Source organism: Onychomys torridus, chromosome 5 (assembly GCF_903995425.1).
Source record: "Onychomys torridus chromosome 5, mOncTor1.1, whole genome shotgun sequence".
Classification (NCBI taxonomy): domain Eukaryota; kingdom Metazoa; phylum Chordata; class Mammalia; order Rodentia; family Cricetidae; genus Onychomys; species Onychomys torridus.
Window position 1 is genome coordinate 125,287,896 of NC_050447.1, and position 144,179 is coordinate 125,432,074.

Here is a 144,179-nt window from a genome sequence, read left to right on the forward strand (position 1 = left end):
TCTGGAGAACGCTGAGCAACACTGTTGATTTGGGGTAGATGAAACACTGCACATCCTCCTAAATCCATGGGGCTCCCTGTAAGTCATATGCGCTCCAGAGCAAATGGATAATTAAATTCAGTCAAACAAAATTGATTATTTTGTAGCTGAAGCCTCACTGGGCAACTGAAACTCTCAGCACAGTCCCAGTCCATTCATGCTGTAGTCATCGAGAGACCCAGGAGCTCGACAGGGAAGCAGGAGTTAACGAGGGCAAGACGGCTTGGGGGAAACTGGATCATCAGACCTCTGTCATTTCCATGATTTTTCTTTTCTTTTTCATTTTGCAGAGTTGGTGGTGTTTCTGCAAGGGTCTTTGGCACTTGCAAGTCTCTGTGGGATTTCTCTAGAAATTACCATTGAAGGAACAGAATGGCGCACTCGGGACTGTCCTATAACTAAGGGGGTCAAGGCATCTGGTGCCCACGTACCTGAGGTTGCATGGCCCTGTAGAGCCTCCTGAAGAGCCTGTCTAGAGCTTCTGCCTGACACCTCGTGTGGACCTGGTGTGTACTCTATCACTGAGCTGCAGCCCCAGTCCCAGCATCTCTACTGTCTGTCAAGTACTTTCTCACAGCCCACATGGAGATGGGCTGGGACTTTGGAGTCAAGAACACTTCAGCTTGAGGAAATTTGAGTTGCTTCTCTACAGTGTGGCCTTGAGCATGTGGTCTAGCCTCTCAGAGCCAGGTTGCTGTTTCTTCTGTTGTCCAAAGTAATCACCATGGCGATGGCTTGGGTACCGGTCTCTATGTCCTCCTCTGAGCATTTCAGCTATACAAATAACAGCACTTACCAGCGGCTACTTCTCCATGCATAAGGTCCAGGGCCTGGACTCTCATCACAGTGTGGGTCTGGAACATTCCCCACAGACCTAGCAGTTAAGGACTTGATCACCAGCCTGGCACCCACATCATGAACCCTTTGAGAAATCTTTGGGTCACGGGGTGTACACTTAGAGATGACGTTAAGACTGAGTCCCCTTGCTTCCTGGCATGATGGGAGATGCTTGGTTCCCTCCAAGCTCTCTCCCATTGCCATGGGCACCTCCCACTGGAGCCCAGAACTTCTAGCGTTGAACTCAAACAAAACAAATGTTTTCTCTTTATAAAGTTTATTCTAAGTTCCCCACACACCATCTCCTAGATGTGTGCTGTCCCCCAGACTCAGTGTTCCCGGAAGCACTTCATTCCCACGTCCCCATCTGAGAAGGCTCGGGCTGAACATGTCTGTCATGGCCCCTTTCCGGACTTACAGCAGATGTAATGAGGGCAAGGCTCACCTTGCATATTTGTCAGCAGCTCCTTAAACCTGCTTCATCACAGCAGAATGAGTGTATTTAAAGAAGGTAGGAACACATCCTATTACTGATATCCCATTACTGTGTGTCTACATGCCTGGGGGTCTGTCAATATTTCTCTTTGCATACGAATGTCTGTATGCCTGTGCCCATTCCTGTGTGTATTTGTGTATGTGTGTGTGTTAGTATGCCTCTGTACGTCTATGTGTCTGGGTGTCTGGGTGTATGTCTGTGTACATATCTGTGTGAATCTACACACATATCTGTGTATGCCGTACATTTATGTGTCTGTATATTTGTCTGTATGTATCTGCATAAACATCTCTGTGTATGCCTATTTGATTCTGTATGTTGTGTCTATATGTGTGTCTGTGTTTATATATCTGCATGTATATCTGTGCATATGCCTGTGTTTGAATGTATACATGCTTATGTGTGTATGCATGTGTGTATACATTTCTGTGTGAATCTGTGTTTATGTCTGTGTATATTTATGTGACTGTCTGCCTGTGGCTATGTGACTGTGTACATGTATGTATTTACCTGTACTGTGCATGTCTGTCAGTCTGTGTTTGGAATACAATGTACCAGCCAGGGGACCCACAGCACAGATACAGTGCATGTCCCCAAACAGTACAGAATCTTCCTGTGCTGTGCCATTCCTGACGCCCTCACTGAGTTTCCTAGGGGATCACACAGTCCAGGTCCTGGTTCAGCTTGGCTGCAGGGACATTGTGTTCCAAAATGTCCTCAATATTTCATCTTCTTACAGTGACAACCCAGCCAGGCTGTGCCTGGGTCATTCCAGGATCCTGCTGTGGCTCCAGGGCCACACTGCCACTCTGGGCAGTGAAGCTCTGAAGATGTGTCCCTGTCATGGGGGAACTAGGTGCCCCATCACCCTGGCCTCTAGCCTGCCTCCTACCCCACTCATTTTTGGTTCCTAAAACCTGCAGTGCCCCTGAGCCCACCAGTGCTTGCCACTGTCCAGGAAGTTAACGTCAAATATTCCCCATTACTCTTGAAGGTCAAAATCAATCATTTAAGAATGGTCTCTGGATCTGGAAAGCAGCTTATGAGACAGTGTGACACAATGCCCTTGTTGTTGGTCCTTTCATGGTAAAAATGTCCCCACCAGCCACAGGGGCCACAGTAAGGATGACCCCACCAGCCACAGGGGCCACAGAAACATAATTCTTTTATTTAAGTGGACCTGCCAATTTCAAAGGACCCATTTACAAAGAAGACTGAACTAAGGTTCCATCCATGCTGTGTGTGAAGAAGGACGTAGATGCTATGGTTCATGCCATCTTATCAGTCGCTGAAAAGGGGACACAGATGTCAAGGCTGGGCTTTCCAATTCTGGGACAAAGAAAATGCCAGGTGGGAGAGAGGCTTTGCAGATGGACATCCAAGAGAGAGGGAAGAGGCTCATGAACACGTGTCTAATTTCTCATCCAGAAGCAGGCGGAGGTGCCAGTGGGAAAATACCTATTGTTTTTAAAATGGGTGTGCATGGATTAGTAAGTGTGTTGTGTGTGTGCACACTTACACACACATGTGTGCTTTCTTACATGCACTCTTGAGTGCACGTGTATATGTTTATCCATCCTTAAATGTTACTGCAGTTCAGCAACAGTGAAGAAGCAGATGTTTTGAATTTCTCTGTACTCTTTTATCTGGGGTGCTAGTGTTCATGTATTTTGGAAGGCTAATTGAATCCCTCCGTTTGAAGAAGTCAGTTTTCAGGAATCAAACTGCAATAATTTAAAAATCCTAGACTCAAGAAAATGTTTGAGCTGGGAGCCCATCTGCTTCCTTGGCTCTGGGAGGTTCTGGCCCATCCTGTGTCCTGGAGGGGAGACTATCCTTACTGCTCCTGCTCTATCCCAATCCTCAGCCTTCCAACTCAGGATCAAACATGTCCCTGCAGCATCCACTGTTTTGTAGCCTCTAGTGTTCATGCTGCCACACCAGCCACCACCATGGAGACAATTTATTATTTTTCTTCTCTTGGCATTGTCCCAGAAGTGACTCCATGGAAGAACACCTGTGGCCAGTCCCAGAATAGTGACAGCATTGGTTGTCTCAACCAGAGGCTGGTGGCTCCTGCCCCTGAGCACAGTACATACAACCCTGGGGAGCAGCATGGATAGACAGAAGGGCACTGAGAGCTAAGGACAGTGGTGTCTTCAGAGGCCTCGGCCCATAGGAGTTCACAGATCACGGTATCCACAGCAGGCCTGCTGCAAGCTCTGATCTTCCTGAAATTAAGATCTATGGAGACATATACATACACAGCATATACATGCATGCATATAGACATACTAAATGCATACATACATGCACATATTTACAATACATATCTGCATACATATGCACATACAGTGTGTACATACATACACTAGCATGTACAAACACAACACACATGCATACACATACACAGCTCATACAACACATATACAAAACAATGCATATATGCATATATGCACAGTACATGCACACAACACACACGACTGCACAATAAACTCATACATACACACATAGTGCAATGATTTGGAATTCAAATGTCCCCAAAGGTCAGAGTATTACAGGCCTGTTCCCCAGCATGGTGCTTTGAAGAGCTGGCAGAAACTCTAGTGAGGGCACCGGGATCTGCCAGTGGCCTCGGAGGGGATGGTGAGACGCATGTTTATTCTCCCTCTGACTCTCCAAACACTGGCCCTGAGATGAGCGGCTTTGCTTCAGCACACGGTCCCTCCACGAAGCCTTGTGCAAACCCAGTTGGTGGGGCCAACCAGACAGGGACTCTATGAGCCACATGAACACCTTTTCATTATAAGATGAATGCCTGGGTATTTGGTGTACTTGCAGAGAGGTAAAACATGTGATCTACACACAACATACAGACACATGCCTGAACATTCATACATATATTTAAACTTACAATGTACACATGTACATGACCCTACACCTTCATACAAACATACATATACATGTATATGCACAGACACACATCACAGATACCCAAAACACCACATATATGCATACATACACAATAGCCATATACATGCACAGAGACAAACACATACAACATACATGCATACATACTGTAGAACACACACATGGATGCATAGGCACCGTAGACATGCATGCATACATGCAACACACAAATACACATACACAGTCACAAATAAATACAAATATGTACACATGCACATATGTACTTATGCATCTGCATATATGCACACATATGTGCACACACACACACACATATATACAGCCACATCCATATATACCATTACATGCATGAACAATGGTTGGACTGTACTGTCCTCATTCTCATGCTTTTCCATCCCTGGTGGGAGATATCTGATTCAGTCTTGGGGCCCCTGGTGTGGCCATCATGGAGGCCTCAAAGCTTTTTCCTTTAAAGGGTGCTACCACAAACCATATGAGGGGGTGCATGAAGGGGGTGCTGGGGAGAGGGGGTGCATGGAAGGGGGAGTGCCAGGAAGCGGGGTGCTGGGCTAGGGTTGAAAAGTGAAGTCTTCTGAGTGAGGAGTGAGGTCCAGTTAGCCATCCCAAGGGCCTGGGGACTACAGCTACCAAAGGTGAATCACAGACATCAGAACTATCTTCAAAACATACACTTATATGTTTTCACTGAAAAGAAATGATAAACATGTGAGCTGATGAATATGCTAATATTGTTCACATGTATTAGGCCATCCCATTGTCCCCCACATGCACAGAATTGTTATTAGTCAATTAATAAAAAATTTAAATGAAAGAACAAAACTGTATTCCAATGAGTTTTCACAGGAAGGAAGGGAAAAAGGGAGGGAGGGAGGGAGAGAAGGAGGGAGGAGGGAGGGAGAGAAGAACGAGGGAGGGAGGAAGAAGGAAGGAAGGAAGGAAGGAAGGAAGGAAGGAAGGAAGGAAGAAAAGAGGTGAAACTCAGTCCCACTGCACACAACCGGATCAGGTCTCTGTCACCCAGGACGGGCACACAAGCCATTTCTAGACCCCTTGCAATGGCCTGGTTTTCTTTCCTTTGAGGGTAGATAGTGTGGAGAGTTGGGTGTGGGTGGGAAGTTCCTTGACCATCCCCACCTCAGCCTGTGGCTGGATCTTAGAGAAGGATATTCGATCAAGTGGAGGAACAATGCTCAGAAACACTCAGACGTTGTATTTCCAAGGAGCTCCATGAACACTGCACTCCAGCTGAGAGCCCAGGATCAGAGCTGAGGTGCTTGCTACTTGCTCTGAGCCCAGCTCTCAATACTCAGCATACCTGGATGCAGGACCTTTGCTAAAACTGCTGCAGAATTCTGGGGTCTTCTGCACACTGCCCCATGGAAAGAGCGAGCACAATAGCACACAAGTCTCTTCCTTCTGCCCTATACACCATCAGCACATGGTAACTGAACTGAACAAAAAGCATGTCTAGAATCTTGTTTCAAGAGGGTTTGAGAGATGAGCTTTTTACCTTCCCAAACTGTATACACTAGGAGAATAGAAACCATGCAGAATTCCAGTCCACCAGGATCAAACATAACTCAAGGTAATTATGTACCAACTTCCAAAAGAAGACTTCAAATACTGTTTGTTGGCTGTGGTAAGCCAGTATTCACTCAAGTTCTCCTGGGACCATACATATTTCTCCCTTTGACTGCAAGACCAGATTTTATACCCAACAGTAGTAGTCCATGCAGTGGGTTCTATAACAAAAAACAATGAAATCAAGGAAGATCCATTACTATTAGAAACATTTTTGATAATTAATCAGCTTGATAGAAGATTGCCTACACCCTGTGCATATCAGCAATTTATACCCAATGCCCACTCCATCACCTGGGAGTAAGAAGGCAGCCCTGCATATCACCACTCATTTATAGACACTCTTCATGATTAATGTTACTGTCTACTCGCCAAGACCTAGAATCATCAAGGAGACAAAGTCTGGGAATGTCCGTAAGGGAGTTTCTAGATTCAGTTCACTGAACTGGGAAGACCCTTACCCAAGGGGTCTCGACCCACATGTTGAGGACTACTGTTTTAGAGCAAGTCAAACACCTCAGATCAAGGAAGTGTGTAGAGTGGAGCAGCTACTGGCAGCAAGCTGGAGCCCTGTGAGACACACTTCATGTGAGCCCCTCGGCTTCCCACAGCTGCAGCCTCTGCAGAGAGCAGGGGTGATATCCATCCTTTGGGACACCCACAGAGCTGCTGAAACGATGGTGTCATTGCTGCTGTTGCAACAGGAAGCTCATTAGAGCCAATACTGATGGTGCTCACGTAGCATATTAGGTTAGACTCAGCAGAATGCAGGACTCCAGGATATTTGTGTTTACGCCCTATGTAAGCATTCAACAGTTACTGGGGGTGGATATCTGATGTCAATATAGACTTGTGGTGCTTAGGTAGCCACATAGTAGAGAACAGTAGTTATACTTCAGGGAAATCCTTCTAACAGCTGAAGTTGCCAGCTGACAGGGGGGTGAGAGTTGAAAGTTTGCTCTCTGGATAAACAGAAGACCAACTAGGAATGCCTCTTCCATTGGCATCTTCTGATGCTGCACACATCTGATAGTCTTGCTAACCCTAGCACCCCATGCAGGCTCTGAATTTCATCAAACATTGCATCGCTATTAAGACTGAGGCCCCTGAGGGGTTGAGGATTTCTTAGATGTTCTTCCCATCCAAGACATGTCATCAGTCCGCAGGAAGACAGATTTCAACAGATCAAAGATGATCACAGATCCATGCTGAATTCAGAGAAGGTTCTGCAGATGCTTGTGTTTCATCCAGAACTTGGAAGGTTAAAAATGGCCAGAGAAAGCAAGAAAGTTCTTACCCAAAGGAGCTGAGTTCCCCTCTGGCCACCTCACAGAAGACTGCCAGGGGACTCTCTCTCTGGTGAAGCAGATTTGGGGTATGTGTCAGTGCAGAGAAGAAAGAGGGGGAGCTGAAGTTGTCTCAGAATACCCCAGAAATGAAAGATGTCACTTGTGCCCCCAAACTGGATAAGCTCCAAGTGTCAGTAGCATAAGACTATAATTCTAGAAGATGAAAAGCTGGAAGTATTTGAGGCTCAGTACTGATTCACCTGGGGTCCAGAATGGGACTCCACATACATACGGGGAGCCAGGGAGTCAGAGAAGAGAACCAGGGTATATAATATGTGGATTCAAGGAGTTTAGGGGTGTCATAAGCAAGGTTCCTAAGGAAACTAACAGTGACTTGAGATGGTAGTGTAAGGAGGGAGGTGAGAAGTGGGAAAACCTGGACGGTGAAGGAGAGAGGGAGGGTGGAAAATGAAGAAACCTGGGTGGTGGAAGAGGGAGGGAGGGAGGGAAGTGGAGAAACCTGGACAGTGGAGGAGGGAGGGAGGGAGGGAGGGAGGGAAGTGGGGAAACCTGGATAGTTGAGAAGGTCCATCCACATGAAAGGCTCTTGATGGACACATCTGTCATGTCCACCTTGGAGACAACGGACCTTGGAGTGGTGTGGAAATGTAAACCAAATTAAACTCTTCTCCCTTCTTCCTCAAATTGCTTTTGGTCAAAGTATTTTCTCACAGCAACAGAGAAGTAACTAACACAGAAATTGGTACCAGGAGTGGGGTGTTGCTGTGATGGACCTAACCATGTTTGGGGGAGATTGTGGAAGTACTTGGAACTTGGAGATAGACAAGCCCTTGAGTGCTCAGAGCTTAATGAGCACTGTAGTGAGAGTTTGGAAGACAGTAGTTTTGAGAGAAATGTGGACTGGGGAGGCCTGACTAGTGAGGAAGGGAGCAAAGACCTAATTAAGAACTGGACTAGGGGCTACTTAGGTGATAATTTGGAGTAAGAATCTTTGTGTGCTCATGGGCTTTTTGAAACATTTAAGGCTCAGTTACTTCCTGAGTGGAATATCTTCCTTCCTTCCAGGAGGGTATGTGTCTGTTTAGAAGGAGTTGCTATACAACAATGCCTCTCAACATAAATGTGTATACTCTCCATATGAACCTAGAGGAATCTCTGGACTAACACCATCACTAACAAAGGATCCACCAGGTGGATGAGGGGTGAGATGGCCTAGCTGGTGGGGCACTTCCCATCAAGATTGCAAGAGCGTGAATTGTTGAATCCAAGATTGCAAAAAGCACAGGGACAAATAGCCAATCAAAAGAAAGCACATGAATTATGAACCAATGGCTGTGGAGCCCCTAGCTGGATCAGGCTCTCTGGATAAGTGAGACAATTGAATAGCTTGATCTGTTTGGGAGGCACCCAGGCTGTGGGACCAGGACCTGTCCTTAGTGCATGAGCTGGCTGTTTGGAACCTGGGGCTTACACAGGGACACATGCTCAGCCTGGAAGGAGGGGACAGGACCTGCCTGTACTGAATCCACCAGATTTAGATGAATCCCCAGGGGTGTCTTGATCCTGGAGGACATAGGAATGGAGGGGAGGGGCTAGGGGGAAGGTGGGGATGGGGGTGGGAGGGGGGAGAAAAGGGGAACCCATGGCTGATGTATAAAATTAAAACACACACAAAAAAAGATTTGGGAATTGAAGTCCACCACTAGAACTTCACACCATAAAGAGACCTGACTACAGCAAATTCTTCTCTGACCTCCATATGTACAGCCTGGCACATAAACATATTCACTCCAACACAAAATAAATAAATATAAAAACATTAGAAGAGAAAGAAAGGATCTTCTGGTACGTTGAGAGGAAGTGTGTGGGTATCACTGAAAGAGCTGCTCAGAACTCACATCAACAAAGAGTTCTAAGGAAAAAGGAAGAGCGTGTCACCTTGACACTGCTGAGAGTCCTCAGAGTGTGGTGACACAAAAGCAAGTTTACTGTTAGTTGGTTTAGTATTGTCTTTGCGTCCTGGGAAGATACAGACTCCAGGGTGTCTTCTCAGAGCAGAAAATCCCACACACACTCCCAACCTTGGTGCGCTGCTAGGCTGGGGCTGCTTCCACAGGGAGTTCCAATATAACCTGTCTCTTTCCATTCATTTGTACCATTTTACATATCAAAGTTTCATGAAACTTAAGCTAGCCCTCTCCAAAATACAGCAGCATGTCTCCAGAACAAAAGCCGCACTAACTCAGAGTTGTAACTTTGAGCCAAAAACATCCTTCTCAGTGTGTACACAGTGTGAGGCACATGCATGCTGAATGAGTTCTGTTCCTGGCACCCACTTTGGTCTTACAACTTTTAACTCCAGCTTCAGGAGATCTGACACCCTCTTCTGGTTTCTGTAAGCACCTGCACTCACGTGCACATACCCATACTTGGACACACACATACATGTAACCTAAAACAAATCTTTAACATAAAGAGGAAATGGATAAATCCAGATGGCAAGAACATCAGATCAAGTTGCTCAGCCCTAGATTAATGCACACACTTCATGTGAACACTATGGCTTCATGCAGATGACCTCTGAACATTACCTTAGAATTGTTCTCAGAAGCCACCAAGTACAACCATCTTACTGTGAAACCCAAACACTGGTTAGAGCTCATTTTATTTCCTGTTGACATTTTATGAGGTCATTGGAATGAGAAGTGCCAGGGCTCACGGGTAGAGTGGGTGGCTGAATGGGGTTGATTTCCAGTTACACTTAGCTGGCCATGCCTGAGTTCCATTTTGTTAAGACTGACCTATTCTGGCACTGTGGGCTGTGGTCACATGGTGCTTTTCCCAGATTCCCACAAGGACAGTGAGCCCAATGACATTGCTATAAATGTCAGTCACCACCTGACCTGTCACCCATCACATGACCTAAAGTACCTATCAGTTTGTGGAACATATGAGACCAGCAGGGTCCATGGCTTCCACCATTGAAAATGTAATATGAATATTAGATAATTTAAAATAATTTAAATCGCATCCCATAACTGACATAATTTGTAAACGAGACTGGGCAGGAATGAAACCTGGAGTTACATACGTTCCCATAAGTGATTCAGATATAAGTATATTCTCGGAGGAATGCTCATGGTTATAAGCTGTCACCAAATGTCCCTCTTCAGATGGCTGCTACGTGCAACAATTCAGGCACTACAGAGGAAACATGAGGGTTCGATCGTGTGGGCTAATGAATAGGAAGCAAAAAGAGAGGCCAACTCTGAGTGGGCATTACCTCTTCAATAATAGATACTGTGGTGGTTTGAAAGAAAGTGGCCCCCAAAGGGCACTGTTAGGAGGTATGGCCTTGTGGAAGAAGTGTGTCACTGTGGGGGTGGGCTTTGAGGTCTTTTTTTCAAGCTTCCCTCAGTGTGACAGTCAGTTGACTTCCCGTTGCCTGCAAGATGTAGCACTCTCAGCTCCAGCACCACGTCTGCCTGCATGCTGCCATGCTCCCTGCCATGATGATAATGGACTGAACCTCTGAACTGTAAGCAAGAACTCCAATTAAATGTTTTCTTTATAAGAGTTGCTGTGGTCATGGTGTCTCTTCACAGCAATAAACACCCTGACTATGACAGATCCCATGGTGGAATGGAGGGCAGATACCAGACTAACTGATGTGTTTGTTTCTACCTCTTCCCTGGGACAGTCCTGAACTGTGATGTCTCCGATGTGTATAACGTAAAAGGGGCTTGGAATAGCAAAGGCAATAACCTCCCAGTTCCATCCACACATAAACAAAGTGCAAAGGTTATGAAAATATCATGTGACTAAGGACACATTGTAAAAAATCATGCTGGGTGTATGCAGCTAGGAGGAAGGAATGAGGCTAGGCACGAGGCAGCAGTTTCTGTCACCATGAAAGCCAAGACTCACTCCACGAGGCAGGAGTCAGAGCCCCCTGAACAATAAAAAGCCTAAGATGTTGGTTAGATTTCCTACTCAGCAAAGTCAGCACCAGATACAGATACCAAATGCAACCCTGTGGGTGCCTCAGGAGAAAATTCCCCTGCAAAAACGTGCCTACTCTGCCCTTCCTATGAATGGTCCTATAGTGGTTAGAATCATCAGCTTGACAGGAAGTCAAATCACCTGGGAGATGAGCCTCTGGGCAGGTCTGTGGGGGATTACCTTGATTATATTAATTTAGGTAAGAAGACTTGCCTACCATGGGTGGCACCATTCCCTGGGCATGGGATCCTGGACTGTGAAAATGGAGAAAGAGTCCTGAACAAATAAATATATACACTGTTCTCTTCTGACTACAGATACAATGTAACCAGCTGCTTCAAGTTCCCAATGCCTTGACGTTCCCAGCATGACAGACTGTACCAAAATAAATCCTTCCTCCCTGAAAGGTTTTTAAAATAATTTTATCACAGCAACAGAAATGAAACTATGCACTGAGAATGTACACAGGGACATTATTCAGGGGTGCTTGTGATTGAACCCCAGGCCTGGTGTGTAATGGGCAAACACTCACCCACTAAGTTATATCAGCTCCTATACAGAGCATCTTAACAGACTATTGTGCAGAAATCTTTTCCTATATAGTTTCTGGGGGCTGGGAATTGGGAAATGACTTGGCTGCATGGTTCTGAGTTTTGATGTCAAGTTGGGAAGTGACTTAACTCTAGACCCATCTGGAGTTGGAGAACTTATTGCAAGATGGTAGGCATGCTGATACCAGCTGTTGGGTGAGGATTCCGCCATGTTCTCAGGGTGATTCTCCAAAGAGCTAAGTCAGTGTTCAGTTGTCATGGTGCCCAGCTTCCCCAGAACGATCCAACAGTTCGAGGAGAAGGCTTTGTCACAGGTTCAAAAGCCATCCCTGAAACAAATATTCTGTCCATCTCCACACATGCCAAGAGTCTGAGTTGGGGTCAGAGATTAAGCTTCTAGCCTTCAGCCAGCATTACTCCTACTGGAAAGACAGACAGGCAGAGAGAGAGAGAGAGAGAGGGGGGGGGGGGGGAGAAAACACCCCTATACTTCAAAAAAAGATGATTCTGTGTGCTAAGTATTGTGTTCCCCCAAAATATTGTGCACCCTAATAAACTTATCTGGGGTCAGAGAACAGAACAACCACTAAATACAGAGGCTAGAAAATGGTGGCACTCACGCCTAGCATTCCAGAGGCAGAAATCCCTCTGGATCTCTGTGAGTTCAAGGCCACATTGGAAACAGCCAGGCATGGTGACACATGCCTTTAAGCCCAGAAAGTGATGGCAGAAAGCAGAAAGGTATTTAAGGCATAAGGACCAGGAACTAGAGCTGGTTAAGCTTTTAGGCTTTTAGCAGCAGTTCAGCTGAGATTCATTCTGGATGAGGACACAGAGGCTTCCAGTCTGAGGAAACAAGATCAGTTGGGGAATTGGCAAGGTGATGAAGCTGTGGCTTGTTCTGCTTCTCTGATCATCCAGCATTCACCCCAATACCTGACTCCAGGTTTGATTTTATTAATAAGAACTTTTAATATTCATGCTACAATTTAGTTTTTCTTTGCATGCCTCTATGCTGTGTCCTGTGTTCTGTGTATGAGATGCTGAAATCTCATCTATCTTCTAAGCCACGTGAGTCTAGTCTGTATGCAGTGTCCACCCAGTGACTATTAAAGATCAGAATGACAGGAAATGGGGTTTCTCTCTTGAAGGAGAGTCAAGCAATGCCTCCCTTGTGCACAGTGGTCAGGCTAAGCCTGTGCTGCTTCTGCAACCTGTAAGCTCCACCTCCAAGGCTGCACTTCCTCACTGTGGTCCTGATTAACCAGGCTGGGAAGGAAGGCCTCATGTGCTTGGCCAGTCAGCGTTTCCACTCTGGGGAGGCTGGGGGTAATTTCTTTTCTTTCTTTCTTTTTTTTTTCTTTTCTTTTTCTTTCTTTTTTTTTTTTTTTTTTTGAGCTGAGGATCAAACCCAGGGCCTTGCGCATGCTAGGCAAGTGCTCTACCGCTGAGCTAAATCCCCAACCCATAATTTTTTATATTCATGATCCATTTCAAGTCGACTTTCACCTTTGGAGCTCATGAGTTACAAATAGGCTGGGAGGCTCTGATAAAACCCCAAAATACAGTAGCTGAAATACATTTACTTCCCTTTAATCTAAGACAAAAATGGCCTGGACAGGAGCACCACACTGCTGCTTTCAACGCAGGCTTTTTAGCTCAAGGTTCTCAGAGCCATTGTGATTTTTCAGAGAGTAAGGACCACCCCTTTCATTTTCTAAGGCTTCACCATTTCTTCTTCCGTCTTATTGGTCTTTTTAAAAGGTTTGTTTTACTTTTAGTTATGTGTATATGAGGGTAGTATGCACATGAGTGCAATTGCCTGTAGAGGCCAGAAGAGGGCACCAGACCCCCTGAAGCCGGAGTTAAGGCAGTTGCAAGCCTCAGGACATGGGTGCTAGGAACTGAACTCAGGTCCTCTGCAAAGGTGGCATCTACTCTTAACCTCTGAGCCATCTGTCTAGCTCCCATCTCATCAGTTTTTAACTTGGTCACATGGCCCTGACAAGTCTCAGGAATGTGGACATTAGATGAGAATCAATGCACTCAGCAGGTTTCCATTCACAAGAAGAAAGGATGAATGGATGTTGGGGACAACTGCCTTGGCTATCAGCCTGGCCCTCATATACTCGTTCCTCATCTCTTAAAAGAGTTCATGGGAGTTGATGGAACACTGACATCAGGAAGCACTTGTTACTGACCACAGAAAAGGCACAGATTCTCACTGATGAGTACTACCCACAATGCTCTTTTGACTTTTCTCCACTCTTTCAATAAACAACCTCTTTAAATGTCTATCTTATTTTTATGTCTGTGTCTGGAGGCAGGGAGCAGTACGTGCTCAGGGGTGCAGTGTCCACGGAAGCCAGAAGAGGATGTCAGATCCCCTGGAGCTGGAGTCACTGGAGATTATAAGCCACCTGAAATCAGTGCTAGGAACCAAACTCAGGTCCTCACAAAAGCAGCAAGTGCTCAGCCCCTGTGTTGCCTCTCCCATCCCAAACGATGTTTTTAAAGGAGCAAGTATATAAGAGAGACACTCCATAAGTGGCACGCCCACTGTTTCTTAGTCATCAGTTTATGTGACATTCTGTTAGACTACAGAGCTAGATACGCCCGTGTTCAAATACCAACTCTGCCAACAGCTATGTGGCTCTCAGCTGATTTACCTAAATATTAGATGCCATCTTCCTTACCACCCACGGCTCGTATGGAGGTTGAAGGGTGTGTTTAAAGGAATGTCTGCTACATAACAGAAACTCACAAAAGGGTCTTCCCTTTGAACTCCAGTTTGCCGATCTATAAATAAATTTATGTCAGATGTGGCCAAGAAAGCATGTGATCCTTCCAGAAGCTTCCACTGCTGACTTTCCTGTCAGTGGTGATACCTGAAGGGACAGCCTCCTAGGCTACACTGGCTTGAACTGGATTGGGAAGGCTGGCATCACTGTCCAAGACAATGTGCTTTATAGGCAAGGGTGGTTCCAGATACAGATCTAGGATGGCCTCTGTGATGGTTAATCACAATTGATCTGAAATCAACTAACAGATAAATCTCTAGGCAAGCCTAAGAGGACATTTCCAGGGAAGATCAACTAGAGGGGAGGAAGATTCCCCCCCCACACACTGCAGAGTGGACAGTGACTTCCAGTCCAAGAGGAAGTCAGCCTTGCTAGCCTGTTGCCTTCATCACACCAGTCCGGTTCCTGTGCTGCCATCTGTCATGACCACTAGGGTCCAACTTCTACCTTCTAACATGGACTGAAGAGCAGGGGCTCTCCAAGGATCTCCCAGGACTTTGGTATCACATCAGACCTTGTGAGGCACCCAACTTCATGGGTGGAGCAGCTCCTGGGTTCTTGGTTTCTCTAGTGCTGCAGGCAGCCATTGTTGAACTACCCGGTCCATTCCTGTAAACCAATGCATTAAAATTCCCTTTGTACACTATGTTCGTCCTAACAGTTCTGTTCTCTACAGAGCCCTGCATGACACAGAACCCAAGGCTTTTGTGCTTCATCTGTGCTTCCCTGCCAGCTATGAGAGGTGGCTGAGCCTTCAGCAGATGGGGCTGAGTGGGAAGTTCCAGGGTATTGGGAACATGGCCTCACAGGACCCTGCTCTCTTCCTGGATTTCCTCAGCATCCTGGCCATGAGGTGAATGACTCTACCTTGAGATGCAATTTCCATCATAATGTGGTGCTTTGCTACAGGCTTAAAAACCAGGGATCCAGACAATTCTGAACCAAAACCTCTAAAGCCATGATCCTAAATAGTCCTTTGGTCATCTTGAGTGTTTGTTACAGAGGAACTCTGACCAGTACCTCTGATGAACTCCCATCAACCCTTGAGCACTCAAGTAAAGCCTTCTTGTTGTGGGCTGAATAGCTTTGTATTGCAGCTAGCAGCCAGAAGTCACATGGCTCAGAAGGATTGCAGGAAAGCCTAGAATGTACGTGGGTCATGTGGAGGCTCACTCAGCCATGATAGTCCAGGTGTTTCTGCTCCCTTGGAGTCTGGTGTGCCCATCCCTTTCTCCAGCTGCACATGGCCCTGACTTGGAATCTAATGTCCTGTAACTGGTTTCCCATCTCCAAGAGACACCTTTCCCAGTCAAAGGAATCTGCTCTGATGGTCTCCATGACAACCCTGGAAGGCCTGGCATGAGCAGCTAACAGGCCTTGCCAGTAGGCAGGCCCATCCCACTAATTGGATAATGTATCCGAAAGGGCTGATCATTCCTGGCACCTAAATCAAAGGGTGAACTCACCAGACATGACTCATGCCAGCTTTTTAAGTAGGTGCAAGCGTTTTTATTTCTGGCCCCAGTGGTGATCCTGCGTGTAAGGGTGTGCCATCCCCCATGCCTGTCTGATGCCCACATCAACCCCAAGATTTATAATTCTGTTTCTGTAAATGTGTAAGAGACCAACCCGAATCAGAACGTAGAGGTCCTTATTTTCTTGGGGCACTTAAGCTGAAATGGATGCTTGTCTTCTGACATTGTGTCTGACTGTTAGGGGCAGAAAAAATAGAAGGACTGGAAAAGAGTGACTACATGGTATTGCACGGATGTGAAGCCATCATGTGGGTTTGATACACTTTGATACACAGATGTTGAATACACAGGCCACACTCTTCCCCCGCCCCCCGCCCCCACGGAGAACTAGAGATAAGAATGTATGGTCTCATTAGGGGTCAACCGCATGCCTGTGTATGCCCAACTGTACACATGTGGAAACTAGAAAGTGCCACCCCATGTCTTCCTCCACTGATCTCCACCTTGTTTTCACACAGGGTCTCAATATGTTGCCCTAGCAGGCCTGGAACTTGATATATAGATCATACTGGTCTTGAACTCACAGAGAGATCTGTCTGTCTCAGCTTTCTGAGTGTTGAATCTTCCCCACCTTTTCCTTTGAGACAAGTTCTCTCATTTACCTGGAACTCACCATTACAGTGTGACTAAATGGCCAGGAAGTATCTGAGATCCTCCTGTCTCTACCTCCACTAATGCTGGGGCCACAGGACACCCACTAAACCCACCTATTTCTATAGGTTCTAGGAATCCAATGCAGTGTCTAAGACTTTACAACAAGCACTTTCTCAGTGGAGCGGTCTCTACAGCCCCAAGAATACACTTTCTCAGAGTGTGAGAGCAAAGCAATGGCAGTGGACTTGGGAGAGGACTCGCTCAGTGACCACCTGCCTTTTGCAAGCATGAGGCCACAAGTTCCATCTCCAAGATCATGTTAAAAAAAAAAAAAAACAGGTGTTGTGGCCTGTGCCTGTAATTCCAGCACTGGGGGATCGTGGGGCTCACTGGCCAGCTAGTCTAGCTGAATCTGTAAGTGCCACATAAAAGTAAGAGATCTTTGTCAAAAAAAAAATCAAACATAGATAGTAAAGATGCCTATGGCTGACTTCTGGCCTTCACATGCACACACACATGTACACAAGTCCTGAAAGACAGCAACTTTTTCTGCCATCCCCAATTTCCCCAGTTTTCAGTTAGAGATGTAAACACCCTAGCATGTCCTGTATGTAAAAAGCAAAGGGCCAGGCCAGCATTGCCTCTGACAACCTGCACTGGACTCCCCTCCTGCTGAGTCATAGTCTGCCTGCACATCTACTACCAATGAGGCCCAAAGCTCGGCAAACCAAACCTCTTCCCAGAATCCAACGGGATTCATATTCTAGAGTGCACCCCATGTTGCCGTGTTCACAGTCTACCAGTTGCATGTTCCTAACCTGAAAATCCTAAACCCTAAATACTCTGAAACCTTGGATGTCATGTTCCAAAGCTTTCAAATCTTGGCTGTCATGCTTTGGGGTTAGGGAGCGCTGGGCCTGTGCATGGTTCAGAAAAGTGGTGTGTCTTATTTCAGAGGGAAGAATCGGAACCAAGAAGAGATGAAATCTTTTTGCTGGATCCATTCTAACAACTAGAAAATGTGTAAATGGTTTTAGTGTGTGAGGCAAAGACATCAACCAGAAGACAGTGTGGGGCTGTGTCTGAGTTAGCTCAGGTGATGGAGGGTTCTGGAATGATGGCAAGCAGTCATTTTGTAAGCTCAGCCGCACGTGGCTAGACCACCTGTGGAAATCTAGGGAGCGAAAGTCACCAAAGGGGACTTTAAGGGACCTTTAAAGCACAGGCCAGGGCTTGTGACACTGCCTCTTCTTCAGACTTGACACACGTGTCCATCAGAGCCTCACTCACCTCAGTGCCTGGTGATGTGCCCCCGGTGCGGGCAGAGAAAGGCCTGCAGCTGAGGACCAGCCTGCTGCAGCCTGCCCTGCCCAGCCCTCTCCTCCCACCCCCTCCTGCCCTTTCTTCAGGCTTTTGTTCTCTGAACATAAAGACCTGACAAGTCCCAACTGTTTCAAGAGGCATCTCTTTATCCCACAAGTACAGACATCCTTTCTCCCTTGTAGCTAGAGACTTAGCTCTGTGTGACAGAAAGTGGGCACCACTGGCCATGTTCTTAACCTCTGAATTCTGGGCATCCTTGCATTGTCCCCTCATATGTGCAGAGACACAGATCTATGGTCACTAAGACATGAACAGAGTACACCATAGCTACCGTAGCCACCATTCCCAGGGGGCTTTTGGGAAGATGGTTCAACTGCATTTTTAAATTCAATCCTCTGATCATTTTGAATATATTATTATTACCATTACTTTACTATTACTGTGTGTGTGTGCGTGTGTGTGCGCGCGTGCACATGCACAAAGTGAATGTGTGTGGATAGGTGAATACAGAAATATACATGCCACGGCATACATGTAGAGGTTAGAGCACAACTGAGTCCTATCATGAGCAGAGCTACCTGAGGGTCATGTCACCACTCACCCAGACTGCAGCTGCTGGGTGCTACCCTCCTCCATAGAGAGGATTCTACCTCCCAGCTCACATCATGAACAAAACCAAGGCCAGTCCTATGCAACTGCATAGCTAGGACCTCAGCACTCATGAGGCTGAGGCAGGAGAATTGTGAGTTCCAGGTTGTTCTAGGCTGTGTACACCTCAAAAAACAATGTCATTGTCATCGTCATCATTACCAAAATATCAAGAAAAACCAAGAGAACTTACTGTGTCTATAACAGACAATGTGCTCTGTCAGCACAGAGGGAAAATTTTTACAAGCAGTCTTTGCAGAAATAATCATATCCATTTTCTAAAGTACATACCACTAAAAATATTTGTTTGTGAGATCATTCTGAATGGGTAAGAATATTGCTGTAATCTCTCTCTCTCTCTCTCTCTCTCTCTCTCTCTCTCTCTCTCTCTCTCTCTGTGTGTGTGTGTGTGTGTGTGTGTGTATGGTGTGTAGGGCAGAGGTTGACATTGGGTGTCTTCCTCAGTCACAGTCTGCTTTAAAAAACAAAAACAAACAAAAAACATCCTCTTTTTACATGTGTGCTGGGGACCCAAACTCATATCTCCATGCTGTCTGACAAGCTCCTTACCAACAGAACCATCTCCCCAGCCAGGGAAACTCCCTTAATGATCTGGAATTATCTGGAATGAGACTCCCGCTGCTCCCAGCTGCTTTCTCTTGTGTGGCTAATCACATGACAGTCTTTCTGCCCACGCTTATGTACACACATCAGGAAACCTAGGTTGGTGCAACCTCAGTATCTCCTAGGTGGATAAACATCTGCACAAAATACAAGGATGGTAGCCTCTCCACATCCAGAACCCTTATGAGTTCCTGGGGCGGGGGGTGAATTCCAGTAAAAATTAAAAAAATAAATAAATAAATAAAATAAAGGAAACAGTGTACTGAGAAGTCAGACTCCAGAGCAATCAAGTCAAAGAGCTTTTAGAAGCCAGCACTATCTTTCTGAAGAAGTGACAGAGATAAGGGGTGCTGTGGGGACCCTTCAGTTCCCCAGCCCAGACCATGGACCATCCTTAAGATCATGATAGGCATTATGGGGATCCTGGCCCTCCTGGGTGTTGGGGGATACCACCATTCCTCATGCACACCAAACTGAACCTCAGTTTCCTCTTTTCTTCCCCTAGCTGACGGTGTCTTGCCTGCTTTCCTCCAACTGAGGAGCCTCAAAAACACTGCCAAAGTTGATCATGAACTTACGGAATCTAGAACACCTCTTAGGCAATAGCACCCCTCCCCAGAAGTGTCTGGGAAGGAACGTCCAGACTGACTTAACTTGAGGTGGGAAATTCTACCTTAAGTGTGGGTAGCACCCTCCCGTGAGCTGGGGTCCCAGACAGAATACAAAGGAGAAGGTACGCTGGGCACTTGATCCAACTCTCCCGGGTTCCTGCGTATGGATGAAATGAGAACCACCTCCTGCTCCTGCCACTGTGACCTTCTCTATCATGACGTACTGCACCCTGGCACTGGGAGCCAACCGCAAACCCTGCCTGGGTTGCTTCTGTCAGTATTTTGCTGTAGTGATGAGGGAAGGAGCTAATACAGGTCCTCTTGATGGTATGAGACAGGCAAGCTGCCTTCCAAGGACCGTCAGGAAGCTGAGGCACCAGTAAAGCAGAGCCAGCGAGCCAAGGGTGACTCTGTCTGTGAAGGCTCCTCAAGGAAGATGGGGCATGGGACGTGCCAAGTCAGCTGCAGGACCAGAGCAGGCATTTAAATGACTTCTGCAGTTCAAATCTGCAGAAATGAGGAGTCGGGGGCTACCTGTGCCCTTTTCATCACCACTGGGACATTTGGAAGAGTCTTGGTCTCTCATCTGCAATTGTTTGATACTGGGACATCCCATGGAGGGCCACCAGCTTTCGGACCTCAGCTGCCTGAGTCAAGCACAATTGGCTGAAGGGAACTGGAACAAACCAGTTAAATTTCAGGGGACCTCGGTTCCCTCCTTTTTTCCCTTAGCTGCCATGTCTTGCCTGCCTACCTCCGACTGAGGAGCCTCACAAACCAAACAGACTTTAGATGACTCAGAACATGCTGTTCCCAGCATGGCTCGGGCTCTCAAACCCCGTCCTTGAGGCAGCAGGATTGCTGTGTGTGAAGGTCAGCCTGAATGAGTGAGGCCCTGACTCAAAAACAGGGGCTTGGGGAGGAAGCTCCATTAACAAAGTTCTTGTACAAGCATGGGCACCTGATTTGATCCCCACCAGCCACATGAAAAGATATAAAGTGTACAGCTGAAATCTCGGCACTGGGGAGGTGGAAACGGGCATTCCTGGGGCTTGCTAACCAGGTAGGCTAGCCAAACTGATAAACTCCGAGCTCAGAGAGGCCTTGTCTCAAAAAGTAAGATGGAGAGCAATAGAGGAAGACACCCAGTGTCAAACTCCAGCCTCCACGTGCACACGGGCCAACACATGTGAATATGTATGCACATATGCACACAAATGCACAGAAGCTTTTTTAAACCAATACAACAAATGCACTATACTCATTAGAAATGTACAATGATCAAACATGTTAATCAATCTGGGTGTGATGGTGCATGCCTTTAATCCCAGTACTCAGGAGGCAGAGGCAGGCAGATCTATGTGAGTTCAAGGCCAGCCTGGTCTACATAGGGAGCTCCAGGACAGCCAGGACACACAGAGGAGTGGTTCTTAACTTGTGGGTCATGACCCCTTTGGAGGGTTGAAGGATCCTTTCACTGGGGTTGCCTAAGACCATCAGAAAACACAGATATTTACACTACAATTCATAACAGCAGCAAAATTACAGTTATGAAGCAGCAACAAAAACAATTTTATGGTTAGGAGGTCACCACAACATGAGGAACCCAATGATCACAGCTTTGGGAAGGGTGAGAACTATGGACATAGAGAAACCTTGTTTCAAAAACAAAGAATGCTAATTGAAAATTAAACTCCAATAAAGGTGATGAGTGGGTCCCATAGAGCTTTAATATCAAGCACAGCATTCTGACATTTCAATTCAGTTTAAATCCTTCATTTAACACAAAATATCCACACACATTGAGACGTTGAGACACAGTTGTCATTATGTGAGGGACATGTGGCCCAGTTGATCGTGCACTTGCTTTTGTGACTGAGGATGTTTGTAAAAGGATAGCTCCACAGATGTTTCATACGGTGCTGGACTTCCTGAGTCGAGGAAGGTTTTCGACCATCTGAACCAGGTTCCCAGTTCTGCTGTGATTTTTGAATGAGGAAGTAGCAGGTGGCAATAAGAGTCTTTCTCTCTCTCTTTCTCTTTTTTTCTTTATCCTAAGCAGAGAGGAGGAGATGGAAGTTGTTCTAGGCCTGCTTAGAAAGCCCAACAGAGCGTGGCTGGTATGGTGGTTCCTATCAATTTCCTCATCTGGAAGAGAGCATCAGGCCAAGAAGACAGGCCAAAACACTGCCCTATCACAATGTCTACACCATAGATTGCAAGCAAGCACACACACATGATCATTTAGCCAATTGAATCCAGCTTGAAAACAAATCAAGGGTCTTAAAAATAGGTTAGATTTAGCTAATCAAGGACTTATAAATGTTCTCGGAGTCATCAGATTGGGCATTTGCCTCCTTCCTGGATTTGTGAGATGGGCCCTGTACTTGAAGCACCTGGGAAAGATGAGGCTACAGAGGAGGGGACAGGAGGGCACAGTGCTCCCTTCCTCATAGTCTCAAGAAGTGACATATTCCACAATGGATCTGAAATCGGTCCTGGGGAGCCCCGAGGAGTGGTGGGTCCCCATTACCCAGATCCAGCAGACTTGAGGCAGTATTGGTACCCAACATTGGTGATCTTAATCACCGGGATAGGAACAGCAAGGTTAAAACCCCTCACAGCAATAGGCAAAGAATGACCTGTCCAACCCTGGCACTGGGTAAAGGAAAAATTGTTCTTTTGTTGCTTTTCTTTATGAAAACATAAGAGGGGAAGAGCCGGGGACATTGGTTGCCTTGCAAACAGGAGGACCTGAGTCCAATCCCCAGAACCCACATTAAAAAAGATGTAGGTGGCAGTGTGTGGCTATAATCTCAGAACTAAGGAGACACAGTCAAGCTGATCTCTGGGGCTCCATGGAAATCCGCTGAGCCTAATTGGTGATTTTTAGGCCAATGAGAGACCCTTTGTCAAAAAAAAATGTGGACAGCACCTGCAGAACAACACTTGGGGTTGATATGTTACACACACACACACACACACACACACACACACACACACACACTCAACAGTGGCAGTAGCTGCTGTGTAGAATGCTCATGTTGCCACCAGAACAACTGTGAAACCATTTCAGAATTACCTCAGAAAAAGGGAGTTTTTTGACATCATCCGTTTCCATGGCTGGTAGGAGTTTGGAACCCACAGGGAGACCAGTCAGTCCCAGGAATGCAACTATGAAAGTATCAGCCACCCAAGAACTGCTGTGTCCTTGGGCAAGTCTCTAGGCCACTCAGGGGCTTCCTTTGCCACAGCCACTGACCTGAGCACAGCAGGAGGGGTGGTAGAGGTGGGGATCAAGATGTCCCATAAGCACAGGGGCTTATATAGGTGAGAACCAAGAAAGAAAAGCCCAGGTCATCATGACTAACAGAGATATTAGTGAGCTAGCTCTGCTCTCTTCTTTCTCCAGACCAAACAAAGAGGAGGAGCCCCCTGGCCTGTGTGTGTGTGTGTGGATGGAAGTATTTCTGGGGTGGATTAAAACCTGGAGACATGACCATCTAGTACACCCAAGAGAGCATGATCAGTGTGCTAGCTCTTCACGGTGGATGGGCACTTTCTCAAGTCCACGTCATCTGGCAAGCTTTGCAGAGCTGTGAAGGAACAAGCATTGTGTCTTCTTAAAATAAATCAACAGGAGGGCACAAAAACACATAGGACCTCTGCTCCAAGCACCTTCTCCTGGGGTTCCACCTGCCCCTCCTTCTCTATTCAAGGCCTGCTCCCTGGGGGAGCACATGGGCTCTGACTGTGGATGTGTATAGAGTGAGCCATCAACTGAATGAAGTGTGTTAGAGCTCATGTTGGGAACCCTTGCTGAGCACCGTTGGCAAAGCCCTTAGACCAAGACAAGGTGGGGAGCCTGTCCCAACCAGGAGAGTGGAACTAACTGGGAGTTAAGCTCCAACTAGGCCTACATAGCACCCAGCATCATGCAGGACACACTGATAGGAGCTCTCAAGGAAATGCTCTGAAGTAGGAAATGTTCTTTGCTCAACAATACAGAGACACATTTCCAGCATGGCCATGGTATACAAAGGTATAAGATTAGGAATTCACATCTTTCTGGGCACAGAGGAACATGCCTTTAATCTTAACACAAAAGGCAGAAGCAGGTGGAACTCTGTGAGTTCAAGGCCAGCCTGGTCTACATAGAGAAGCTATGCTCTCCCACCCTGCTTTCCGAAAAAGACAGAATTCACATTGTGGTGAAGAGTGATAAAGGAATTGTTGGTACACTTCTAGGATTTGATGCCTGATATAGAGGTGGGGGATGTCACATAGTCACACACACCAGAAGGAAGAGGGATTATGCTAAATTAGATCCGATTTTGACTAAATGGAAATAATACAAAAGTCTTGATGGAGGGCCTGAAGTTTGGCTGGAGTTCCTTGACTGATGCTCCCTCCATTCTGGTTTAGAGCACAATGGCAAGGACTATGGTTTTTGTTTGTTTGCTTGTGTGGTTTTTACCTTTGATGTTTAGATTCTGTAGAACCAAGTGTTGTAGAATTTTGAAGATTCCTTTGTGGGACCAGAGCTTGCTGCCTGGGGCCTGGGGCCATCCTTAAGCCCACGGAGTGCTCCAGACAGCTGGGTGGAGGATCTCAGAGCCTCTCCCACCAAATATGTGTGTCTACTCGCTTACATGTGTGCACACACACCAGAACACAGTAATAAACCTCTTCTCCAAGAGCATACAACACTGATGGGCAGATCTGAGACAGGTGAGTAGATTATCCACCTCTGGACCAAGTCAGGTCCAAGTTCAGGCAACATCTCCTCCTTGGGTCATCTAAAGAGTAGTAGGGCCTTAAGCAGCAGCCCGTTCCCACCACAGCCAGCGTACTTTCTTGGGCTAAAAGTCCGTTCCTAGTTGACGGCCCTCAGGACCTGATCAGTCCCCCATGCCCACACTGCTGCACTGGGGATTTGGTTTCCCAGTGACTTGGGGGCATGTGGACAGAGAGTCTCATGTTCTAACCATCACTCCTCCCCGCTGTGAGCTGTGGGCCCTGTGTGGACTCCAGGATCAGTTAGGAAGCAAAGTCCACTTCTACCCCACTCTACTAGGAAGAATGGTTTCACCTCTTCAGATGGAAATAGAAAAGACCACTAGAAAGTCAGCCATAATAGGAACGAAAGCTACAGGGTGCGTTCTCATTTTGTCTTGAATAGTGAGACTGCAAATGTTTCTTTGTGTTTTCTTCATATAATTGTGTTTACATGTAAAAAGGCTGCATTGCAGTGCCGTTCGTTCTGTCCCTAGTGTTGGACTCAGCTGATCTAAAAGGTCAGATCAAGTGACCAGCCAGTCTCTTCTTCCTCAGTGGGAGCTGATGCTCTTAACCCAGGGTCTGTGGGTTCTCTGAGAATCTGTGGGTAAGGAATGCAGGGCAGGAAGTGTCCATGGACAGGAATGAGGAGAGGGAGGCTTCGTTTTAATTAGCCTCATGCTGCAGCTTACCACAGATCTCCTTGTGAATGCAGCCAGCCACCCAAGGCCGGGCTGAGACCCTCCGTGCTGTCTGTCAGCACAGGATTCCTGTCTCATAGCCAGACTACTGCTGAGGGACCCGTGTGGGCTGGGCTTCATCCACACCCTGTGAATTTCACAGACATCCAGAGCTAATTTCTGAAAAGTTGGTAAGCTTTGCATAGCCCACGTTCCCCCTGGTTCTAGACATTAAGTACTAATGAGAAAACTGGGGAGATGGGAACTCAGTTGGAAAAGCACCTGCCATGCACATGTGAGGACTCACAGAAAGCCAGGCATAATGGGATGTATCTGAGCTCCAGGTGTTCCTGCTGTGAGCTGGGAGGTAGAGACAGGAGGATCCTCAGCATCACATAGGCCAGTTAACTTGGAGCCTGCAAGGGAAGGCAAGAGACTCTGCCTCAAGCAGAGAAGAGGGTGAATATTACACCACACAGTCTTCTGACCATCAACATATGCACTATGACATTTGCACACAAGTGTCTGTGTGTGTATGTGCATGTGTGTGTATACCTTTATGGGGACATTTTCCTCACTCGCCTGCCTGTTTTTCCCTCTGACGCACAGCATATCCTCTGATTCTCTTTTGGGAAGATGGACCTAGTGAAGAAGTGTCTGGGCCAGACCTCAAACAGAGCTCCTGAGAGTGGAAATCTCTGAGTTTCAACCTTTGTCCTGTCCCTTGATAAATGCTAGGCTGCCTGGGACTTACCTGGCCCTCATCCTTGCTCTGTGGCATATGTTGGGGAAGGTGGCTAGTGGATAGAGTGTGGGGTGCATGGTGAGGCAGTTGGTGGTACACTTGGTGGCTAAAGACACTGATACTAGCTATCCATTCCTGCCCTTCAAACTGAACTTTACTCCAGAGGCAGCAAGGGCCCCTTTGTCAGGGGACAGACTCTGTAGAGGCCCCAAGTGACAGTATTCAGTCAGAGAAGAAGCCTCGCTGGACATGCCAGAGCCAGCATCTGGGACAAAGGGATGCTCTGGTTAAGGGGGGACCTCAGCTATGCCTGAAGTTTCCAACTGGGAAAGAACAGGGCGCAGTCGGCCTGTGGCTGGCGGGTCACACTGAGCAGACCTTTTACGCAACCATTTCTGTGGTGGCTCTCCTGCCTGGTATCTGGGACATCTGCCGGAAATCAGGCCCTGTCTGTGGGATCCGCAGCCATCTCAGCTGGCGAGCTGCTGCCGTTGGCTGAAGCCACAGGCTTGGCCTGCATTTAGGTGGAGGGATAAAAAAGGCAGCCTGGCCAAGGCCATCAATCAGCTCTGGGTTTCCATCCAAGGTGAATCTCACACAAAAATAAAATCAAAACCCCCCAGCCTAAAATATCCTCAGAGGGAGGCGAGCACCAACGCTGCCTGTGGCGGGCAAAGCTGGGACCACAGCATCCGCTACTCCTAATTATAGGTGGCCCACATCCATGTGTGTCCGGCAGGAGCCGTGATGGGCCCAGGTCTGCACGGTGACTAACTGTTGCTCTGGCCGTCAGCCTCCCCGCAGCCACAAGACCGAAACTCAGACTTCCCTGTAGGCCAACGAGCCTTCTCACACACCTGGTTGCTAAGGCCTACCTTCCTCTTCAGAATTTATGGCATACTTCAGTCAGTGCCTTGACTGGGGAAGACCCATGTATGACCTACAAGAACAGTTCTTTATCAGTTCTTTATTTTAGTTCTCATCACTAATACTTTATGGATTTTTTTTCACTACTATCTGAGGGAAAAGGGGTATTGGATGTGTAGCCAGCTGAGGCTACACCATCATGTCTGCATCATGCAGAAAGGTTCTTAGTTCTCCATATTGCCCCTCATCCTCATGCCTGTGGGTAAGGACCTCAGCTCTGCAAAATGGGGCGGGGGCAAGGCATACTCTTTTGTCCCATTAAGCTTATTATGCTCAAGCATGGCCACCATCAAAATCCTTCTGGTCTGAGGAGAAAGTTCAATTAATACTTGCACAACTAGTGTTGTGAGGATAAAGATGGGTGGATGGAAGCCACCGGCCAGATTCCAGTCAGCTTGCTTACTTGACGAGTCCAGGCCAGTGAGAAACTTGCCACAAAAAAGCAAAACATTCATAGTATCCAGAGGAGAATACCTGAGGATGTCCTCTGACCTCTACACACACGCGTGCGTGCGCGCACACACAAACACACACACACACATACATACACACACACACACACACACACACACACACACACACACACCCCTTTCAGATGATAGCTTATTTCATGCTTTCATAGCAGTGGTGAACGTGTTGTTTCCTTGTAGACTGGGCTTGTCCTGCACTGAAATGTTACACACACCATCCATTTAAACTTTACAGCATCCCAAGCCCATAAGCATTGCTTGTGCTCCCATTTCACAGACAGGAAAAATGAGGTACTCAGATCTTAAATAAGATGCCTAAATTTATTCAAGTACTAAAAAGAAATAGTTTAAGTTTTATGCCAAGGCCATTGCCATCCAGAGCCTGAGTTGGCATGATGAATTTGTACGTGGTGTCAATTACATAAGAAACAGAACATACGAAATCAAACGTTGGAAGAGAATTAGAAAATAGTCATTTGAAGACAGAGTTTTATACCCAGAAAATCCGGGGTAACTCCTGCCCAATCATTGTACTCCTCACTTCTGTTTACCAAATGAATGGTCTGCAAATGAGAGAACACTTCTCTCCACGTAGCAACAGCCAATTACAACCCGTGATGCAGGAAAGCCCCCATCACAGTAGGAGCAAGGTCAGGCTCCACCAACACACAAGAGCTGTTCAGAAACAAAAGCTGTAGGAACCCCTGAATACACAGTATCTTCATGGGTTGGGAGATGTGTTAGGAGCCACAGCATAGTCCATCTTAGCATGAAGACCTGAGTTCAGATCCCCAGACCCCGTGTGAAAACTGGGTGTGGCTGAGTGAACCTGAAATCTTAGCACCCATAAGGAGTGGGAATGTAGAAATAGGTGGGAATCCAGGGCTCACTGGCCAGACAGCCTAGTGGAAACAACAAGCTCCGGTTCAGGGGGAGACTTTGCATCAAAAAAATAAGGTGAAGAAGTGGCTGGGGGAAATATGTTGCCATCAACCTCTGACCTCGGCATGCATGGGTGAGCGTGCCTGCACACTGTCACAAACACCTGTTCCCTCTGAACTATGTCTGGAAATCCTGTGGGAGGCCAGAAATCTCAATATGATTTTACCTAATATTTTAATTCAAACAATGATTATTTTTATTCATTTGTGCATGGGCATGCATATATATGTTGGGGGTGCACATGTACCAAGCACATGTGTGTGTGTAGGTCAGAGTACAGCCTGGGAGAATCAATTCTCTCCCTCTACCATGTCCCCAGGGACCCAACTCAGGCCTTCAGGCTTGGAAGCCATCTTGCCAGAATACCTTAATATTTTATTTTAAAAAGTCAGACATAAAAGTTGGATTTTACTGAGTGACTATCTATCTGGCTCCTAGACCGAATACTTCATTATATTCATTTTTTCACAAACTACTCATTTATCTGTCTCTTTCTGCACTGATCAATGCACACTTACTGAAGTCCCATTACCTAGGGTCACTATTTGCCATACTTCCTCTTAAAGGAAAGCTTACATACAGCTAAGCGCACAAATACTAAGTTGGACATCTGCATGTCTCCACTGCCAATGCAATAAAAATGACCTGTTTGTCTCGTCTCCCCTAAGTTTATAGAAATGAAGATTAAGGTTCATGGGTTTTTGTCCAACTCCCTTCGACCACCACAATTATGTTAAGATCCAAGCACGTGGTTGCCTGTATTTGTAGTTCAATCCCATTGTAAATTCCCATACAGCATCAGTCTTGGTCCTTTTCTGTTGATGTACAAGAGAGTCAAGGATGCACCTGTTAATAAGAAAATAGGTTTATTTAGCTTAGCATTTGAAGCCTGGAAGACCAGGCTATGGCGATCATGAGCTGTTGGTTCTGGTGAGGGTTGTCTAGTTATATGGCAGCATGGCATATAACCACAGTGCAAGCTCACAAATGAGCAGGGCTTGCTGAGTGTGAAGGAATTCCATAATGAAAGGGCCAAGAGACTAGAGAGAGGGTAGGCTCAATCCTGTGTAACAACCAGCTCTCTCAAGAGTTAATCTGGTCCTGGAAGAATTGCCTTATCTGTCTTGAGAGAAGATGTCCCTGTGTCCTTCCATCTCTTGCTGACCACCTCAGGACCAGCACACTGGATCCTTTGAGGATATACCCAATCGCATCCTCCAGACAAATCATGTGTTGCCTAGGTGAGCATCAGGTACTAGCAGCTACGTGGTATGTTGTGTGGAAACACTGCCAAATGGGACAGGAAGTGGAGCTCCTGAGAGCTGGCATGCAAACATGTCTCACAAGTCCTAGGAGTCAAAACTGGCAAGGTTCACAAAGCCCCTGCCCGAGGTTAGACAAGCAATAAACACATGCAGAGCACTCTAGGGATGCAACTGTCATGAGCATCACTCATACCAGGTTGGGTATCTTAGTGATATAGCTGCCTTTAAGTCATCCATGCTCCTGTGAGTACCTCAATGAACTTGCTAATTCACCAAACTGAACTTTGGAGAATTGCTCCTTTGGTCTGGTTGACTCTCTATCTGGGGAGAGTAGATGTCTCACGAGGAAAATTCACATAATAGGTACTAACTCATGTGTTTCTAACACAATCCAGTGTTTGTTACCAGAAGCTTCAGGGAATGTCCCAATAAAATATTTCCATGTCTCACATATTAATTATCATTTAACATATCATTAAAATGTATTATATTATCATTTAACATATCATTAAAATGTATTATAGTTTAGTATATTAAAGTGACATTTTAATTCTCATTTGAAATTATATACAAGTGTGCACTAAATCAGTAGTTTTAGCTATTATTTATTTGTGTGTATGTGGTATGTTTGCACATGTGTGTGTGTATATATATATACATATATATTCACATGTGTGTGAGTGGGTGTGTGTAGGTGTGTGAATGCATCTACTAGGGAAGACTTCAGGGAGGTTCTGTCTCCTTCTATTACCTAATACATCGAAGGCAGAGCTCACTGATTCATCATGTCCGACTGACTAGCCTGCTTGCCTTCTCTCTGCCTCCCAAGTGCTGAGATTATCCACAGACCACCATGCCTGTCTTAGCTTTCATGAGGTGCTAAGGATCTGAATTCTGGTTCTCACACTTGCACAGCATGCTCTTTAGCCATAAATCCACCTCTCTAGCCTATGCAGCTATGATTTCTTATTCTCTGCACACTAGCAAAAATGTTTGGAGCCCAGCTTTTGGTCTCAGCTCCCAGGACATAATCACTGCTACCAAAGGAAATATTTACCCCCCTGGATTTTATAATCAATTCCATTTTCCAGAAATGACCCCAATGATGTGTTCTGAGCCACAGGTCCACCTGCAGGTCAGGTCCTCTGCTTGCTTTGTTCCACAGAACAGCTAACACACAGAGAGTTTATTGAGGTACTCACAGGAGCATGGATGACTTAAACACACATGGATAACTCTTGCTGTGGCTTGGCAACTTTGCCTTCTTGCCCCTTGGAATCCAAGGGCTATGTCATATTACCATCCACTGAGTGACCCTAGAACATGAGGACACCACATACAAAAAGAATATGTTGGGCCAGGGGCATGGCTCAGTTGGAAAAGTGCTTACTCTAAAAATACAAGGACCTGAGTTCAGATCCCCAGCACCTACATAAAAAATCTGGATGTGCTAGTGCATGTCTGTAACCTCAGTGCCGGGGGGCAGAGACAGGAGAATCCTCAGAACTCACTGGCTGGCCTCTGTGAGCTCTATGGTCAGTGAAAAACTCTGTCTCAAAAAATAGAAAGTGATTGGAAAAGATACCTGATGGCAACCTCTGGCCTATACACACACACACACACACACACACACACACACACACACACACACACACAGAAGAAACATGTTACCAGACATGGAGAACATAATTCCATTTCCAGTCAGGTGATACAGAGATAAAACAGCCCAGCTGAGCCCTTTCCAGATCCAGACAAGTAAATACATGCGTTTAAGCCATTACATGCAGAGTTGCTTGTTATAATGCAGCAGCAGCTGAAGCAGGCTCCAGTGTATACCCTAGATTTAACTGATCCCAAACTTCTAAATGGGGTGCTGTTTGATAAACTGTCTCTCTCTCCTGAAGAGAAAGTGAGGTGAGCGTCGGCGTTCATCTCTGCATCCACTGCATGCTCCTGCCACCGTGCATCTCCACCAAGGTGGGCTTTACCCTCAAACTGTGAGCTAAAGTGACCCTCCCTCTCCTTCTTCTCTCCCGTCCCTCTCTCCCCCCTTCTCTCCCTTCAGTGGACTTTGTCACAACAAAAGGAAATTTAATATAATCACCTTCAACACTTTGCTTGAAAATTTCCTTAACTCTCTGTCCAAGCTTGCCACTCAGAGGTCTATGTTCTATGTGGCTGTCTGACATACTTTTTTTGCAACTCTAAGGCCCCTTGCTCAGATCCTAGCAGCATGCTCCTCTCTTTCTGCTTTGGCTCATATCGGCATCCTTAGTGTCCAGATCACTAACCTTTGGTTCTCTCTGAGACAATTCGGACTCTCTCTGCCAGGTTGCCTACTTCTTTCTGAAAACCAATACACCATTGTGTCTTTGTCATACAAGCCACCAGGTGGAGTCCTTTCTAACCCATCAAGCCACACAGCGCATAGCAACAAATGCAGACTGGGTTGTAGAGATGATTCTGCAGGTGCCTGATGCCCTGAGTTCAATACCTGGGACCCACATGGTGGAGGGAGAAAACTGATTCCCACATGTCCTCCACTGACCTACACACACGGAGTGTGAACACAGGCACAGACAGACAGACAGACAAACAGGCAGACAGACAGACAGACAGACACACACACACACACACACACACACACACACACACACACACACACACACTGAATAAATGTGTTATACACACAATGAATAATTGTGATAAAAATAAATTCAGACTGTCATATTCTGTGTTCCTTCTACCCTGATACCACCTCCTAAGACTTTAGCTCCAGGTCACTTATTTGGTGTCAAGTGTATAATACCTCCATGTGGGCCATACCTGTGTCTCATCTTTAGGACCCGTTGAGGCTTCTGATACGTACAGCTTACAGGTTTTGAGAAGGCTTACCCAGAGAACTAGTGTCAGGAGAGGCCACCAGAACCATCAGGCAAAGGGAGTTTCCTTCAGGGAGGGAAAGGTGATGTTTCTGCAGGGTATGGCGTCTCTAAGAGAGCCTCTCTCCGGTGGTTAGCTGGGAGAGCTCACTGGGGGCTCACTAGATAGCTATAGCCACTGCTGTTACTTACTGCCTCAGGTGGACACAAAATGAGTGCGGGGGGGGGGGGGGGGGAGGTAGTGGGACAAACCCTGGAGGAATCCAGGTGACAACTTCCAGGGTCCTTCCCAGTGCAGTTAATTCCTCCAGCACCAACTTGGAATAGCTGTGTAGACTGTCACCTCCTGGTGGATCAGAGGCTTCAGTACCAGCATCTGCACTGAGAGCCAGTCATACCGACCCCCCTGGACACAGCACACAGTGTCACAGGAGAGGGCGCTTGGGGCAGAGTAGCTGCCACTGCCATCAATCAGGTGTGCCTGCTTGCACAAAACCACCTTCAGGGGACCCGTCACTGCTGACTTTTCCTTAGAGAAGGAGGGGTGGGAAGGACCACTGGACCTCACCAAGGCTCCAGCCTCTGCTCCCACACACTGGTATTCAATTCTGCCCTAATTTCACATGGCCTTACCATCTCCAGGATGGTACTAGAGCTTATAATCTGAGGAAGGGTAACTGAAGGGCCTCCATCTTTGTCCCTGTGGGGAAGCTGCCATCATGCTGGGTGAAGATTTTCCCATGTGGCTGATTGGAGTACCCCATGCTCCTGACAGCAACCCCTCAGCCCTATTCTGTATCAAGCCCAATAAATTCATTTGCCCCCCTAGTGGAATTGTACTTTGGTTTGTCTTGGGACTTTATAAAGAGGGGGGCAGATGTTGTTTACATCTCCCCAGGGAAAGAATTCTGGAAACACACAGTGAAGGAAGTCTGGTATTGGCATCAAGCAGTTTGCTTGAACAAACAGGTCAGACAGTGGGAATCCAAGACCCCAACAGTCCACCAAGAGCCAGCCTTCAGAGGGACAGTGTCTGGCCCTGAGCACTCTTTCCTGCAGGTGCCATGGAATTGGGAGCTCAGGGTCCCCAGCTCTCTGCATCTGCTCATTTGTTCCTGTTCCAATCCCCAAGCTGCCCCCACTCAGTGTGCTGACTCTACTAGAGGAGACATTGTGGGTTTAGGAATTCCATTTGCATTGTAATCCAGCCAGTGCAGAATAAGATGCTAGGTTTGACTCACTGGTAAATTAAGGAGTGCCTCTGGCATTTGGTAGGAATAAAAGAGAGGTGCTAGTCATCCCACAAGAGAACAAACTGTGCACCCTCTCACGTGACTTTTGGATGCCCACTTGAGTTTTTGTATGGAGGGAGAAACCTGTTCATTATCTGAGCCCACAATCTGACATTTCATGTGTAAATACAGGTCTAAGAATCTAGCTATGATGGAAGATAAGAGGAAGCTCTTCTCTGTTTGGCTTGGAACGGTACCAAGCATGGTTCATCACTTCAGAAAATCACATTCCTGATGACAAAAAACATTTGTTACTTGAGTCACCAAAATACCACCTGTATCAGCTGCCTATATCTGTAGCTGTGTGTTCAAAGTCTCCCCTTGCCCATCTCTCTCCCTCTTTCCCCAACTCCCATGTGTGTATGTCTGTGTGCATGCATGCTGTGGATATCGCTCTGTATAAATAAAATGTTGTTTGGCCAGTGGCCAGTCAGGAAGGATAGGCGGGACAAGAGAGAAGAGAATTCTGGGAAGTAGAAGGCTGGGGAGAGACACTGCCAGCCGCCGCCATGACAAGCAACATGTAAAGACATCGGTAAGCCACAAGCTATGTGGCAAAGTATAGATTAATAGAAATGGGTTAATTTAAGGTAGAAGAAGTAGATAACAAGAAGCCTGCCACGGCCATACAGTTTCTAAACAATGTAAGTTTCTGTGTGCTTTCTTGGTTGGGTCTGAGCGACTGTGGGACTGGTGGGTAAGAGAGATTTGTCCTGACTGGGCCAGACAGGAAAACTCTAACTACAAATGGCGCCCAATGTGTTTGCAAGAATTTCCACCTAAAACCTGAGAAAAAAGATTCTAAAACAGAGCTAAAAACAGCTTCCTAGTTGTCTCTCTCAAGTTAGCGGCAGCCTGCCGGTTTGAGCTACTATGGCGGGTTCCTGGCATGTGCCTCTGACCTACAGTATGGCGGGAATGAGGAATCTACAAGCAGCACTTTGCTCTGCTGCATGTTAGATCTAGCCTTTGCTAGTTAAAAAAAAAAAAAGGGGGGGGGGGGTTCTGGGCTATGCACTGCTTTGATAGAACTGCTTCTGATAGTTGATGGTACACATGGCTCCAGACCCAGAGCTGGCGGTAAACTGTACCACCGCCATGTTGGGAAGCTGAGATGGGCAGAGCCAGAAGCCACAGAGGCGTTTCAGTCTTACAAAGATGGATATTACACAGAGAATCTGGTTTGTCTTGTCTTTGGGATTTTTAACTGCAGAAAAAGATTTGATGGTAAAAGCTGTTGAGTTAAATAAATATGTAAATTTTAAAGGTACCTTGACTTCAAAATTTGGATATAAGGATTTGTTGCTTTAGAAAAGAGTCTCTGCTTTTGTTTCCACAGAAAGCTGGAGGCTGTGGATTTGTTCCGAATTAAGATACATCAGGTTTGATCAGCCAAGACCACCTGAAAGGTCTCCAATGAAACCATGGCCCAGATGATCCAACATCCAGAATGGTTTCAAGGCAACTGGCTCAGAAGTTTATCCTCACGGACTACTCCATAATCCTAAAATTTTCTTTGTGTCCCCATAAGATACAGCGCCCCCCTCCAGCAGGAAGTAGTAAGAGAAAATACGACCAGTTTCCCAAAATTATCAAGCTGGCTTTGAAGATGGAATTGGCTCACTCCTTCTCTAAACCCAAACATATTGCTAAAAGAAAAGGTTAAGAGATTTTTGTGTCCCAAATCAGAAGAGCCCTCTGGTGTGGGACAGAAAAAAAACAGTATTTTTATTTAAAGCAGGTTGATTATAAATGCGATCTATTTCTAAAGAAGAAAGGGGGATATAATATAGAGATAATAGGAAAAAAAGGTAGATTAAGAACTTACTTCTACAGAACAACAACTTATTTAAAATGTTTTACATTGGTATAGATTTTAGTCTATTGATACAAACTTAAAGTTAATTTTGTTATACTGTGTGTATATTTCTACTCCTGTTTAAGATATTATGTTTGTATAGCTCATTTTTAATTGTAATGGATAATTAAGAAATACATATCAATTAGTCTTCTATGATAGTCAAACTTATAGTCATGTTAAGTTTTCTATGTATACATAGATATATTTCAGATAGACAGGTAATCTTCAAACACTTCAAAGGTCTACAGAATATGGCATTTAAAATATTTTTAAAATTTAGACTTTCTGGATAGTGAGACATGTCTGCTCCTGGCAGCACCGATTTACTTCAGTGAGGAGGATGGGCATCGAAGACACTTCATATGGAGTTTATCTTCACCTTGGCAAAAATAGCCATTTGGGCAAGAAACTGTTCTTGCCTGGACTGCTTGATCGACTGGACATGCAGGACCCATAGAAAGGTGACCACTAAACTTTGCTTGACAAAATGGTCCTCCAGGTTCCTGCTTCGCAGAGGAAACTGCCAGACATTCTACAGGACACTGAAAAAAGTGACCAAGAGACTCTAGCCCTGTGGGCTAAAGACAAATGCCCCAACTTTACAAAGGAACATTAGGTGACTGTCCAGGCTGCCAGCCGTCTCTGTCTACCCTGCAAGACTCCCAAAAGTTACTTGCATCCTTCTCCCGGTTCTCAGGTAATATTATATCATTCTGAGGTCTTTGATGTGGTTGAAGACTAGACAGTTATAATTTCCTCAGTTATGATAAAAGATAAGTTAGATATAAAAACCTTAGACTCACAAATATGAGGATAGATAGAATATTTTGTTTAATTTTGCCAAAACAAATAGACTAGCTATTGTAACTATAATTCTTGCTTGATAATTGTTTTGTTACATGTAATTTTACTATGTAAAAGTTAAAACCTTCCTTTAAAAAAAAAAAAAAAAGAAAAAGAAAAGGGGAAGTGCTGTGGATATCGCTCTGTGTAAATAAAATGCTGTTTGGCCAGTGGCCAGTCAGGAAGTATAGGCGGGACAAGAGAGAAGAGAATTCTGGGAAGTAGAAGGCTGGGGAGAGACACCACCAGCCACCGCCATGACAAGCAACATGTAAAGACACTGGTAAGCCACAAGCCATGTGGCAAAGTATAGATTAATAGAAACGGGTTAATTTAAGATAGAAGTACATAACAAGAAGCCTGCCACGACCATACAGTTTGTAAACAATGTAAGTTTCTGTGTGCTTTCTTGGTTGGGTCTGAGCGATGGTGGGATTGGCGGGTAAGAGAGATTTGTCCTGACTGTGGGCCAGGCAGGAAAACTCTAACTACACATGCATGCCTATGTGTATATGCATCTCAAGTACAGAGACGAAGGTTTTCTTTTTTATTATTACATTTATTTATTTGGAGGGGGTGGTGCCCACATGCCATGGCATGCATGTGGATGTAGAGACCTGGGAGGTGTAGGTTCACCCCTTTGACCATGTGGGTCCCAAGGATCAAACTCAGGTCATCAGGCTTGGCTGCAGGTGCCTTTATCCAGTGAAACATCTCACCAGTCCAAGGTTTTCGTTTGAATGCTGACAGTCTTCTCTTAACCTCAAATTCACACTTAATTATTTTAAGTAGGTAAATTATTGACATATACATCTCCTGCCCATTTCACCCATAAGTGAGTGTTGGATATTTGTGATGGACATACGCATTGCAAAGTCTCAAGTGCAGGCAAGCATTCTGGTTATATAAATACAGACCCAGGCTGGGAAGACCATTCAGCCAGTACAGTGTGTGTCATTCAAACATGAGGACTTGAATTCAGATCCTACACACACACACACACACACACACACACACACACACACACACACACGCCATCCAGATCTAAATGTTAAAGGAAAGCTCTGGACAAAGAGGAATATCATCAGAGGACCAAACCTGCAAGAATCTACATTACACAGAGATCTTGCTCTGAAAATAATACAGTATAGCACAATACCATACAATACAATATAGCAAGTACCATATGAACCAATATGACACAGTACAGCACAATACCATATAGTACAGTATCACACAATATTGATAGTACAGTATAATACAACATAATATAGATTAGTACAACAAAATACAGCACAGTACAGTATAATATGGTACAGTACACTAGAGTATAGCACAGTACCATACAGTACAAACCCCAGTTAGTCATTGCCTTAAGGTACAATGAGTTAAAAATGGCTGCTGCAATGCTGAATCAGCAGGTCTTGCATTTCAAGCAGACCCTTCTGGTCACACCACTGTGTCTCTACCACTCCTTCTCCAAAACCAAGCCATGCCCCAAACAGCATGTGCTTTTCAAGGGACATGGTGCAAGGAAATTATGTTTGTTTTATGAAGCTGGCAACTACTTTGTAAAAAATTAATCACAAAATTGTTTATGTGCTGTGTATTCTCCCATTAAGCATACATATTTTTCCTTAAAGCTTGTTATTTTTATTATACAAAAGCCTGCGCCATATTGATGTTCAGAGACACAACTCTACACTGCAGGAGAAGAGCCACACATTGGCTTTATGTGGTATTGTTAGGATTTCCCTCCTATTTCTCCACTTTATCACCAGGTACATAATACGCCACATATATGAACATACATGTATCTCGCCTGGTGGTATGTTTACAGTTTTCATCACAGAATAGTGAAGGCAGCATGAACAGAGAAGCTCTCAAAGGAGAAGGTTGGGAAAAAGGGCTGCCCCCCCCCCCCAGAACAGTGTTGTCTGGAGCCTTCATTCACAACATGGACTTCTCAGCTATGATGTAAGAGGCTCCCTTTCTGTTACTGACTGCTGTCTAATACAATCCCCAAGCTCAGCAGCTTGAAACCATCCCTTTTACCACTTCTCTTACTTCCTGTTGGGCAGGAAGTTGAACAAGCAGCAAGTGGTTTATCTCTACCCCATGGTGTCTGAGGTCCCCATTGGGAAATATCCAAAGTGGGCTGTTGGCCTGTGTTGGCTCTTGCTGGCTCGTGGCTCAAACACTCACATGTTGTCTCTTCTTGGAGCCTGGGCTTCCTGTAAACAAGGTATCTGATACCCAGGATGAAAGCCCAAGAAAGCTAGGCAGAAGTCATGTTGCCTGTGAGAGTTAGCCTCGCAAGTGTCTAGACACCATCTCCTCCCATTCTATTGTCCAAGGCAGTGATGGGGTTTAACGGTGCCAGGGGTGGGAGTGCTTTCTAGTGGAGACCTCCAAGCTGGACAAGAGAGTGTGGGGGGTGGATTACATCTCTGCAGGAGCATCTCTCCAAATTTCAACCTTTCCCATCCCCCAAGCATTTGGGCAGAGGGATAGTCAGAAACTGAAAAAGAAAAACAAATTCTACATAAACTGAGGGCAGGGAGAGAGAGAGAGACAGAGAGAGGGAGAGGAGAGAGAGAGAGAGACAGACAGACAGACAGACAGACAGAGACAGAGAGAGGGGGCAGTGTTTGTGTCGAAACCTTCAGAAGTAAAGCAACAGCAGAGATGAAGATTCACAAGCTGTTGAAATAAAATTTCTCCAAATCAGTGGTAAACATTCAATGAACATCTTTTATAATGTGTGTGTGTGTGTGTGTGTGTGTGTGTGTGTGTGTGTGTGTGTGTGTGATGAAGGGGCCTTTGGAGGCACGATAATGTATGTCCCTGGATCCTGGGGAGCTGGAGTTACAGGCAGCTGTGAGATGCCTGATGTAGGTGCTGGGTACCACACTTGGGTCCTCTGAAAAAACAGCAAGTGATCTCAGCTGCTGAGCCGCCTCTCCAGGCCCACCCTGCATTCACTCAAAAGCAAGGGTCTCAGCAATGCCTTGAAGAGTCCTCCTCACGTCCCATCTCACAGGAAGCCCTGCAGGACTGAGCTGTTCGGTGGCGCTCGAGTTCTCCTGTGCTTGGGAAGTAGTTGAATTTGCCATTGTAGGAAGAAAAGTGAAACGTCTATAGAATCAAAAGAACTATTTCTCTGGGCTCTTAGGAGTGGGGAGTGGGGGGCAGAAGAAGAAAACAGTGGAAACACAACTTCTCAGCTACCTGCTTGTGGTGTGAATGGCTTCCCATGTACTGGGCAGACTGACTAATCCCATTCCCTCCCATTCCTCATCTATAAAGTGGATGTATTGCCCTGGACAGCCCTGCCCCTGCCACTATGTAGCACCCAAGGCCCCTTCAGGAGCCAAACCCAGTTGTAGGGGTTTTATAGGACACGTAATCTTCTAACTGGAGATTCAGAACCTGATTGCCCCTCTCTACTTAAGGAGGCAGGGAGACTGGAGACATGTTACCATGAAGAACAGGCCAGTAGGCACATCGACCTTTGAAGCTTGCTCTCTCCTTTGTCATGTGGGTCTCACCTGTGTTGGTTAAATCGCTGCTGCCCATGGCTGGCCACCACCTGCGGCGGTCATGCCGATGGAGGAGCGTGCTGGAGGAAAGTCACAAGCCATAGTTACCTTTTAGAGCTTCATTGGGAGAGAGAGGGGGAGAGTGGGAAAGAGAAAGGGAGAGGCGGGGGAGGGAGAGAAAGGACCAAGAGACAGAGAGAGCGCAAGGAGGGAAGAGAGCAGAAAGAGAAAAGGGAGACACACAGAGCTTTTTAGGCTGGGCCATGTCCTAGGCTGATGACATAATTAAGGACAGAACCCTTACAACCTGCCTAGTACTTTTAACTTGTTTTTGCAAAATAATTGGATGAAATGACCCCAAAGTTCTAGAAGCTCTGGTTTATTTCCAAACAAACTGAGAAAAAGCTGGGGGATGGGGATGAGTAGCAATGTGACTGACTGGGGAGTAGGGAGGTGGCATTTATTGAGTACTGGAAAGTGTCACAGCATCTGTCAAAGGCTGAATCACCAATGCCCATGCTTCATTTCTAGTCACCTTCCCTGAGTGACAGAACACAGGCCTGGAAAAGTCCCAGCTGGCCCAAACCTGGGCCCACCAGCAAGTCTTGACACGTGCACGTGCAGCTCAGAAGCATCCTGCGTTTTCCACATGGGAGGTTCGCCATGACACCGAGAATAACCACATTTTCAAATGCTTTGAACTAAACAAAGCTCCATCGTCCAAACAGCTGGTTTCTTGTTTATGATGGCAGGGATGCCTCAGCACCTCCCTTCAAGCAGTTTACACTGCCACAGCATTGCCGGAAAATGGTCCACGTAATTGAATCTTCAGAGGCTGGGAACAAGACTTGACATTTCACCTGCAGGGCACAGGCAGAGTCAACACGTCTAATTCTTATTCCGCTCTCACTGTTCCCTGCCCTGCTGTTTGAACGTGTCTTATGAAAACACAGCATTAAAGTAGCCAGAAAGTCCCTGAGGGACCGGAGAGAAACAGTAACATGTCATTTATAAGCAGCTTCATGGCTGGTTTTGCTTTTTTTTGAGACGTAGCTGCTTTTATTTCCCATCATCTGCCTGCTGCATTTAGGTGTTTAGGTTCCCAGGCTCCCTCTGTGATTCTTAGGGAAAGGCTCCCCCTTGGAAGGTGTGTGTGTGTGTGTGTGTGTGTGTGTGTGTGTGTGTGTGTGTGTGATGTGGAGAGATCCCAGGGGAGGTGGCTGCCACCTTGTATAAGAGCCTGCCACTATGAAAGCCGTGGGGAGTCTCACACCTTTTGCATTTTCTAGAAAACAACACTTACACAGTGAGCCAACTTGTGTCCCTCTTGGACATGAATACAAATGTCTCTTTAGGGTGCTAAGTGCAGCTTTCACTTCCTCATCAACATGTCGCTGGCAGTGTCTTCTGACGGTCTCAGTATTGTACTTAGAGTCGGGGCTTCCAGAAGAGGGCTCAGCACCTACATTTCTATTTCCAGAGACTAGTCATTTTCTTTCCTCAAGTAACAGTTTTTGAAGAATTTTTTCCCCTAACAATATGAGGGAAGGTTGGATTTCACATGGGAAATTAGAAGGAAGGAGAAAGAAAGGAAGACGTGCAAAGAAATCGGACTTCAGAAGTTTATTACACTTATTTTGTGTGTGCGTGCTGTGCGTGTTTGTGCATATAGGTAAACTTGCCACAGAAAGCCAATAGAGGTCAAAGGGCAACTTGGAAGAGTCAATTCTCCTCTGGGTCTCACTTGCCCAGTACTTTTAACTCATATCTTTACAAAATAATTGAATGAAATGGCCCCGGAGCTCCAGAAGGCTCTAGTTAATTTCCAAACAAACTGAGGAAGAGTTTGGGGAGGGAAGTGGCTGTTATCAAATACTGAACAGTGTCACGGCATCCGTGGCAAGTGGCTGGCTGCTAACATGCAGCCCCACCCAGGGGCAACTCAGAAAACAAAGTGGGTTCATCTTCACAAAGTGTAAGACGTGATGCTATCTGCTCTTAATGACTTCCAGCGTGTTGTCTCAGCTCTTTGCCGGTTGGAGTCACCTCTTCTCTTAGAGCTAACACATCCTAATTAAATACATCCAGGGGGTGACCTCAGGAGGAAGCCCTGTTGCATAAGGAAACTGCTAATCTCCATCCCCACCCCCACTCTCACACAACAGGCTTACAAACAGAGCTCACAGGGGAAACAAATCAGGTAGGTCTCACTCTGTGCTCAGGAACTCAATCCTGACCATGGTAGAGGTCCATGGTAGGGCAAATGGCGTGCCTGCGCTTCTAAGTCAGGAGACGCTGGGACATGACTTTCTAATCAAACCACCCTCAAGAGGATGTTTCATGTGAACTGCTATGATTCTGAGATTCTGAGGTACTCTTGGCCTTTAAGTTTGTTAAATAAAAACATACTGTGACGTTCTTAAGATATTTTCATCTTTTATAAGCATATCATATATATCCAGTGGAATGGCTCAGCAGGTAAAGGTGATTGCTGCCAAGCCTGATAACCTGAGTTCAATCCCCTGGTTCCACGTGGAAGAACAAACTGTTGCAAGTTGTCCTCTGACCTCCACACATGTGCCAGGGTATGTGTGCACACAAAATAAATAGCAATAAAAACATGTATCATATAAGCTCACAGACTACAAACACCTGTTGTAGATAAAGAACTCGGTGTTATTTACAGGTCAATCATTGGAACACAGAATCCAGGTATGCCACAGTCAGGAGTCAGCTCAGAAAGCCAAAACACTTCCAGTGACTTGGTTGAAAAGAAAAAAAGGGGTGGCTTAGTATTCAGAACTAAGTGTTTTAAAAGTCATTGAAGGAACAGGCTTTAGGCTGTGATTCTTGGAATGGTTTTCGGAACAATAAGGATTATGGGCTCTGAGGTCACTCTTGGAGCCAGGCCAGGCTGAGTCCTACTAATACCCAAACACATGGAGCAGCAACTTTACTTGACACTCAGAAGTCAGAGGAGGGACCTGGAAAAGTTGCTGAAGAAAGCATGATCCTCCTGACCTAGCGATGCAGGAGAAGCCACAGGAAGAGGCCAGGCCTTCATCGCTGCCTGTTTTGCTGACAGTTGTTCCGGGAAGAACCAGAGGGCCATAATTTTGTCTTTCTGGGTCCCATAGTCTGAACTCCATCCTTCTAGAGCCTCTATTGTGTGGTCATTTCCCTCAAATTGAAATATTCTGTGTTAGAGTTGCGGGAAGCCCCGTAGAACTGAGAACAGAAGACACACAAGTCTCTGGTAGCTTCAGAAACTCAGAAGAATCACACGGCCAAGGCTGTATGAGCAAAACAATGCTGCTCCCCATGTCTCTGCAGGTAACCCCTCAGACATAGCCCCTGCAGCAGGGAACTCTAGGGAGTTTACCAAGCTATACATCATTGCTCTGCTTTCTCCGTCTGTTCACCTCTCCCAGGAAAACTCACACAATAGGATCGAGGTATCCACAGGAGACATTGCTTTGGAGCAGGTTCCTGTACTGACCCTGACGGACCATTCAAACTCAGCTTGGAGTCACGGCTGCCCATGTCCACATCACTGAGCCTAAGCTGAGCTGTTTATCTGACCTCTGGAAAAGCAAAAGTGATAAAAACCAAATCTCTCTCTCTCTCTCTCTCTCTCTCTCTCTCTCTCTCTCTCTCTCTCTCTCTCTCACACACACACACACACACACACACACACACACACACACACACACACACGAGTTCCAACTGGTGTGGTAATTTGAACTGACAACAAAGTTCCCTCTGGTCTAATCCTCACAAATAGGTAACCTGAGGTAAACCAATGTTAGGCAAGCAGCATGAGCATGTCGTCCACCTTACAAGGAAAATAACGAACAATCCACTTTGTGTTCTGCTTCGGCTCCCGTCGGCCCCATTCCAGTTACACAAGCAGCCTCCTCGGCTCTGCCTATTGGCAAACTCCGTCTATTTCATGGCATGAAGTGTTGCCAAATTCTGCAATGGAAAACCAAATTAATTAAGGTCTGTAAATAAGTCATCATGATTCTGTCGTTTAGTAGAACTAAATAAGGGCTGCTGTTTGTAGATGCAAACAGACATCCAGACCTGGTCCCCCATGCTGTCTGCCAGCCCTTGAATGTGATAGCATTGACCCATCTCCAGAATCCCAGCTGCAAAAAGGACCTAGGAAACACAATTTTGGGGTTTCCAATCAAGTACTGGAGACTGCTAAGGGGGTTGGGGGTGGGCAGTGTTCTTGCCCTTAGCACCATGTGCTTCTGCTGTTTCATGATCATGTGAGCACTGCAAACATATCAGGCAGAATGAAAGGTGTGTGGCAGGCGACAGGTTTGCTCCAGCTCCAAGGCCATCTCTTGAAGAACAGCTATAGTTACAAAGAGTCATGGACTGTCGTTCCCTAATGACCATCTGTCTCCACAAGGAGAGGAGACAGATTCACCATACCTGCATCTTGCAGGCCTTTGAAGATGGCACTCACATTCCCAAGTCATCCAAAATCTTTTCCATGCTACAGGGATGGTAGCTCCAGGTCTCTCCATGTGGCCAGTTCTCTAGGAATTCACCAAGAGTGAATATTTCAGCTCAACTGTATTCAGGAGCCAAGAAGGTAAGCACAGATGGCTTTCTAGATCCAATGGGCCTATTATGAAATGGACTCAGGTCAAAAGTCCACTTATCAGGGGTGGTGGGATGGCTTAGAGGTTAAGAGCACTGGCTACTCTTCCTGAGAACCCAGGTTCGAGTCCCAGTACCCACACTGTGGCTCACAACTGTCTGTAACTAGAGTTGTGAGGGATCTGACACCATCTTCTGGCTTCCACAGACACTGCATGCATGTGATACAGAAATACATTCAGACACACTTATAAATATAATTTTTAAGTCACTTTATCCCCAGCCCTCCCAACCCACTGAATTCCCAGTCTGAGGTGGGTTCAGACCAGCTCCCAGCCTGTCCTATGTGATATCAGGACGTCTCCTGTCCCTCACACACAGCCTCTGGTTAAAGGCTTTGGTCATCTTTTGAAGGTAGAAGAAAGCTACATGGAAGGTTCTTCTAGTGGTTTCTCAAGGCCCAAGCATGAGGTGATTGCATTGCTTCCTCATTCAAGAACTTTCCACAGTGGCCACTCATGTGACTGACTCCAGGGCACTGACTTGAATAGCTCAGATGGGCTGTTTATCAATTCCATGGACACCGTGACCTAACCCAGAGAGCAGGAGACCTAGCAGGGTAGATTAAACTTGGGTTGGGGATACTTAGTTCCTGGGATTTCTAAAAATGTGCAAGCTAAATTTAGGGTAAGTCTGGAGGTGATGTAGTTGCCCCTGGAGGTGGCAGAGTCAACCTGCTTTTCTCTGAGTAGTTGCTGTTGACTTGGGTGAAATACTCTGGAGACACGGAGTCAAAATATTGAGGACACAGGGATTCTGTATCCTCCTTCAGGGCCATCTGCAACTCCTCAACATGGCTAATGGAACTTTCCAGTGTAGCTCTAATAGTATCACCCATCACACATGTCACAGGACAATGTGATCTTGATACTTCTGCCCTCACCCTGAACCTAGATGGCCAATGGTTACAGTGAGTAGACCATCTAGAGCTAGTCACAAAGGGATGCAGCTTTTGTTTGGGCCTGTTGGTTCCCTGAGATCAGCATTCAGGCACACCCCAGGGGGAGACCCTGAGCCTGCTGCCAACAGAGATGTCTGGCTAGCCCCAGCTGCTGCATCCCTTTCTTACATGCACCTGCTGTTCCACCTGAGAGACCCTGACCCAGAACCACCTTGCTGGGGCCTTGTAGAATTTCTAACACCATAGAAGACAATGTTGCAGGTTTTACGGCTTTAAGATACCAAGATCCAGGGTTTGCTTTGCAGTGAAGGGTGACTAGAACAGCCCCCTGGCATCTGGCTTCACCTTTCTCAGTATAAGAAGATTTAGAAATCTGCAGCCACACCCCTAACAGAATTGACCATGGAATGCACTGTGTCTGAGTTCCTCCTCTCATAGACATGACCACACACAGCCCTCCTTGAATCTGTACTCTGAAGGACCAGTCCCCTTCAAAGCATTTTTCTTATGCAGTGAAAAGCCCCAAGGATGGTCAGTTGTAGACTTAAATAAAAGACATGACTACACACACACACACACACACACACACACTCATGGCTGTGTTAGTGGATGCCCAGAGCACTCACAGACATTCCCCAGCAGTCCCTACCTCCACAGGAAACACAGATCATCATGAGTGGGGTAAAAGAAGCAGGCTTGCAGCCTCACTTGGCCTCACTGGAAGAACTGATGATGCAGAGATGAGAGGGGGCTTTCGGACAGATTGTCACGAGCTGTCCAGTCTTTTTCTGGACTCACTAGCTTCCAGTTCAGCCCTGGGCTTTCCCGATCCTTTTAAGCCATTTGAATGCCTAAAATAAGTCTGCCAGCCTATGGCCCATATCCCTCCACCTGCCAGCTCCACTGGCTCCCTCCACCTACCCACAGGCTCCCATGGGACCTGGGTTGGCCCAGAAGTGGCTTTCTGTGCACACGGTAGGGGAGATCCGATTACAGTCACCACCTAGGGTCCTGTATCAGCACTTCCACATGACCCCCTCTGTGTTGATTACTTTTACATGGCTGTGACTAAAATACCCAACATAAACAACCTAACAAATCTTGATTTGTTCGGCTGACTTCAAAGAGTTCAAGAATGGCAGAGAAGCCAAGCAGCTCCATGGTAACAGTCAGGAAGTGGAGGAAGGGCAGAGCTGGTTCCCCTGGGTGCCTTTCTCCTTTTGTTCTTTTTTTCTGCATCCCAGGTCATGGGATGCTACAGCCCACACTTAGAGGTGTGTCTCAAGGCCCCAAGTGATTCTAGATCCAATCAAGGTTACAATAAAGATCAGCTATCACACTTCCTCTTAAAGAGGGGTGGGTTTTATTTGGTTAGTCACAGGAGAAAAACACAGTCATCTAAAAAGTTAAATAATCAAGGCTGGTGAGACGGCTCAGGGGGTAAAAGGACTCATCACCAAGCCTGAAGACTGGGGTTCAATCCATGGAACCTCCAAAGTGGAAAGAAAGAACTAACTCCAGCAACTTGCCCTCTGACCTCCACATGCACACCATGGTACACGAGCACTCACAGATGGACATGGTACATGTGTGTGTATACACACACACAAAAGGAGGTAACCAATCCAAGTTCGCATACTTCCCTTTTCTGACTTTCATGGTTCAAGCCTAGGTTTGAATCCTAAGCACAGGCAGCCCAGGCCACGGTGGCGGTCTCCTGCCCTTCCCCGGCCATCTGAAGCCTTCAGGCAGGCAGTGTCTCAGGTCATGCTTGGGTATCCTTGCTGCTTGTCACCTGTGACTGCAACCCAGCTTTTAAACACTCACAACATGTCAGCAGGCTGTCCCATGAGAAGAAATCCATCCACTTACTGGAGGAAAGCAGGCCTCAGGGGTGTCTGTCAGGTGCCAGGGCCAGTGGGCTGAGATCTTTAGCTTGGCCAAAGCTGCACTTCCTATACTCATGTACCATAGTTTAGTGTCCTTTCATGTGTAACAGGACCATTCTACTGCCATCTTGGGGTAGAGATGACCTTGGCCAGGTAGTCATGTCAAAGAAATGAACAGAAAAATACAAGATGGCAGGGTAGGCTACAGGATATCACAAGGAGTAAGTGTTCCTACTTCTTCCTATACCAGCCCCCAGCCCTGCTACAAGGGATCTGGGGAGACACTAGAATACATGAAAAGGAGATTGGCTAGACACGGGGCTTCACGGCACGGCTTCTATGAGTCATCATCCACTTTACAGCAAAGCAGCTGTTTCGGTCCCCCACTCCTGCAGGTAACCCCTCCTGTGGTGCTGTGCAAGTCCACCAAATGAGCTCACTGGTTCACCAAGCCAGACTTGAGCAGAATCTTTCTTTGGTCTGTCCTCATCCTACATGGGGTGAAAAGGTGTTTGCTTATGTCTCCCCAGGAAATGTCACAAAAAACCATGCTAACCCACCTGGATCTTTCTCCAGAGAGTCAGTCTGTCAACCGCCCTCCCAATACCCGCATACATCCTCACAGAGGGCTTGTGGTCGGTCACCTGAGGCCTGGATCCCTTAGTCACATCTGACAGGTGTGTCATTACTGTTGCTGCTGTTATTGTTCTATTTTCTGTGGTAGGAGCCCCACTATCTCAGTGTGCAGGTCCTGCCCAGCCAGGGTCCACATGCTGCAGGCATGAGGACAGTTTGTGAATCACCAAGTGTCAAGAGGCTGAGAGAGGGGATGAGCCCCTCGTCTCCTAGAACTGACAGTCTAATTATTCTTTACATGATCCCTTCACAGCTTGTCCTAACAGACTCCAAACTCATCCTCTCTCACCCACAAGTATGCATTCATTAGCGACGTGAATGGAATTACATGTAAAGACAAAGTAAGATGCCTTTCTTAGGAAACAATAACCCAGACTCAGCTATGAAATGATACCTGGGGCTGGGGATGCAACTCAGTTGATAGAGCACACACAAAGCCCTGGGTTCAATACTCAGCACCTCATATACCAAGTATGATGGTGCACATCTCTAATCTCAGTACTCAGGACATGAAGGCAGGAGGATCAAAAGTATAGACTACACAGTGAGTTCAGTGCCAACCTGGGATATATGAGACCCTGTCCCTGGATAGCCTCAAAAGTGATATTTCACTTTGGGAGTTTCCACAATTAAAGTAGAAAACAGAAAACATTACCTGTCCACATCCACACATTCCTTCCTTGTTCTTGAGGGACCTCGTGTTACCTCAGACTCACTCATGGGACACTGAGAGCACAGACCAGAGCTGATTCTGCACCTGGATCTGCTCCTCCCCATGGCATGGCTCCTAGGGTGACCTTCCCTCTCATACTGTTTTTCTTCTGTGCAAAAATCCAACTGCTATGAATCCCAACACTGTAGAAACAAAAGTAGTTACTGGGGTTTACAGCTCCCTGGAAGAGCACTTGCCTAACACCCTAGGTTCGATCCCCAACACCACAAAAATACAATCAATTCAAAATCAGTCAGGAAGCAGAGGCAGGTGGATCTCTGAGAGTTTGAGGCCAGCCTAGCCTACAGAGAGAGTTCCAGGACAGCCCTGCTACACATAGAAACAATGACACAAATAAAAATCAGCCCTTGATCTCTTTCCCTGAGAGATGTGAATCTTGGCATGATGCCTGGGTGTGAACCAGGCCCTTGGTTATCGGCAGGGAGCTCCTCACTGCCCCTGCCTTAGAATCAGAGGCACACACCCGGACGTTTCAACCCCTCTGGGATCTCACCTGCCAGCTGCCTCCTTTATATAGGTCAATGAGCTGGATGGAGCAACTGCTTACTTAGGAGACAGTTCCACTGAGCCTCATCCCACAGGAAAGAATTCATGTCTAGGTTTCTATAGAGCCTTTGGAAGCTACTATATACCTGTCCCTCAAACATTCTGGTCCCCAGTCCCATGATGGGTCATTTATCTCCCCCTATCTGCAGCTGGCAGGATCCTCAAATTGCCCACAGATCCAATAGAGCACATCCCACTGCCCCATCAAAAACTAAATTTAAGGCTTCATGCTGTCACCTTCAAGGCCAACTGTCCTTTGCCAAAAAGTCTCAGTGGGTCACTCTGCCAAGGAAATTGCAGTCCACCCACCTCTGCCTACTTGGGAAGACTAACATCTGCATATCTGCTGTGTAAATTAACCCCCACCACCATCTGTGCCCACACAATTTCCCAAATGCACCACAAACATGGAAGAACCCATCAAATGTGGAGGAGGGCTGGCCTTGGTCTGTTGCACCATGGCTACCACTTCACTCCCAGCTTGTGGTCAATGCCAGGCCTCTGCTGACCTTGCACAAGACATACATCTGTAGTCTGCATGTCTGACCATTGGGCCTGAAAGGAGGAGGTTCAGTTCCATCTAACCCCAAAGCAGGTGGGTCTGGTCTTCTTGCCTGTCATAAGTCAGTGAATAATAGTGTTACATATTGAACCTGCAGGAAGGTATGTGTTACCTATTTTAAAGTGCCTGCCAAAGAGGGAAAAAGACCTGTCTTCCTTTCTGGTTACCATCTCGGGGTCTGGGTCTCCTGCTACTGGTGTTCTCTGCCTCCTCCATCCACTCCTTCCCAAGCTTGGCTATCTCTCCTCTCCGACCTGCTCCCTGGGCCCAGGAGTCAAGTGTATCTGAAGACGTCAGTGGCAGACATGACAGAGGGGCAGCCCCATGCTGTTACCCACAGAAGTCCAAGGAGACCCCTTAATCCTTTAAGGACTCTAACTTCAAACCCATTCTTGACTTCTGTACAGAAAAGAACATCAGGACAAGCAAGTACTCAACAGAGTTGGGGTTATTTTCAACATACTTTTTAAGCACAGGGGTAAAGGCACTCAGGAGAGGGCAACAGAGCCTGGGTGTGGCTTCTGAGGTTCCATGTTACTGTGTTCACCTGTAAGGAGGATCCTGGTGGGTTTGAATCTGATGTCTGTAAAGGTAACTGAGAAACCTGTGATACCAGGGTGGCTTCGGGGGCCACCTGACAGGATCCAACCAAGAGGATCCAAGACGCAGAAATGCAGGGAGGTGGGTGTCTCCATAGTGATTTCCAGAAAGTACCCAGGGGAAGAGTCTCTGCCTAGGCTTCAAACATTCAGACCTTAACTCTACCTTATTGCTACCTTAACCTTACCTGAACATGTGTCTCTAGAAAAGAACTCTTATGTTGGCAGCCTTCATAGTGAATACTGATTGTGTAGGAATTTGGTTTCCAGTTGGAGAAGGACCCTCTGGTGTTTGCTATCTCCTGTGTTCCTACAATTTTCCATATCTTTTGCCCTGCATTATAGACACCTTGGGTCCCTCAGGAGTAAAGGCATCTGGATTTCCTGATGCCTTGGCAGTTTGTCTACACTGCTATTCCTATGGGCATACCTCAGTTTCCCTGCTATCCATCTCTGATTCAGGGGCTAATTCCCTTCCCTGTGGGGTTACCTTTAAGACCAGGAAGCCACCCAGCTCCCATTCCGGGACCACCACCCTTCCCTCCCAGAGGTCAGATCACACCTCTGAGAATGTCACAGGTCATCTTACTGATGTCAGATCCAGGATCAATCCCTGTGTCCAGCTGACAACAGTTCCCCTCCAATCCTAGCCTGACCTCGTACAAGAACAAGACAAAGTCTGCCCACACCTGAAGTGTTTAAGGATTCACTCCACCACTAGTACGTTTGTGGATGAGCATCAGCAGGACCAAAGGAAGGATTTTTATTTCTGCCCAACTCCAGGGACCAGCAGGTCCTGGTCCCAGCCAGGCTCAGCTTACATGGGCATTTTGCCTGGCTGCCTCCAGCCACCTCCAGGGAAGTTCTCTAAGAAGAGGCCTGTTAACACATCACCGAAAGATGCACTGAGACCAGCAGGTGGCTGCAAGAGCCAACAAATGTCAGCCATGTGTCCTGCAGGCACAGCTGCCTGCCAGGTAGAGCTCTCGGTCATACAGCATGGACTTTGTATGATACCCTTGGAGGATCTGGGGCCACTCCACAAACATGGCTGTGCATGTGGGAGTTTCAGTCTCACAGATGGTGCTCATGGGCAGTGCTTTGCTTCCAAGGCTGTCCTCCAGCCTGCCTGCCCCTAGAATGTCTCTAAGCTATGTCCTTCTGCAGCGACCCTCCACAGGCAGAGCCCTCTCAGGATAGTGACTGTATCCTCTTTGCTCATGTCAAACACGGACACTGGGGGGCAGTCATCTGACGCAGCACAGACCCCAGCTAGTGTCCTTTCTTCTTGATTCTGACAGCTTGGTGACAACACTGAGCAGGAGCCCATCGGGACCAGGACCAGTGGGTCCTGCTGCCTATTGTCTTGAGCTAAGCTGGGCTGGAACAGAAAGATTCCCAGCCCCACTGAAGGATTGACAGGTCCCATCCCTGGCTCGGGGGCATAGCTGCAGAGGTGATTTTAAGCGGATTTAGGGAAACACACAACTTTATTTCCTTGTTGTCTTCCTCTGGCTCCCTTGGGATGCAGCAAAGGAACAGTGTCTGGTTTTAGGGCCATAAAATGGTCCAGCTCAGGCTAACCCAAAGGAGGCAGGCAGGATGTCTACTGAAGAGTCTCTGTGGCTTTCTCCGAGGATGTTACTGGTGGCCCACCTTCAGTGCCTTGTGACTAACTGGAAGCAATGGCCCTCTGTTGCTGTTTGGGGGCAACAAGGGCAAATCAAGTGGTCTGAATGCTTTTTTTTTCTTTAGCTTTGAGTTGAAAACTAGTGCCAAACCCTATTGTCCACGAACCCCTCTATCTGCAGCCTGCCCTTTTGACATTCCCACTAGCTAAGAGGTCTACATAGTCTGAAACTATTTTGTGAAACAGGCCAAAGAAAAGACACTCAGACACCTTAACAATTTCATTAATGTGTCACTGTGGTTGTCCTGCTTTATGGTTAGCTATTGTTAATCTGCCCCTGGGCCTAATTTAGAAATTTTAAGCTTTGCTGGATGGTGGTGGCACACGCCTTTAACCCCAGCACTCGGGAGGCAGAGGCAGGCAGATCTCTGTGAGTTCGAGGCTAGCCTGGTCTACAGAGTGAGTTCCAGGACAGCCTGGGCTACACAGAGAAACCCTGTCTCAAAAACACAAAGAAATAAAAATTAAAAAATAAATTAAACTTTATCACATATACTTAGAGTAAAATCAGTATATGAAGGCCTCAGCACTTTCCCAGCTCTCAGGCCTCTGCTGAGGTCTTAGAACAGATACCATGGATGAGAGGGACCAGGACACTCCCCTAAGCTCTTCTTCCCATAGCACAGGACAGTGGCACTGATAATTCTATAGCGGCCATAGTCCCAGCAGTATTCTCACTGAAGATCTTATGTGTCAGGACTGCAGGGGCATGGGCCATCATGCCCTGTGTCCACGTGGTCAGCTGTTTTGCAGCCTGGCCTACGGTTGGGTTCATTTGATACTTTCCTGGTTGGTTAGATTTGTGGGACCTGAGATAGTGTCTGTACGTCTTCTGTTCCAGGCACAGTTCTAGCTCCCAATATGTCCTCATTTTGCCTATGGAACATCTTGCATTCCTTTTGACTTTTTAAAATATTACATTAAGATACCATTGATAGTAATGACCGAGGTCTGTCTCCCTGTCTGATTTTGTTCTGCATGTGACTGTCTTGCTTCTTCACTCTGATACCAGGGCTGCATATAGGCCAGGCGCACATATCCAGTTACAGAGATGGAAGACACAGTAGAAAGTCACTGTCGGGACAGTCCCTCGTCTGCGGCTTCTGGGCCTGCCTTCACCAACTAAATAGAGGTGAGTTGAGCTGGCTCTACAAGGCCAGATCTCCTTCCTGATGGTTTCTGAGCTGTGTCACTCATCAGCCTGAGGAGGTGGTCATACTTGAGGCAGAGGCAATGCTGGGTGAAAGAAAGTCCCAGCAGGCAGGTGACTGCTCAGTGTACGGTTGGCTAGAATGTTCGACTTTGTACCCTTCTGGAGGCCCCACAATGATAGGAATAAAAGATAAGTTCAAGTAACCATGTGTGCCTGCCTGTCAAAGAAGCCCTGTGTGGCCATCCTTTGAGACCATCCCCTGTGGTACCTGAGCAGGGTCCTGAAGAAACAGATTATACCGTGCATGGAGAAGCATGCAGGGGTTCCAAAGCCTCCCCCCCAGCCCCCTGATGTGTAAGAAACTGAAAACCTCAACAATTAGGTTCTTGATTCTCCAGCCCTTCCCATCTGCTGACTCCTGGAGAAAGCTCAGACTGCGCCTCCAGCCTACACAGCCGCCTTGCTGCTTGACTTTGTAAAATGAAATTCTCTGTTGAAGATCACACACTGATCAGAATCTGATGACTGTGGAGGCTTGGAATGTTGCAGACTCAGAGTCAAAACTGTCTTGGGCTCCCTTTATCAGGCTGTCAGCACCCACCTCTGTCTGACCTAACATCAGGATGTTGACAGCGCCACCTATTGATAAAGTGCTGCCGCGCAGTGGCCTGTGCTCTGAGTCCCCCAATGAATCGGCCCTGTTTTGGCTGCTGCCATAATCCCATAAAGGGTTATCATCCTTTAAAACAAACGAAGATACAGGTGGCATGTTGTTTAAGAGACATGTCTGATGTGTGTGGATCACAAATGACCCTCTCCCATGTGGGGCTGGGCACATGGCTTGGAGGGTAAATAATTTTCTAGAGATCAGATCTCCTACACCCACATAAATGTCTGATGAGGAAGGCCTGCCCCTTATTCCAGCAGTCAGAAGGCAGAGACAGTGGACCCCTAGAACAAGCTGGCTAGACAAGCTATCTGAATCGGTGAGGTTTGGGTTCAATTGAGAGGCCTGCTTTAATGAATAAGGTGGAAAGTGATTCAGGAGAGATTCCCAGTGTCAACCATGGGCCTCCACATGTAAGTACACATAAAGCCTTACCTGCATGTGCCCACACAATACAAACACACAGTACACGTGAAAAACAGAAATGACCCTCAAAGGGACATGCATGAAGGAATGGTTCCCTGCCTATGATACTGTAGATGATGGAATCTTCAAGAGATGCACTAAGTAGGAGGAAGGGCCGCTGGGAGTGTGTCCCCAAGAGGACTATAGAATCCAGCCTCTTCTCTCTCTTCTGAGGTGAATGGCTCCCTCTGCCACATGATTCTGCCGTGTGTGTGTGTGTGTGTGTGTGTGTGTGTGTGTGTGTGTGTCCCAAAGATGGGGCTGATCAATCTGTCATGGACTAAAACCACCAAAATTGAGCCCAGAGAAAACGTCTACCTTTCCTGTTGAAGCTGCTTTCTCTGACATTTTGACAGTAATGCAGCAGTGACTGAGGGTGTCTGAAGTCACTCAGCTGGTGACAGCGGAGTCAAGCCCTCACGCACAGCCAGAGCCTGCTCCTCAGCACCGCAGCCGGGCTGTGTGCCATCTGTCCCTTCACTCGAGGTCTCACTTTCTGTGTCATGAAGATCAAGTGCTGATAGGAGGGACTTCAGAGGAGAGAAACCAACTTGGTTTCCTTTCCTTTCAAGTTCAAATTCATCTGAGGAAGGAAACGGTCTGCAAGCTTTCTTTTTAACCTGCTGCCAGACTTCAATTTCGGTCTCCAGCCTCCAGCTCTCTGAGCCTGACTCATCAGAGACAGGGGATGTGGCCTGTTCCTCCCAGGACCGGGTCTGCCTCAAGGCAGGAGCTTCAGGGGTCTTTGTCTGGCACCCATGGCAGAAGCTGTGTGACTGCCACTGTAGGAGAGACCCTGGGGTTAATGCTGCAGGTGCTGACGCGTTCCCAGGCTGTGAAGTGGTTGTCCTACCTGGCTGAGGCTCCTTCTGCTGGAGACCTCAGGGTCACCCACATGTGTGCTGATGCCCTGACTCCTATTCCTGGTGCATTTGTAGGCAAGTTAGTCAACTGCTTCCAGCCTTGGACTTCCCGTGTATGTCAGATTTCTACCATTGTAATAAAATACCCCAGATAACTCACTTATAAAGAGGAAAAGCTCATTTGCCTCAGTTGGGGAGAGTGCAGTCCACAATCACTCTGCCCCACTGCTTTGGATCAGTAGCAGGCAGATTCATGATGGAGGAAATGGCAGAGCCTAACCACTCACCTGATGGCCGTGGAGCAAAGAGAGGTAGAGGAAGTGGCTAGAGGCCTGCTGTTCACTTTGGAAATGGGCTCCCAATTACTTGAAGACCCCACGCTCTGAGAACCGAGTCTTTGATACGCGGGTCTTACCATCACTACAAGAGGAACATGACAGACACACTCCACCTGAGAGGTTCAAGGGCATTTGTCTCCATATACGAATTCTCAGCCCTGTTCCCACTTGGATCAGCAGCTGAAAGCCAGTTCAGGGTTAGAGGAAGCCTGGCTGAGTTAGATGACACAGAGATATAAGGCCCCACTGGGGAGAACCAAGACCAGAGAAGGGACAGGACCAAGTTACAGATTTGGCTTTACTCTCCACAGCCTGAAGGAAAGCAATGGAATGGTCCCCAGGAGGATAGACTATCTGTTCCAGGAAGTATGCGCGACAAGGCCAGAAACAGGCATGTGTAGGGAGGTGCAGAGAGTTTTCGAGGTCAGATGTAGTGCTGAGCTGAATGACTCTCTCTCTGAATGGAAGCACCACCCTCCACCCCAAGATATTCCGCCCTGGGGATCTCTCTCCTAGAATCATATCAAAGTCTGTCATCCTTACCGGCTCATGGCTTTCCCTGTCCCCATGACAGGTGCATGATGGGAGAGGCCTTCTTCTGACTGTCCTCCAGGATTGTGTGAGCCCAGGGTGAGTGCTTGGAAAGGGCTCAGCAGATGAAGGAATGAAAGAATGAGTGACTGTATGTTTCCTAAGATACCTTTCAACTGGGAGTCAAGGGAGGCTTGAGACCTCCTAGGCTGTGTGACCTTTAGGACACCTTTCTTTAAAACAAACAAACAAAAAAAAAACAAGTTCTTATGTCATCATTGACAAATAAAATAAAAGGAAAAGTACATGTCTTTATCCATAAACTGCATGGTCTCCTATAGGGGAAATCCAGATTAGCACACATAATATCAGCCGAGCTGGTAAACAGAAGCTGAGCAGAACTGCCTTATGTGCACCACTGGAGACAGCTTTCACACCGAGGCAGAGGGTGGGAAAACAGCAATGTGAAAGTGTAAAACTCGCCAGCCATGGTCAAGAGTAGACATCACAGCTTGCTGCTGTGCGGCACAGACAGTGTGAATCCTGTGGCACTCCAGTATAAAAGTTCGAGCCCACTAGGTATGTCTCTACTTAAGATCCAGGAGATGCTCTGAGGGGATCACACTGTCAAAGAGAAACATGGTCACATCAGCATTAGGGAGGGCAGAGCCCTGAGACCTGTGTGTGACTGACGCTCTTACCAGACCGAGAGGTCTGCAGCTACAGACGAAGGAACCAGCCACAGCAGATACACAGAAGAAAGCAAGAGAGTCCCACCAAGCTACACACCTGTCACATACATGCAGAGGGCCTAGGTCAGTCCCATGCAGGCTCCCTGGTTGTCAGTTCCGTCTCCGTGAGCCCCCATGAGCCCAGGCTAGTTGACTCTGTGGGTTTTCTTGTGTCCTTGACCCCTCTGGCTCCTACAATCCTTCCTCCTTGTCTTCCACAGGATCCCTAGAGCTCTGCCTAATGTCTGGCTGTGGCTTTCCATCAGTTGCTGGATGAAGACTCTCTGGGAAGAGGGGCTGTCTCAGACTCTTTTGCCTGCTTTGGGGACCCTTTTCCTCATACTGGGTCACCTTGTCCAGTCCTAATACAAGAGGAGGTGCCTAGTTTTACTGCAACTTGATATGCCATGTTTGGTTGGTATCCACAGGAGGCCTGCCCTTTTCTGAAGAGAAACAGGGGAGGGGTAGATGGGAGGGAGCCAAAGAAGAGGTAGGGGGAGGGGAGGCTGGGAGGAGAAACTGTAGTTGGGGTGTAAAAAGATAATAGTAATTTAAAAAAAAGCAAAAGAGTAAATCAGAGTAACAAACACTTCAAAACAAATCATCCAATCACAAAGAGGGAAGGATGAAGAGAGAGAGAGAAAGTAGGTAGAAAACAATGGATAAAATTGCCATAATAAGCCCCTCACGTCTCTGTGATTATTTGAAATGCAAACAGATTAAAATCCCAGCACACACACACACACACACACACACACACACACACACACACACACAGACCAGGCACTGTAACGATGGCTCAGCAGAAAAAGCCCTGGCCTCCTAAGTATGAGGACTGAAGTTCTAGATCTCCAGAACACACTAGAAACCAGCCCTGTGATCCCAACCTTCATTGGGAGACCCTACCTCAATAAATAAAGTAGAGAGTAGTCAACTTTGCATCTCCAGGGCATATGCAAGTACGTGCAACTATACACACATGTACCCACACCTGTGAACATGCACACATTCAGGCACACCACACACACATACATCCATGCAAAAAAAAAAAAAAAAGCCATAGAACAGTTAAATGGATAGTTAAAAAGAACACACCCAACTATGCAGTGTTTGGAAGAAACTGATTTCCAGGTAAGTACATAGGACCCAGAGCCAGAGGAGAGAAAAGATGCACCATGCAAACAGGATCCCAAAGGAAACAGGCCACCTGTACTCAAGTGTCACAAAAGAGGCTTCAGGTCCAAACTGCTCCTGCTTCTCAAAGGGGCTATAAATCCAGAAAGTGTAAGAGATACTTACATAAACATAAAGTCATGGAGGACAAATATGGAGAGACCTGGGGGGAGGGGACAGAAGTGCAGGGCTGTGGGAGACTTCAGCACTCCACACCCCACAACAAACAATGCATGCATGCCAGAAGTCAATATGGAAACAGCTGACTTAAACAATACAGTGAGCCGCCACGGGGTCTGAGAAGTCATGTCAGAACACCCCACCCTCGGCAGCAGGGCACACTCTCCTCCAGAGCTTAGATGGAACAAGTCCCCCAGCAGACTGTGGGTCAGGACAGTCTTCAAGGGACTGATCTTCAAGCATGTGCTTTGTGAGATGGCTAAGGAAAAGGAACTAGAAAGCTGTGAGAGAGAAGCTGGGAAATTTACACACGCGGAAATTAAACAATATACTCTTGAAGAGTCCCTGGATTGAAAAAATAAAAGCTAAAGGCAGATTAGAAAAGAGCCCAAGACAAAAGAAAATGCAAACATAATACATGAAAACTTGGGGTGGGCACACACAATTCTCCAGGGATCTTGTAACACTGACTGTCTACAAAGGGAGTCCTCCCATCAACTGCCCAACTCCAGCCACCAAAGACCAAAGGGGGAAGAAAACAGCCACAGAAAGACAGTGGAAGGGAGGGCAAAGGTTAGGGCTGCCTGAACAAAACAGGAAGTTGGAAATCAGAAAAAGAAAAAAAAAACAATCAAACTATGAATTGGCTTTTTTTTTTTAAAGATAAATCCAGAAAATCATTAGTTTAAGTATGGAAAAGTAAAACACACACACAAATAAAGTCGGGAATATAAAAACAGTACTGTAACAATCACACACACACACACACACACACACACACACACACACACACACACAAAAGGAGGAGTAATTACATACCAGAAAAGCGAACAACTTAGAATGAACAGACAAGTTCTTAGAACTGTCACTAGCAGATGTCCCAGAACCATGAATAAGCAATAATGTGAAGCCTGTTGTATGTCTAGTCTAGCAAGAAGCCACATCTCTGTGATCCCCTACAAAATGCCTTTGGGACCATGTATGGTAATATATTGTGTCCCCCAAAATATTGTGCACCCTAGTAAACTTATCTGGGGTCAGAGAACAGAACAGCCACTAGATACTACAGAGGCTAGAAAATGGTGGCACTCGCGCCTTTAATCCTAGCATTCCAGAGGCAGACATCCATCTGGATCTCTAAGTTCAAAGCCACACTGGAAACAGCCAGGCATAGTGACTCATGTCTTTAATCCCAGGAAGTGATGGCAGAAAGCAGAAAGGTATATAAGGCGTGAAAAGCAGGAACTAGAGCTGGTTAAGCTTTTTGGCTTTGGAGCAGCAGTTCAGCTGAGATCTATTTGGATGAGGACACAAAAGCTTCCAGTTTGAGGAAACAGGATCAGCTAAGGAATTGGCAAGGTGAGGTGGCTGTGGCTTGTTTTGCTTCTCTGATATTTCAGCATTCACCCGAGTAACTGGCACTGGGTTTGTTTTTATTAATAAGACCCTTTAAGAGCCATGGGTACATGGTCTTGTCCCAAATAAATAAAGAGTGTCACATATGCTCTAAACATCTTTACTCTCCCAGCTCCATAAGACCCTCTATCTCTGGTCTCTGAACTCTGTCCCCTCACACCCCCAGAATGAATCATTAACAAATACAAAAACCATATAGACCAATAATCAATAAAACTCTCAAAAGGAAAAGCTCAGGACTGTACCAGACGGCTTTGCTGGTCACGTGTCACAAGATTTAAAGACCATTCCTCAAAAATAAAAGAGGAAGGAACTTTTTTGATTCATGAGGGCATCATTCCCTGATACCAAAGCCAAAAGGGATGGGGAAGAAGCAAGCCTTGTGATTTTATGTTAATTGCTGATGAGATGATGCAGCGGTCCTTTCCAAAATCAGAGAAGTGTCTTACCTTGTTTTGAACATTGCATAAGACATCACATGGCACCCCATAAAAATGAACAAGTCTATGTGTCAATGAAAAATTTAAGTTAACTTCTTAAAAACACTAGCAAACTGAATTCAATAACACATTAGAAGAACCCTACTTTATGATCAAATCAATTCATCCTTTAGGCCACAGTAATAGAATTATGAAAATCCCATGGTCTGTTGATATAGAAAACAGATTTGAAAATACCCAATAAAGTCTTCACTAAAGACTCTCGACAGCTCTGGACACAGAATGAATTTGCCACAACCTAATGAAAGGCACATGTGGAAGGCATATGCCAGTGATGAGGACTGCAGAGGTAGACACTCAGCCTACCTAGTGAAGTCCTGGCCATGGTGACCAGGAAAGCAAAGAATAGCCTTACAGATTGTAGAAAGAAAGAAATGACACCTTTATGCAGATGACATACTCTCATAAATCAATGACCCCTAAACCATAGGAAGGGGGATGGGGGACAGACTGGATAAATGGCTTTAGTAAACTTACAGGCTACAAAATACAAAAAAAAAAAAATATTGGTTGCATTTCTATGTCCAAATGATGAAATTAAGAAAATATTCTATTTAGGACATTGTCAAATATTGAAACACTAATAAATTTACAAAAATGAAGGGAAAGATACGTTGGGAACTCCAGAGCCATGACAAACCCCACACTATTTAGAGTGGGCTACACAGTCAAGGTAGTCACTAGGAGATCCCAGTGGAAGTTTTTACTGAAATGAAAAAGCAAAACAAAAACACTAAAATTCACCACCAAGATTTTTTTTAGAAGGCAAAGTCATCTTGTGAAAGAAGAACTAAGCCAGAAGTTTCTTTTGATTTCTAAATATATTGCAAAGCTCCAGCACTAAGACAGTATGGTACTGCCATTAAACAAAATGGCAGCACACAGGCCAGTGGGCAGAAGCCACAATAACAGATGGGTCCACACATACACGTTGACGGGGGCATCAGGAGTTCACAACAAGAAAGAGGCAGCCTCTTCCACAGGAGGAGCTGGGAGACTAGACAGACACCTGCAGGAGATGATGGTAAAATCGCTGTGGGAACTGGGAAAGTGCTGGATGATGTGAGTTTGATCCCCAGCACCCACACTGAACACCACCAACAGCAGGCCAAGGTATGCGTCCGGAATCTCAGTGCTGGGAAGAAACAGCAGTGACTGAGATCCTCTAGAGGTTGCTGTTCAGTCTACCTATGTGAGCTCCAGTTTCAGAAAATCTGTCCAAAACAAAACAAAAAAGATGGAGAGTGGCTGACCTCTGACTTCCACATGCATGTGCATGCTTACACATTCCCCCTGGTGTGCATACACACACACACACACACACACACACACACACACACACACACACACACAGAGAGATAAACATACACACTCAAAACCAACTTAAAATTGATAAAGGACTCTAGCAATGACATGAAATTCTAAGAGTCCCAGGAGAAAACTTCACACCACTGGATAAGAATGAAGCATTTTATGTCAAATGAGGTTAGCCAGACATAGTACAACCAAAACAGCAAAACCCATTAAAACAGAGCACAGAGCAGTGATTGACAGGAGCCAGAGGAGAGGAGTTGAGCGCTGCTGGGTAAGAAGTACAACAAAAAGGAAAAGTACCCAAGCCACAGTTTGGGACTGTGGTGAAATACTACCACCAAAAAAACCGTACAGAGCAATTTATTCTGGCTACAGGTCCAGAGGGCTACAGTCCTTCATGGCAGGAAGCTGAGGTTTCACATTTTAATCCATGCACAGGAAGCAGAAGAAAGAACAGTAAACATGTCCACACTGAATCCTTGAAGCCCACCCCCAGGGATGTATTCCTCCTGCAGGGTTCCACACCTTCCCAAACAGCACAGCGCCACCAACTGGGGACCACATGTCCAACTCCTGAGCCTATGGGAGGTATTTCTCCTTCACACCAGCACGCTGTCCTGACCGCAAGGCCCTGAAGTCCACCATGCTCACCAGATCTGTCATCACCAATCACGGTTTCACATCGTCCTTGAAGATCCTGCACAGCCTCCCCAGTCACATTCTGGCCCTCACCCCAGTGACAGAACTCCTGATGAGGCCCTCCGGAGTGCTAGGTTTTGCAAGGTCCTTCTTCATATGTGCTAATGGACAGAGCACACCATTTTGCCTCATCAAGTAACTCCCATTCTCCCATTTGAAGCATCCCACTTCAAGTAAGTTAGTTGCTTTAAATCACACTGGCTGAGATTTAACAGAGTCTGGACCCCAGCCTTCTCTTCCATTCATTCCCCTGACTAGGATAACAGCCCACTACCACGCGTTAACCACTCCTTGGATGTGCACACTGACACTGGTTTCCACCCTTGCACTCTGGCTAGGAACATTCCAGAGCTTGGCATCTGAGACATCTGCATGCACTTTTCTGGAGGAAAGAATGCACATGTGTAGCCTGACACCACCATACTGTCGTCCCCTCAGACAGAGGCATCTGACCCTCATACCCACTGAACCTATGGAGCAGTCAGTGCTGACTTTCCCAATCTGCTCACTTCGTTCATCTCCATCTTTCCAGGTTTGGGTGAGGACGAGCACATTCTTAGCTCTGTTGACCCCAGTGGGTGGGTATAATGTGCCTTTTGATACTTATTTTATTTTTTAAGTTTTTTTTAAAGAGTGCAACACATCTTTTCATCATTAAACAAATGTTCCACAGTGCAAACAAAGGTAACACATCTTAAAAAAACTAATAAAAGATTGATTTATTTATTAAAACGTATACAATGTTCTGCCTGTGTGTATGCCTGCAAGCCAGAAGAGGGCACCAGATCTCACTATTGATGGTTGTGAGCCACCGTGTGGTTGCTGGGAATTGAACTCAGGACCTCTGAAAGAACAGCTAATGCTCTTACCCTCTGAGCCATCTCTCCAGCCCTCTATTTTTAAGTTTTATCTTAGTTAAAATGTCTGCCCTTCCAATCCCTCCTGCTCCATCTCCAATCCATGGTCTCTTTTTATTATGGATGTGTGTAAAGTTTGTGCTTATATGTCTATAACCTTCTGAGAATGTTTAGTGTTGCTTGTATGGATGTTTCCAGGGCTAATCACTTAGTATTGTATAAGCAAATAGGGGCTCATCCCTGGGTAAGACAAACTCTTCCTCTCTCAGTGGTTGTTAATTGCCTGTAGCTCTTTACTTAGCGGTGGGACCTCATGAGATTTCTACTGGTGTTGTCCTTAGTCAGATCTTGTTTGGATAGCCATTCTGTTGAAATTCCTTTGGTAAAAGTTCTCTGTCATATCTAGACTTACTGGTCCTGTGGCTCTTACAGTCCCCTTCATCTTCTAAGGTGTTCACTGTGCCTTAGGTGTAGGTGTTCTGGTGTAGATGTTATCAATTACACTGCGTACTCATGTTAAGTTGTTCTCTGCATGTTGGGACTTTCTATAATGATCTCTACCTGCTTTGTTAAAAAAAAAAAAAAAAAAAAAAAAAAAAGCTTCTTTGATGAGGGGTGAGAACTACTTATCTGTGAGTAAAGTAGTTAAGAATTATATTGGTTTGGGAACGTGGAGTAGGAGGCTCTCCTCTAAGATCCATGACCTCACTAGCTATAGGTAGTTGATCAGGTTTTCAGTACCGGGTATGATTTCCCTCCTGATGAGCAGGCCTTCTGTCCAATCAGATGGCTATTGGTTACTGCCAAGACGGGAGTGTCTCTGCTTCTTTAGGGCTGTCTTGTGCTGGTCACCATTGTGGTTCATAGGCATTGCAGTGGGTTGGGACTATTGATTGCTTTCCTGCCTTGGCAGCCAGTCTAGCATCTTTTGGTACTACTAAAGCTATTCCTCAGGAAGGAGGCTTTCAGGTCAGATCCTCTGACTCCTATGTCCAAACTTACCTTCCACTTTTGGGGGGCAAACAAGAGCAGCAGCAATTGCTTATATTGCTTTGAGGGTCTCTTGGAGACTCAACAACGAACAACGCAAAAGGATTTTTAATCCCTGGGTGTTAGTCTAGTTTTGGGGGGTCACCCAACTGGTATAACTTCATTTAAACTACACACACACACACACACACACACACACCACTCACACAGACAGACACTTATATGTATTATATGCAATTTTAGGTTAAAAAAAAAATACAATTCCATGTGGCTTTTTAAAACATCCCTGATGTCATTTATTTTTATGTGTATGAGTATTTTACCTGTATATATGTCTATGCAACACTTGTTCATTTGGTACCTGCAGAAGCCAGAAAGAGACATCTGAGTCCCTGGAACTGGAGTTTACAGGGGGTTGTGAACCAATATGTGGGGGCTGGGAACCAAACCTAGGTCCGCTGGACGAGCAGCCAGTGCTTTTACTGACTGAGCCATCTCTCCAGCCCCACTTCTTATTCTTTTGTGCTCTATCAGATTGACTACTTTTCATTAGAAAATGAAAGGATTTTTTTAATTACACATATATGTGTGTATGTGTGTGGGTATGTGCATGATACAATGCCCACAGAGTCAAGAAGAGCCATTGGATCCCCTGGAGCTGGAGTTACAGGTAGTCGCAAGCTTCCCAAGTGGGTACTGGGAATTGAACTCAGTTCATCTGTAAGAACACCAAATACACTTACCCTATGAGCTGAGCTGTCTCTAGACTCTGAGAAGTTGTTATACGTTCCTCATGCCTTGATTGCTTATGTTTGCAAATATCTCCTATATTTTGCCTGCTTGCTTTTTAATATTGCCTTCTATATTTGTTTTTAATTCTTATTACATAATTTTTCTCTTTTGAGAAATCTTGGACAATTTATGACTATCTTCTCCCATATCACCCCCACCACACACACACACACACACACACACACACACACACACACACACACACTTTTGCTTTTCCTTTAGCCTGTAATCCAGCTGGAGTTGTTTAGCAGTGACATAACATGATTTGAGTCTGTCTGTCCAAACCCCCCTTCAGTGAGTATTTAACTGCCTGATGGGAGCTCCCTGGTACAAGTCCAGCCTTGGCACAGACCAGTTGCCTCATGTACCTAGGTTCTCTCTTCTGTTCCTTTGAACCATTTGTTCAGAGCTTTAACTCTATAATGTATGTGTCTAAACTCCTGGCAAGCTAATCCCCCACCTATACCAATCCCATTCTTTGTCCATCCTTCTTCCACATGAGCTTTTGACGATCAACTTGTTACATTTGCAAATTTAAGCTGTTGGCTGGCACATCGGTGAAACACAGTGACAGTTCTCAAGTCTCTGTGGACCACAGGTGATTACCATGTACTTTGTATATATCCAGGCTAACCCCTCCCCCATCCGACGTTTGTCCCTCACGTGCGCTGTGTCAATGGTCATAGCATCTGTAGACTCAGCTTTACTTCTTCCTCCTGGGGAATTCCTGTACCTCCCACTACCCTTTAGTATCTCACAATGGTAATAGGAAAGAGTAATAACAGACAGAATTTTCTCTGCTTTAAAAGATAGTTAATCTCTTTACCTAAGGGGAGAGGGAGGTTCTAAGACGCAATTAGACCAAAGAGCTTTAAAGCTCTTTGGTCTAAGTAGGATGGCACAGATATCCTCAATGTACCATAAATTATTTTTTTTAGAGTAAAACTCCATCTTAATTGAACACAAGACTAGATGGATTTTCAAAGTTTGCAGGTAGTATTCACCACACAAAGATGCTTGTCTATTTTGCCATTTATATTTTGTTTCAATTTTATATTCATAAATGAATATTTAAATCAAGGCAATAACACTTGTGGTTCAGTTAGTAGTACATGGTAATATGCAGTATGCACATTGCATAAGCTGGTCATAAAGGATGATAGCGCTATTGCGGCTTTCAAGTTCTTGTACAAATTTGAATTTTATGCAGAAGTTCTGGTTTTACTCTTATTTTTACATGAGTGGGAGCTGATGTCAGTCAGTTACAGGCAAGCAAACACTTGTTTTCTACCTCCCATCCTGAACAAAATGTAGCATTTTCATATGTAATGCTTCTCTCTTATATTTCAATAAGAAAACCACATAACCCTTTCTTAAACAAAATGACCAGGGTGTGAATGGAGAAGGAAATTTAATAAGCTCATTTATTTAAATCAAATGCTCCTGTAAGAAATGGAGAATCTGCTGTCTTTACTTAGAAGGCTTACGCAAATAGTCATCTGTTAAATTTATACGTGCAGTTCAACAATGTTCCCTGCTGGAAACAAGCATTTCCATGGCAGTTTCCAAGGGAAATTAAAGTCTCAAATTTTTCCTATAGCTTCTGTCTTCATTCCACCTACGATTTATAGATGGTTCCCTTCATGCCATCCTCTCCAGCTTCACAAATTGTTTAGAATGTTCCTTAATCCCTCACTAGGAGGCTTCTCTTTCTTGGTACTCTTTCCAAGGCGTCTCATCGACTGTTTTCCGCCTCCCTCTCCTTTTTTGAACCGCCTTCCACTGAGATGGGTTTTGAACAACTATTCACAATCACGGAGTGACTCTTACCACTGAGATTCTTTACCAAAAGATCAACTGGCCTGTCTGCAAAGTGTACTCACATTCTCTGTGGGAACCTCATGAACCCGTTAAGAGCATGTCGGTCTCCACAAATTGACCTGACTGATCCACCACAGGTCTGATTTTCACTGTGTACGCCATTGTGAGGAAAGCAACCATGCTGGCAGCTCGTCGTTGTCAGAAGTTCTGCATTCTTCTGCGGTTGCATCTTGTTCCTTATTTCTGTCTCAGTCTTGGAATTTTCACCTGTGAGAACATCACATGCTCCTTTGCCTGGAGGACTTTTCCAACAACACTTTTACCTCTTCTACGTCTTTCTACAGCTCCTCCAAAACAGAAGCCATGTGCAATGCACTGGGAGCAGACTGGAAATACACCACCTGGGGTGACAGTCTCACCACTTAGCCTTGGCTGACCTAAACATGCTCTGTAGCCCCGGCCGCCCTCAAGCTCACGGAGCCCTTCCTCCTGCTCTCAAGTGCTGGGAGTAAAGGAGTGTGCCACCTTAATTTTTTGAAAGCTAGAAAATAGGAATTTGAGTATTTTCACATAAAGAACCAATAATATCAAGGTACTTAACCTTATCCAACCATTGCACAGTACATACATAGATCAAACTAAAATACAGCAATCCATAAACAAGTGTAAATGGGGACTTTTATTTTGAAGACAGAAAATAAAATATTCTGGGGGTTGAAAACAAGTTAAGGCACTTGTTGCTTTTGCAGAGGACCTGGGTTCAAGTCTCTGTACCCATGTGGTGGCTCACAACCATCTGTAACTCTAGGTCTAAGGGATCTGATGCCCTCTTCAAGACCCTCAAGCACCAGGCTTGTACATGGTGCACAGACATACAAGCAGACAAAACACTCATTAAAAATAATAAGATCTAAAATAAAGCTTTGAAAAAATCCTGGTATTTTACTACTCATGGTCTGGCTCTTGGGCTGTCTGTAGCTGCTTTCTGTTCCTGGGAGCAGAGCCTTGCTTCTGTTCCCGGGCTTGGTGAGGGTGAACTATCAGTGACTGTAGAGTTTTAAATGGTTATTGTGGGAAACTACCTGAACAGACTCACTGCACAGCCAATCTTACAGCCCTAAATAAGCCACTTTACACAGCCCCTCCTGAGATGCATGGCTGGACTCCAGTGTTGCCACGCAGTGGATTCTGCACTGGAGGGGAGGTGCCTTTCCACTTCTTGGACTGTCTGGTCCGCTTTTATAAGGCAGTTCCTCAGAAAGTGAGTCAAACAGAGACCTCTTCTCTGGAACATTCTGTATGGGAACTGTTCCTTGGCTGTTTGATAGTATTCCTGGCAAAACCATCTGCTCCTGGCATTTTGTGTCACATCAAGGAGAGAAGCATTTAAACCACCCATGCCTTTTCTTCAGTAGTTTAAGATCTGTTTAGATTCAATTTTTAAGGTTTGTGAACTTCCATTTTCAGAGGTAATTACCTGTTTTTTAAGTTTCCTTGTTGATGTGTTATTTGTCTGTCTCCCTATCTCTCTCTCTCCTTCCCTTCCCCCTCTTTTTCTGGCTTTTATTTTCTTCATATTTTGAGAAAGGAGCTCAATTTGTAGCCCAGGCTAGCCTCAAATTCAAACTTATGCCTCCTCAGCCTCTTAAGTGTTAAAATTAGAGCTGTGAGCCACTTCACCCAGCTTAGTATTTTCCTATTTTTGTTTTCTGAGACAGGGTCTCATGTAGCCCAGGCTAGCCTCCAACTCTATTAGCCAAGGATGACCTGAATTCCTGATGCCCCTTGCCTCTATATTCTGAATCACAGGCCTGTGCTGCAACCCTCCTGTGTTCATAGTTGTGTGTCTTCATCCTGAGTGCAGCTCACCTGTGTCTCTCAGCTGCTCCCAGCTCCTGCCCCAAGTCTGTACTTCTTTTTTCAATTATGTGAGTGTTTTGCTTGCATGTGTGTACATGTACCATGTCTGCAGTGCCCTCAGAGGCCTGAAGATTGAAGTTACAGATGGTCCTGAGCCGCCACGAGGGTGCTGGGAATTCAGCCTGGGTTCTCTGAAAGAACAGCCAGTGCTCTTAACCACTGAGCAATCTCTCCAGCCCTAAGTTAGTTTATTTTTTAATGCTTCATGAAACCTGGTAGATTTCAGTCCCTTATATACTATACAATCGTGTGCATCTTCACTCAAATCAAGGAGCTTTTGTGTTTGTCACTTTGCCCATTAAGTTTGGACATTTCTTCTCCAATCCAAGAATGTATTTCTGTCTAAATACTGTGTGCTAGTTGGTTTAATTGAAAACTTGACGTAGAATTATCTGTGAAGAGGAACTTCAATTGAGAAGAGGTCTCCTCCTGTAGGCAAGTCCATAGGGCATTTTCTTGATTAATGATTGATGTGGGGGGCCAGCTCCCTCTGGACATGGGACTACTGTGCTGGTGGTCCCAGGTTTAATAAGAAAACTGGCTGAGAAGCATACATAGGAGCAAGCCAGTAAGCAGTGTCCTCTATGGACTCGGCATCCGCCCTGCCTCCAGGTTCCTGCCTTAGCTTCCCTCAATAGACTGTGACTGAAGATATGGAAGACAAACCAACCCTTTCCTCCTCAAGTGCTTTTTGGTACTTTATCAGAGCAACATAAACCCTGAGACAACTGGTTCAGCTGCATCCCAGAAGTTTTGATAGCTAATGTTTTGGATAGTGCATTCCAATACACACTTTGGTACATCTATTTTTGATAGCCTTGGGGTTTTGTGTCTAGAACCCCTACCCTGAGAACCTGTGGATGATCCAATATCTTCTATGAAATGCCCCTATTGTTGCAGACCATGAATGTGGCTTCTTATCATGTCTAGGATCCCTGTCCCACATATAACAAAGTGTAAGGAAGTGGATGGCGGTTACCTTAAACTGCTTAGGGAAAGCCACAGGGAAAAGTCTGCACAGAATCAAGGCACTACCCACAACTGGTTGAATCACAGGTACAAAGCCCAGAAATAGAGGATAAACTGCCAATGACTTTACCTCCACCACACCGAGAGTCTTAAAGTCTTAAACTCCATCACAACAGGAAGTCATTTAGAAAATCATCTTGCAATTACCAGCTCTGTGAGGAAATAATAACTTTGTGGATAGAATTTCTTGCTGTCATATTCCACATGGACTTGAAAATTATGCATTAGTTCTTTCAGATGTAGGTGTGTGTGTGTGTGTGTGTGTGTGTGTGTGTGTGTGTGTGTGTGTACAGAGGCCAAAAGAAGCCAGGTGTCCTACTCCATCATTCTCTACCTTATTTTCTTCAACTAAACCTGGAGCTAGGCAGTTGCCAGCCAGCCCCAGAGATCCTTCTGCTTCCATACTTCACAGCTCTGGAGTTGAAGTTGTGTACAGCATGCCTGTCTCTTTACATGAGTGCTGAGGACTTAAACTCAGAACCTCATGCTTGAGTGGAAAGCACTCTTACCCACTGAGGCATCTCCTGAGCCTTCAGTCAGCTTTGAGACCTGTCTGCATTTACTCCGGTTTTTCTCTTCCATGGAGCTTTTCAACAGCAGCGAACCTCTCAGAGTTCTACTTTCTCAGGTCTTTTGTGTGAGTTCTGCAGGCCACAAGCATCAGGAGATGCTGAATTCCACACACACCCTTTTTATGATTCTTGGAAAGTGCCTTGTACCTTGAGCTGTCTTGAGGCATTCACTGTCCCTGACCGTGGATGCCAGAATGTCTCTGGAAATGTCCTGGGCATTACCAAACTTTCTGTTCCCCTCACAGTGGCCTGAAGTGCAGGGAGTTTTTTTGTTTGTTTGTTTTTGGTTTTGGTTTTTTGGTTTTTTTGGTTTTTTTTAGGTTTGATTGCTCTAACCTCAACAAGGAAAGAGAAGTGAGATCTATCATGAGCAACAACAGGAGATAGCAACACACCCCAGAACAAGGGTCACCACAGGAAGAGGAGAGAACAGAAAGGCCAACTGGGTACCTTTCGAAGGGCCCTGCCGAGGTATGCCATGAAGCAAACATGCCATGCACAACAGAGTTAGTGCGAGAGGCTTATGGGGTGGAGGAGGTGGGGAATGAAAGACCATGTCAGAGTGGGGACATGAGGCAGGCAGGCGGGCACACAGAGAACAGGGAAGAGACAAGAGGAAGGGGAGAGGCAGGAGAGCAAGCTGGGCCTGGAGGGTACTTTTAAGGGGTGCACATGTCGCACAGGTGATGACGTAACTGCTTTGGGGGCAGAGGCAGGCTGCTGCCAGGGTAGAACCTCACATTCCTGTCTTTGTTTATTATAAAAAGGTGAGGAAGTAGGCAGGAGTAGCAGGTGAGGTGGGAATAGGGGCGCTGTGTTCTGTAGTCTGCTTCCTGTTGTCTTGGGGGGCTGGACTTGAGAAAGCTGGGATGTTGGCTAAGTCCTGGCATGGATGGCTGTTTCACTCACTGGCCAGGCTTGGTGGGACGTTCTGGTGCTAGGAGCTAGGAACGAACGTTCAGGCCTAACTGAAGTGGTCTGTGAGGCTGGAGCCCTGGGCACAGCCATTTTCATGCTGTCTGAGGTGCAGATTTTGAGGAGACCTGGCAGGATCCTGGCAGAGCAGAAGATAAAGTGAAGTTTAGGGGGGAATTTTTTTCTTAGTTCTGGTAATTGAGGGAGGGGAGTCCCAAGACCAAGGAAAGGTAGGGGAGATTCCACCCTCAGAAACATGCAGTAGGTGTGGAAACTTCAGCTGTTGGTTAACAGTACTTATCTGGAGTCCATTTGACCTGTGCTCAGCTCCCTGGAGTTTACAAGAATTTTTTTGCATTTACAAAAAGAAATAAGTTTTAGACACATTAGCATTCCCACTGTTTGTAATCTGTCCTTAAGTCCACATTGTAGAAAAGTCAGTAAACTCACACCTTTGGGTCAGAGGGACCCAGAACGATTCTGATTAAAAACATGACCACACTTTCCTCTATCCAGAAGACTGGATGTACATAGATTAGACAGATCTTTTTAGCACAATGAGAAACACGTTCAAATCAATACTTAAAAAAAACCAAAGGGAATTTAAAATCTTGAGCTTAACAGAATTCCGTTAATTAATGTAAAGACTAAGAACCTTTGGAGTCTTGATACAACAGTAACACAGCAAAGGAAGGAAATCTCAAACATGTTTCATTGGTTCATACACCTTAAATCACTTTTTAAAAAGTCACCACTTACGCCTCTGTTTTGCCTTCCAGCTTTTATAACCTGCACTTATACACCTGAAAACCTTAGACCCTAAAATGTGTTCTCAGATCCTCAGGTTTTTATATCCTCACATAAACTTTACACCTTAAAACACTTTCTTTCTATCTCATTCACCAGGAGACAGAGGTGTTTGGTTACTGAGGGCAGCCATTGTAGAGTGAATTCCTTTAAATAAAGGAATAGCAAAAAGATGCACTGAAATCTGTTGTTTTGTTTGTTTGTTTGTTTGTTTTTGTTTTGTTTTTTCTTTCTTTTTTTTTTGAGTTTATCTCTTGTCTGAGTGTGATAACAAGGTAAACTGTGTCTAGACCTAGTAGTGACTCTAGAAGAGAGGCCTGTGGCCTGAACTTTACACACATAGAGGGCTGAGGAGGCAGCTGAAGTCTCGGTTGCTGCTGTTAAGCTGACAAAGCTGTCACTAGCCTCGTCATCAGACATCATTAGACTTCTGAGGAGGAGAAATTTCACCTGAGTAAGAAGGGCAGACCAAGCAGCTTCTGAATCTATTAAACATGACAGAGACTTAGTGGCTCCCTAGACAGCTACTCCAGGGTCCTCCATGGTTGTTAGGGGCAGGTCTCAGGGCAGCACCAGTCTGCGGCTGCCAGGCCCAGAAGATCTGACAGACTTTCCTGTGGAGTAGGAACTTGAGGGTGTGTGTGTGTGTGGAGGGGAGAAACCAACCTAGCTCATCTAGGCAAAGTGGGGCAATGGACTCCCCAGCGTCCTACATGCCCACAGTCTGGACAGGGTCTTGGCAGCAGCTGAGGTGAAAGACATTTTCTTTTCACCCCATGGCTGGTGCCACAGTTCAAGCAAGCTCCAGGTGGAGGTTCTTCTGTGTCCATTTATCTTCTTTGGAGAAGACATGAGTGCTGCTTATGAAAAACTTTTTTATAAAACACTTTAAATGCCATATTCTACAGATCTCTGAATTTGAGGACCATCTACCTATTACGTATATCTAAATAGACAAACTTTGTTTGTTTCTAGTTACTTGTTTTAAGCCTAACTTTGAAAACATATACAGGAAACTAAATAAGGCTTATCCATGTAATTAACTATATTGCTACTAAGCATGACTACAATTAAAGATTTTGACCATTTATAAGATGACTATTAACTCTTGTTCCTTAACAGTCTACAATAAGTTAGCAGCTTTCATAACACTAGGACTTAACGTTCTACTCCTGTTTAAGGTGACTGACCATTAACTTGCATTTCTTAATCATCCTTGATCATTAACTTGCACTTCTTAATTATCCTTAACTGTTTATAATAAGTTAGTAGCTTTTATAAGACTAGGACTTTATGTTCCATCCCTGTTAAGTTCAGCCTTAAAAATAATGATTTTGAATTGAAGCTCTTCTAGTATCAAAATAAAACTTTTTAATCATAGATAATGGGCTCAGTAAAGAAACCAAAATACGGGCTGGAGAGATGGCTTAGCCGTTAAAGGCTAGGCTCACAACCAAAAATATAAGAAACCAAAATAGTCATTCCACAGGTGAAATTGGGACAAGTTTGTTCCAAACTGCTAAGGCAAGAAAAGGTGACAGGGAAAAGATCCCCAGAGCCAAATGGGAACAGGAGAAAGGGGCCTGTGAGAAGGGATTGAGGGAACCCAGAGGCCAGCACTGCCCTTGACAACCCTGGAGAAAGGACCCTCTTGGGACCAGGAACTCCATTGTAGGATATGTCTCTTCCTTATCAAATGCCTTATTTGTCAACACCTGCTGTCGCTTATCTAAGTTCCCTAGATGCTTGGTGTTGAACACTTGGTAAAGACACAAGTACTTAGGTGTAAATCTCTAAGTCAGCTTTTATTAAGCTGACTAGATCTTTATAATCTTAATATTTTATCACCATATAGAGTATATTCTAAACCAGAGTTGAACCACATACACCGTATGTTGTAATAAATATAACCTTCCATTTCTATCATCATACAAAAGTCCATACCAATCCAAAATATTTGAGAATTGTTGCTTCCTTAGTCTAAAAGGAGATACAATGAGCAGAGAGTTCATTAGTACATGATACATACTCTTTAACCTTAGTAAAGTGTCAGGGTCCAGCCCCAATCTGGTAAAGGGTTCTTGGAGGAAGGAGTGAGGAGTCAACCTGAGTTTATTCATGTTGGGCATTTTATACATCAGTAAGGAGAGGAACAAAAGACCTCCCCCTTTCAAGGCCAAGGTATAAAGGTACGAACAAGTGTAGACCATTCAAAACACCTGACAACCACACCTTTGGCCAAATCACCTATAATGCAGCCCTACTGGGCAAATCAAGCTCAGACTTTCTGCTCTTGAGTAAGGCCTTACAAGGGAGTCTCTGTGGGCCTCCACAGTAAAGATGGCTGCCAGTCATGTGGCCATCTACATCCTGATGAGGTCACCAGCCAAGATGGAGGAGAGCTGCATGGTTGCTATTTAAAACATGTTTTCCTAAACAATAGTTAAGTGATATGAACATATACACATAGAGTTGAATCCAAGTTACACACACATACATGCAGAATTAAATCCATCTTACAATCACACATATAGAGTTAAATCCAAATCTCTCTCTCTCTCTCTCTCTCTCTCTCTCTCTCTCTCTCTCTCTCTCACACACACACACACACACACACACACACACACACACACCTTAAACAGGAGCTGAATCACATGTATATACCCATGTCTAGAATCTTAATTATAAGCCTTTTTATAAGTTCAAAGCCAAATTTTATTACAAATTATACAGATTTTAAACCATATCCAATGAGTAATTTATAAATACTGAGATAGGACTTTACAGCATAATCTTAAGATATTTTTTTGTGTGTGTGAGAGAGCAGAGTGCAAACACATCATAGAGATCAAAGAGTTTTAGGAGTGGGGAAGTAGAGCCTTAGAGGTAAGGGACTTTGGAAGTGTGGCAGAGCAAGTTTAGGTATAAAACATTTGGGGACCATTTGTTTATGGCAGTAGCAGTTGTTAACACTTTGTGAGAATTTGGAAATCAAGTTTGCCAATTTTGGCCATTGATTTGTACTGAGGCCGTGCTGGTGTAATAAAATCTGAATTCATGGAGAGAGGGACAGAGGATCGCAAAGTAGAACACTGTGAGTGTGTTCCTGTAAGTTCCAAGGGAAAGCTGAGAGTGAAAGCAAGCTAAGAGATAGCATAGTGGGTCTGCAGACTACAGGCAGAAACATAGTGGGTCTGCAGACTACAGGCAGAAACATAGTGGGTCTGCAGACTACAGGCAGAAACATAGTGGGTCTGCAGACTACAGGCAGAAACATAGTGGGTCTGCAGACTACAGGCAGAAACACAGTGGGTCTGCAGACTACAGGCAGAAACATAGTGGGTCTGCAGACTACAGGCAGAAACATAGTGGGTCTGCAGACTACAGGCAGAAACATAGCGGGTCTGCAGACTACAGGCAGAAACATAGCGGGTCTGCAGACTACAGGCAGAAACATAGCGGGTCTGCAGACTACAGGCAGAAACATAGCGGGTCTGCAGACTACAGGCAGAAACATAGCGGGTCTGCAGTCTGGCTGCAAGATGAGAGAAAGCCAGGAAGGAGCAGAAGAGAAGGGAGGTGTCCACATGGCTCAGCAGGCCACAAGAGCCAGAGCCACATGGAGAATACAGTGGGCTAGAGCTGTGGGTCTCCAAGGCTGCTGGGAGAGGGGAGCCAGCAGGAGAGGAGATGTCCACCCGGGTGCAGCAGGCTGCAGGAACCAGACAAGCAAACGTGTCCACATGGAAAGTAACTCAGGAAGAATCAGACTCTAAAATTTGGAATTAGATTCACTCACAGACAAATGATCGGTACATACCTTACTGAGGGTTAGATCAGCCAACAGATGCTGCAGGGGAGAACCAGTGTGTGCTGAGCAAAATGAAGCTGGCCTCTCTATCCCTGACTCCCATGTTGCAACCCACATACAAACAGGACATTTACAAAGTTTAGAGAGGGAGAGCAGACAGAAATGAGCAGGTCTCAGAGCAAAGAAAAAGAGAGTGGAGAATTCTTTCTCTGCTCCCCGACCACCTGGCCCAAGGTATACTGAGCCAGATTTGATTTGAAAGGAGAGTTCAGGGGTTCTCCAAAAGACATCCCAATGGAAGGGAGGAGGTGTATGTCACAGTTACCAAGGATGAGGCAGAGGGAAGTCAGGATGTTGGGAGTCTCAGGCACCCCTGAGACTCAGCAGGACCAAAGAAAGCAGGCACAGGCTGTTCAGTGTGCTGTGGTACAAGAATGTGGCCAAGGGCTAAGAGCCTGAGGGAGGCACTGTTGCCCGGTCCCAGGACTTCTAAAAAAATGCCAGAGGGCAAGGACTGTGCTCGGTGCACAAAACCTCATGTCCCGGGGTAGTAGACTATTTGAAGAGGTGTTATTTTGTTATGCTGCATTTGTTAACTCTGTGAGGCTGTGTTGCTGTGCCTGTCTAAAACACCTGATGGTCTAATAAAGAACTGTCTAAAGCAAGGCAGGAGGAAGGATCGGCGGGGTTGGCAGGCAGAGAGAATATATAGAAGGAGAAACCTAGAAGGTGAGATCAATCAGCCAGAGAAGGAGGAGGACTCCAGAGGCTAGCCACTCAGCTACACAACCAGCCACCAAGTAAGATTTACACAAGTAAAGGACTGAGAAAAGTCCAAAGGCAAAAGGTAGATGGGATAAGTTAAGAAAAGCTGGCTAGAAACGAAGACAAGTTAATATCAGGCATTTATAATTAAGAAAAGCCTCCAAGGGTGATTTGCTTGGGAGCTGGGTGGCGGGCCCCCCAACAAGAGTAAAATACCAATAATAACATCCAGGGGAACGGTCAGAGGGGGCATCCCCACCAGAGACCCAATGCTGGTAATGAATGGAAGGCAAAGCCATCGGTGAATGAGAAAGCAGATCTGTTTCAGATGGAGTGGGAGGGTAGAGTCCCCGTGTGGCCGGACCAAATGCCAGGAGAGCCTAGTGAGTCTTGGCACCAATTAAAGGATATAAAAGAAAGGCAAAGAGGGTATCTATCAGTGGACCCTTCAAGGTATGCCACTAAGCAAACACCCACGTGCAATGGTTAGTGCAAGAGGTTTATTGGGGTAAAGGGAGAGCAAACAGAATGGGGACATGAGAAAGGCAGGCAGGCAGGCAGATAGACAGACAGACACACAGGCAAAGAACAGGGAAGAGGAACAAGAGACAAGAAAGGCAAGAGAATCAAGAGAGAAAAGAAGAGGCAGGAGAGCGAGCTGTGTCTGGTGGGCTCTTAAGGGGTGCAGAGCTGTGCCTGGTGGGCTCTTAAGGGGTGCAGAGCTGTGCCTGGTGGGCTCTTAAGGGGTGCAGAGCTGTGTCTGGTGGGCTCTTAAGGGGTGCAGAGCTGTGCCTGGTGGGCTCTTAAGGGGTGCAGAGCTGTGCCTGGTGGGCTCTTAAGGGGTGCAGAGCTGTGCCTGGTGGGCTCTTAAGGGGTGCAGAGCTGTGCCTGGTGGGCTCTTAAGCACTTTTAAGGGGTGCACATTTCGCACAACTGATGCTGGAAAGGCACCTGGCAATGGGTGATGACGTAACTTAACTGCTTTGGTGGCAGAGCCAGGCTGCTGCCAGGGTGGAGACTAATAGACAGCTCCTGAGGACTAATACCTGAGGGTAACCTCTGGCCACCACATGGGCACAGGTGCACACATATCTACACATGATAAACAAACAAATGCCAATGAAAACACATCTCCTGGAAAAAGTTCTCACTCAACAACAGTAAAGAAATATATAAAATTTCAAATTAAAATTCAGTTCAAGCAAACATCAAGGAGACAACATGACATTTGAGGCTTCTCAGTGAGACAGAGCTGCTGACATGTTATAAAGTCACTTTGTAAGAAGTTACCAAAATTCGGTGACATCTATCATGAGAAAAAGCCAAACCCTGACCTACGAGGGACACTGACATTACCAACCTATTTGCTCACCTCTGTTTTATAGGCACATGGACCAAATTCATGTGCAGGTAGGTAGGGCCACGTGATTGGCCCAGATCAATGGGCTGTGACACCAAAATGCACAAAGAGTTGGTACAGCCCAGTTCCTGGTCTCCCTGGAGTGCTGGTATGTGGATTTCTGAGTTGGAGCTTCTTCAAGCTCATTGTTAGCCAACAATGAAACAGAGCTGGTAACAAACAGCCCCCAATTTCAGTTGCTTACCAGGACACAGGCTTGCTTCTTAGTCACTGAAATATCCAGTAAGGATGTTGATCAGCCCACGCCAAGATGATCTTGGTAGTATGCCAAGATTTACATCAAACGAGGTTCACTGTAGCATTACTATGATGGTATAATTTTTACAACACCCTAAATGTCGAAAACTAGGAGCTAGTGAAGCAAATTATGGCCCATGGTAGAATGCTGTAATAAATATTTTACAACAAAGAGGAGTGATATATTGAAGATCTTTAGTAGCAGTTGGGGAAATTTTTCCAATAGAATATTGAGGGAGAAAGGCAGACGGTGTGGTCACATTTTTTGTCGAAAACAACTGGCACACCCATAGAAAGAAGGTCTGGTGAGAGTCGTAGTTGTGGCAATGAAAAGGCACAGATGAATGTAGGCAGACTTTTCCTGTCCCGACCACCTGCCCCCAAATAAGCGGCAGCCGCTTTCCAAATAACTGCTTCAGAGACTTAATATAAATTATAAATGCTCGGCCAATAGCTCAGGCTTGTCCTAACTAACTCTTACAACTTAATTTCTATTTATCTATGTGCTGCCCCAAGGCTTGTGGCTTTTACCTCTATCCCCTTTTGGTGTGTCTGACTCGTTCTCTGTCTGGCTAGTGACGCCTCTCACTCCGCCCTTCCACATCCCATCGTTCTCAGTTTGGCTTTCCTGCCTAACTTTATCCTGTTGAGCTATTGGCCAGTCATCCTGTTTATTAATCCAATCATAGCGACATACATTCACACAGTGTACAGAAGGATTATTCCACATCAGATGAGTGATGGAAAAACCACAGAAGGGAGTGCAAGGGGTGTTAGTGGAATGCTGAGAGATGCTGTTTCATGTTTTCCAAAGCCTTGGGAGCAGCAGTGGGAATAGGCAAGGACTGGCTTCAGGCAGCCCCTGTTGAGCAAGAGGTCTACTGGGTGAATCACTGTGGGCATCGTGCCAACGTAACTCTTCTTCCTTTGTTTTCACCCACAATGATGTCTCAGGTTACAGCCTTGCTAGCCATGGTTTAAGGTGGATAAAAAGATGAGTAGAACTAACCACCCACATGGGTGTCCAAACGCTTTCTCATGCTGGCTCAACTTAAGAGTGGGTCTTAGGTGTGGGTTATGAGACATGCCATAAAACTGCTTAGAGAACTTGGACTAGACGTCCCCAGGAGTTTGAAAACCCTGCCAGACCTTGGTTGTTCAGGAACATGATGTGCTGAGGGAGGGTGTTGGCTTCCAGACAAACAAGACATTTTCTAAATGATCAGGGCCTGTTCCAGGAAAAGGTCTGGAGAGGAGGTAGGGTAGATTGTGACGTTTGCAGAAGTGGCCATCAGGTTGATCAAAGCACTTTCTGTGTCTCAGTCACAGTGATAAGTTCCAGAGATTCCACCATTTCCTGTCTGGGGAAGCCCCACAGCTCTGAAGCTCTTCCTGCACCTCTGTGGGGTTTCCAGAGTCACCAAAGGGAGCATCCACATCTCTGAACACTGGGCTGGAGCATTCCCACAGAGATGTTCAAAGCTTGGGTAAGAGACTATAAAAGCCATCAGGGCCTCTCACAGCTGCACCAGCTACCAGTTGCTAATGCTCTCGGAGCCCACTGAGTACATAGAGTAGTGTAAGAGGAAAGAAATCAGCCGTTAAGAGCACTTGCTGGTCCTGCAGAGGCCTGGAATTCAGTTCTTAGGATCCACAGTGGACGACTCAAAATTGCCTGTAACTCAACTCCAGGTATCTGACATCCTCTTCTGGCCTCTACAGACACTGCACTTGTGCACACATACACCCATACACAGATGTATACATTTATACATGGATATAATTAAATAACTCTTTTAAAGGGGGAAGCCAAGGAATCTTGACCATCTTTAAGACAAGGAGGACATCTGAGAGAGAAGAGCAAAAGAAGGTAACAGGAGGAAGCAGCAGCTGGAATCAGTAATTTCCTACTTGTTGATCACATGGTAAATTTCTATTCAGCACATACTGGATGGACTGTGTTAGTCCCTGGGAATAGCATGCATCCAGTGGCAGTAAGGCTGCCACCCAAGGGAGGACAGATTCCCAAACTACAATGATAAGGGCCATGAAGACCTGGCAGGACAGTGACCTTAAGTTGAGCCCTCAAGGACAAGAAATTCTGTACTGTTCAACCAGGAATATAGCTTGAACACAATCTGGCTGTGTAGAGGTTCCTGGGAAAGAGGGAGGTAATAATGAAGCACCCTGGATGGGCTGCCCCACACTATGTGATGGTACGGGGTACTGGTTCCAGACATTACATCACAGGAGTTCCCAGTTCTCCACCTACAGAGATATTGGAGGAAACTTTCTATCTCCATTTATCAGATTGTCCTTCATCAAGCAGTAAGCATCGGGGTCTAGTCACATCATCAATTTAGTACTTATAGAAACAGATGCCAAGATAGGGTTTGAAATGCAAAAAGACCCCAAGGACCACTTGGGATGAGATAATAGTGACAAGGTCCCCAGAACAAGAAGGCTTCCCACCAAGATCTAGGCAGAGATGGAAGAGCAAGGGTTAAGTATGATTGCCTCATTAGCTGCAGCAAGGAAAAAAAGTCCTCATAGCTCGGTAGGAAGCTGGTGCAGAGATGTAGCAGGAATCTTTCTTAATATGTTTTATTAATAAAATCAAACCTGAAACCAGTTATTGGGGTGAATGCTGGAAGATCAGAGAAGCAGAACAAGCCACAGCTTCCTCACCTGACTAACTTCTCAGCTGATCCTGTTTGCTCAGACTGGAAGCCTCTCAGTCCTCATCCAGAATGAATCTCAGCTGAACTGTTGCTCAGACGCCTAAAAGCTTAACCAGGCTCTAGCTCCTTATCATCACACCTTAAATACCTTTCTGCTTCCTGCCATCACATCCTGGGATTAAAGGTTCACTTCCTGGGATTAAAGGCATGAGTCACCATGCCTGGCTGTTTCCAGTGTGGCTTTAAACTCACAGAGATACAGATGGATCTCTGCCTCCCAAGTGATAGGATTAAAGGCATGTGTGCCACCATTTTCTGGCCTCTATGTCTAGTGGCTGTTCTGTTCTCTGACCCCAGATAAGTTTATTAGGGTGCACAATATTTTGGAGAACAGAATATCACCACACAAAGACACATCTGGGCAGAGATGATCAGACTCCATTGTTAGTGGTGTCTGGAGAGGTCCAGTTGACCCCTATCTGAAAAGGATGTAGCCTCAGCCTGAACACTGCAGAGGAGCCTGCCAACTATACTCTTTATAGCTGACCAGCTTGTCCCTAGCAAAGAGCCAAGCATTGTGACTCTGTGGCTACTTTGTTTATTTGCCATCAAAGTAGAAATTGATGCTGCTTGCAAAATTTGGGGAAGGAATTGATTCAGAAAGGCCATTGTAATAAAAATATGTGATCCCTGTGGAGACAGATATCTAGCTAGGCAGGCATCAAGGATGAGGGAGACTTAGCCTCTGTTCCAGACTATAATTGTACTGATGCTTGGAAGAGAGAAAAGCTCCTCCCACTGGAGCTAAAGACCTGCCCATGGTGCTGCCATCAAAAAAAAAAAAAGAAAGAAAAAGAAAAAGAAAACCACCCCTTTCTGAATAGGAGGCCAGCATGAATGATGCATGCTTCCTCCCTGAAATGCAGCCCATTGTGTGTGCTGGTGTCATGTGACCCTCTCTGCAAATCCCATGGGACATGAGACCCATGTCCTTAGTTTCTGAGCCAAGAAAGTCTCTTTTAGTCTATTAACAAGTGACATATTAACCTGCACCCAGGAAACCACTGAAAGTGTCTCTAGCTTACAAGCAGAATATGAATCTCAGCTCCCATTAAATTGGAATTCTCAGAAGGGTAAACATTAAATAAAATCAGCTTTCCATAATTACAGGTTGGAAGGTCTAGCTGCAGATCAAAAATAGGTATATGATAGTTACATGGCACAGAATTTCCAGTATTATTCCCTAGGTACTACAGGTAGTAACAACTATTTGCATAGAATTTATAGTGTTATTGGTCATCATAAGCAATTAAGAGATGATTTTAAGCCTATGAAATTGCATGAGTTTTATGCAGTATTTTAAAAATTACATTTGTGTGTGTGTGTGTGTGTGTGTGTGTGTGTGTGTGAACACACGCCATAGCACCCACATGTGGAAGTCAGAGGATGACTTATGAGTCAGTTCTCTCCTATTACCACGTGGGTCCCAGGAATTGAACTTTGAACTCATGCTGTCAGTCTTGGCAACAAGCGCCTTTCCTTGCTGAGGCATCTCACCAGCCAGTGTCATTGCATCGGAGCATTAGCACCACAGAGTTTGCTATCTGTGGAGGATCCTGGAGGCTGAAGGTGAGCATTTTTAGTAGTATAACGGGAGCATAAAGAGGATGGGAAGAATCTGTCCTCGGGGAGACTGAGCTCTAAGAAACGGAGGTCACCAGGCAGGATCTCTCCACTTTGGGGTTCTTGTCAGGTCCCATTTACTAAGCCATACTGAGGGAAACAATGAGGTCTGGGACACCGCGGCTACCTCAACAACCTGGCTGTAAATCAACAATATTTATTTTAAATGGTAACAGTGAAAGGCTGTCTTGGGACCTCATCTTTGGGGTTATTTATAGGCTTCATATGACAGCTTAATGGAATAGATCACATTTTAATGAAGCAAAGCTCTGGTCATAGGAGAGTCTGTCACAAAGGCCAGTGTTTCCCTGACAGAACGGTCTTTCCATGAACCAGACAAGTGAGGGTGCCACTTGACAAGCACTTCAGAAGAGATCTGCTTCCTGAACACCAGGGAATCGAGGCACACAGCCCACAATCGCACACTTCCATCAGCTGATTGAAGGCTCAGACCCAGCATCCCTGGCCCATACTTTTCTCTTTTTAGCCCCATAGTCTTCCACATCACTTTCCTCTCCTGATGCAGCGAGGCAGTCCCATCTCTCCACCCACAAACACCACGTAGCATACCTGGTTGGAACTGCAAGGCTGATCTCACACATGGCTTAAAAGTGGTGAACTGAGCTAGGTGGTTAGCACAGCTGGTAAAGTGCTTGTTTGAGTTTGATCCTCTGAAGTAGCCAGGCTTGGTGGTGCACACTTGTGAACCCAGGGATGATGAGGGCAGAGGCAGAGAGGGACAGACAGGGACAGACAGGGGCATAGAGGGACAGAGAGAGAGATAGAGGGACAGAGAGGAGCAGAGAGACAGGCAGATTCCCTAGAGCTCACTGGCTAGCCAGCCTAGCCTGCTTGTAAAGTTTCAGGCCAGAGAGATCCTATGACAAAATAAATAAATAAACAAACAAACAAATAAACAGATAAATTCTCAAGGTAGACAATGCCTGAGGACCACCATCAGAGGTACCTCTGGCCTCTGTCTGAATGCACATATATACATACATACATACATACATACACACACACACACACACACACACACACATACACGTGCATGTCCTACTAAACAGGAACATGCACACATCTGTGTACACATACAATATGAGCTAAGTATCCCATCTCAAAGTCCCCAGAAGATGCCAAGCCCATCTTCTTGCTCTCTCTACACCAGCTACTCCCTGCCTCTTCACTGGGCAGGGGCTGCTCCTTAGCCATCCCGAAGTCTAAGGCACACTTCCCTGAGTGGTCTGTTCCTTCATATGGGGCCAGAGCAAGAGCAACTTAGGCTCTACACAGGAAAGCCTTCCTTTCCCCTTGTGTGGGGTGCAGAGATCCTTCAGGAGATAACTGGATTCTTAGCAACCCAGACTCCAAACCTAGAAAATCACCACACTATTGTTTTCAATAGCACCTCTACTTCCTTTCCATCATTTGTATTTGTAGCTGTTGACAGACTTTTGTGTTTCTTTGACTGTGTTTCTCCAACATCATCATTGTGACAGAACACTTTCCCAGCAGAGATCTGACACTGATGTGGTCCTCTGCGGCTCATCTGCCGTGTGTTGCTCTAGCTGGGGCACATGTAAAACTTGGTATTTCCATCCCCCCAGAAGCCAAGAGTCTGAATGTTTCAGACCCCTACCTAGCATGTCCTCTTTTTCTTTCATAACCACATGCACCACTCTTGTTCCCAAGAAGGAGATACAGACAGGTGTATAAGATGGTTGTGCCCCTAGTGGGGAGTGAGGCTGTTTCTCATAAAACAAAATGTGCAGCACCATGTGGTCAGCATGAGTGTTCCTAAGCATTCCCTGGAGAGCCAAAAACCTACATGCAGACAAGGCCTTGCACATGAGCATTCACAGTAGCTTCTAATATTAATAGTAAAAGGCTGGAATCCATGTTCCTCCATGACTGCACTATTCAGCAAATGATGACCTGTGTATCCCATGCTATACTAGCTAGCCATAAAGAATAACTCATATATCAAACAGCTTGGGTGAGTCTGGAAGGGTTCTTTCTGAGCAAAGGGGATACCCAAGAATTTGCATAATGACTGCTCTGTTTCTATATCACTCTTGAAATGGACATGAGCTGCCTAACTTCTTGTCAGGACTCAGGAGTCAGTCACAAGTTTCAGGCAGCCAACTCCCTTCTCCCAAGATAGCAATGACGCCATTAGGGTAGTGGAGAGGAGACATGAGTCCAGCAGTACATGTTCTCTAGAAGTGTGAGTGCCAGTGTAGCTGGAGTTCTGATATTTCTCCCTCTCCATTCATGGCATTTGTTAGTTAGCAAGATTCCAGATTGAATTTTTGCACTAAACTGTCCTAAAAAAAATCTGCAAAACATAGGGGCTGTGCACAGGAATCCCCTTACAAAGGGCCTGTGACCACTTGGCTGCACAGGACTCCATAAGCATGGGTCTAGCCAGGAGGTGTGTGGTCTGCTCTCCTGAAGGTTGGGAAGGTATAACAGAGAAAAGAGGACCACAAGGAGAGCAGGCCTCCCCACAATCTCCAACCAGGCAATGCTGGGAACAGGGACCTCCAACACATGAAGCACTGTGGCCTCCTGAAAGTTCTTCAAAGGGTGTTGACAAAATGTGCTGGAGTTGGACAGGACCTGGTGGATGATAAACTCTCCTCTGATGCAAAGGAAATAGGTTAGGAAGTAAAGAGTTGAAGCAAGACTTGCTGTGTCCTCAGTTTAGACCAGTTCACAGAGTATCAGCTGCCCAGGTAATGAGAAACCTGCCATTCAGGAGAAGAAACTTATTCTTCTCAGCACAGATAGGAAACAGTAGCCTCTGTTCTTCTGAGAAAAAGCAGTTCTTAGCTCCCTCAGGAAATAGTGGTCTCAACTCATCCTGTTAACAGACATTCTCAGCTCTTATAGGTAACCATCATCAACAGCTCTCAGCAAAAATTGTCTCAATATATCTCATGTAACTCCCAGATCACATGGGTAAGAAGGCTGTCTCTCAGGTAACTAACTATACCACAGATCCCTGGCTTTGCTACCTCTCTCAGATTCCTATATAACAATGGTCTATGATGCCCTAGATTACAGCACCCTCAAATCCCCAGGTGATAGTGGTCTCAGACCCCTCAGGAAACAATGTTCTCAGATGACAAGGTAACAATGGCCTCATGTTGCCCAGGTTAAAGTGTTGTCAAATGTCCAGACAATAATGGGTATCCCAGGTTACAATGCTCTCTCTCGGGTAATAGTAGTCTGTTTTCCCAGGGAATAGTAGTCTCAGAATAGCAAGGTTATCGATCCCCAGGTTATCATGCTCTTAGATTCCCCCAAGTAATAACTGTCTTCATATCCAATACATCAGTGTTCTAAGACACCCCCAAGTTACAATGCTTTCAGATGCTCAGGTTGGTGGTGTTGCATCCCCATGTTCCAATGGTCTCAAATAACAGAGATAATAATGGTCTCAAATCCCCAGAAAAAAATGGTTTCAAATCCTCAGGTAACAGTGGTCTCAGATCCCCAGATGACAATGCTCTCAGATCCCCAAGTAACAATGGTCTCAGATCCCCAGGTAACAATGTTCTCAGATCCCCCAGATGACGATGTTCTCAGATCCTCAGGTGACAATGTTCTCAGATCCCCAAGTAACAATGGTCTCAGATCCCCAGGTAACAATGCTCTCAGATCCCCCAGATGACAATGTTCTCAGATCCTCAGGTGACAATGTTCTCAGATCCTCAGGTGACAATGTTCTCAGATCCTCAGTGACAATGCTCTCAGATCCCCAGTTGACAATGTTCTCAGATCCTCAGGTGACAATGGTCTCAGATCCTCAGGTGACAATGTTCTCAGATCCTCAGGTGACAATGTTCTCAGATCCTCAGTGACAATGCTCTCAGAACCTCAGGTGACAATGCTCTCAGAACCTCAGGTGACAATGCTCTCAGATTCCCAAGTGACAATGTTCTCAGATCCTCAGATGACAATGCTCTTAGATCCTCAGGTGACAATGCTCTCAGATCCTCAGGTGACAGTGTTCTCAGATCCCCTGGTGACAATGTTCTCAGATCCCCTGGTGACAATGTTCTCAGATCCTCAGGTGACAGTGTTCTCAGATCCGCAGGTGACAGTGTTCTCAGATCCTCAGGTGACAATGTTCTCAGATCCTCAGGTGACAATGTTCTCAGATTCCCAGGTCCCCAGGTGACAATGTTTTCAGATCCTCAGGTGACAATGTTCTCAGATCCTCAGGTGACAATGTTCTCAGATCCCCAGGTGACAATGCTCTCAGATTCCCAGGTGACAATGTTCTCAGATCCTCAGGTGACAATGCTCTCAGATCCTCAGGTGACAATGCTCTCAGATCCTCAGTAACAATGTTCTCAGATTCCCAGGTGACAATGTTCTCAGATCCCTAGGTGACAATGTTCTCAGATCCCCTGGTGACAATGTTCTCAGATCCTCAGGTGACAGTGTTCTCAGATCCTCAGGTGACAATGTTCTCAGATCCTCAGGTGACAATGTTCTCAGATCCTCAGGTGACAATGTTCTCAGATTCCCCCAGGTGACAGTGTTCTCAGATTCTCGGTGACAATGCCCTCAGATGCCCCAAGTAAGAATGATCTTGATCCCAGGTAGCAATTGTCTTGATTCCCCAGGCTACAATGTTTCAGATCGCACAGGAAACACTGGCTTTGATACCCACAGAGAAAATGCTTTCAAATGCCCAAGGTAACAATGGTCTCAATATAACATGCCACACTGTTCTTAGCTCAGGTAACTATGATTTATAATGCTCTAATGGTCTTGATATTCCAGGTAAAAATGGTCTTGATTCTCAGGATTACAATGTTCTCAACTCATTACAGTCAGACCCTCCAGATTACAATGCTCTCAGATGTTCTTGGTTACAATGTTCTCAGATTTCCCAGGTCACAATGATCTCTAATCTCCCAGGTAACAAATGTCTTGATCCCCCAGGTTATATACAATGTGTTTAGGTCACTCAGGTAACAATGGTCTTGATTCCTTAGATAACAATGTTCTCTGACTCCTCCATGTAACAATGTTATCATGTCCCAGGTAACAATGTTCTTGATTCCTTAAATAACAATGTTCTCAGATGCTCCAGATAACAATGCTATTACATACCCAGATAACAACTGTCTTGATCCCCCAGATTGCAATGTTCTTAAATGCCATAGGTAACAATGGTTGATTCCCTAAGTACCAATGTTTTCATATCAGCCAGGTAAGAATGGTCTTGTTCTGGACAAGTTACAATGCTGTCAGATCACAAGAAACAACAGTCTCATTTCCCTAGATTACAATGTTCTCAGATCCCTCAGTAACAGCTCATGTTCCTCACAGATAATAAGGTTGTCAGAACCCATTGGTACCAATGGTCTTGATCCCCAGACAGATGTGTATATATACCACAGGTTATAATGTTTTCAAATTCCCCAAATACGAATGTTCTCATATGGCCCAAGTGACAACTGTCTTATTCCCCAAATTACATTGCTCTTAGATGCTCCAGATAACAACAGTCTCAATCCCCCAGATTTTCATGTTCTCAGATCTTCCAGGTGACTATGCCCTCAGATTCCCTGGTAAGAACAGTCTTGACCCCAGGTAACAATGGTATTGATTCCCCAGGTCACAATGTTCTCAGATCATCAAGGTAACAAGGCTTTCAGATGCTACAGAAAACAATGGTCTTGAGCCCCCAATAACAATGATCTCAGACCCCCCCCCCAAGTAGCAATTACTCTGACCTCCAAGTAATAATTTTCTTGATTTTCCAAGTTCAGTATTCTCAGATCCCTCAGGTAATGATATTCTCATATGTCCCACTTAACAAAGACTTTGATCCAGCAGGTTACAATGTTTTCAGATGTCAGGTAACAATGCTCTCAAATGCCACCAGAAACAGTGGGCTTGATCCCTCAGGTTACAATGTTCTGGGATACCCCATGTAACAATGTTCAGATGCCCCAGGTAGCAGTGTTCTCAGAGTGGTCTGTTAAGAATGGTCTTCTAAGATCAGGCAGGTAGCAATGGTATGGATCCTTAAGTTATAGTGTTCTCAGTTCAGTCAGATAACAATGTCCTTGATCCACCCACCAAGGTTACAATGTTCTCAGTTCAGCTAAGTAACAATGGTCTTAATCCCCATAAGTTACAGTGTCCTCAGATAAGGCAGGAAAAAATACTCTTTAACCCCATCAGTTAAAATGTCCTCAGATCAATCAGGTAAAAAAGGTTTTGATAACCCCAGGATACAGTGTTTTCAGACCAGCCAGGTAACAACAGTCTTGATCCCCAAAGGTTAAACTGTTTTCAAAACAGTAAAACAATGGCCTTAATCCTCACAAGTTATAATATCCTTAGATAAACCAAGAAAAAAATACTACTTAACCCCATGAGTTACAATGTTCTCAGATCAGTCAAGTAACAATGACCTTCATCCCCAGCAAGGTTATGGTGTTCTTAGATCACCCAGGTAAACAAGTTTTTGATCACCCTAGGATACTATGTTTTCAGACCGGTTAGGTAACAATGGTCTTGTTCCCCAAAGATTAAACTGTTTTCAAATCAGAAAATGATGGTCTTGATCCTCCAAGGTGACAATGCTCTTAGATCAGCAAGGTAACAATGCTCTTTATCCTCTAAGTTTACAATGATCTCAGATCAGTCAGCTAACAATAGTCTTGATTCTCCAAGATTACAATGTTCTCAGATCAGCCAAGCAACAATAGTCTCGATCCCCACAAATTACAATGTTCTCAGAGCAGTCAGGTAACGATGTTCTTTATCCTCCAAGATACAATGTTTTCAGATGAGCCAAGTAAAAATGGTTTTGATCCCCTCATATTACAAATTTCTCAGATCAGTAAGGTAACACTGGTCTTGATCCCCCAAGGTTATAATAATGATTGTTAATTCCACAAGTTACAACGTCCTCAGATCAGCCAGGTAACATTGACCTAGATTCCCCAAAGTTACATTGTCCTCAGGTCTGCCAGGTAACAATTGTCTTTATCTTCCACCAAAGGTTACAATATTCTAAGATCAACCATGAAACAATTGCCTTGATTTCCACAGGTGATAATGTATTCAGATCAATCAGGTAACAACTATCTTGATATCCAAGTTTACAATGTTCTCAGATCAACCTACCAATACTGGTCTTTATCCACAAGATTACAATAATCTCAGATCATCCAGGTAACAACAGTCTTGATTCTTCAAGGTTATAATGTTAGGAAATCATGTAACAATGTTCTTAATACCCAGTTACAACATTCTTGGACCAGCCATTTAACAAAGGCCTTTATCCCCCTCCCCCTAGGTTACAAGGTTCTCAGAGAAGTAAGTCAATAATGGTCTTGAGCACCATGTTACAATATTCTCATATCATTCAGCTAACAATGGTATTGATTCTCCCAAATTTCTGAGATCAGCCAGATAACAATGGTCTTTATGCTCCAAGATTGCACTTTTCTCAGATCAGTAAGGTAACAATTGTCTTGGTATCCACAAGTCACAATGTTCTCGGATCAGTAAGGTAACAATAGCATTGATCCTCCACCAGGTTACAAAGTTTTCAAATCAGGAAACAATGGTCTTGATCCCCCACCAGGTTACAATGTTTTCAAATCAGGAAACAATGGTCTTGAACCCACGAAGTTACACTGTTCTCAGATCAACCAGGTAACAATGCCCCCCCTCCCCACCGCAAGGTTACAATGCCCTCGGATCATTCAGGTAACAGTGTTCTTGATGTAGGGTAAAAAGGGCCAGTGAAAGATAGCCTGAGACTAGAGCCAAAGAAACACACCCTGCCCCTAACCAGTTCAGGAACTGAAATCCAGCCAGTCTCAGAACTTGTCCCAGGGCTTAGGAATTGAAATTTTACCAATCCCCACCCTGAAAATCTCCACCTTAGGAAGCTCTGCCCCTAGGAAATCCTACATAAGTCCTGTACCTGTACAGTTTGGGGTTGCCCTTTTTCCACCCTGGCAGAGGCAGCCACTCTCCCTCCCAATAAATCTTGAATGAGGTTTGTAGTAACAACTTTCTTGCCATGGAGCAGGGCAGAGCAGAGATGTAACAACTTTCACTGCAGCAGAGCAGAGCTGAAATGGCTCTCACCAGAGCAGAGCTGGGGCAGAGCAGAACTGTAACACTTTGGCTGGGGAAACTTTCCCTTGCTGGAGCAAACTGTTACTTTCCTGGGAAGTTGAGCAGAGCTGTAACATTTCTGCAGAGCAGAGCTGTGACAATCCAGCTGGGGAAATCCTGTTATTCTCCCAGAATACAATGCTTTTATATTAGCCAGGCAACAGTGGTCTTTATGTCCCCAAATTACACTGACCTCAGGAAAAAAGTCTTGATTCTCCCAGGTTATAATGTTCTCAGGTCAGTCAAGTAACAACGTTCTTGATCCTCCAAGATTGTAATGTTCTCAGACCATCCAGGTAATAATTGTCTTTATCCCCCCCCCATAACAATATTCTCTGATCATAAGGTTACAATGGTCTTGCTTCCTCTCCAGGTTACAATGTTTTCAATTCACATAAAAATGGCAGTTATCCCCCCCTACCAAAATTACAATGTTCAGATGCGTCAGATAACAATGGTCTTTAACCCCACCAGTTACAATGTTCTCAGAGCAGTCATGTAACAATGGCATTAATTCCACAAGGTTACAATGGTCTCTATTGAGTCAGTTAACAACAGTCCTTTTACTCCAGGTTACAATGTTTTCAGATCAGCCACATAAGAATGATTTTGATCCCTCCAGGTTACAATGATTTCTGGTAAGTCAGCTAATAAAATCTTCATCCTCCAAGGCTACAACATTCTCAGATCACCAGGTAACAATGGTCTTGATCTCCACAAGCCACCATGTTCTCAAATCAGTAAGGTAAAAATGATCTGTTCCCCTCCAGGTTACAATGTTTTCAAATCAGGAGATAATGGTCATGATTCCTTCTAGGTTACAGTGTTTTTAAATGGGATAGCAATGTTCCTGACCCCCTAAGGTACAACGTTCTCAGATCAGTAAGGTAATAATGGTCTTGATTCTCCCAGGTTACAATGTTCTCAGGTCAGCCAGGTAACAATGGTCTTGATCACCCAAGCCACAATCAGTTCTCAGATCAGTAGGGTAACAATGGTCTTTATCCCCACTAGTCATAATCTTCTCAAAGCAGCCTGGTATCTTGATCTCCCTGTGTTAGTGTTCTCAGACCAGTCCAGTAACAGTGGTCTTTGATCCTTCCAGGTTACAATGCTCTAGATTAGTCAGGTAACAATGCTCTTCATTCCCTCACATTACAATGTTCTTAATTTAGTTAGGTAACAATGTTCTTGATTCCCCCAAGGTTACAATGCTCTCAGATCAGCCAAGTAACAGTGGTCTTGATCTGCAGTAGTTACAATGTCCTCATATCAACTAGGTATCACTGGTCTTCATTCCCCAAGGTTACAATATTCTCACAACCCTCAGATTACAATCTTCTCCGATTCCTCCAGGTAACAATGTTCTCATATGCCTCAGGTAATAACATTCTCAGATCAGGAAAGAAGCAATGGCCTTGATCTCTGGGGTACAATATTTTCAGATATCTCAGGTAACTTGTCTTGATCTTTCTGATTACAATGCTTTTAGATCTTTCAGGTGATAATCCTCTCCACTTTGTAAGTAACAATGTTCTCCTATTCTCTAGGTAACATGTATCTTAGATTCCCAAGAAACTATGCTTTTATATCTGCCAGGAGACAATGGTCTTGATCCCCCAGGCTTACAATGGTACTGGATCCATCAGGTAACAATGGTATTGAACCCCTTCATAATAATGCTCTTAGATCCCACAAGTATCAGTGATCTTGGCTCCCCAGGTAACAGTGGTTCTCTGCTCTGCCAGCTAAGAAGGCCTCACATAACGCCAGTTGTCAGTTCACTTTGGTATCATTGGAGTTATCACATCGCCAAGGGAACTTTTCTCAGCTTTCTCAGGTAACAGTGACCCCTCTTCCCAAGTGAGAGTGATGTCACCCCTCCCAGGTAACAGTGGTTCTCAGTCCAATCATTAACAGTAGTTCTCCGGCTTCCCATGCAGTCTCTACTTCACAATGTCACAGTAGTGCTCACAGTACCTGGAAACAGCAGTATTGGTTTCCCCAGGCAACAGTGGCTCAGCTTACCCATGTAACCATGACCACAGCTCCCAAAGGCAACAGTGGTCTCAATACTCCTATGTGATATTCTTCTCAGATCATCCATTTTTCAACTCACCCAGACAACAGTGCTCACAGCTCTTCCAGGTAACAATGGCCTCAGCTCACTCAGGCAACACTGAGCTCTCCAATTAACCCTCCAAGTAACAGTGCTATCACCTCCCCAACTAGTACCTGTCTCCTCCCCATGTAATAGTTGTTCTCAGATCCTCCAGGAAACAGCAGTTCTCTCTTCATCCATGACAGTGGTTCCCTGGTTTCCAGGTGACAGTGGCCCTCTTCTCACCCATGGCGATGTTTCTTTGGTCTCCAGGTAACAGCCATCCTCAGCTGACCCAGGACAATGCTTTCCTGGTCTCCAGGTAACAACCATCCTCATGTGACCCAGGACAATGCGTCCCTGGTCTCCAGGTAACAACCATCCTCATGTGACCCAGGACAATGCTTCCCTGGTCTCCAGGTAACAACCATCCTCATGTGACCCAGGACAATGCTTCCCTGGTCTCCAGGTAACAGCCATCCTCAGGTGACCCAGGACAATGCTTCCCTGGTCTCCAGCTAACAGTGGTCCTCAGCTCACCCAAGTGATGGGAGGCTCTGCTTTCCTAGGTAGCTCTGATTCTGAGTTCATACAGACAACAGTAGTCTCAGATAACCCATGGAACAGGATCACAGTTCACCCAGGTCACATAATCTTAGCTCCTATAGATAACAGTAGTCTCTGATCCCTGCATACAGTGGTTCCCAGCTCTCCCAGATAAAGGCTATCTTTGCTCACCATGGTAAGTAACTTTCTTTTGCTTAGTTATCAAATGGTCTCAGTTCACCCCTGTAACAGTGATCACAACTCCTCCAGAAAACAGTGGTCTCAGCTCTTCCCTATAACACTGTTCTCAACTCCTACAGATAACAGTGGTCTCAGCTCCCCCAAGGGCAATGGCTTCAGCATCACAAGGTAATAATGACCTCAGATCACCACTGAGATGATAATGGAAGTCTCCCAGCTCCCCCGACAAGAGATGTCACAGCACCCCTACCCCAGGTAACATGGTTATCAAGCTCTTTGTGTAACCCAATTAACATGGTTCTTAACTCACCCAAGTAATGGAGGTCTCTGTTCCCAGAGGGTCAACTATGATTCTCATCTCAGACAGGTAATGATGGTCCTCAGCACATACAGGTAACAGTGGCCAGGGCTCCTCCAAGTAACAATATCTAGGCTCACTCGGGTAACTGAGTGACCCCTACATGTAACACTGTTCTCTATTTACTTGTTAACAGTGACCTCAGCACTGTCAGCAGTGGTCTCCAGTGCTCAGGTGAAAATGCTCCTCAGGCTGCAGGCGACAATAGTCTCATCTGACTGGGATAAGACAAGACAGGAGTGGTTCTTAACTGTCCAAGGCAACAGCGGCCTTAGCTCCCCCAAGTAACAATATCTCAGCTCACTCAGGTAACTGGTTCTCAGATGACCCAGATTAAAGTTGTATCAGTTCCCCAAGTAACAGTAGCATCCACTCACCCAGGCAACAGTGGTCTCAGCACACCAGATAACAGTTTTACTGGCTCACCAGGTACCACTGTTCTCACCCCTCCCCAGGTACCAATGTTCTTACCCTCCCCCGCTAGGTAGCAGTATTATTAACACACACACACACACACACAGAGAGAGAGAGAGAGAGAGAGAGAGAGAGAGAGAGAGAGAGAGAGAGAGAGCGCATTCCATTGTTCTTACCTACTCTTTCAGGTACCTGCTGTTCTCACCACTCTCCAGGAAACAGTTCTCACCTCCCAGGTACCAATGTTCTCACATCCACCAGGTGACAGTGTTCTCACCCCACTCCAAGACACTAATTTTCTTACCTCTAGGTACCAGTGTTATTATCCCCCAACACACACACGCGCACACACACACACACACACACACACACACACACACACACGCACGCACACGCACACACACCACACACACACATACAGAGCATACCATTATTCTCATCACTCCTCCACCAGGTAACAGTGGTTCCCAGCTCCTCAAGGTAACAGCTGCATCTGCTCACCCAGGCGGCAATAGTTCTGGGCACCCCTGGTATCAGTTTCAAAGCTCACCAGGGTACCAATGTTCTTGCCCTTCCCCAGGTCTAAGTGTTATCACTCAGATACCAGTGTTCCAAACTTCCCAGGTATGGATGTTCTCACCTCCTCCAGGTACTAGTGTCCTCACACCCCACAAGGGCCTGGTGATCTACTGCCCCAGGTGTGTTATCACCTGCTATGTACCAGTCTTCTCACTTCCCTAAAGTAACACTGTTTTCACACACACCACACTTACCACTCCTCGCCTGTCCCTCAGGTACTGCTGTTCTCACATTCCACCTTATATCTGTGTTTCACCTCCCCTGTGTCACAGTGTTCTCACCTCCTCCCACTCCAGTTTTCTCACCTGCTCTCAGTTAAGTGTTCTCAGTTCCCCCCCGAGAAACAGTATTCTCACCCCTCCCAGTTACCACTATTCTCACCTACCCCAGGTACCAGCATCCTTACCTTCCAGGTGCCAGTGTTTTCACCTCCACAGGTAACAGTGGTTCTCAGCCCCTCCAGATGACAGTCGTAGCCCTTCCCCCACGTAACAGTAGTGTGAGCTCACCCAGACAACCATATTCTTGGTTCCTCTGGGCAACAGTGGCTCTCAGCACTCCAGCTAAGTCTGTCCAGCTCACACAGTCAACAGTGATCACAGCTCAGCAGATGTCAGCGAGTTTGGCTTCTGGGGACAATAGTACGCACTGCGTTCTTAAGACTTTTCTCAGCTTACCCTAGTGACACAGCACTCTATGACCACTGGGCAACTGCCATCTTAGTTCACAGGTTACAGTGGTGTCAGCCCCTCCTGAGAATCAGGTTGGAGTGGGATGCAGACGGGAGCCACTTGGCAGAAACCACTCTGATGGTACCTTGACTCTTCACCATATCAAGCATCTCTCTTCTCCCCCTCTGATTCTATAACTGTGCATTGAAAGGTCAAGTGCCTTCTCAAGTGTCTGTGCTCTCCACAGTGCTGTGGGCTGATGGCAGCCTTGCTGTGCTGCACCCTCACCCTCACCAACACCTGGCCCACGAGCCTGGTGACACAGGTTCCTTCTTACCCGATCCAAGGAATTTGAAACTGTGCTTGAGGTCTTCCCTCTCCTGATTTGATTCCAATCTTTACTTCCATTGGTGTGAAAACAAGGGACCACTTGTGAAAATCATGATGTTCTCCTTTTGATGCTGTACCTTCACCCCACCAGCTTCACTGGTGAACAGACACCACTCTGAGAGAAATCAGTTCCCCCAGCTGCAATCGAATGTTCCTCCCAGGGCAGTGGGCTAGTTTTATGGCTCATGGCTTCCAGGACCTTGTCTGTTATGTCCTAGCTCTTCCAAAATCCTTGCTCTAGTCTTCTTCTAAAACTCCACAACCTGTTCTTAATGGAGATTGCCATGATGCCCCCCAAACCTGGGACCACCCAACCCTGGATTCCCAAACTGAGGCCATTGCTGGAAAATATTACAATTCCAACAAAAGGAGGCCAAGTTCTGTTCAGTTGAGAGTTCTGATCCTGCATCCAGGTCAGGCAGCAACACTCTAGCACTGCCCTGGCTTCACTGTGTAGACAGACTACCTCAGCATGCTCACAGCTGTCAAGGGTGTGTTCAGTGAGGAATGCCTTTGCCTGATACACCAAGTTCTCCACACTGAGACTGTTCAACCCCAAACTCCAGGTGAAGATGAAAAGGGAATCTACCCAATGGTCCTCTAGGAAGGACCTTGAATTCCTGGCAAATCTCAGTCAACAGAGTCCCATGATCAAGCTGGGCTGTTAACTTCAGGAACAAACAGCTACAATTGGGTCGTTTCCTCAACTCGGTTTCCCAAGAGCAGAGTCAAAGTCAAGTACCCTGTCATCCATGCAGAAAGGGAGGCATGGAGTACAGTGAAAGGTCTTGATCATCTGTGGGGTGCTAGGAATGAGGGGATGAAAGGGAGATTATTGAGTCTATTTTAAACTAAACAGCAACTATTCATTCAAATATTTTACATTGGTATGGATTTTTAAGTATTGATACAAATTTAAGGTTATTTTAGTTATTATATATATTTAGTTATTATATATATACATATATATATATATATGTATGTATATATATATGCTCTTGTTTAAGGTATTGTACCTATGCAGTTCATTTTAGAATGTAATGTAAAGTTCTAGTCCTTAAGGGCTATTATTACAAACTATTTAAAATAGTCATCTATATTAATCAAACTTGTAGTCATGTTAGGTATGTTTTCAAGGTTAAACAGATATATTTCAGATAGATAGATGGTCTTTGAACACTTCAAAGATCTACAAAATATGACATATAAGATGCTTAATAACCTAAGGCTTTTCATGACAATGAGACACATCTGCTCCTGGCAGCATCAATTTACTTCAAAAAAGGATGATGTGCATTGAAGAAGTTCCACATTGAATTTGCTTTCAATGTGGTAAAGCTAGCCACTGGGCAAGAAACTGCTCTTGCCTCAACTGCTGACAGTATGCTGTCCAAACTGGATAAGTAGGATAAAAGAAAGCAACTGCCAAACTTTGTCAAGACAAGGTAGGACAGTCCTTCAAAATTCCTGCTTCACAGAAAAGTCTGTCAGATATTCTAGGTAGACCTGTAGGCTGAAGATGGATGCCCCAACATTGCAGAGGAAACTTGGGTGTCTGCCCAGGCAGCCAAATGTCTCTGTCATTATTATAGTTTCAGAAGTTGTTTGCTCTGCACTTCCTGTTTACTCAGGTAATATTATATCCTTATCAGGTCTCTGATGGGGTTGAAGACTAGATAGTTACAGTTACAGTTTTGCTTGTTACCAAATTCAGGAAAGAAACTCACAAAAGAGGTGTAAGTATATAAGGTTGAGAGATATAAAAGCTTAAATTGTTTATCAAAGAAAATGTTTTGAGGTCTAAAATGATAGTTTTGGGTTGGTAATACACGCTAAGATAGAAAGTGTATTAGGTATAAAACTTTGGACTTACCAAGACAGAATAGATAATGGAGTATTTTCTCTAGATTTGCCAAATGTAGATGGACTGGACATTGTGATTGTAATTCTTACCTGATAAATATTCTTATTATATATAGTTTTACTGTGTTAGAGTTAAACCCTTTCTTTTTTATTTAGACAAAAAGAGGAAATGTTGTGGAATAATCATTTTGTACACCTGAAGATGTGTCTTTGCCAAGGTGCCTTCTGATTGGTTTAATAAAGAGCTAAATGGCCAATAGCTAGACAAGAAGTATAGGTGGGACTTCCTGGCAGAGAGGACTCTGGGAAGAAGAGAGGCAGAGAAGGCAGCCAGACATGGAATGAATCAGACACATAGAATGGAACAGAGGTAAAAGTCACATGGTAAAATGTAGATTTCTAAAAATATTTTTTATTCCTTTACTAAGAAGGCAAGTTTCTGAAGAGTCAAAAGCCTAAGGCCCCAGAACTGCATGATTCTGGATGAAGCAGAGACAAGGCAGGAGGGACTGAAGAGAGGCTCAAACATGGGCTGGTTGGTCTGGAGTCCCTGAACAGCCTGTTCAGATGCCACCAGCTAAACACAGAGGAGGCAATCAGAGAAGAGATTTCAGGCTTGCAGGCCGACTAGTGTAGCAGCCACTGCCACCTCAATCAGGACCCAGTGGGGCAACTTAGTCCATTCTGTGCCGCCATATCAGAGTGCCTCAGACAATAATTTACAGTGAACAGAAGCATGCTGACCTACTGTTCCGGGGGCTGGAGAGGCCAGCATCAACACAGTTTTGTTATTGCATTTTCCATGGAGGAGGGAAGAGTAGGGCAGGCTCATGAGCAAAGCAAGACAATAAAGACTGAGATAGAGAAAAGGGGACCAAGCTCGTCCCATAGTCACAGGCCCACTTCCACATACCAGTATTAATTTGCCCCACCCTCCTGGGCTATCAGCCTCTCATCAGCCCCTCGCCCCCAAACCATCATCTTGAAGATCAAGTTCCACATACTCTAGCAATTTATTCAAGCCATACCACACAGGATGCAAGTATGCCTGCCTTGTGCCCCAGAAAAATAATGAACTTGATACTATTCACTTACAGAAACAAAACTTACCCTGAGGTGGAGGACGGAAGCCTAGCTCCAGAGGGGGCTAGGGAATTCAGGCACCTGCATTGTGCACTCTTACTGATGGAGTCCTAGGTCTGTGACCTTGTCCTGACCCCAAAGACACCATTGGGTCCCCAACACTGTATTACCTTCTCATAAACTATACCTCAAAATCAGAGAGGGCTATAAAGCTTGAAACATAGCTTGCCAAAAGCCTTCCCAGAATCTTACATCAATCTCTTCTCCCCCTTCCAGAACCTTGTGAGCTGAGGTAAGTCGAGACCCAATCCCTAGAGGTCCTCTCATGGGCACATGATTGGCTAAGATGCTCAGCTGGAGATGATGACCCCATGTAGGGCTGAAAGTTTTGACAGCTACTTGCAGACAAATAGTCCAGGTTAGGTCGCAGGGGCTGAAGGCACACTGCCACATGCAGACAAATAACCCAGGCTAGGCCACAGGAGGTGAAGGTACACTGACACATGCAGACAAATAGCCCAGGCTAGACCACAGGAGGTGGAGGCACACTGACACATGCAGACAAATAGCCCAGGCTAGGCCACAGGAGGTGGAGGCACACTGCCATGTGTCCCTTTCTTAGTCCAGGCTCTGTTATTGTTTTCAGTTTTAAGGAGGAAAATGGTATCATCCTTCCATGCCCACATCATGTTATTTTTTGGCAACAAAGGCCCAAGACTCTGAGTTTACTGTGCGGCAGCCCTTTAAATGTTATAAAACACATCACTCTGTGGAGTCATTAGCCATACCATCTCATCAATATTCTAAATTCCTGGCACAGTTACCCCAACCAACAAGAACAGCAAGGGTTCTCCGAGCCTCTGGAAATGTCAAGTGCTCTGGTTAGCTCTGCAGGAGTGGTACACATGTCACTTTCCAACTACAGTGGCTGAAACCCTTGGAGGATGCACTTCACTCCCTGGAGAGGAGGCTCTGCCAGCCAGATGCCTCACAGCATGGCATCTTGCAAGCCTCCTTCTAGGCTGCCTCTCTGAGGTGACTCTCAGGGAGGGGGGGTCCCTCTCTAGGGGCACTCATTTTTGCAGCAAAAGGAATAGTCAGTGGGCTTCTAATTTTATTGATGGGAACTCTTAATGTAACAATCTCAGGATGCTGACATGACTTGCAGTGGACAGGTGCTGCCTCCACTGTCCCAGCAAAGTTGGGGTATGGGACAGAAAAGCAGGTGTCTTAGTTAGGATTTTCTATTGCTGTGAAGAGGCATCATGACCTCAGCAACTCTTATAAAGGCAAACATTTAATTGGGGTGGCTTGCTTACAGTTCAGAGGTTCAGTCCATTATCATCATGGCAGGGAGTATGGCAGTGTGCAGGCAGACATGGTGCTGGCTATATCTTGATCAGAAGGCAACAGGAAGTAGACTGAGCACAGGAAACCTCAAAGCCTCGACACCCCCCCCTACACACACACACAGTGACACACTACCTTTAACAAGGCCACACCCACTCCATCAAGCCACACCTCCTAATAGTGCCACTCCCTATGAGATTATGAGGGCCAATTATATTCAAACTACCCTAACAGTGGAGTGAAATCACCCCATCTGTCAACTGCTATAATCCTGAGGGAGTAGATCTCCACTTCTGAGCACATGAGAACCACCTAGTATATCCACTGCATGTGACCCCTGAACCTCTTACGTCAGGAAGCCTGGAATGGAACCCAGAAAGGTAGGACCAATTCTAACCAGGTGGACCCCAGCCATAAGTGCCATAAGTGGAGACAAACACCCCAGTGAAGGCCAGGGGTTATTCCTCTGCAGCCTGTCAAAAATTGGTGGATAGTCTGATTACAGCATTGCTTTCCGAGGGCTCTGGAATCCCCACAGGATTGTAAGAGACAACATGACCCCAGCAGTTAGTTCTCTCCATCAATTATGGACCCATCAACAGATGACACAGAGCAGGAATGCCATGTCAGGAGGACCCTGCTGAGATCCCAATGGAATTATGTAAATCACTTTATAAACCAGGTGACAGATTTAGGGACGGCAGCAGAGCCTTGCTGGCAGCTTCATGATGGTGATAGTCCAGGAGGTAACAGGAGTTACTGCAATCACAGGGAATGCTCCAGGGAGACGGGAATGGACTGCAAGGAGCAGAGTGTCCTTGTCCTTCCTGCTGAGTGAACGCAAGGTGCTTCCACGTAGAAGCATGCCCGAATGCCATCATCAGTACCAAGCGTGCTCCTCTGGTATCCTGCTGGCCCCACCCTGTGTAATGCCTCCCTCATCAGAGCTTGCTCCATGTCATGCTGGGATCTCTTGGCCAAAGAGGGGTAGTCAGGAGAACACATGACCTAGGTTCTCTGTCCCCTGCTGTTGAATCCTGAGCTGGGCTCACAGGAGCCACCAGAGGGTCCCCAGTAGGTGGGCTTCTCCATGACCATGGATTTTCTTCTCATTCCTCCTCTCTCAATCACTTGAGTTTCCGGGTCATCGTCACCCAAAATAAATGACTCACTACTCTAATTGTACCTCAGGCTCTGCTGATGGCACAAAACAACCATGGCACATGATTTCAGTTTAAAACTATTTTCCAATTGTTAGTATGAAGTACTTCTTCAGGAATGGAGAAAAGACAAGTAAAGAGTCTGGAATGGTTCTATGCACTGATCTATTTCCCATGATTAAAAAACCAACTAGGAAATGAGCACCCTGACAGAATCACCGTCAGGGCAGTGATGGCAGGAGATTCTCCTGACGGCATTAGAACTGTAATTCTCAGCTACAGTTCTAACTTCTTTCTCTTAAGACACAGAGCTGGGAGCAACCAGAACTGAGAGGCCACCAAGGAAGCAGAGAGCCAGTCATAAAGGAAGCCAGAACAGACAGGGTCAGGTAGCGGTAGCTCCCAACAGCCACGGGAGGCCTCAGAGCCGGGGATTGTAGGAATAGCAGTGTTCCAGTGGCTGTTGTGGAGCCAGCTCCTCCTAACTGAACCGCTCCCTCCAGGACGGGACAGAGAAGCTGCTGCAACCTCGCAGGCTCAGGGCTCACAAAGTTACAGGATTCCCAAGACTGCACAAGCAGTATGGTATGCTGGGGCAGGTGAGACCTCCAGGGGGCTCTGCCCCCACTCTGGGGAGAGAGTTCCAGTCTGGGGGGGGTTCTCAATGATGCAGCTGCCCCTGGGGTACCCAAGCTCCTGCAAGTAGCCCCCATACACTCCTGTAAGTAACCCCCATATGCTCCTATAAGTAGTCCCCATATGCTCCTGTTCATTCATGTCTCCCCAGGAAAAGTGACACGTGTCAGCACCTTCACCATGCTCACATGGGAAGTTACACTGTGAACTTCACACCTCCCCAAGGCAATTCAAGATGCACCATGGATGCAAGGCCGGTTAGGAAACATGAAGGAAACATTTGCAATTTGGGGAAACAGTTCTTCAAAATGACACCAGAAGCAGAAGGTATGAGAAGGAAGGTGCATGGACTCGGCTTCATTCTGCTCTGCTACACCCTTAAGAAAGGCAGACTGAGACAATGCTAATGAATCACAGACCTAGCAAAAGGTGTGTCTATAATATATAAGGAATGCTCAAAATCAGCAAGAAATAATCCAGTGAGAAAATGGGCAGAAGAGCAGTGTAGAACGTGAAAGAAATCTGCTGCTCAGTGTTATCCTCTACAACAGTGACCACCCACCAGAGTGCTAAAGTGACCATACAGGATGCCCACAGGATGCAGATAAACCGAGTTATTCACAACTGATGGAAATGGAAAACACTTGCAGACTCACAGGAAAACCATGTGGCAATTATGTAATTGCCAAGAACCCAGCAGCCGAACTCTTGGACATTTCTTTCACAGAAGTTAAACTCATGTACACACCAAGCTTTACACAGTGTTCACAGCATTCTTACCTGCAATGTCAAAACTGGAGCCAAACTAAAATGGCTATCATGTGTGACCAAACAGTTCAGCAAAGCATGGTCCATCACACCAGGATCTACCAGCCAGCAACACAAAAGGAAGGCATGGGCGCAGGGAGGAGCTGGGTCGATCTCCAGGAAGCCATGCTGAGCAGAAAAAGCGAGTTCCATGGGCCCATATAATATTGTTCTATGTCTAGCGCATGCTTGAAATAACAAAATTCTGAAACAGAGAGTATATTAGTGGTTACTAGAGGTAAAGTCTGGGCCGAGGTGGGGAGTTGGTTATCAAATGGCAAAGGGGGTGTTTGTGACAGTGGAGGTACCCTAGCTCTGATGCTGGGGTGTTACACTATGACTCAGCCAATCTCGCCATTTTTACTAGGTAAAAGGTATATGAGACCTCTGTGTGTTATTTCTTGTAAGTGTACGTGGATCAGTAATTATCTACTATTTAAAACATCTGGGCTAGGGAGCGAGCCAGCTCAGTCAAGCACCTTCTGCACAAACTGGAGGACCAGACTTTGATCCCCATAATGCACATATAAAATGCCAGGTATGGTGTGCTGGCCTACCAGCCTAGCCTACTTGGCAAGTAGTCCCTGAATAATGACACCTGAGACTGACGTCTGATCTCCACATGAATATGCACGTGTGTGCACAGGTACCTACATGCACATATACATACATGCACATGAGTTAAAACATCTAATTCTTTAAATAGAACAAAAGTTACCTAAAATAATAAATTTGAGAAATATAATCTATATATAAAGTATATGCTTTTGAAGATTTATTGTTATTATTTTAAGTTGTCTGTCTATGTGAGTGTGTGTACATGAGTAGATGTACCCTCAGAGTCCACTGGAGGCACAGATCCCTTAGAGCTGAGTTACAGATAGTTGTGACCCACTCACTGTAGATGCGGGAACTGAACTCATGTCCTCTGGGAAAGCAGCTGAGCCATTTCTTATGCCCCAAAGGCCAATGGGTATTAATACACAGTGAGTAACAGAAGAATAAATGAACAGTGACTGGGGAGCCAAGGATCTGGTGAGTAAGGGGTGCTCAATAGCACACTGTTTCCCAGTGTCTTATAGGCCAACAGTCTGAAAACTTAGGGAAATAGCACTTTTGTGGTCTGAAATCACAGCACCTATGGATTCTAGATGAATCCTTTCTCCTGATTTGCAGTTACTTTCATCAAGAAATAGAAAAGGGGGTAAATTTCATGCCATTAATAAAACATGCTAACATACACAGCTCCTAACTTCACACTGGCCCAACTCACAATTTCTTTAGTTTATAGTAGTGCTATGAAAGCCACAGGGCCACTAAAGCCTATACTTCACTTCTTGAACTTTAATCCCCTGTGGTGTATGGTAGAACGTGTTATATTAAAAGATAAAAGACAGAAGGTAGGCATATGGTAATAAAGTGGAGACAAATTTGTTGCTAAGAAGAACTTCACTAGGCGAGTTATTGGCTCATGGTGACAGGCAAGCATGATGGGGTCTTGAAGGGAGTTTCTGGCCTTTACAGGTTTACAGATGTGCACAAGGCTGGACATCTCAACTGGTCTTCAGTACGTGCTAGAACGCCAGGGAGAACACAAGCAAGCAGACGAAGAGAGCTTCCTTCTTCCGTGTCCGTCTAGGCTGCCAGCCGAAGGTGTGGTCCAGAGTAAAGGTGAATCTTCCCACCTCAAAGATCCAAATTAAAAATGGCTCTCCCTCTTCAAATGATGCGATTAAGAAAAAAATCCCTCACAGGTACACCCAGCCACTTGGGTTTTAGTTAATTACAGATGGAGTCCTGTTGACAACAAAGAATAGCCATCGCAGGAGGCATGGCCTGATTTCTGAGGCAGGGTATGGGACAACATGGGACCGGTGATCTAACAATATGCTCTCAAAATGCAGCTCACGACAGCCTTGAGCTCATGAGGGGACCACCAAGGGAGACACACAGTCATTGGTACTGAGCTGGGGGACAAGGTAGGATAAGTGTGTCAGATGCATGCTGAGGTATTTAATATTTAAACATTTACTGCCGCTGATCATTGTTGTGCTTTCTCTTCTAGAATGTTCTGTCTTGGGACACCTTAGTCAACACTCGGGTATTCCGTTCCATTTTTGGTGTAAGTGTAAATGTTCCATCCACAGCGGCAGCTCTATTGCTCACAATGGCTTCAGGACTCCTCACAATCTCCACACTGACTGAAACATTGTCTTCGTAATACTCTCAGATAATACACATGATTATACTCTGAGGCCCTACAGACCCAGAGAGTGAGGTTTTGTTCTAGAAGTTTAAGATATGTAAGTCAATTTTATTTATTTTTCCTTAATATAATCCAACTTGGAATGTTACTGGTGAGGGATCTGACATGAATATCATTCCTTCTCGCCCTCTTTCCCGTCCCTCTGCCTGCTCCCCTTGCTTCCTTTCTGAGCACTTATGAAGCTATCTTTATTTCAGGGGGAAGTTTACTGGTGTGCGCTCCCAGGCATGCCGTATTCTGTCACAGACTTGAGTCTCGGAGGCTGCCTTCTTCAGCATGGGATGATCTTGCACTGGCTGCTTAATGATCACTTGTCCACCTGTCTCCTTTCCTAGATCCCTGTTGCTCACACTCGCTTCTGGACCTGGCATTCCATCTCCTTCACAACTACTCACTGGTGCTGCCTTGGTTCTGGTTTTGTGGGACAGCTATTTCAAACCACCCCCTTTCAAACCAGAGATCCAGGCTTTGGCAAAGGTGGCTCTCTGCAGCCCATCCACCAGTCATAAAACTCAGAATCTACATGCTTGTTTGCATACATCTTTTCGTGATAGACCATCATGGTTGAAGGATGTCCTCTTGTCCTTTCTCGGGGTCTCATGGGATCCCTTCTGTTCTGCTTCAAGAGACACAGCTTGAGTCCTCACGTGGCACTTCCTCCTGACATGGTTGTGGTTCCCTTTGCCTCCACACAGCACAAAAGAGTGCTGGGAACGCAAGCCAGGGCTCAATGTGGCCCTTCATGCCGGTTGCCTTCCCCATGCTACAGGAGGCTGAGAGCTCAGCTGGGGTAATAGTAGATAGGCTTTGTGCTCAAAGAAAGTGGCTCCAAGCCTCTATCTCCTTTGTCCAAACTTAGGGCTAGTCTGAAGAAGCCAGTGATGTGCTACTTCCTGTAAGTGAGCCCTCTGGGCCTATCAGGTTCCCTCAAATAGAATGAAAAAGTGCCAGGTGCCTGGAGAAACCAGCTTATTCTTCAGGGTGCCAAGTTTTGGAAAAATTCAATGATGTGACTGTGGGCAGGAGCCACACAGGCACCTCCCTTTTTAATATCTCCAAGGTGACCATGCTTCCAAACATGTATGCTCCATTGCTTGGGCCCAGAAGCTGCCCTGGGAATTAGCTTGTCTAAATCCACATCCTCCCATTTGGATTAGGCTCCTACAGGGGTCTGCTCACCAAAGAAAAAGGAACCCTTGGGGAAGGGGGAAGCTCATCTCCAGCGATCCGAAAGAAAGGACCCCTGAAGCAACCATCTTGATTTCAGAGTATGCCACCACCTCCATCCTGCCCAAGAGAGATGCAAGCTCTCAGTGAGGTAGGGGCTGTGATGTCCCGCTCTTGCCATCCACGGGGAACCTTGATGTTCAAGACTCTTCTCTCCTGTGTTGCTTAAACAAGTAAGATGAAAGAGGATCTAGGATTCCACCAAAGAAAGCACCATTTCCTCCTGAAGAGATCACTGTGGTTCTATCCATCCACTGCTTTACACACACACACACACACACACACACACACACACACACACACACACACAGAGAGAGAGAGAGAGAGACAGACAGACAGACAGACAGACAGAGACAGAGAGAGAGACAGAGATACAGACAGAGACAGAAACAGAGACAGAGACAGAGACAGAGAGATTTACTTAATTATATGCACAATTCTCCATACTGGAGTTCTTTCTGAAGGAACTGCAGTCCTGACCTCCCCTTAGCGTGGCATTAACCAAGCCTAACTTAGGTGTGCACAGAATCTGGGATGGAGCTTTCTTCGCCTGGCCGCTATATGAGATGAGGCCTGTCTATGAGTCTAATTAACCCAGCATTTCCCATAGGCCTTTAGCTATAGGTCCTTAAGAGGGAGAAAACTGGAAGGGCACTCCCCTCCAAGTCTAAGCTGATTGGAAGAACAGTTACAAGGAAATGTCTTACTTTTCAGAAAAAGCCAGCCAGTATTGCATCTTGTATTAGTTAGGGTTTCTATTGCTGTGATAAAAGACCATGACCAAAAGCAACTGAGGAGCAACTTGCCTCCTCCTCCAGGGGAGGCAGGGCAGGGACTCCAGGCCTCAAAGCGGGAACTGATGCAGAGGCCATGGAGGGGTGCAGCTCACTGGCTTGCTCAGCCTGCTTCCTTCCTCCTCCTTCCTCCATCTCCCCTCCTCCTCCCCATTCCTCCTTCCTTCTTCTTGTTTTGTTTTTCAAGACATGGTTTCTCTGTGTAGCCCTGGCCATCCTGGGACATGCTATGTAGACAAGGCTGGCCTCAAACTCACAGAGATCCTCTGCCTCCAAAGTGCTGGGATTAAAGACATGTGCCACCACCGCCTGGCTTCAGTCTGCTTTCTTCAAGTACCCAGGACTACCAGCAGAGGAACGGGACCACCCGCAGTGAGCTGGACCCTCCTGCACAAATCACTGATTAAGAAAATGCACCACAGGTTTGCCCACAAAGCCAGTACAGTGGGGACATTCTCTCAATTGAAGTTCTCTCTTCCAAAAGGGCTCTAACTTGTGTTGGGTTAACATAAAACTAGCCAGCACACCTCTATTCTGAAAACATGAGCATCCACATGGACTTGACCTGATCCACAGGCAACTGGGGACAAATTCTGTAACCCATCCAGCTGACTGCCATCTTATCCAAACCAAATGTCAGATCACACCAGCTGAGGGCTCAGTTCCTAAACTATCCTCTGCTGGGTGCCAACCCTCCAGCCAGAACGTGTGCTGTAAAACTCTTGCTTGAGTTTGGCAGCTCATCACCAAAGGTGTTTTATAAGGCTTGATGATGAGCATGAGGCAAAGGCAGAGACACAGAGATGCTTGGGAAAGACAAGTAGAGTTCCTATGTCCTGTCTGGGTGCTAGACCCAACAGGCCCCGGCAAAGGCGGCTCTCCAGAAGCTAGCGACACTGGTGATCACCTCAGACTTCAGCCCCTCCAGAGGCTCTGGGCTGCGGTAGAATGCTCTGTCTCTGTTAGCGTTATTTCTTATGATCATTCCCGTTCTGTAGCAACCTAGGGCCTTCAAAATAGGACATCACTGTGATGGTAGCAAGGGTTTGGGGAATTCATAAGAGAACAAATCTGAGATACCCTAAATTCCATTCCAAACACTAAGGGAGAGAGGGTGGAACATGACATTAGTTTTTGTCAATCTGTCACAATCTAGAATCACCTGAGAAAATTCACCTAATTAAGGTTAGCTTGTAGGCATGTCTGGGGAGTGGGGATGGTCTTGATTAGGTAGGAAGACATGTCCATTGTGAGCGACACTGTCAGGCTCCTCTTGTAACAGGCTTCCTAGGCAGGTGAAATGTAAGATCACTTTTCTCCTCCAGTGGCATACACAGCACCTTCCAGTACCAGGAGAGCCAGCCATAAGGATGAAAGGCCCAGCAGGGCACCGTGATTCTTTCATGTTCTGTTACTCAAGGATGTGGCATCAGCAGCAGTAAAGACTTAAAATCAAATTTGGAGTGTAGTCAGGAGTGTGAGCAATATCTTATGATGGCTGGAGGGGGGCTGTCGAACCCCACTGTTGACAGTCTGTTGACAATCTTCATAATCCCTGAGCTCAGCCATGTGACCAAGCAGTGGGGCTATGCCCTCAGTTTAAGAAATTGGAATCTAGAGGGATGGCTCTCACGCCTGTCAAACTACCCCATAACACTAGTTTCAGCCCTTCTCTGGTCTAAATTAATTTCATTCTGGACATTTCAGTACAAAGTTGTGTTGTGCCCTGTGGCATCTGACACCCATGAACCCCCTCCACTGAGGTGTAAACATATCCTTCCTTCAGATGACCACATCTTGATCACAGCCACAAATTCTCTAAGAAGATGAACGTGTGCTGCCCCCTTCCCAAGACAACTTAAAGTCTATGGTCCCATTTCCTCTTCACCTTTATTTCTTTCTACCCTTCCCCATCCAGGGAGCAGGAGGCCACAAGCAACATTTAGACCCGAAGGAGAAGCTGGAAGAAGAGTTCCTCTCTCCGGACCTTAGGAAGGAAGACTAGGTAGCTGAGGATCCAGCCAAGGAATCGGGTGTATCCCTGTGAGTCTTACTGATTGTCCCACAAAGTATGAATGGAAGTCATGATCTGGGTGACACCACCTGAGGCCAGTCAATAGTAGGGAGGTGACCGCTACACACATCCAGGACACAGGGTGACACAGAGGTCTCTCTAAGAGCTGGATGGAGAAAGAAATCTCAGCTGAGAAGAAAAGCCAGACAGCAGAAGAAACAGAAGGCAATTCCCTAATAACCTAAAGGAGGGGAGGCGATCAGAAATCCTCTCCACCCCTTCAGAGCATCTCAGCTGCTCGTTCCCTAAGTGGAAATAAAAGCTCTTGAGAGGCGGTGATTTGCTTTGAAAAACATTCATTTAAAATGTCTGGAGACTATTGACACTATCATTAGACCTTGGCAGTGGCCTCCTATGTGTTTGCATGAGAAAAGCTCCTGGTTTAGAAAGAAAAATATGAGTCCAAGAATAAAGTGCTCAAAATACAAGCCTAAGATAAGAAGCTGATGGTCTGCAACAGGCATGATCTTTCGCCTTAATGTTGTCTGTATCCACCCATTTCAGGGCCTGAATGTTCTCGAAACCCCTCTACCCCCTCCTTTACTTTCTTCATTCAACATTCCTTCCTCCCTGCCTTCCCTCCCCCCTCCTCCCTGCCTTCCCTCCCCCCCTCCTCCCTGCCTTCCCTCCCCCCCTCCTCCCTGCCTTCCCTCCTCCCTTCCTCCCTGCCTTCCCTCCCCCTCCCTCAGCTGGGCAGCCTTCCAGATGATTCATAGTATATTCTAGCTATATTCAGCACAAAGCATCTGAGCATTGGAGGATCAAAGTTACATCAACTAACAGGCACTGGGGAATTGACAAGCAGCTAAAATTAGGCCATTGCATAGCAGCAGCCTTTGACTGATGGAGTGAAATTTAGCCTCTGGTTCACTATTTAAAGACTTGTGGCAGCACCCTTTTCTGCAGCCACAGCAAGTATACAACCAAGTATCCGGGTTTGATTAAGTGTTTAATCACCTCTGGCCCACTGCTGGCTGTGGAAAATGGACAGACTCCTAAGAAGTCAGGCCTCCCATTCCCACACCGAGTCTCTCCAGGCCTACTGCTCCCTCCAGGCACATGTGTAAAGCTATTTTAATCACTTTTACAAGCATTCCTGCCATCAAACAATTCAGCCTTCAAATCCTGACCCAGCTAAGGGTTTCCAAATTCATCTTTGACTTAATTAAAACCAACAGCTCCTAACTGCCAGACCAATGCGTCAACTGGCCTACTGGCCTCTTTTCTTCTTCTGGCTCCTTCAGGGTTAGATGCGCTCCTCCTCACACATGGCAGGTGTCCTCCTCACACATGGCAGGTGTCCTCCTCACACATGGCAGGTGTCCTCCTCACACATGGCAGGTGTCCTCCTCACACATGGCAGGTGTCCTCCTCACACATGGCAGGTGTCCTCCTCACACATGGCAGGTGTCCTCCTCACACATGACAGGTGTCCTCCTCACACATGGAAGATGTTCTCCTTAGGTGTACCTTTGCTTTGTGACCCTTGTCACCTCCAAAACAGAGACGCACTGGCCCTTGGACAGACAGACACTGTGGGAGCCCAAGATGATCACATGTCTCTGAGGGCCAAACAGCCTTGGCAGGCCACTCCTCCCTGTGCAGAGAGCACTTCCAGGAAGTTGGTCAGCAGCTGCCCTGTCAGCTGTGAACTCACACCACCCTTGCTATCAATCCTCAGGTCCAAGGAGAACTATTTCAAAACAGCTTGCATAACCTTCCTCCCCTTTCCTCTGAAACTCTGACCTACCTTTGCCTCCTCAAGCATGGCTGTGTGGCATCCTAGCACACATTCCAGACAGCCATCTGCTACACCTCAGTTGTTCCTTGGGTGGCCTATTTCTTGATGGGTTAATTTGATTTAGAGTGGTTGCCGCTCAGGCTCCAGCCTGTATGGCCTGCAATTACCAATTCTGGTTTCATTATCTCTGTGGCCAGGCTGCAACTTCAAGAAGTCATGAAGGCTCAGTATGAGCTGCCCAGATAGGGGCAAGATGAGACAGTACAGACAGAGTGTCAGGCTCCTCCATGGCCACCTGTACTGACAGTCCTGAGACAGGACCCAAACCTGCAACCCCAGAAAAGAGAGTAGAGGAAGAAAAGGACATTGGGGTGAGAGGTCTAGCCCATTCAAGGGGCACCATGGTTAAGTGCACCCTATACCAGACACAAGGCCTTGGTGGGCAAAGAAGGAGATGGGAAAAGTTGGGCATGAGCTGGGGTTAGAACAGAGGCCAAGGCGACCCTGGGATGAAAGCCAGCTGCTTGGTGCTGCCCTGCTTCTAAGGAAGGGACTGCCTTATCTAGTGATGTGCTGAAACACCATGACCAAAAGCTGCTCACTCTTCCACATCATAGTCTGTCATTGAAGGAAGCCAGGACAGGAACTTAAACAGGACAGGAACCTGGCAGCAGGAGCTGATGCAGAAGCCATGGAGGGAGCTGCTTACTGGCTTACTCCTATGGCACACTCAGCCTGCTTTCTTATAGAACGCAGGACCACCAGCCCAGGGTGCCTCCACACACAATGGGGTAGAACCTCCCCCATCAATCACTACGAAAGTGCCCCACAGGCTTGTCTACAGCCCAGTCTTATGGAGGCATTTTCTTAGTTGAGACTCCTTCCTGTCAGATGACTTTAGCTTGTGTCAAGTTGACATGTTCTTGGTAATTATGTAACTGTAGTTGGCTCTGTGTTTCTGTGTTCAACTGACCCCAAGCTGAATATACTCAGTGAAAACTTTGCCAATGGACGGTCTTTATAGAGACACTTTCCTTGTCATTATTCAAACAACCCATGATAACAAGTCCACAGGTCACACCCTGTTCACATATGGTCACCAAGTGTGAAAGGATGCACAGAGGTCATGTTTAAATACAATGGCGAGTTTTGCAGATTTTCAAATTAATTCAATGTGCGAATTTACAGGGTGAAGTGCAGTAACTGGGGACATATGTGTGGTGTGACAGAACCAGGGTGACGAGCATTTGTATCTCTAACCTCCTTTATGAACACTGACAACTGTATTCTGGGGCTCAGGGTGATGTTTAAGATGTGTATACACTGCACACACTTCGTGCCAGAGTCATTGATGGCTCCGTCTCCTCACTGTCATTACAGCTTCTAAGCTCTCTTCTCCAGGTCATTCATAAACTATACTGCACATCAGTCACTTCACAAAGGGTTTCTGCAGCCATCCTCTCAATGAGCGTCTGTGCTGTGCTCTGTACACGCCACTCCACACACACTTATTCTGCACTGTGTGTCTCTTGCACACTTTCCATGCTCATCTCTCCAGTTTGGCTCCGGCCATCCCTTGGTGCTTGCCCTGTAGGATTCCTGCAGTGTTTGAGTGACAAGCCTGAGTCTGTGTTTTCTTCCTCCTTATGAACTGGCCTTCTTATCTCCATGTCTTGCTTCTAGGTCTTTCCTTTGGAAGTTTTGATCTCCATCAGCCATGCGTTTCTTGTCAGCATTTCACAGAAACAAGTGCTTGAGTTTCAATAGCCTCAGGCTCCACTGTATGCATATTCTTGACCTACCTTTAACTGCTGCCTGGGTCTTCTCTTAGCAATTTCCTGATTATTTATCGTCTGCATTTGAGGCATCACTTCATGGGGAAAGGATTGCAGGTGAGGCATTTTGAGAAGAAGGGGCAAGCTAGGTGCACATGGAAATGGAATCAGAGCCTGTTTACCCAACACTTCACTCTGGGGTCAGTCTCTGCTTGGAAGTGCTGGGATTTTCAATCTATAACAGCCTGCTGGTCAACAGTCCTTGATGGGACATCATTAGAGCTGTATGTGCACCCACAATGCCTTCCACCCTACAAGGCACCACTTCCCCCAAAGATGGTAGTTGGTGTCCAAGCTTGGCTCCCATCTGAGGCACCTTGTTTGGTCTGGCCCTGGGAGGTGTGCCTGAGCTCCAGCTGCAGCTCGGGGCTACAGTACTTACCACCACCTAGAGGCAGCCTGAGTCTCTTGCTTTGGAGGCTCCTCTTTCAACCACATCCTTGGGAGGTGGTTGCACCCTCTCACCATGGAAGATTGGGTCCTCACCACTGCATTAGTGTTCTTGCTCTAGGTTGTGTTTGTCCCTTAACTGATACACTGGGGTCCACCCCTCTTTGTTTTCCAGGGCACTCTGTTTTCAGTGTCAAGTTATTTTTAAACGTGCTTAATTGAAATGTTGTATGATACAGGAAAGCACACACATCTCACTGCAGAGCCTGACAGATTTTGGCAAACAGAGTATGTTCATGAAACCAACATGCTGACTGAGACACAGAACCTTGCCAGAAGTCCTACAAGGCCCCTCCATCTGTTCCATCAGGAGCCCTTTAGATGTAAGATGTTTCATAAACTCCTGCACTATGGCATATGTACTTACTGTCCAATGATGGAAAGATCTGGAGTCACCTAAAGCCAGTGCACCCAGGAAGCATGGATGTACTTCACACCATGGCAGCAAGCCCACAGTGGGGGTCAGAGGAACTGGTTACATTTCCCACTGCTGTGACAAAATGCCTGGCAGAGTGGCTTAAGGAAGGGTGCTTTGAGTGATGATACATCACAGAGTGAAGCCTGGTGGCAGGAGCTTGAGGAAGCCGGTCACACTGCTCCCACAGTGGGGAAGCAGGGAGTAATCAATGATGAAACTGGCTTCTCCTTTTAATTCAGTCTAGGACTACAGTCCACGAGATGACCATCCACATTCTGAGAAGGGCTTCTTGGTTAAACATCTCTAGAAACTCCCTCAAACACATGCCCAGGTCTGCTAGGGAAGTCCAAACACAGCCAGTGAGGATTAATCATTACGCAGGTTAGGAGACCTACAGAGAAGGGCATGGTGCCCTACAGGCCAGGAGCTTGCTCTGTCATCCAAAGCGTCCACTGCAATGGGACAGATCACTAGCTATCGGCTTCCTAATGTAATTTAGAACACTCTATATGTAAAATAGACTCCCACAATATGTAAAATGGGCTTTTCCACAAAAATGGGTTCAGATTTCCTCCACCCAGCCTGTGAGCTGGCCTTGGGGTACTGAGCCCTGGGTGCCAAGTCTCTTTAGTACTAGACTCTGAGGCACAAGGCTCTGGGGTACCAAGTCTCTGTACTACTAGACTCTGGTGTACAAAGCTCTGGGGTACCAAGTTTCCATGGTACTAGACTCTAGGGTACAAGGTTCTGGGGTACCAAGTCTCTATAGTACTAGACTCTGGGGTACAAGGCTCTGGGGTACCAGGCCTGGGGGGTCAGAGAGTAAAGATGTGGGGTAGGAGGCCTCTGTGTCAGGCTCTAGTGTACCAGGGTCTGGGGTGTGTAGGTCTATGGTACCAAGTTCATGGCATACAGGCTCTGGGATAGCAGGACCTGCTGAGCAATGTCCTAGGGTAGCAGCTTCAGTACCACACTTTAGAGTATAAGGCTCCAAGCAAGCAGGCTCAGGGTAGCAATCTGTTGTGCCTGGCTCTGGGGTCTGAGATTCGGGAGCACCAGGCTCTGCCATATTAGGCTTTGTGGTCTGGGGCTTTGCAATACTCGGTTTTGGCCCTCGGGTTCTGCGGCACCAGGTTACAGGAGATGAGAGTCCAGGCACCCGGCTCTGATGTGATGATTCTGCAATACCAGGCTCTTGTGTGCCAGGCACTGAAGCATGACGCTCTGCCCTCCCAGATTCTGTGATTCTGAGCTCTGTGGTACCAGGTTCTTGATACAAGGCCCTATGGTACTAGGCTCTGGTGCCAGCTCTGCAATACCAGGCTCTTGCATTTCACACTCTTAGTGCCAGGCTCTGTGGTTACAAGGTCTGTTTTAACAGGCTCTGGGGTCCAGGACCTGGGTACCAGGTCTGCAATAACAGGCTGTGTATACCTAGTGCTATAGCATTGTGCTCTACTGTATCCTGATTTGTGGTACATGGGCATCGGACAAGAGGTACCAGGCTCTTATATTGGGCTCTATGGTGTCTGGTTCTTTTTTATAGGCTCTGTGGCACCAAATTCTGCAGTCCTTGGCTCTGGGGTATCAGTTTCCATTGCACCACGCTCTGCTGTATCAGGCTCCATGATACTAGGTTCTGAAGGTACCAGGCTCTCTGGTACCAGGCTCTGCAGTGCCAGGTTCTGAGGTGTCAGAACTCACACTACTAGGCTCCTGGGCACCAGATCCTGTGCCCTGTAGTACACCACACCAGACTCTGGAGTCCCACTCTGTGTGGTATAAGGCCTAGGGTACTGGATACCGGTACACAAGTCTTTAAGCACCTCCTGACTCTAGAGTATAGTGCTCTAGTGTTCAGAGGCACCAGGCTGTAGTGTACTAAGTTTGGGGTACACACCTCTAGGATATGAGACTCTGTTGTGCTTGTCTCTACATATGAGACTCTGATACAAACACTTCAGTACCAGCTTTGGGGTACAATACTAGGGAGTACCAGGGCATGGGGTACTGAGCTCTGTGGTATATGGGTGCAGAGGACCAGGCCTAGAGAACTGGGTCTGGAGGGTCAGTGCTAGGAACCTTCAGTCAAACTTCCAGAAACTCTTGCTCTGAGGAGCCAAGTTCAGTAGGGTTGTCCCTTGAGCTTCTTCTGATGCTGGATTCTGTGGGAATGAAGGAAACAGAAGCTCCCCATTCAGTCTGACAACCTGAGCTTTCTGTACCCCTGGGATCATGGCAGGAGAAGGTAACTGTGGGGTTCAGCCTAAGGGAATCCAAGTTCAAGGGCAGCTTATGGGTCAATTCCCCATTGAGAGATCAGGGACTACAGATAAAGGAAGAGAAAGCTGAGTGATTCCTCTAGAGAGCTCTGGCTTCACACTAGTGTATGCAGCCTTGTTCTCAAGGGATGGGGAAGAGAACTGTCCCTTTCTGTCATTATAACAAGATACCCAAGACTGTAATGCAGTGGTTCTCAACCTTCCCAGTGCTGTGACCCTGTCTAAAAGACCTGATGGTCTTATTAAGAACTGAACAGCCTGCTGGGCAGTGGTGGCACACACCTTTAATCCCAGCACTCTAGAGGCAGAGCCAGGCGGATCTCTGTGAGTTCGAGGCCAGCCTGGGCTACCAAGTGAGTTCCAGGAAAGGCGCAAAGCTACACAGAGAAACCCTGTCTTGAAAAAAAAAAAAAAAAGAACCGAACAGCCAATAGCGAAGAAGGAGAAAAGACAGGGCTGGAAGGCAGAAAGAATTAATAGGAGAAATCTGGGAGAAGAGTGATCTAGAGAAGGAGAAGGACCTCAGGGTCCAGCCACCCAGCTACACAACCAGCAATGGAGTAAAAAAGAAAGGTGTACAAAAACAGAGAAAAGGAAAAGCCCAGAGGCCAAAGACCGATGCGATAATTTAAAGTTAAGAAAAGCTGGCAAGAAACAAGCCAAGCTAAGGCCGGGTATTTATAATTAAGAATACGTCTCTGTATGTGATTTATTTGGGAGCTGGATGGCAGGCCCCCAAAGAGACAAAGAGTAAGAAACCAAACAACACAGTCCCTCATGATGAGGTGACCCCCAACCACAAAATTATTTTATTTCTACTTTATAACTATAATTTTGTTACTGCAATACATTGTAATGTAAATATTTTGGGTGTAGAGGTTTGTCAATGATGTCACTACCCACAGGTTGAGAACTGCCACTGTAATGTATAACCCACCAACAGGAAATCATTCCTCACATTTCTGGAAACTGGAAGATTCAGGTACCAGCAGGCTCGGAGTTGGGCACACCTCCCTCTGCTTCCACGGGGTGTCTGGAACAGTGTCCTCACTGCACAGGAGACTGGAGGTCCAGAAGAGATGAGAGCAACAAGACATCTTCTTTATATAAAGGCCTCAATCCCCTGTGCTCAGGCTTTGCCTTTCAACCTAATCACTAAATCTTCATTTTTTTATTCTAATGCTTGAACCAGTACATCTCACTGTGTGGATCTGGGGAAATATTCGGACTGCAGCTTAGAGGGGAAGCTCCACCAGGCCCTTCTTCTCTGTTGGCTGACCCTCTCCAGTGTGCATACAGCAGAAAAGCCCCAGCTGCAGCTGCAGAGGCAGATGAATGAATGGTGTATCGTGTGTGGAGGTTTCTACCTGGGGTATGATGGAGCCATGGCTGGGACCACTGGGAGAAGAGGCTCCAGCTCCCAAGAGCCATGGTTGTGGGCTGCCCTGAGATGCAGGGAGAAAGCTGGAATGAGAGCTGCAGGAGGGGCCCCAACAGGGTAGGTGGAGGCTGCTCCCCCTGGGCATGGCACTCATCCTTCCTGCGTTCATCTTGCTATGCCTCCATGCCATACTTGGGATGCGGCCCTGCCTCCTGCTTTCTGTAGGAAAAATTGTTTCCCTCTGTGATGCTACCTACTGGCCATCTATCTTGGGCACTCAAACAGCCCAAACCAAAAACTAGACAAATGCCAATTTCTCTACACCATCACTTCCCTCTCCAGTCATCTGTGTCCCTCCTACACAGGCTAAAATGATAGACACTTACCTATTGAGCCTGATGTCTAAGGACCCTGGAGTTCTGAGGTCTATGGCTGTCCCAACCTCACACAGCTGGACCCCAGCTTCCCTGCAGCAAGGACACTGTAATAGCCAGCAAGCATGGATGGCTCTGGTTTGCAATGTCATGCCAAAGAGGAGGGCACAGGGGTGGGGTGGGGCATGGTGCCAGCACTCTTGCTTCTAATTTAAATTCTCATTTCTTATTCTATTTTGAGATCCCCTCTGGATTTGAAGAATGTCGAGACATGCCTGTAGTAAAGCCTGGAGTACAGAAAGGTCCCCAGGGCTGTACGCAGGCAGCCGTAATGAGAACAAATCACTGCCCCAGCAAGCCAAGCCTTGGGCCTTTGACCAGAAGCTCACAGTGGTGAAGGTGGCTCCCAGTGACTGGACTGACTGGATGAGGGCTACCAAAGGAGGTTTGGAGGCTTCCGAGCAACTCTGTGCATGCAGAGCCAAGTAAGCCTTTTAAGGACATCAGGCACCCAAGGGTGACAGCAAACAGCCAGAAACAAAACTCATTCGGCACCACAGGACGCCGAATGACCAAGAGGTGGTCTCCCTTGGGGAAGACGGTGCCTTTGAACACAGGCACAAGAGTGATGAAGGGCCCTTCCTCCTAGAGAAAAGGAGGGAGAAGAAGAGCCAAAAAGGCCAGTGCAGAGAGAGGGGTGGCTTCAACATGGCTGACAGAGAAGTCAAGGCTCCGGTGGGAGCCAGGCCCTGTCAGAGTACTCTCCTACTCTTTAGCACAGTCACGGCATCCTGACCTTGGGCACGTGTATGCCAAAGGATTTCCACACATGTAAAGATACTTTGCATGCTTTTTCTAAAATTCCCCATGAGGCTCTATAGAGTGTTTCTGCGTTCTTTCCTCAGCTGTGGAGAGGGCGTTTCGAATTCCAGATTTCAGGGTTTCTGGGTTTAACTACCCTCTCCCCCTCCAGGAAGAAATCATCAAAGCAAAGTGGAATAGAGCACCAACAATGTGTAAGCGTGTGCCCATACATGTGAAAGTCATTTCGCATTTTCTTGAGTTAAGGCAAACAACCAAGGCCAACTCGATTTGTGGACAAGCTGCAGGCTTTGGAGAGAAAGCAAGTCTCCAGAGTATAGTCACTGCACCTCCTGGAGCAGGGCAATAGCTCCCAGTGTGTTTGGTCTGCCTGGCTCTGGAGAGAACAGAGATGGGATGTAGGAAGAAGTCCACCTCTGCCAGTATGACAGCTCAGGGAGCAGGAAGGCAGGCTCTCATCTAGAGCTTTGATGGTGGGTGATGGGAAGGAGGCTGAGAGGGACTGGGTCTCGCTTCCTTAAGAATAAAGTGAATGCAGGTTTGCCAAACAGCGGTGAGGCCCTTTATGTATAAATGCCCACTGGTCGCTGTCTATGTGGAGCATGATTCCCCAAGGCACTAGAGTTCTTTTTGTCCTTTGGAGAAAAAATGTCCTAAGCTTTCAAAGGTCCATAAAAGTGGCCAAGAAATCCATAAACTCCTATTCAAAACTAATTTCAATCCATTCTAAAATTAGAAATGGAGGCGTGGAGCCAATCTAAATAAATAAACAACTCCTTATTGAGTCTTGGGGTTCACTTGCTTCCAGAGGGAATGGCATGCATGATTCCCCCTGCATGGAGGTAATGAACCAGGTCCCAGAGGAGGGATGGCTGTCTCAGAACATGTCACACAGAGGGCTCGAGGCTGGGCATGCTGTGATTCCGGGAATGTAAACTATGGGACAGAGATGTGCTTTGGCTGTTGAGAGAAGCACTGGGGACGTGTGCTTCGGGTGTCCCTGTTTGCTGAGAAATGGAGACTGCTGTGTGCACAGTTTTGTCACCTCCTTGGTTGTAGGGACTTATTATAGAATTGCTGTTTTCCATGGAGCCAGAATGTTAAATTTGATCATCAAATAGTTCAGGAGTAAGTTTAGGGGTGAGTTTCAGAAGCATCTAGATAGTCACAGTTCTCTGAAGGGCAGAAAGTAGCACAGAAGGCGAGGTCAGAGACAACCCAGGCACAAATCTGTAAATGGACCCTTCAGCCCATGATTCAAGTAACACCCTAGTGTCCTGACAAAGAGCATCTTTCCTCAATTCTTCAAAAAAGGTCCAATTTGATTTCTGATAGACAGCTGCTTCTTAGGCTGATGGAGAGAGGGAGGCTTGTCCCCTTCATTAAGGAGGAGAGGTGAATATTCAAAAGTATTTTTATGTGGTTTGGTGGAGCCAAATTGGACAGCACCTGGTTAGTATGAGTGAGGCCCTGATTTCAAGCCTAGAACACACAAGTGGCTACACCCATGAAATAATACAGGGGTTTCCTCTTTTTCCACTCACAGGATAAATCCTGTCAAGATGGTTTTCCATACTGAGCATCCATATATCCATGCTCTACTTTTTTAACATACAGTAAAATCAATGAGTTAATACATATTTAAGATTTTCATATATGTCATAAGTAATTTTTATTATATTTTAATTACCCAGTTTGTGTTAAGACTGCATTTGCTAGGTCAGATCAGGCTTTCTCTCGACCATTGCCAGCAGTCTACAGAGGATGTATCATTGTGGATTTCTGGGGACCTCTCCAGCACTCTGCCTCTTCCTGTTCTCATGTGGTCATCATTTATCATGGTCTGTTATTCCTTGTTCTCCCTTTCTGTTCTTGATCCAGCTGGGATCTCCTGCTCCCCTAAGCTTTCTTTCCCTCGAACCTTGCCCTTCATTACTCCCACTGACATCCAGGTTGTTCATGTAGATCTCATCCATTTCTCTGTCATTGGGCGATCCCTGTGTCTTTCCTAGGGTCCCGTTTTCTAGGTAGCCTCCCTGGAGTTGTGTAGCAGGACTCGGACCTGTCCTTAGTGCATGAGCTGGCTGTTTGGAACCTTGGGCTTACACAGGAACACTTTGCTCAGCCTGGAAGGAGGGACTGGACCTGCCTGTACTGAACCCACCAGGTTGAATTGAATCCCCAGGGGAGTCTTGGCCCTGGAGGAGATGGGAATGGAGGGGAGGGGCTGGGGGGAAGGTGGGGGTGGGGGCAGGAGGGGAGAGGACAGGGGAACCCATGGCTGATGTGTAAAATTAAAACACAAATATAATAAATAAAAAAGGAGAAAAAAAAGACTGCATTTGCTCTGAATAATGAACTGGAATGTGTCACTTACTTCTATTTACTGAAAAGATACACATAAATTGGGGATTATTTATTCCTTGCAAGTTGTGAAGCCCATGGTTTTTCAGTGGGAGTTAGTACCATAAGCAATTCCTCTGAGGCTAGAAGCTAGCTTTCCATTAAATTCCACCTTCTGCTTCCATGGGTCTTGTGGTTTAGATCCTAAACGTCACACATTGATGTGTCAGAGGTTTGGTGCCAGCCTGTGGCAATATTGGGGGTGACCTTTAAAGAGGAGAGGCCTGGGAGAAGGATGAGAGGTGTCCTTGAAGGGACTCTTGGGTCTTGCCCTTGCTTCCCGTCTCTGTCTGTGCTACCTGGCTGGCAGCTCTGTGGTGACCAACCGTGCTCCGGCCATCCCTCCTCTCTCCTTGGTTTTGTTCGTTTGTTTGTTTGTTTGTTTTGTTTTCCTTGCCTTACTCAGGATTTGTTTCATTGTTCTGTGGAAAGTAGGACAGAACGATGGGGATGCTCAGTCACACATATCCAGTTAACTGTCTAACAGTTCTAACTACTCACCGTTCTTGCCTTTTTTAAACGGTAACTCAGTCCTTAGAAGCAGACAGGGCAGCAATGGCTCTGGAGGGCTCTTCTGGGGCTGGTACACTAATCACATCCTTGTTTCTTTTCTCCCTGTGGCTGGCTGACATTCTTCATGCCACAGACTCTTCTCCATTACTATATAAATCGTGCTAGCCCCAAGCAGGTCCAGGACTAAACAGGGACCAAGCTCACAGGGGTATCACTCCCAGAGAACTGGCCTGGCTTGGTGCCAAATGGCTTTTCAATTCAGATTTGCTCTGACATCTACACAAGGACTCTTTACTCCCACAACTACCCTCTCCCAATCTTCACAATAATTCTCAGTAAAAATCTGTCTCCCAGGTAAAGACCAGGCAGGTTTTGCTCGACATGTAGAAGGCACCTTTAGTGAATGAGGAACTGTGAGGAGCCTGTGCCCATCACTCAGGAACACACAGGGCTGAAATGGTTTTATGGATTCTTGGGGAGAAAGCCCCAGATCCTAAGGCTGCAAAGCAGCCTAAGTGTGTCAGGTACTCAGAGCCAAGGCCACACCCACTATGTGAACCAAGCAGGTGACTGAGCTTCTCCAGTTCTGTGTCCTTAGTCATCAAGGCCTGCTTTGCTGTACAGGGGTCCCAAGAAGGCAAGCACCCAAGACAACTGTCTACAAACATGACAAAAACAGGCCTATAGGCCTGAACATGTGATAGTGCACTTGTGTGCAAACACACACACACACACACACACACACACACACACACACACACACACACACACACACACACTTGATTCTTCAGGTACTGTATCTGTGAAAACAGATGGCCCAGACTAGACAGTTTCATGATTTCTCAGCTTTATGACAGGGAAGGCCACCTTGCTTTTCACTGTCCCTATAGTCTTCAATGTATTACTAAACCTCTAACATTTTTCCACAAACTAGGCCTTTCTAGGTGGCTTTTGTCCAACTGCAGGCTATATGAATGTTCTGGACATGTTTTGTGAAGGCAACACTGGACTGTGAGAGCCAGCAGGTGAGGTTTAGAAGGCAATTTGGACCCCAGGAGTTTTTCAACTCAGGATGGGCTGAAATATGCCCACCCCCCTTAAGTCTGTATGTGTAGGTACAGATGTGTGCATTTCACATATGTATACACTCATGTACATGCAAACACCAATCTCTGTTTATCTACATATGTGCCATGGCACACCCACACACATGAATATGGTGTTGCATGTGTTCATATATGTTCAAAGGTTCTGTCCAAACAGGCACAGAGTCAGGCCGCCCACTCCGCCATCCCACTCCAAGTCATGAAGTTTGTCAGCTCATGGAAACCGTCGATTTTTCAGAATGCAGCCATGCTCTATGGGAGGCTCCTGCTGCCTCCTGGACGTCATTAGCATAAGTATGACATTAATGGGACTTCTTAGGATGGCTTATCTCTCCAGAGTCTCCAATACGGTCCTCAAACACTCGCTGCTGACAAATGTGGATTCCATTTAAATGAGATGCCCGGTTCACTGTTAGTGACTGACAGCCAGCAGGAGAGGGTGCACTGATGATAAAAAATATTCTTCCTAAAGAAGAAATATATTCCTAAAATATTTATGGATGAGCTCCCTAAATTGCTTTATAATCTATAGATGAAAGTGCCCCTTAAACATCCGCCATAAAATGAATACCCGTCTAAAACCATAATCAATTTTCTTCCCATTTATTTCATCAATTGTCCAAATTGGCATGAGTTCCAGACTCTTCTCAAGCTCTTCCTGCCTCTCATATCACTACTGAATTCAATTATGACCTGACTTCCTTCACTCTGTACAGCTAGAGAAGCTGCCCAGACAGGCATATTCACTGACTTTTTATTTAAAGCAATTTGGTACCACAGGCTTCCTCAGCAAAGTGAGCATGTCTTAGTAACAACAGCATCGAGGTCATCCCGCATACAGCCAGACAACAGGCCATGACGTGGCTACGAGAGTTCTTGTCAAACTGCACACACTGTGCAAATCCAAACCTCAGGACTATCATGACACCTGCCCACACTCACTGCAAAGGATAGAAATCTCTTCAGCCCTGTCAACTATGCAGGACACATGGCAGGTATTAAAGGACTCTGGCACTACTCTCAGGAACAAGCTGTTTACACCAGGCCTACAAGTGGGTGGCTCCCTTCTGTCCAGGGCCTGGACATCGTGGATGTCACCAAAGCTGCCACAGTAAAGCCATACTCCTCCCTCTATAGCAGCCAGCAAGAGCAGTAGCCCCCTCTTCCTCCTGCCACCCAATGCTGCCAGAAGCCTTGAAATTTGAGTATCTGGGCACTCAGAGTGGGTGCTGCCGGCCTCCAGCCTGAAGGAAACATAGCAGAGATGGAGTGCCACCTACTTCTCCCACCCACCCCTGCACCTCATAGGAGAGCCAATACATTGTATGATGAGCACTGACAGGCCACCTGGAGGCCACACCATAGCTTCTAGGAGGTAAAACTTACCTGAGATGTCTAGAACATGATGGCCATGCAGTAGCCACTTTCTAGAACTAGATCAGCCACTAGTTTCTACTGCAGTGGGTAGCCATTCCAGCCTTGGCCTGGAAGTTCCAACTCCCATTGAGGCTTCGGTAATGGTCATGCCTACAAGGTGGGGCTGAGAGAGAATGCTGAAGACCCAGGATCAAAAGGAGAGGCCTCTCTTGGTTCCAGGACCCTGGACGCTGGAGGTAGACTGAGCAGAGTTCTCCAGAGAACACTGCCGGACTACACTATACCTTTCCCAGACCCTGCAACCTATCCCTTCATTTTTGTAAGCTACCCCACAAAATAAACTTCCCTTTTAACTACATGGAGTGGCCTTAATAATTTCACCAATATCTGGCACCCAACGTGAGGCCAGGCAGGAAGTATAGGCAGGACAAGAGAGAAGAGAATTCTGGGAGATGGAAGGTTGAGGGAGGGAGACGCTGCCAGCCACCGCCATGACAAGGAAGATATAAGGTACAGGTAAGCCACAAACCAAGTGGCAAAGTATAGACTAATAGAAATGGATTAATTTAAGACAGAAGAACTAGATAACAAGAAGCCTGCCATGGCCATACAATTTATAAGTAATATAAGCATCTGAGTGATTATTTTATACGTGGGTTGTGGGACCACAGGGGCTTGGTGACACCTGGAGAGAAGATCTCCAACTACAGTCTACTGTGCACCTGAGTCTGTGGAGAAAACAGCCAGACCCTAAAAATTGAGACCATCTTGTTAATCAGTCCCCACTGATTACACAGAGGACATCTGTGGAATTCAAATCTATTGTTAACGTCAGTTTTATGTCCCCGGAAGACAGGTATATAAAATGTGGTGCAGAGAGCAATGGAATCTCACATGCCTGTGAGAAGTGAAACAATTCCAATTACACTATGTAGTCCTGCAATGACACTGTGACGGATGGAATGAACCAGCCACAAAAGGTCAAAGTGTATGTCAGTATCTTATCTACATCACCAGAACGCCCACAGGGATTCTGGTCTCTGGAATCATGGGGACACCTGTGACTCACTGTGCAAGGGCAACCAGGTATTAATGACAAGTGAGGAGGGCAGATGCCTGTTTATTGGACTGGAGAGACTCAGAGAGGACACTACCTGGCACCCTCCCACCAATCCACTAGCCCCAGCACTGGCTCCAGTTCTGAGAGGAGCTTTCTCCCACATGCATGTATGCAATGAGAAGGAAGGCAAGGAAGCCTGCCAGAAGGACCCCACCACTGTGAGGGGGAGATAGAGGAGGAAGTAGCCAGGCCAGCTTGAGTCAGGAGAGTATTGTGTGAGCAGCTCCTTGGGGGAACTTGCCTAGAGACAGGATTCTTGTGAGGACCTCACCCATCTTCCCACAGTTTATGGAAGCGTCTCCACAACCCTTACCACCTCACAGGTGGGAGAAATCAAGACAAGGGACATCCCTCAACTGCCAACAACAGGACTTGCCCTCGGAACCCTGGCTAGGTCCCTCAGCTGTTGGAGGCCAGCAGACAAAGCTTGTGTGCCATTTCCCAAGCTCCCCTTCCTTTTGTCAGAGAGTGCCTTCCAATCCCACAGTCACTTCCAAGGCTTGCTTAAGCCCTTCAGTACTGAGCCCAGCAATGCTGCTCTTCCTGTGATCTTGAACAGACACTATGGTGGTTTGAATGAGAAATGTCCCCCATAGGCTTACGTATTTGAACACTTGGTCTCTAGTTGGTGGTACCGATTGGGGAGGTTCTAGAACTTCAGAACGAAGAGCCTTGATGGAGGCAGTAAGTACAACCTTTGGGGCAGACTTGAGAGTTTATAGCCTAGCCCCATGACCAGTTTGCTATCTCTACTTCCTGTATGTGCAACTGAGATGTGATCTCCCAGCTTCCTGCTCCTGGTGGCCATGCCTTGGCTGCCATCATAGATAGCTAGCCCTCTGGAACCAAAGGCCAAAACGAACTCTTCATTAAGCTGCCTTTGTTCGCAATGTCTCATCACAACAACAGAAAGGTCACTAATACAGACCTTCAGATGTTTGGTGTGGCTCAGCAGATGGGAAGATATCCTTGGTGTGAGATGAGGAACTTTCATAATTTAAAAACTATACTCAAGTTTTTTTAAAGTGGCATTTGGATTTTTATTACAATGTAAAGTGTTACTATAAAATTTTACATGGCTCTTCCCCTCATCTCTATATCCCAGCCCATAACTCCAGAAGCTCCCTGCTCTACCAGAGGCCACATCAGTATCTAGAACCCCAGAGGCTACACCAGTTACCAAGACCCCAGAACCCCAGAGGTCATGAAGACCACCAAAGCCCCAATGAAAGCACTCAATTGGACCTGAGGACTTGCTGGCTGATTATCAGAACCACAGACCACGCAGGCCAGAAGACCAGAGAAGAAACAGGAACCAAGGGGAAAAACACCCATTTAACAAAGATAAACTCAGAAATTGGCACCTAAACCTATAATTATAATACCCCAAACCCAGATGCCTAGAGGCCAGTGTAAGAACACAATCAACAACAGCCAGGGCAATATGTCACCACCAGAGTCAACAATCCTACTACCTATCCTGAATATTCCAACAGAGCTGAAGCACAAGAAAATAACCTTAAAACCAACTTTATGAAAATGACAGAATTCCTTATGGAGGAAATTCATTAAGGAAATCCGAGAAAACACAAATAATTGAAGGTCCCTTAAGATAATTCAGGAAAACAAACAGTGGGAGGAAATAAACAAATCCCTTAAAGAAGGCCAAGGAAAAATTAATAGGTGAAGGAAATGAATAAAACTGTTCAAGACCTGAAAATGGGAATAGAAGCAACAAAGAAAACACAAACTGAGAAAATCTTGAAGATGGAAAAATCTAGGTAAGCGAACAGAAACTACAAATGCATGCATCACCAATAGAATACAAGAGATGGAAGAGAGACTCTTAGGCACAGAAGATATGATGGAAGAAATGGATACATTGGTCAAACAAAATGTTAAATCTAAAAATTCCTGACACAAAACATACAGGAAATCTTGGACACCATGAAAAGACCAAACCTAAGAATAATAGGAATAGAAGAAGGAGAAGAATCCAAGCTCAAAGACCCAGAAAATATATTCAACAAAATCATAGAAGAAAATCTTCCTAACCTTAAGAAGAACATGTCTATAAAAGTACAAGAAGCTTACAGAACATCAAATAGACTGGATCAGAAAAAAAAGTCCCCTTGCCACATAATAATGAAAACACCAAACATACAGAACAAAGAAAGAGTATTAACAGCTGCAAGGGAAAAGGAACAAGTAGCATATAAAGGCAGCCCTATCAGAATTACACCTGAATTCTCATCAGAGACACTAAAAGCCAGAAGGGCCTGGAGAAATGTCTTGCAGACTTAAAGAGACCACAGATGCCAGCCCAGACTACTATACCCAGCAACATTTTCAATCACCAATGATGGAGAAAACAAGATATTCCATGACAAAATCAAATTTAAACAATATCTCCCCACAAACCCAGCCCTACAGAAGATACTAGAAGGAAAACTCCATCCCAAGGAGACTAATTACACCTGTGAAAACACAGGAAATAATCTCACACCAACAAAACCAACACACACATACACACACACAACCACCACCAACAACAACAAAATAACAGGAATTAGCAGTCATTAGTCATTAATATCTCTCAATATCAATGGACTCAAATCCCCAATAAAAAGACACAGACTAACAAAATGGATGCAAAAGCAGGATCCATCCTTCTGCTGCCTACAAGAAACACACCTCAACTTCAAAGACAGACATTACCTCAGAACAAAGGGTTGGAAAAAGATTTTCCAAGCAAATGAACCCATGAAGCAAGTTGGTGTAGCTATTCTAATATCTAACAAAATAGACTTCCAATAAAAATTAATCAAAGAGATGGGGAAGGATATTTCATACTCAAAGGACAAATCCAAGATGATGTCTCAATTCTGAACATCTATGGCCCAAATGCGAGGACAGCTTAAATCATATATTGACCCTCAAACACCAATAGTTAGAGACTTCAATATCCCATTCTCACCAACGGACAGGTCACCCAGACAAAAACTAAACAGAGAAATACTGAAGACAACATGACTCAAATGGACCTAACAGATCTCTACAGAACATTTCACCCAAACAAAATATACTTTCTCAACACCTCATGGAATTTTCTCCAAAACTGACCACATAGTTGGTCACAGATAAAAGAAAATTGAAATAACTCCCTGTATCCTATCAGACCATTACAAATTAAAGCTGGATTTCAAGAACAACAGAAACAACAGAAGCCTACAAACTCATGGAAACTGAACAACTCTCTACAGAATGACTACTGACTGGGTCAAGGGAGAAATAAGAAATTAAAGACTTCCTAGAATTCAATGAAAATGAATGCACAACATACCCAAACATATGGGACACAATGAAAGTAGTACTAACAGGAAAGTTCACAGCACTAAGTGCCTGCACAAAGAATTTGGAGCAATCTCACACTAGCGACTTAATAGCACACCTGAAAGCTCGAGAACAAAAAGGAGCAGACACACCCAAGAGAGAGATAGAAAGAAATAAACTGAGGGCTGAAACCAAAACAGAAACAAAGACAACATTACAAAAAAAAGTAAACCCAATCAAACTTTACACCAATTTGCAGTGGTTTGTTCACACGCAATACATCCCATAGGACACTACATAGAAATGAGAAAAAATGCTGATGCACACCACACACAGAGGGGCCTGAGAGCACCGCACTCTCAGAGAGAAAGGCTGCACATGGACACACACTACTTACCTGTTTATAAACTTCTCACAATAAGCCTGGGGCCAGAACTACACAGGTGATTTTGTGGGACTTGGACTGGGCTAGAGAGAAAAGCTAAGAGAAAGGGAGCAGTTTCTTTTGTGGGGACAAAAATGTTCAGAGGGTAACAATGGCTGCAGAACATACCAGAAACTACAGAGTTGTGTGCTGTAAATGGGGTCATCAGTCCCTACCCCCAGAGTCACCATACAGAGCTTGAATAAGTTCAAGAATGGAAGAGCTGGGGGAAGAGGCTGAGACCTCAGTGTTCAGGAGCAGGAAGTCAGTTCACACATTCCAGGGATGAGAAACCAAACGGAAGCAGAGAGAATGGAAGGAAGCAGTCACAACAGGCCTCACAGGACAGGCAGGGCCTTCTGAACTGCATTTGGGGGGCTGGAAAGATGCTCTTGCAGGGGACCTGGGTTTGATTCTTAGCACCCATAGGAAGGTTCACAAGCATCTCTAACTGCAGTTCCCAGGGATCTGATTCCTCTTTTGGCCCCTTGGGCACCAAGCATACAAGTGGTGCACAGACATACACATGTGCAAAACACTCATACACATAAAATAATTTTTTTTAATTTAACCATATTTTGATACAAGAGGACAAATACGAAGATCTAGAGATAGAAAATTTGTAAGGCAAAAGAGCATATCATATATTCTACTTTTAAAATGTTGTTCCATTTAAAAACATATTTGTTTACTTATTTTGCAATGCTGGGAATTGAATCTGTAGCTTCCTGCATGCTACATAAGCACTCTACCACTAAGTTATGCTCCAGGCTCCATTTAATTTTTAAAAGCATCATTCACAGGCCACTACATCAATTTCTGGCCCACTCACTGTTCCCAAGCCTTGAATTTGAAAAACACAACTGTTGCAGGCAGCCCAGGCCAGTATCACAGCCACTCAGGCTCAATGACCCCCAAACCCTGTCCTAGTACAGGTGAGCCTAAAAATGGGCCACATTCCAGGCTGAGTCTGATGGAGTAACATGGGGAAAGGTACAGAGGCTAGACTCCCAGGGAGCAAGGCCCGGTGTGAAGTGCAGCTACTTTATCAGGACCACTACTCTTCCTCCCATTAAAATTCTGCATCCTGTACCCTCCCATAACCCACCCTAAGAGCCAGAGGCAGAGTGTAGCTGGAGAGCTTCTCTACAGGTGCCACCAAGCCCCCGCGGTCCCATAACCCATTTATAAAATAAACACACAGACATTTATATTATTTAAACTGTTTGGCCATTAACTCAGGCCTACCATTGTCTAGCTCTTACTCTTATATTTAGCCCATTTCTATTAATCTATACTTTGCCACGTGGCTTGTGGCTTACCAGTACCTTACATCTTCCTTGTCATGGTGGCTGGCTCTATATCTCTCCCCAGCCTTCCACTTCCTATAATTCTCCTCCTCCTTGTCCCACCTACCCTATCCTTCCTGCCTGGCTACTGGCCAATCAGCACTTTATTATTTTAACCAATCAGAGCAACACATTTGACGTACAGCACTTCCTTTTTTTTTTTAAAGGAAGGTTTTAACTTTTATATAGTAAAATTACAGACAACAGAACGATTATCAAGCAAGAATTACAGTTACAATATTAAAGAAGATATCCTATCTAACTTATATTTGTGAGTCTAAGGTTTTATATCTAACTTATTTTTTATTATAACTGAGGAAATTGACAGACAAAACTCCTGAGCTAAACCAACCAGTTTATTTCAAAGATGTGTTGACCTCAGAATGGAAACCTGGATATGTCCTGCGTTGGGGAAGGGGTTTTGTTTTTGTTTCCGCAGGAGAAGAAAAGCTATGGACACCAACAAAATTAATAAAAATTTGATTCGAACAGGAGAAACCCCTTGATGAGGAGAAGTAAACAATCATCCACCAATGTGACATTGCTTCAGGTTGTAAGAAAAATTTAACAACCAAAGGTTGGGGTAGGGTTCTGTTTTTGTCTTTCTAGGATAATGGAAATACCCATCTTCCAGAAATCATAAGGCCTTGGATATCCGGATGTTTACAGCAGAAAGAAAGAATCTATTGGTACCAATCTACACAAGGTAAAATATCATTGTCTAACATCTACATGTCTATCAATCTAGAATAGCTGTGGTTCCAATTCAATTATAAACCAAGCTGGCTTTGGAGATGGAATTGGCTCACTTCTTCTCTAAACCCAAGCATATTGATAAAAGAAAAGGTTGAGAGATTCTTCAGTCCCATATCAGGAGAGCCCTCTGATGTGAGACAGAAGGAAACCAATAATAAGGGACCATTGTCTTCAAGATTCTAATTCTCTCCATGCTTACTCTTGATTTCTCAGAATCCTTTCTTACATGTCATGTCATCTTTAAATCCAAACCTTCCATCCTGATAAAAAAAATAAGTTTTTCCAATAGCAATCTCTAAAATCACTAGAAGGAAGATGGGTACCCAACAACAACTCCACCCAATCCAGAATGATGCCATGGTAATCGTCACCATATTACACTTCTTGCCAGAATTTCAGACAATCTTACCCAATACTCTGAGAGTTGCTGCAGAATCTACAGTTAGTCTAACTGAGATTTAACTATCTGAGCTTTCTCACAGTACCCAACAGAGATACCATCGCCACCTAAACAGCAGGAAGCAATTCTAAGAAACTGACACCCCTTCTCCCTAAGGCTGCATATTTCTCAGGGTTATGGATGATGGTTCTAGGGTTGGGGGTGGAAGAAACTATTAAACTCAGTACTCTCCTTAAGGAAAGAAAATATGTCTCAAAAAAAAAGGGAAAAGAAGAAATGGAATGGATATGTATAAGATATTATGGTAGACTATCATATACATTAGTAAACAAATTTAGTAAAATAGCAGCCTTAGATAATTTGCACTGTAATTTGCACTGTTATGAATTCTTATATATTGATACAAATATAAACTTTTTATATTCCTGTTTAAGATAATTTGTATAGATACAAATACAGAATTGTTTGTTATAATGTACACATATTTTTACTCTTATTTAAAATATTTGCATATTGATAAAAATGTAAATTTATATCTGTCATACTGTATGTATGTTCTACTTCTGATTAAGATATTCTGTATACTGATATATATTTAGGATTATTATCATATTGCATATTGCACTATACATTCCTACCTCTGTTAAAGATATTTTGTGTATTGTCACAATTTTAAAGTCATTGTCCTTTTACTATACATTTGCTTGCAGACTGTTTGCCTTGTTTACATGAAGCCTCAGTCCTTAGGTTGTTTAGGCAGATAAGACTTATAGATTTATTGTCACCTATGTTTGTCATCTCTATAATTATGTTAGGTTATCCAGATTTATAAATACATAGGTCGGATGGACAGGTAATCTTCAAACACTTCATGGACCTAGAGAATATGGCATTTAAGTAACTTAGAATTCTGTTGACATGAGTCACAATTGCTCCTGGCAGCACCAATTTGATCCTGAGAGAATGTTGAGCTTCTAAGACATTTCCATTTGGAAATTTGTCTTCTTGGCACAAAGTGGCCTACTGGGCAAAAAACTGCCCTTGCCTCAACTGTTGACAGTATGAATGCTGTCCTTTCTGGACAAGCGGGACACAAGGAAAGCGACCACTGTACTTTGCCAAGACAGAGTAAGATGGTCTTTCAGAATTCCTGCTTCTGTAAATGGTCTGTCAGATACTCTAGGCCTGTAGCTAATTTTAATGCACCAACAATGCTGAGGAACATTAGGTGACTGTCCAGGCTGCCAGCTGTCTCTGTCTACTCTTGCAAGACTACCAAAAGTTGCTTGCATCCTGCTCCCATTTCTCAGGTATTATTATATTCGTTCTCAGGTCTTTGATCAGATTGAAGACTAGCAGTTATAGTTACAACTTTATATATATATATATATATATATATATATATATATATAATCTTAGATAGAATATATTAAGTATTAGACTCAGGTTCTTTAGGATAGGACACCTTTTGGAATGATCTTTGTAACATGCCACCTACCCACGCTCTAGACTTCCCTGGATTTTAGTATGTGTTTTTTGCTTGATATTGTTTGCATTGATTGTAATTCCAACTTACCTTGGTCATTATCCCTCTTTACTCCTGGACAATATTTGATAACCATTTCTTTGTATATAGTCTTGTATTAGATTAGAACCTTCTTATTTAGACAAAAGGGGCAGATGTAGTTGGTAGCCTACATATATATAAAGAAATGAAACAAGCTGGGAACACATTTCAGAAACCTTTTGACCAGGTACAGAATCTCTCACCAGGCAAGAGATGAATCATGCAAGTTAAGAAGATCAACATGAATCATGACTGGTTACACTTGTTCTGCTGAGGTGAAGGCCCCCTCACCAGCTCAGATGGCGATCTCAGAAGCACTCCTGCATCCATGGGTATCTCAGTGCCTACCTGACTCTCCTCCTTCCTTCCCCCCTTCCCTTCATCCCTCCCCATCTCCTTTCTACCTCTCCTCCTCCTTTGTTCCTTCCTCTTTTTCCTTCCTTCCTCTTTGTCTTTCCTCCCTCCTCTGTCTTCCCTTCTTCTTTTCTTACTTAGTTTCTCTCTTCCTCCCTTCTTCCTTCCTCCTTTCAAGGGCTTTCAGTTCATCCTGGTTCATCCAGAAGCAGCAACTGAACCTGCTCTACGGAAGAACTCAGGACAGCCTGGAACCAGCTTCCAGGTTAAGACCTCTCAAAGAACAGGTCTCTGATGGTGAGGTCACTTCCGGCTTGGAGAGGAGAGGGGAAGAGAGGAGGAGGGAAGGGGAGAGAGGGAGGGGGAGAGAGACAGAGAGGAAGGACAGAGAGCAACAGAGAGACAGAGACCCCCAAACCAGAAGTGGATGCAGATAATGGATGCTGTTCACCTGAGGCTCTTTCCTAACTTCACTCAATTCTAATTCTAGACAAAGCAGCATTGGATGTCTGTGTAGAGCAGTCTGACGTCACAGACTGACAAGAAGTGGAAATTTAAAGAAGCAGCGGAATTCTTTTATTATTATTATTATTATTATTATTATTATTATTATTATGTGTTTTAATTTTATACTTCAGCCATGGGTTCCACTGTCCTCCTCCCTCCTGCCCCCACCTCCACCTTCCCTTCAGCCCCTCCCCTCCATTCCCATGTCCTCCAGGACCAAGACTCCCCTGGGGATTCATTTAAACCTGGTGGATTCAGTACAGGCAGGTCCTGTCCCCTCCTTCCAGGCTGAGCATGTGTCTCTTTGTAAGCCCAAGGTTCCAAACAGCCAGCTCATGCACTAAGGACAGACAGGTCCTGGTCCCACAGCCTGGGTGCCTCCCAAACAGATCAAGCTATTCAACAGTCTCACTTATCCAGAGGGCCTGATCCAGCTAGGGGCTCCACAGGAATTCTTATTTGTTAGTTTCCTTTAAAGGAAGATCCTGACTGGTACTTCCTGTGACTTCAGATTGTGGATCCAGCCAATCAGAAGTCAGAATCTTTACTACAAAACCATGGGCCATGATGCTTATTGATAGAAGGTTCTGGACCCTCTGGGGACAGAAATCCTTGCCGAGAGGCTGGACCAGCAGGGAGCAGTTGGGCTGAGTCCACTGAGCTCAGAGATGGGCTAAGGCTCCCCAAAGACAGCTGACATGAAAGTGTAGAGACATGAGACGGACAACTGAGGCCCCTCCTGAAGGAAGGGTCTAGACATGTCTGAAGCCTCTCGGCCCCAAAGCTGTCCCCTAGAGACTGTTTAATCAAAGCAGTGGTTCTGGACACCAAACAGAAACACAAAGTAATGGGGAGGGGGGGCAGGGGGCTGAGGAATGGCTCAGCCATAAAGTGCTTGCCCCACAAGCCTGAGAACCTAAGTTGTATCCACTTAAAAGCCAAGGAAGGGGATACAAACTTGTGATGCTAACACTAGGTAGGCAGAGGGAGACAGTAGGACACCTGGTTCTTGCTGGCTAGCCAACCGGGCCTAATCTGATAGCTCCTGCTTCAGAGAGAGACCCTGCCTCAAAAACTAAAGACAGTGGGGTTACTGATGAAGACCTCTAATATCAGTCTCCAGATGCCGGATACACGGCACACACGTACCGACTCAAAGGACCTCTGACCCCAAGGCGCCAAGCCAGAATGGCCATATACCCTGATGGTAACTGTCACGGCTTTCTGTCTCCTGTGTGCAAATTCATAACAAGTGAGAGGAGACAGGAAGAGAACAGACACGGCCATGTGCTCACAACCAGGCCTTGTTGGCCTGGATCAGCACACAGCAACAGAGAACCCAGCCTGGCAAAGGAGACTTGCACAGGCCCTGGGTTGCATTCCCAGCACCCAAAGCAAAAAAAAGAACTACATTGTAGATCTTTTTTTTAAAGATTTATTTCTTTATTATGTATACAGTGTTCTGCCTGCATGTGTGCCTGCAGGCCAGAAGAGGGCATCAGATCTCATTATAGATGATTGTGAGCCACCATGTGGTTGCTGGGAATTGAACTCAAGACCTCTGGAAGAACCGTCAATGCTCTTAAACAATAAGCATCTCTCCATCCCCCCAAAGAAAGAAAAGTAACTGTGTTGGTGATATTCTAGAAGGTGCTGGTGTTCTAGAGGCTCCTAGTCAGCAGACACACCTCAGGCCTGTGGAGGTACACCCCAAAGGCACACTTGGTTCCTCAGCGGAAACCGAAAAATAGAATGCAGTAGCATTTCCTTTGAATCAGCCAACCAGGCAAAACCTTGATCTCTAAACACAGAGTCGTCAGGAGCCTGTCATCTTCTGAGCAGCCTTTCTGCCTCTCCCAAACAGGCCAGTTTTGGTAAGGCTCATTCTGAGCAGATGCCAACTGAGACCCAGTGAATGTAGAATGGCCCTCTTCCCTCCCACATATGGAAGGTGATACCATCTCCAAGATGACACTTCAGGCTTCATTCTGCACAAATGCTCCCCGCTCCATGAACTTAGCCTTCCAGTAGCTCCTCTTATGACCCTTCTACAGTGTGTTTCCCCTCATGGCCCAGGCCCCTCTCCTTTGCCTCATCCTGGCCCAGCACACTTTGGATTCTGTTAAAATGGCACAGAGGGCCTGGGACCTAACTGTTTGAGTTTCATTTTGGTGCTATCTCACAACAAATCAAAATATTAATACATTCTTTACATTAACAAAATTTTCACCCATATTTTTCTCTGGTTTATCTTTTATCAATTTATTTTAGAAGGCCACAGACAGAAGCTAGGAGAGTAGAGGAAACAATTGCCTGTCTACATCCGAGACACTGTTGTCTGGGCCAAATCTGGGAATTATTCACTTGCTTGCTTGCTTGATGAACAGACAGAGTCTTATGTAGCCCAGGCTAGCCTTGAACTTGTTATGTAGCCAAGGACAACCTTGAACTTCTAATCCTCCTGCCTCCACCTCCCAATTGCTAGAATGATAGGCACGTAGCTCCATAACTGGCCTATGCTGTGAGGGGATTGAACTTTGGGCTCCAAGCATGCTAGGCAAGCATCCTGCTACCTCAGCCACATCACAACCCTGTGACCCACTCTAGCCTACAGAGTGTGACAAGTGGCCTGGGCTTGGCCTGGGCAGGTCTGGGGGGTCTGTTCTTAACCTGAGCCAGCCTGGAAGACAAAGGAGGTAAATTATGGCCCTGGGCTGTCTCCAGCCCACTGCCTGTTTTTTAAATACAGTTTTCTTACAACATAAGCACACCTCTTTGTTCTGAGGCTACCCACACATGACAAGGGTGGAGTTGGGAATGTGTGGTAGAGACTGAAGGCTTTGCAGAGCTTGAAATCTTTGGTCTTTGTAGAAAAGTTTGATACTTTCTCATTAAAAAAAAAAATCCATCTACCTGCTAGAGAGGCCCTGAAGCTATCTACAAGGACCACCACCCTGTCTCATACCTAACTCCCACAACCAGGTGCTTTAGTGAGGCCTGTTATCATTGACCTGTCAATAGATCAAGTTCAGTAGAGCACCCAGCTGGTCTAAGTCACTCACAGAACAGAAACAGTGAAACAGCAGCATTAAGCCTCTACACTCAGGAGTGACTTATTAGGCAGAAAATAACTGGGAGGGATCTACTCCCCAACACACACACACACACACACACACACACACACACACACACACACACACACACACACACTCTCAGCATCCCTGAGACTAGGGGTCCCTACCTGCTGCTCAGCTGGTTTCTGACAGTGTCGAGCTGCACACAGCACAAGTTTTCATTTTTCTGGAGAAACGCTGTCAGTCATCCTGAAACTGCTGTCAACCACAGACTTCTGTTTCCTTCACCCTGGATGTCCCCTTCCTCTCCACAGCACCGTGACCACATTGTGCTCTGTGGGTTTGGCCTTTTTAGTGACTCTTACCACTAAAGCATACTAGGATGCTACGGTCCGCCAGGGTGGGAACTTCTTAGCCTTTGTGAAGCTGAACGGCCACTTGGACACTCCTTCAGCTCAGCAGTACCTGGCTCTGGATTCCCAGGCTATCTGTTTAAAGGGAAGCACCATCATGAAAATAGCTCCATTTTCCACCTGTGTGGGGCACTGTAAACCAAGGTCAGCTGCTCAGTGGTTTTCCTCATTGGAAAGCCACAACTATGCCACTCCTTTGGGACAGCAAAACTCTGGACAAATTCTGTTCACATTCCCTCTGCCACAGTAGCGTGGCCTCATCCACTGTGCAGTGGGTGTTCCTAGACATCCCTGCAGGGGCCACAGTGGCTGGGATGCAACCTCCCCCCATCCAGGGGTCCCTTCCCCCCAACAAGGTGCCCATGCCCTACTGCCTGGAACCTGAAGTGTGTGGTGTTAAATGGGAAAAGGACCTTGCTGGTGTGCTGGGACCAGAAACTTTATAATAGGGAACTTTTCCTTGTGTCCCATCTGATGTTAGATTGTCATAGCTGGTGACACAAAGTGACAAAGGATGGGGCCGCTCTGTTTGCCCTTCTACACCAGAGTGATGTAAGTTAGAGGAACTTGTGAGCAGCAGCAGCGCACTGCTCCAAGGCTCAGAAGGCCGAAATCAAGGTGCTAGAAGAGCACACATCAGGAAAAGCCACTCCCCAACTCCAAGGAGTGCATGCCGCTGTGTCCCCACTGGTGAGGAGAGGGGCAGCTCTCTGAGGTCTCTGTCATAAGAACACAAATCTTATTCATGAGGTGCTACCATTGTGACATTATGACCTCTCAAGACTGCTTCCTAGCCACCAGGGTTAAAATCTCAGCACACAAGTCCTGCTGGAGCGATGGCTCAGTAGGTGAAGCGCTCAATCCCCAAGCATGAGGACCTGAGTTCGTATCCCCAGCACCATTGTAAAAGCCAGGCGTGGCAGCATGGGTCTAAAATCTTGACACTGGGGAGTCAGAAGTAGACAGACCCCTGGAACTCACTACCCGATAGTGTGGTCAAATGAATGTACTCCAGTTTCAGTAAGAAACTCTGTATCAAAAACCAAGGTGGAGAGTAATTGAGGAAGACATTTGACATTGATCTCTGGTTTCTACATGTAGAACATGCATGAGCACATACACACACACACACACACACACACACACACACACACACACACACTGAATACTGATACCTACCACACATAAGCATATGAATTTGAGAAAGCCACACTCAGCCTGTAGCAGGGGTTTCAGATGGAAATGTGGCCATCTGCACTGGTTTGAAGACTCTTTGCAAAAAGAAGAGATGCTGAGATAGGCCCTGGCTGGAAGCCAAAACCATGAAAGGCCACCTTTGTTGGGGGCTGAGGACACTTCTGCACATACAAACCAGACTTACACAACTTGCTCAGAACCTCTGAGTGGGAGCATCATCTCCTGTCCTGTCAGACCTTAGGAATAATCTACAGTGTCTCAACTGTTATCCTCTCCCTCAAAGGAAGTCCAACCGGTAATGGTGATATGGGAAGAAGCACCCTTAATTCTTGTGTTCATGAGGTTGTCTCCAAAGAGTGAAGCAGAAGAAAACAAAATACAGTGCTAGACAGGGTGTGCCAGGCAGGGTAAGGCCATGCCCCTGAAATGTGCCCACCCAAACTGAGCTGCTTATCAAGCCATTCACTGTTCCAGAAGTTTCCATGCTATACCGAGTATAAACACCCCATGAGTGATGGGGTAACTGTGCCATAGTGTAAAGAATCAGCCCTTTTTGCAGACTGAGTGTTGACCCCTATGTCCTGGGGATGTTGGTCATCAGACCACCAAAGAAAGATGCTGTCAGCATCACTCAGGTCCTCTGTGCTCATGTCCAACCCCACAAGAAGGTCACATTTCTCCTACCCTCCACAAGCCCTGATCTTACTCTTCCATTCCCTCCTTGCCACATGTCTCTGTCACTTTTGCTGCCCTCCAGCGGGCTTTGCTCCACAATTTGTTGTCTTTCCCAACTTCCTGTTGCTCCAAAAACATGGGCATAGCAGTGTACCATGGAGAGTAGAGAGCAGGGCACCCTTGGGTCACTAATCAAGTCTCACACCCAGAGGCCTGCCTTACTTAGTTTTTTTGTTTTGGTTTGGTTTTTGTTTGGTTGGTTTTTTTTTTTTTTTTCTGCAACAAAATACCTTGAACCAAAAGCAAGGTAGGGAGGCAAGGATTTATTTGGCTTACACTTCAGCATTGCTGTTCCTCAGTGAAGGAAGTCAGGACAGGAACTCAAATGGGGCAGGATCCTGGAGGAAGGAACAGAAGCCATGCTGCTTCCTGGCTTGCCTCTCCTGGCTTGCTCAGTGTGCTTCCTTATAGAACCCAGGACCGTCAGCCCAGGGTTGGCACCGCCCACCATGGGCTGGGCCCTCCCCTATTGATTACTAATTGAGAAAATGCTTTACAGCTGGGTCTTATGGAGGCATTTCTTCAGCTGAGGCCCTGTCCTCTCTGATGACTCTAGCTTGTGTCAAGTTGACACACAAAACCAGCCAGGACAAGGCCCAGCACTGACTACTTTCCCGTGGGCAGAGACAGAGCCTCCATGTAGGAGAGTGACAAGGACTTTAGGAACACATGGCTATAAGTTGTCTAAGCAGAGGCCCTCACAGAGAACACTTTACACAAGAGCTAATTAAGTCAGTGTGATGCTTGTGGGTTTGAAAATTCCTTTCCAACAAGCCCCCTATTAACCTCAGAGCCCCCATTCTTCTTAGAGCAAGGCCCAGATCTCTGTGTTCTTTCCTGGCCTGGCCACATAGCAAGCCTGAGTCAGAATCCTTGGCACAACTTCTAGAAGCTTCTCAGAATTTCAGAGAATGTAGAGGGAAGTACCCCCATGCTACTAGATGGAACAACAGAATTTGAGCTGCGCAACTCCCCAGAAAATGAGTCCCTGGCTGACTTTGGCTGGGCACACAGGGCTCATGGCTGGGAAATTCAAGTAAAGAGCCCCCATGTAGATGAAGATTCTCGCCCCCACTGTGCTATGACACATAGCCCAGGAATCCCTAAAAGTACCCCTATCTGAGATGATTCAGTAGATAAAGTACCCGTCCTGTAAGTACAAGGACCTAAGTTAAAAGCCCAGAAAATCAGGGCACAGCCGCACGTATTTGTGATCTCAACAGTGGGGTGGGGGGAACTGCAGAAACAGGCAGACCCCTAAAACTCGTTGGCCATCCATCTGAATAAGTGAACTTCCCCTTCAGTGAGAGAACCTACCTCAGTAAATACATAAAGCTGGAAAGCACTCCAAGAAGGACCTCCAACACCTGCCTTGGGCCTACACACACACACACACACACACACACACACCACGTGTGTGCACGCAAACTGTATGTATGTGCACCCGCATGCCTACAGCCACACAACAAGTACATGCCACATACTACACACAATGAGCACACACAGAGGCTCCATACCCTCCTCACGTCAAAAGCTCCATCGGAAGTTCTGTAAGGACTGCCACGGCCACATCTGGTACTGACAGATGACCACAGAATGTACCTGAGCTGGAAGTGACTGAGGTGTGACAGCTGTCCAAGCTCACACATGTGTGAATGGCTTGGGGATCTTGTTAACATGTGGGTTCTGACTCAGGAAGCCTGGACAGGTAATGTTCGGAATTTCTGGAGACATCCTGTGATGCTGACCAGTAGGAAACAGCCCACTTTCACAGCTGTGTCTTCCAAGATCTGTGCCACTTCTGACCCTGAGGCAAGAGAGAGAAAGACAGAGAAAGAGGGCAAGAGTGGGACAGAGACAGAGAGACAGAAACAGAGAGAGAGAGAGAGAGAACATGCTTTCCTTGAATGGTACTGGAACACTGCACAGGAGGAGAAAGCCCAGTGATCTGCTCATGTGGTGGCTATGGTTGCCCATCTTCTATACTGATGGGGTGGTCCCACCATGGCACCAACCGGGATAAAGGTGTTGAAACCAGCAAAAGTGTGGGCCCAAGTCCACAGTGCCCAGGGGCTTCTGTCCATGAGGCACCTGCCATGTTGGTGACTGCTTCACTTGTCACAATTTAGAGGCCACCAGATTGTTAAAAGGGAGACTCTCTCAAGGCCCTGCTGCCCCCTGAGACTCTGTAGGCACTGGTTGCTGGGGAGTGAGCGGCATTTCTTCAGTGGTACAGTGTGTGTTTAATGGTGGTTGTTGTTGTTTAAACTCTACAGAGGCACACCCCTGGATCTTCAGGGAGACATAATGCATGCCTCTCAGATTTTAATGTGTACCCTTACCGTAAGCTGGATCAAGAAAGTCTAAGGCATACTCGGCCTCTGGAGGTCTGGGGCAGGTCCAAGTTCTGAATTTCTTACAAGCTTTTGGATGAAGGTCCTTCCACTGGCCACAGGTCACACTCCAAGTAGCTAGAAGGTAGGACAGAATTTACCTGAATTCTCGAAGGGCCCTGGAAAGTACCGAGCTCAGGCTGGGAGCAGGGCGCAGCGAGGAAAGTCCTGCCGAGCAGATGGGTCTCTGTCTCATTGCCACAGCAAAGCACCTGACAAGAGCAGCCTATGGTCTACTGTGGCTCACAGTTCCAGAGCACAGTCTCTGAGGCAGAGGCCATGTGGCAGGGGCCATGTGGCAGGGGCCATGGTGGCAGAGGCCATGGTGGCAGAGGCAGGAGGTGTCACGAGGTGTTCACAGGCAGGAAGCACAACATGATGGAATCTGGTACCAAGGCCTCCTCCTTTCATCCAGTCCAGGACCCCAACCCACTGAACAGTGTTGCCCACATACAGGGCGAGTCTTCCCACATTCATTAACCTAACCTAAATGACAGGCAAAATCCTACCAGACTGACAAGATTAACCATCATACCATGCAAACATGTGGACTTGAGTTTGATCTCCAGAACCATGTTTCAGAAAAGCCAAGCCAGGCATGGTCTTCTGCTTTAGAACCAGGACTAGGAAGCCCCTATGCCACCTCGGCCAGTCCCGGGTCGAGACTTTGTCTAAAAAAAATAAGTTGAAGCCAGGATAGTGACACACACTTTTAATCCCAGAACTGGGAGGCAGAGGCAGGCAGTATCTCTGTGAGTTGCAGACCAGCCTGGTCTAATAATGAAACCCTATCTCAAAATAAAGAAATAATAAGCAAATGGTTGTCCTGAGAAGCAACATTCTCTGGCCTCTCTGTGCACCTGCAGCTATGTCTACCCACTCACATGCACACAATATACATGTGTGCGTACACACACACACACACACACACACACACACACACACACACTTACACAGGAGCTTATTCACAACCAAAAGTAAAGCTAAAAAGACTGAGAACCCAGTGAAGTGGCTCCATGGGTACAGGAGCCTATTGCTCTGCCCAATGACCTGGAGCCCTGAATTGATTGATCCCTGGGACCCACATGTGGAAAGAGGGAACTGATTCTTGCAAGTTGTCCTCTGTCCCCTACACCCATACCATGACACATGAACACGAGAGCACACACACACACATACACACACACACACACACACACACACACACACACACACACACACACACACACACAATGAATTTTTGAGAATAAATAACACTCATTTTCCGAGGAACCAGCAATAAAAATGGGAAGGACCAGAAGTTTATGGCTGAGATTGTGTTTTCAAAGCTGAGTATGTACTCCTTATCACTCCATAACAAACAATAAAAGTCTATTGCCACATAACAAACTCTAGTGCTTCGACAAGCCACGTATTACCTCACAGCTCTGTGAGTCAGAAGTCCAAGTAGGTCAATTAGCTTCTCTGCCCAGAGTGTCACAAGGCCAAAGTCAAGTGCTTATATTTGGAGGCTCAGGGAGAAAGAAACACTTCCAGCCCTTAAATCTTTTTCTCACTGGCTGTGAGCCAGAGACTGTTCTCAGCTCTTTGAGGTCATTCTTCTGGATCAGGGCCTCGAACCACCCACCTCAAAGCTAGCCACAGGTGTCTTCTTTCAAATCTCTATTATGTCCCTCTCTGTTACCAACCAGAAGAAGTTTGGCTTTTGAAAGACTAATGGCAGGGGCTGGAGAGATGGCTCAGTGTGCAAAATATTTGCTGTGCAAGCATGAGGACCCAAGTTCAAATCCCCAGAACCCATGGAAAGCTGAGTACAGCAGTGCAATCTGTAATCTCAGTGTTCCTATAGCAAGAAGGGAATCGGTGACAAGAGAATAGTTCAAAGGTCATGGGCCAGCCAGCCTGGAGTACACAACAGTGAACAAGAAAGAGAGATCCTATTCAGCATGGTAGAAGATGAAGACCAATGTTCAAGGCTGTCGTCCGATCTCACATGTGTAGTGTGGTGCTTGCATGGGCACATTCACACACACTAACACACACACATGCATACCCAGTGATATGTTATACCTTCTGCTGCTCCCTATGGCTGGCACTGCTGATTATCTTAGGTCCATCGGATGATCTCCCCAGGTTTAGGTTCACTGGTGTCTTCCATGGTTTTTCTGTTACTGTGATGATCACTACAGGCCAAAGCAATTTGAGGAGAAAAGTGTTTATTTCAGCTTACACTTCCGGGTCACTTGGATGAAGTCAGGGCAGGAACCTGGAGCAGAAAGCATGGAGGAACACAGCTTACGGATTGACCCTATGGCTCATGCTCAGCAAGCTTTTCTATGCAGGCCAGGACCACCCGCCTGGGGATGGCACCCCCACAGTATGCTGGCCCCTCCTACACCAATTAGCAATCAAAACCAAGCCCCATAGACAGGGCCACAGGGGATTCTGACCTAGGCAATTCTTCACTTGTG

At 46.0% G+C, this 144,179-nt stretch overlaps 1 pseudogene; it reads right to left on the reverse strand.

The window, feature by feature from the left end:
- Nucleotides 1-66,625: 66,625 nt before the first annotated feature.
- On the reverse strand, nucleotides 66,626-67,217 carry LOC118584684 (annotated as a pseudogene).
- Between the last annotated feature and the right edge of the window lie 76,962 nt (nucleotides 67,218-144,179).